General features: G+C 47.5%; 1 protein-coding gene across 6 annotated transcripts; it reads left to right on the forward strand.

The window, feature by feature from the left end:
- The first annotated feature begins 64,820 nt into the window (after nucleotides 1-64,820).
- HNF1B (HNF1 homeobox B) lies at nucleotides 64,821-119,523 on the forward strand. Of its 6 annotated transcripts, XR_007147041.1 has the most exons (10): nucleotides 64,837-66,064; nucleotides 71,048-71,247; nucleotides 76,135-76,399; nucleotides 77,917-78,152; nucleotides 97,438-97,598; nucleotides 103,289-103,424; nucleotides 107,445-107,639; nucleotides 110,536-110,654; nucleotides 118,579-118,981; nucleotides 119,224-119,523. XR_007147041.1 is itself a non-coding variant. In XM_047833825.1 (9 exons), the coding sequence occupies exons 1-9, from the start codon at nucleotides 65,721-65,723 to the stop codon at nucleotides 118,597-118,599; spliced, it is 1,596 nt and encodes a 531-aa protein (XP_047689781.1). In that variant the 5' UTR covers nucleotides 64,834-65,720; the 3' UTR covers nucleotides 118,600-119,523. The 6 variants fall into 6 exon arrangements, 5 of the variants coding, with proteins under 5 accessions (XP_047689782.1, XP_047689781.1, XP_047689778.1 ...); XM_047833825.1 differs by having other exon boundaries at nucleotides 64,834-66,064; nucleotides 76,213-76,399; nucleotides 103,292-103,424; nucleotides 118,579-119,523; XM_047833822.1 differs by having other exon boundaries at nucleotides 64,835-66,064; nucleotides 103,292-103,424; nucleotides 118,579-119,523.
- The last annotated feature ends 2,373 nt before the right edge of the window (nucleotides 119,524-121,896 follow it).

Here is a 121,896-nt window from a genome sequence, read left to right on the forward strand (position 1 = left end):
AAATAGGCTTGACTTAAGAACTCCAAACCATCCTGACTAGAAATAGGAGATTGCTGAAGCTGGCAAAACAGCAGCACCCCCAAACGACCGGGGGTCATACGCGTGACCCCGGGGCCATGCGCATCCAGTGTGGCAGGAAAGGGTCTTTTTACCTGATTGAAAAGCAATGTCTGGGGCATGAAGTTCAGGCCACAGAAGGATCTGCACATCATGATTCATGTCTTTTTTGGGCCCAGAATGGGGTGGTCAAGGTGGGAATGACAGAGGGGTTGCACGTGGGATGGGAGGGTAGAGCCTCAAAGACCTGCCTCCACAGGAGTGAGCAGTCCACAGGCTAGGTGCCTCAGACTGTGGGAATCACCTGTCACCCCACACCCCACTCCGGACTCCCAACTATCCTTCCCCGTCTGCACTGCCTTGTCTTTCCATGCTTGGCCCCTCCTGCCCTCCCCTCCCGCACAGTTTAGTCAACGGGCCTGGGCTGTGTTGGCAGGCTGACACTCCCTCTTAACTGGACTTTTCAGACTGGACTTTTCTAATAAGCCCAGCTGTTGGCCAGAAAGGCTTCCTAAGACCAGCTAATATGCTACAGAGAGGGGAGTCGTCGGCACATTTTCCCCTCTTTTTTGTCCCGGTGGCCTCTAGGGACCAGGGCAGATCTGAAGTTCCCAGCCTCTCTCTGCACCAAGCTGCAAACCAGGCGTCTTCTGAGTAATGAATGCCCCACGCCACAGGTCAGTGCCACCCCACCCAAGCCTGAACTATCTTGTCTGCTGCCCAGTTATAAATTAATCTCCTGTCATCAGTGATTAACTTATTCAAGCCACAGGAACTGCTGAACCAAAACAGCCCCCTTAGGGTGAAAGAGTCTCCAACGTCGTGCGGCGTGTGGATCTGCCTGTGACCCTCATCACTCTGGCCCTTGTGCTGTGTCAGCAGGGGAGCAGGGACAGCCAGGACAGGGGTCCTGCTCTGGGCACTGCCGCTTTGGGGCACTCACTGGCTTCCTCAGAGCGGAGATCCTCGCAGCAAAATTCTAGAGTTCGTTTTCCAAGATGGCTTTCAAAATGAGGGTGGGGTGGGCATATTCTCTGGGGACATATGTCATGTGAAGACAAGCACCTGGGACTGATATGGAGGAAAGGGGAGCCAAACTCTGGAATGAGCTGGATGTTGAGGAGACTGGAGAATCAATCACCTCTTACAGCATAAGCTGTCAGAGCAGGAAGAAGCCTTGGAGGTCACTGGTTCCGACTTCTTAATTCTTTGGACACCAAGGAAGAGGTGACTCACCCAAGGTCATACCGTGGGGAGAGAAAGAACAGATGTCAAGTTGTGTTTATGTGTCAGAAAAAGGCTTTCTTCACCACATGGGGATAGTGGGCATACAGCTGTGGAAAAAAGGCCAGGGGATCCTTCCATAGACCACTCTTATCATTTGAAGGTCTCAAAAGTAAAGTTTCTCTGTTTGTTTTTTCTGAGTCATCCTGGCAGACTTGGTCTCACTTCCTAGTTTTAGGGCTTCTCACAGCAGTTAAAAAAATTTTTTTTAATGTTTATTTTTGAGAGAGACAGAGACAGAATGTGAGTGGGTTAGGGCCAGAGAGAGGGAGACAGAGAATCCAAAGCAGGCTCCAGGCTCTGAGCTGTCAGCACGGAGCCCGACGTGGGGCTCCAACTCCTGAGCTGGAGGTGGATGTTCAACCGACTGAGCCACCCAAGCGCCCCATTCTCACAGCAGTTTTAAAATTGTGCCTTTATTCACCTCTGTGGCCATCCCCCATAACCCGTAAAACCCAGTCCAACCACAAAAAACCATCAAACAAACCCGAACTGGGGGACATTCTACCAAGAAGCTGACCAGTACCCCTCAAAACTGTCAAGGTCATCAAAAAACAAGGGAAGCCTGAGAAACTGTCACAGATCAGAGGAACCTAAGAAGACCCAATGATTAAAGGCACCTGGATGGGGTCCCGGGACAGGAAAAGGCCGTTAGGGAAAAACTAGTGAAATCAGAACAAAGTGGAGGGTTGAGGGGACAGCTCTGTCACAGTCCTGGCTCCTCAGCTGGAATGAATGCACCATAGTGTGTGAGATGTTAACAACAGGGGGAACGGGGTGATGGGCGTACAGGAATCCTGCACTATCTTTGTAACCTCCCTGCAGATCTATAAACTATTTTAAAATGGAGCATTCATTTAAAAGAATTGTACGTGGTGCCTTTCAGTTTACCTCAGGCTGGAGCCTTAATCAGATGTTTAACTATAGTGCCCGTAACACAGTAGGTGTGGGATAAGAAGCATCTGAGAGAGGAAAGCGGGAACAAGGGAAGGAAGGAGGAATGGAGGAGAGAGAGAGAGGCAAGAAGAAAGAGCAAGAGGGCAGGAAGAGGTCACGGAGGCACAAGATGCAAAAGTCAACGTAATCATCCAGCAACTGGTGGCCAACTATGTGGAAGGTGGGATATTCCCATCATGGAATTTATTGGCCATAAAAAGAATCGAAGTACAGACACACGCTGCAGTGTGGATAAGCCTTGGTGAGGTTCTGCTGAGTAAAAGAAGCCAGACACGAAAGACCATATATGGCATGATTCCATTCACGTGAAATGTTTAGAAAAAGCCAACCCACAGAACGGAGAGTAGATTGGTGGTTGCCAGGGCCTGGGGGCCAGGAGGGGATGGGGAGCCATGGCTAATGGGTGTGGGGTTTCTTTGGGGGGGGGGGTGAAAATGTTCTGCTATTAGATACAATATACTGGCTATATACTACAAACCTTGCAAATATACTAAGATGGTTTAAATTGCCCACTTTAAAATAGTGCATTTTATGCTGTATGAATTACATAATAAATTAAAAAATAAAATGAAATGGAAATGTTGAAAAGTAAATACAACTCAATCTGTACTTTCGAGGAGCTCACCATGTACTGGACACTTTCAGTCCCAAACAAAGACTGTAAACCTTTCCCCCTGTCTGTAAGCTCCATGGGGGTAGGAGCTGGGGAGAGTTTTGCTCAGTATTTATCCCCAGTCCCTAAGAGGCTCTCAAGAAGAACTTGCTGAATGGAAGAATGAGTGTGTTAAGTCCTATGACAGCCAGCCAGGGGGTCACAGAGGAGAGGCTACAGGTGTTCAGGAAAATCTAGGGTGCTCAGAAAAACCACAGGCTGTGCCGTGGACAGGATTTACCTCACCACGACACCGTCATGATATTCAAAGCCCTCCCTAGAGCCAAATCCATGCAATCCTGAGACCCCAAGCAAAGCCCTGCAAAGGTTCCTCTTTCTAACCTGCTGCCTGCTCCGTGTGCCCTGGGACTCCTTCCTCTTGGACACCCACAAACTTCTCGAGGAAGCTTGAGCCAGTCTAGACCCACTCTGCTCAGCCCAGGGAGCTCATCCTCTGGAGGAAGGGATGTGCATACACCCCCCCCCCCCCCCAGCCCACTGCTTCTGATACAGTGTGCTGAGCAGGAGAACCGAGGCAAAAGCAAGAACTGGTGGGAGCCTCGTGAGAGCAGTTCATGGCCTGCACCCCCATGGGCAGAGGCAGGTGGCAGAAAGTGTCCCAGAGGAGGCGACATCATTTCAGCATGAGGGGCCTTGAGGCATGAGGAATGGATTGATTCTGAAATAGTTTCTGTGTTGGTAATATCTCCACTCCTGCTTCCATGAATGGTTGGTTGTTTTCTTGTTCACCCTCCACAGATCCTTAGAGACAGCCTGTCACATTGTCACCATAGCCCCAATAAGACTCCCAAGGTGACCCAGCTACTCAAAGGTGTCATAAAAAAATGAAACCTGCTTTTTGATTCCTTGAGCCAGCCAGAAGGAAGTGAGTATTTTTTAAAATCCGGTTTCAAGTACCTCAAAATACTGGGCGACTGTGGCTGGAAACCGTCATTGACATGCGAAGAACTTGGAAGAGAGCTCGCCATCCCAAGTGTGAGCTTGAACCGGAAAGAAACCTGAACTACGCATGTTGTAGCTTTGACAGGGCATCGGAGTAGGAAAAGCAAAGCCTTTTCAGCCAGGCAAAGCCAGGTGTGGAAGACAGCCCTGCCACTTACCAGCTGTATCCTGTTAGGAAATACAGGCTCTGAGCCTCAGTTTCCTGGGATGGAACATGGGGATATGGTTCCCAGCCTGCTGGGTTGCTTTGAGAGTTAAAAAAAAAATAATAATAATAATGTGTGTAAAGCATCCTGGTTAGTATCTGGCAGAGAAGAGCCTCTCAATAAATGGCAGGCATTTTTTAAATCATTATGATTACAACTACTGTCATAATTATAGAGATACCTTCTCAATTCGGAGGGTACTTGAAAATAAACTTCTATCCAAAACTCCCTCTCAGCTTATTCTAAAATCTATTCAAAGAACAAATGGAGCTCTGGGCTTTTATCCTGGGCTCAATTGCAGACGGAGTTTCTACATCATTTCATAATGAGTGTTTGTGATGAGATCACAGAACCACAGAAGACAAAATTGGAGACAGAGAAGCTCCTGCACCTTTCAACCCTGTCTGTGAAACAAAACAAAATAAAGCGTATCAGCCTCTATGGATACACGGAGGATAAGAGATTTTGTCCCTAAAAGATGTCAAGCGTTAAGGTGAAACCTGGATTTCAGTGCCCATCTCTTACTAAATCTTCCGCACTGTATGATGAACTACTTTAAAGCAATGCCGTGCAGATGTAGAACTCACGTGATCTAAACGGAACAAGTAGAAGAGGAAAAGGAGGAAGGGGCTGAGGAAGGGGTGGGTTGGGGGGGAGGAGGAAGGCACAGGCATAGGTATTTTTTTTTTAAAAGACCAGGTGATTCCAGTGTGCAGCCAGAGACTCATTGGATTGTGCCGCTTCCCTTTGACCCTTTAACGCCATACCCCTTCGATAAATAGGAAATAGGAAATACTTGCTTCCCCGTCTCCCTGTAGGCCCAGTGGGGTTTAGTAAAATTGCGCCTGACATGTAATACACTAGATGCTGCTGAAAGCCACGTGCTTATTGTAAAACAATTACTAGGAACTGGGAACCACAGTAGATCAAGGACAAGGCTGCACTTTCACGTTTATGTGTTAATGGGGGAGCCCAAGTCCTCCGGCAGGGGGGGTGAGTGTTGCCCTTTGAACACGGCATGACTTACAAGGGATTTCAGGTATCTGCTGGACGCTCTGGGCTGTTGATTTGATCACAGACACCACATCCAAAGAGGTAAGTAAAGCAAAATCTAAAACATTTGAAAAAGGAAAGCAGAGTTGTGTCTTTGCAGTTTTCTCACGCCGCTGTTTTAAAGGGATTTCTTGGTTTCCTCCTTGTTCGTGTGACCACTAGATGGCGCACACGTTACAAAACAGTATCGGAGGTGGGCGCTGCTATCACTGGGCAAAGGGAATCAGAGGTAGGGTGGCCAGATTTAGCAAATGAATGAATGAATGAATGAATGAATGAATGAATAACTCCCAATTAAATTGGAAGTTCAGACAAACACATATTTCATGGGCTACCCCACTTATACTCAAAAAAAGCACTGTTGTTTCATATGAAATTCAAATTTAACTGGGTGTCCTGTATTTTGTCTGGCAATCTTAATCAGTGGGGTACTTTCGGGAATAAGTAGGTAATCCAGTGGTGCTCAGCTTTTTCAGATACTAGAAGTTTTTCGGTGGCATGGTTGAAGGAATCCAAAGATTCAAAGCAACGTGAAATAAGGTAGCAATGATTAGAGCACAGTCACAAGGGTTATAGTGCAGCAGTGTCTTCAGGGTCCAAAAAGTCTTGACAGTTAACCCTTTACTTCCTGGCTTGTCCCATATCATTGGGTGAGTCCAGCTGTTCCTGCCCTAACCACAGCTCTTCAGTCATCAAGGCAAGTTCTGGAATAATCCCAGCATTCACTCTTGCTTTCTTTGGCAATGGCTTGAGTGTGGCCTTGCCCTACGCCTCCTTGCTCTTAAAGTAAGTTGGACCTACATTACTTAGAGAAACACAGTCCCAGTGTTCACCTTGACAGAGAGTGACATAGATAGTCACTTGTGAGAAAAGGAAGTTTTACATGTTAAGCAGAATTTGATGGCAGACACGTAGCGGTTGGTGCCGTGCCTCCTGCCAAGCTGACATCCCTTGGCCAGCCTCACGTTCAATACCTCATGGAGAAGAAAAGGCAGAAACCCCTGCATTCTGAGCTCTTTCTTTTCATTCTTTTTAATGTTTGTTTATTTTTGAGAGAGAGAGGAAGCCCACGTGGGAGGGGCAGAGAGAGAGAGAGGGAGAGGGAGAGGGAGAGAATCCCAAGCAGGCTCCTCGCTGGCAGGGCAGAGTCCAATGCGGGGCTCAAACTCACAAACCGTGAGATCATGACCTTAGCTGAAGTCAGACGCTTAACCGACTGAGCCACCCAGGTGCCCCTCTGAGCTCTTTCTTGACATGAATTGGCTAATCTCCCTGCTTGACCACAAGTCTCCTACAGGAAGGGTCTGTCCTTATAGCATCTGGCACAGAGAAACGCTGAAGGCAGACCCCGAACTCAGGGCACTGCACCCTGAATCAGTGTTGTCTTCAACACACTTTCCAGACAGATCAGTTGCCCCAGTTTGTGATCCAAGTTGTAGTGCACCTGCTCTACCTGTAGGATGACTGGGTCCCTGGGAAGGAGAAGAAGACCAAAAGAAAGGAAATGGAAAAGGAAAAGTTAGCAATAGTTTGCAAAAGTTAACCTTAAAGGCTATGCAGCTAGAGCCTGCTCTGATCACTAATTCTTCTCTACTGGGGGGGGAGAGGAAGACCTGATGGCCAGAAATCTGTCTCAGACCCACTGTTAGGATCTTGATTCTTTCTCCTGCAAAATGAATGCTTGCAAGAATCGATACACGAGAGAGCACAATCCAGTCTCTTTTTTTCTCCCCGCCCCGACTCTTTCCAAGATCTCTTTCTTCCTAACAGCTTTACTGAAACACAATTTGCACATTTTTCAATGTGCACTTTCGTGTACAGTTCAGTGGCTTTTGGTATATACACAGAGTTGTGTGACCAACAGTGCAATCAATTTTACCAGGTTTTCATCACCCCAAAAAGAAATCCCACCCCCATCAGTGGCCACTCCCCATTGCTTCCCAGTCCCCACCCCCAGCCCCAAGCAACAGCTAACCTACTTTTTGTCTCTATAAATTGACCTACCCTGGACATGTCATATAAATGGAATCACATATTATGTGGTCTTTTGCGTCTGGCTTCTTTCCCTTAGTATGATGTCAATATTCACCCAAGTTGTAGCACGCGTCTGTACTTCATTCTTTTTTCTGCTAATATTCCATGTAGGGATACACCACATTTTATGTACCCATTTATTGGTTGATGGATGTTTGGGCTGTTTTCACGTTGGGGCTTTTACGAATAATGCTGCTATGAACCTTCATGGAGCGCACAGTCCATTCCATGACTCTGCTCCAGGTCTTATAGACACATTGAGAAGGGTCAACTGTCTTTCTTTGTTCTAGAAACTCATTCACAGTAGGGCAGCTCCATGGGGATGCTGCCTCCAAAGTAAGAACAAAAAGAGAATATATATTTAACTGGGGGAATATATATTTAACTCGATGTCATCAGGCTTTGGCTCACGGCAGGATCTCATGGTTCATGAGTTCAAGCTCCACGTCAGGCTCTGTACTGACAGCTCAGAGCCTGGAGCCTGCTTTGGATTCTGCGTCTCTCTCTCTCTCTCTCTCTCTCTCTCTCTCAATCTCTCCTTCCCCACTTGTGCTCTCTCTCCCTCTCTTTCAAAAATAAATAAACATCAAAAAAAATTAACTGGGGGAGAGGAGACACTGGGCAGGAGGGCTCTTCTGGGTAGATTCTTGCCAGGTTATATGAGTTCTTGGGCTCTGAGGAGTTTAGGGAAGATTGCGAGGTTTTCCATCTGCAGAATGGGTACATGATTCCTTTGCTTCCTCCAGTCTATAACTAACACATCCACATCTAAGAAAATTTGGGTCCTAAAGTAACACTATGTTTAGACAGCTTTGTAAGAATGGCAGACAATGACATCTTTGGGAAATTTTTGCCCTCTGAGATATCCTGAATTCCTTAGGTCAACACATGGATAAACATGAAAAAGAAAAGAGGCTGCATTTTTCAGGTTTTCCTCACCACTTTCAAGGCATAATGGTCCTAGAGAGGAAGCCAAGCACTCCTCTTTCAGAGGGGAGAGAGGGGAGAGGGATCAAGATTGACTGAAGTGAGTCATCCTTACTCCCCTGCTGAGATATTCCTCTCCTGGGAACTCTGCATGGATTCATTCCACACAACTTACTGAGCACCTTCTGTGTGCCAAGTGCTGCAGATAAAAATACCATATCATTTTGCAAGTGAGGAAACTGGGGCTCAGAGTTCCCATAGCAAATGATGCTAGCAAATGATTTTACCTAAGTCTGACCATGGAGCGGCCATTATGGAAACGTCAATAATGATTAAAATGCAGTCGCTACTCTCCAGCAGATTATAAGCTAGTGAGGAGAACAGATAAATAAGTAAAAAATGAAAAAGAGACAGATTGGTACCAGAGGTGAGAAGCATAGAGGAATCATGGGGTTTAAAACCAAGGGCACTGCAGCCAGTGTTGGGTAGGAGAACACATAGTTTCCCCAAGAAAATGAAGTTTGAAAAACAAGGAAGAATCTACCAGGGAAGGGAGGGAAAGATGAGTTTCCTTGCAGAGAGAGAGCAGTAGCTACAAAGGATTTGCTATAACAGATAGCTTTAAGAAGTCTGTAAAAATATCAGCAATTGTGGCTAAAATTAACAACACAGGAAACAACAGATGTTGGTGAGGATGCAGAGAAAGGGGAAGCCTCTTACACTGTTGGGGGGAATGAAAACTGGGGCAACCACTCTGGAAAACAGTATGGGGGCTCCTCAAAAAGTTAAAGATAGAACTACCTTATGATCCAGCAGTTGTACTACTAGGTATTTACCCAAAGGATACAAAAATCCTGATTTCAACGGGTGTGTGCACCTGTGTGCAGCATTATCAACGATAGTCGAGCTATGGAAAGAGCCCAAGGGTCCATCAACGGATGAATGGATAAAGAAGATGTTGTATATTACACACACACACACACACACACACACACACACAGTGGAATATTACTCAGCCACCAAAAGAATGAAATTTTGCCATTTGTAACAACATGGATGGAGTTAGAGTGTATTATGCTAAGCAGAATAAGTCAGTGAGCAAAAGAAAAATACCATATGATTTCACTCTTAAATGTGGAATTTAATGGGAATGCAAGCTGGTGCAGCCACTCTGGAAAACAGTATGGAGGTTCCTCAAAAAATTAAAAATAGAACTACCCTACGACCCAGCAATTGCACTATTAGGCATTTATCCACGGGATACAGGTGTGGTGTTTCAAACGGACACATGCACCCCCATCTTTATAGCAGCACTATTGACAATAGCCAAAGTATGGAAAGAGCCCAAATGTCCATCGATGGATGAATGGATAAAGAAGATGTGGTATATATATATGTATATACATATATATATACACACACAGTGGAGTATTACTCGGCAATCAAAAAGAATGAAATCTTGACATTTGCAACTACGTGGATGGAACTGGAGGGTATTATGCTGGGTGAAATTATTCAGAGAAAGACAAATATCATATGACTTCACTCATATGAGGACTTTAAGAGACAAAACAGATGAACACAAGGGAAGGGAAACAAAAATAATATAAAAACAGGGAGGGGGACAAAGCATAAGAGACTCATAAATATGGAGAACAAACAGAGGGTTACTGGAGGGGTTGTGGGAGGGGGGATGGGCTAAATGGGTAAGGGGCATTAAGGAATCTACTCCTGAAATCATTGTTGCATTAGATGCTAACTAATTTGGATGTAAATTTAAAAAAATAAAATTAATTATTATGTTGAGAAAAACCCTTTATTTTATCAAATATTACATGGTAAAATTTATGTTTAATAAAATCTTTGGTAATATTTGGCCTCACTCAATATAAAAAATGACATTCTTTTAAATTTACTTTAATTATATTAGGAAGAAGACAATTTTGACAAATAAAATATTGTATTATTCTTGGTTTGGTCATGATGTACATGAAAATATGGAAAAAAACCTTGAATTACTAGCTTAGTATTAAATGCAGGTAGAAACTTTAAAAAATGTGGAATTTAAGAAACAAAATGGGTGAACATAGGGGAAACCATAAAACAGATTCTGAACTATAGAGAACAAACTGAGGGTTGCTGGAGGAGAGGTGGGCGGGGGCATGGGCTAAATGGGTGATAGGCATTAAGGAGGGCACTTGGGATGAGCACTGGGTGTCATATGTTAAGTGATGAGTCACTAAATTCTACTTCTGAAACTAATATTACACTGTATGTTAGCGAACTAAAATTTAAACTGAAGCTTGAAACATTAAAAAGGAAGAAGAAGAAAATCGGTGATGGGAGCAGTGGGTATGAGTGGCCATCCAGAGCGGTAAGAGACGACAGAGGTCAACCACAAAGGGATTTTTATATCACACTGAAAGATGGCTTTTATTCTGAAACTTATGGGGGGGCCATGAAGGCTTTTAAACTGAAGGGGGAGGTAATCTAAAATTTTACCAAGTTTACTTGAAAACATTGTGGAAAATGGATTGGAAGGAGCACGAGTAAAAGCTAAAAATACTCCCAAACCTTGTCCAAACCGGCTCCATTCTGAACCACTTGTCTGGAAGAGACACACTGTTTTCATGGTGGCTTTTCGCTTCACTGTCCTCCTGGGTGGGCCCGTGTCTTCCTCTTCTTGTCCTTACCCCATTGGAGTAGACCGCCATGTAAAAACCCTAAGGAAAGAAAGTTGTTTCACAGGTAAAATTTCTAAGTTCTTGTAAGTCTGAAATGTCTTCATTCTGCCTTTACTCCTGACAGAAAGAATTCCAGGTTGGAAAACAGCTTCCCTCAGAACTTTGTGGGCATGGCTTTATTGTCTTGTGGTGATACCAGTCTGGTTGTCTTTCCTTTGATTTCACGTTTGAAAGAATTCTCTTGTGCTTCACACCCTCTGGAACACTGTACTTCGGCTGCACTGGCCATCTTGTGCCTCTTCCTGGAATTTTCTTCCCCAACTTTGCTCATGACTGGCATTATTTCATTCAGGTCTGAGCTCAAATGTCTGCTCTCAGAGAGGCCTCCCCTTAGCAACCTCGCTACACCAGCAAATACTAGAGGTGCAAAACAATATTTATCAAGTTAATTAAAAATACTTAGTTATTTCCAACTAGGATTCTGTGAAAATATTTCAGAAAGGAGGTAGTATTTGGACCAGGCCAAATTCACAATCTAACTTATGTTTGATTGGCTCTCTGTATGGAGAAAAGGTGAATCTCAAATCCTTACCTCATATAATACACAGAAATGTATTCAGATTTATTCAGATGCCTTTTAAATCTAAATGAAAAAGAAAACTAATAAATATTCTAGAATAAAAACATAACATGTCTGTCTTCATCACCTTGGAGGATGGTAGATTCTTTTTTTTTCATTAATTTATTTTTTAATTTGCATCCAAGCTAGTTAGCATGTAGTGCAACAATGATTTCAGGAGTAGATGCCTTAATGCCCCTTACCCATTGAGCCCATCCCCCCTCCCACAACCCCTCCAGTAACCCTCTGTTTGTTCTCCATTTTTAAGAGTCTCTTCTGTTTTGTTCCCCTCCCTGTTTTTATATTATTTTTGCTTTCCTTCCCTTATGTTCATCCGTTTCGTCTCTTAAAGTCCTCATATGAGTGAAGTCATATGATATTTGTCTTTCTCCAACTGACTAATTTTGCTTAGCATAAAACCCTCTAGTTCCATCCACGTAGTTGCAAATGTCAAGATTTCATTCTTTTGGCTTGCCGAGTAATACTCCATTGTGTGCATATATATATATATATATACACACACACACACACACACACACACACACACACACACACACCACATCTTCTTTATCCATTCATCCGTCGATGGACATTTGGGCTCTTTCCATACTTTGGCTATTGTTGATAGTGCTGCTATAAACATGAGGGTGCATGTGTCCCTTCGAAACAGCAATATTCTGTATCCCTTGGATAAAAGCCTAGTAGTGCAATTGCTGGGTTGTAGGGTAGTTCTATTTTTAGTTTTTTTGAGGAATCTCCATACTGTTTTCCACAGTGGCTGCACCAGCTTGCATTCCCACCAGCAGTGCCAAAGTGATGGAATATGGCAGATTCTTAACCAGGACACCAAAAGGTACTTACTAGTCACTAAAATAAAACAGTAAACTGGACTGGATTAAAACTTAAAGCTTCTGTTCATCAAAAGACACCCTGAAGACAGTGAAAAGGCACGTGAGAAAAGATATTTGCAATATATGGTACAGAAACTCATTTTCTGAGTAAAGAACTTTCACAATTAATAAGAAAAAAGGAAAGCAACACAATAGAGAAGTGGACAAAAGATTTGAACAGACACTGCCCCAGAGAAGATATCCAAGCAGCCAATAAACATATGAAAACAGTGCTTAATTTCACTGTTCACCAAGAATGCAAGTTAAAAGCGCAATGCAATACCACTATGTGTTCACAGGCGTTGAACAGACACTGCCTCAGTCTATTTGTGCTGCTACAACCAAATACCATAGGTGGAGCGGCTTATAAACAGCAGACATTCATTTCTTACAGTTCTGAAGGCTGGGAAGACCAACCATGGAGGCACAGATTTGGCGTATGGTGAGGACACACTTTCTGGTGCATAGACTGTGCTTTCCAGCTATAACCTTCCATGGTGGCAAAGGACGAATCTGGGGCCTCTTTTATAAGGGCACCTGCCATCACCTTGTAAAGTCCCTACCTCTAAATACTGTCACATTGAGGATTAGGTTTCAACAGATGAATTGAGGTGGGGGAGTGCATTAGGATGATAATATTCACCACACATGGCTAAAATGAAAAGGAGAAACAATGTGGGCAAGTGGTTGGGACTCTCCTATCCTGTGGGAAGTAGGTATATTTATCAATCCCTTTGGAAGTAGCCTCTGAGGCTACATAGACGTACATCCTATGACTTAGCAATTACACTCCTGGGCAAATACCCAATAGAGTTGTGTGCATATATTCATCAAAAGATATTTACGAAAAGAATGTTCACAGCAGTGCTGTTAGTAAGAGCCTAAAACAGGAAACTGCCTAAATATCCCTCAACAGTAGAATGGATAAATAAATTGTGCTACAGTCATAAAATGAAATGCTACTTAGCAATGCTAATAAATGAACTATTATTACACGTGAAAACACGAATGAACCTCATAAACATATTTAGTAAGGGAAGCAATGCGCAGAAGATTTTGTAGTTTACGATTCCATTTATATAAATTCAAAAACAGGCAAAACTAACCTATGAGTTTAAAGATAGTTATCATTGCTTTCTACTGAGGCTTGGGGGGGGGGGTGGAATGAGGGACTGTGTAGCAGTGGGAGAGGACACCAAGAGATTTCTGGAGTGCTGATAATGTTTTAGCCTTTTATCTAGGTGCTGGTCACATAGGTGTATCCACTTTGTGAAAATGCATCAATGTGTATACCTACCATTTGCACACTTCTCCATATGCCTGTTATATTTCAGTTAAATGTTTGCCAAAAACATTATTGTTGTGGGGACTGAATAAGATAATAAAGTAAAGAACTCAGTTCAGTGACTATTATGTGACAACCACCCATTAAATGCTCATTGTTAAATTTCATAGTATAGTGACCAGTGACCATGATGAGCCAAAGTGAGACATTCATTTAGCAGTACAAAAAGTAAATTAAAAAAAAGACTGGATCACACCCAGAAGGATGGCTATCATCAGTCAAAAGCAAAAAAACAAGCCAAAACACTAGAAAATAAGTCTTGGCAAGGATGTAGAGAAATTGGAAACATCATACAATGCGCATGGGAATGTAAAATGGCACAGCCACTGTGGAAAGTGGATGGCAGATCCTCAAAAAATTCAACATGGAATAGCAAATGACCCAGCAATTTCACTTCCGAGTATACACTCAAAAGAATTGAAAACAAGAACTCGAACAGAAATTTGCACACTGAAATGCAAAGCAGCATTGCTCACAGGGGTGACCAAAAGCTGGAAGCAACACAGATGTCCACCAGTGGATGAACAGATAAATACAATGTGGGATATGCAAACAATGGAATATTATTCAGCTTCTAAGAGGAATGAAATTTTGACACAGGTCACAGCCTGCATGAATCCTGAAGACACTATGCTAAGTGAGATAAGCAAGACACAAAAGAACAAATATTGTTACCAAAAAAAAAAAAAAAATCCTTTCCCCACTGCTCTGAATATTATCTTTGTCATAAATTAATAAATTAACTGACCTATGCATGTCAGCCTATTTCTAGACTATTCTTTTAGTCTATTTGTCTATCCTTGGGCCCAAACCATACTGTTTTAGATGCTGTAGACTTAGAGTAAGTCATGTTATAAGGCAGTATGATCCTTCCAGCTCTGTTCTTCTTTGACATTGTCTTGGCCATCCCTGTCCCTTTTTATTGCCTTATATATTTTAGACTCACTCTGCTTTTCAACTTCCATGTTTTTTTTAAAAATGCTGGGATTTTGTTTGGGATTACATTAAATCTATTAATCAATTTGAGGAGAATAACAACCCTTTGAATTAGGAACTATTATTATCCCCATTACAGAGACAAGAAATCTGAGGTTTGGAGAGTGTCAATAACTTGCCTAAAGTCACATGGCCAGGATTTGAATCCAATGCTGTGCTTTTCTGTGTCTGACTTCAGAGCCTTCACATTGAATCACTCCTTCCAAGTAGACAAGTATTTCTACGACTTCTGTCACTGTGTGGATATTCAGTCTCGAGAACAGAGATTGTGCCATCCATGTTTGTATCTCCTTAGCTCCTGGATAGTGCCCAGGACCAAACTCATTAAGTGATCTGTTAAATCAGTGAATGAATAAGAATCACTGGTTTCTGAGAACATAATTCCATGCTGATAGATAAATGTATTGTGCTTACCCCTTAGACACAAACACCCAAAGTGAACAGGCAAAACTACATCCACTAAAGCAACATGTTTGTTTTGTTACATTTTAACTCCTAAGTGCCTAAGTCTTACCACAGTAAATCAGATCCAGTGTAGATAGAGTTCTATCCCTGAAGGTGATATCCAAGGACAGGTGTTGGTTGGACCGCTCATCGTCCTTAACATTCACCTAACTGCTGTGCCTTCCTGCAGACCTCTATCCTGCTTGCTCTCCTCCTGGTCCAGCTGCCACAATGTTGCTGGATTGCACACTAACAGCTTTCGCAGCCAAATGATCTGTGTTGCAGGGTGGAAGGGGAGTTTGTTGGATTTCCACTGCTCTGCACCCACTTCTCTTTCGGAATAGCAGCCTTGTTTCCTTTACTGGAATTATCTCTTCTGTGCCAAGCATAGTCTGCAGGGGCCTATCTACCCCCAGGTGGGCAAATGACCTGAGCTTGACCAATCTGATGTTCCTTCCCTGGGTGCAGGATCTTGAGCAGAGAGCAAATAGCAGGGATTGGCTGGCTGCAGTGCGGACCAGCTGGCTCCCCCAAGGGGGTCGCTGTTGATGTTTCTCAGCCATGACCCCCAGTCTCCCGTCAATTCTCTGAGCCCCTAGTGGCCTTCCAATAAATTTCTTTTCTGCTTAAGTTAGTTTGAGTCGCAACCAAAAGATTCCTAATTGATACATAATCTAATACCAGAAGCGGATGTTACAAGGCTAAGCAGCAAGATTTGGGTGAAGGAAAGAATTGGTATGAGAATTCAGTAATTCTTCTTCATGTTGTAGTAAGCAATGGGTTAACCTGTTGCCTATGAAGCCTTGAGATGCATACCGTGTGCTTCCTGAGGCTTTAACATTAAAGGATATTATAAGAAAATTTCAAATTTTGGAGTGTGCTGGTAACTTCTTCAGCAAGGTCTTCCAAGGATGATTCAATTAAACTAAACCCGATCCCATCCAACAGTAAGAGAAGGGAAGAAAATACAGATTTGCTAAGAGTTGCCTTTTTGCCAATGGTTTACAGTTACAATTGTCTGGGAATCCAGGAAAATCTCAATTCTCTACCCTCAAACCAAAGTTAGCAAAAGAAAGTTACTTGAAAGAAGACAGTTAGAAGAAGCTCCATAATAGGGACAGAGACACCAAGCAGGAGGGGTCTCTCCCAGGCACCTCCTGATGCCTCAAAGAAGTCAGCATGCCCCTTGGGAAGACGCCACAGGAAGTAGCCAGTGAACAACACAACAGCAGTCAGTGCTCCACTGGGACCACAGAGCCAGCATGCCTGGGTTTGCATTGCTGCCCCACTGCATGACAGCAGATTCTTTACTGCTCCATGACCAGTGTTTGCAAAGGGGAGATGATAATGGTTCCTGTCTCATAGGGTTGCAGTGAGGATGCAGCCTTTAGAACAGTGCCGCCCCATAGTAAGCAATCAATAAATGTTGCTTCTAACACTTTAGTTGTTATTGCAAAGAAAGGGTCATCCGTGTCATCCCCACCTAGCCTGGTGTTCTAGATTATTCTCAAGTAGAGGCCAAGACAGAAACTAAAGGATGGCCAGAACACCTGGGCCTATTGCCAGGCCACAGCTGTCCCCAGGCAGTTCTAGTTCAAAGCCTATGGCATGGTAAGATCCCTGACTCTTGTTACCATCCATGGCATTTGCCAGAAGGGATAAAGCAGGATCTCATTCACTTTTTAAGGGCATCATTTTGCCAGAGGAACCATAAGCCTGGTCCACGACAGTCTACGATGGTGATTTCCAGGCTCCCAGACTCACAGAAGCAGGAAGAGAGCTGATAGAACAGTGCAGCTCCCAAAAGGGGCCCCGCCCTTGATGCACATGTCTCATGGTCTGTGAAGGTTAACACAGGAGGGATTTCCCCAAAGAGACAGCAGGGGCCACAGAGGGCAAAGGGCAAAGAGGAGCCTTCTGTAGGACAGCACTAGGGAGGACAGGTACTTGTTTCGAGGAAGGACATCCATGTGATTTCTGGCAGAATATGACAGGGTGACCGTTGACAGTTGTATCCTGTCCTTTCCTTTTCCAAATGAGAGTTTTTAGTGCAATTACCCTGTTCTCCATTGCTGTTTACTAAATGCATCAGTGGTGATTAAATTTACCACTGAGCCTCACTGGACTGCATAGGACCATAGCAGCTCCCTCCACGAGGACCATGAATCACCTAGAGAACCAGACTACATGAAATCATGGCTTGTCTCTTTTGGAAAAAGAGTTCATAGAGGGAGTGGAGATTTTTTGAGGTGTATTTATGGGGATGCAGGTGGGTGTGGATATTGGGCAGTTAAAGGGGGTGGACTGTACTGGTTGGGTGTTTGTGCAACTTGGCATTTTTTCACTCTTCTGATAAAGTAACGCCTCCAAATGTGGTTTGGTTGGCATCATGATCCTGCTTCCAGATCTAGGGATGGTCCTTGATTCTCTTCAGCCAATCAGCATATCTAATCCCCTGGCTGTGGAAAGAAAGCCAGTGAAATTGGCTAACTCTGGAAAAAAAAGAGTCCCTCACTCCTCCCCCTCCATCTCTCTTTAATGGAAATTGGGGGAAAGGAACTCCCCTCCTCTGGATGGCTTCTTGTCAAGATGTGACATGTGCGGTCACTGTGGGAGCTGGGGAGGAGCTGGTCCTTGGTGATGTTGAACCTCATCCTCACTTGAATCCATCCTTTTCAATTACATAAGTCAATTGCGGTTTTAGCCAGTTTAAGTTAGGAGTTCTGTCACTTATAGCGTAAGGGGTTCTAACAAGTACACTAACTAGCAGGATTGGTGCTTTTATCTTTTAATAACAAGAGCTGTTATTTATCAAGGGCTTTATGGTTTACAAAGCATTTGCATGGACAGTTCTCTTGATCTCGTCACCTCCCCTTCAGGGCAGGCAGACCAGACTGTACATTATCTATCTATCATCCACCTTGTACTAGATGAGGAGACTGCGCTGGAGAGATTCTACTTTGCCCAAAGACGCCCAGCCAGTAATTAGAGGAGCTGCACCTTGAACCCAGGTCTGGTTCCAGGAAAAAAGCCTCATGCTGCAGCAGGGTCGCGCAGAAGCCATCACCGAAACACAGCAAGTCAAATGAGACGGACACGTACCCAACCCACCTGACTTCTTCTTAGCCTCAGATTCTCGGTGGCAGTGCCTGGGTTTCAGATCCTTGAGCCCCAGCAGCGGTTGCTTCTGCGGGAGGGGAAGTGACTCCGTTTGAGATATCTCTGGTGCAGTCAAGCGGGAGGTCATTTTCCCTTGTGGTTTCATTGATTTTATGAGGAGGGAGTCTGTGATCTTAGTTGGAAATATTTATGTTTGAAGGAGAGAAACTTAGGGGACTCAGTTGTGTCTGTAGGCCAGTCACTCCCAGGGACCTTCTTAATTTAGTGATTCCTCCCCTCCAGCCCCCTCCCTCTGTCCGTCTTCCACGGCAGGATTGAGCAAGCGATGTATTTATGAGACTGGAGCTCCAGAGCCCACGTGGGGGAGTAAATTACAAGTGAATGTACCTCCAGGATGGGGCAGCCTCCCTCGTCCTGGTGGCACTTCAAAGCTTCCTGAAAATTCCCCAAGAACAACCAGTCTCAGCGGGGCTCTGTGCAACCCTCTGATGACTCTGCCCAGACGTTCTCCGAGATGTGCAGACCCTCATTTGTGTCCACACCCCTCTCTAGCAGTTAGCAACGCCTCTTGGCAAAAGGAGACACTGAGGCACAGGGAGGCCAAGGTTTTGAACTTAACAGGCTTGAAGGCTGGGCCCTTCCTCCAGATGTCTGTCTGGGGTTTCATTTACCTGTGCTCCATACCTGAAGTGCCAGGACTGTGTCTTGTCTATCCTGGAATCCCCGTCTCTAGCACAAATATGGCAATAGCTAGAACTCAGTACCTTTTTGTGGAAAGAGTGGACAAGTTTGCTGTCCTGGTCTTTATGCCAAATTTGACTGAAGTCCAGTTTGAATTTCCAATTCATTTAGGCCACAGATAACAAAGAATTTAAGATGCCCATAAACACTGGATAGTGTCCAAACCGATTCCTTGGTAACTTCTAGGTACCAAAATAAAAACATTTTACATTAGTAAAATTGCTCTGTAATCCACAAGGCCCTTGTACTGGTATTCTACTGTTCACAGGCAACAACCCACGAGGCTGGTGTAACTATGCCCATCTCAGAGACCAAGAAACTGACACACAGCGAGGCTGGGTAATTTGTCAAAGTCCCACAGTTGAGTGACAAAGACAGGTCTCAAACCCAGATCTTTTCATTCTGAGCCCAGTATTCTTCCCACCCAAGGGGTGTATTTCTGTTCCCGCCTTCTACGGGCACTGGAGAAGCTACTGGAGAAGAAAGCAGTTAGAATCAAGGACAGGAAGTCTCTGGTTTTGCCTGAGGCAGTGGAGCAGGAAGACAAGGACTCTCCAGGCTTCTCCCATTTCCAGAGCACCTGATACATGCCAGCCCCATGCTCCACACATACCTGCTTCCAGGGGAAGACTGTCAGGCAAGCTGAAGCTTCCAGCCCCTCTCTTATGCAGACCCCCTCAACCGCCCTGCGTAAAGGGTGCCATCAATTTACTACACAGGAACACTTACTTGAAGCCCTGAGCTCATATATTTAAAAAATACATATTCGGAGGCTTACCAAATTTGACAACAGCCCTAAAAAAAATGCCTGACATTATCCACAATAAGTTGTAGAGCTGAATATAAGCTCTCAATAATAAAAACCAAATTTTAATCAACCATGCTAAAGAAAAGCCAAATTATCTTCTGACCATGGAAAACATATATTTTTAAAGATTTTATTTTTAAGTAATCTCTACACCCCATGTGGGGTTCAAACTCATGACCCCGAGATCAAGAATCACATACTGTGCCAACAGAGCCAGCCAGGCGCCCCTGCCTATGGAAAATATTGCAAAATCTTTGTCATGTTGACAAGTGACCAAAAAGTATGCAGTAAAAATGTGGGGAAGACAGTATTTTAAACAGGCATGCCTAGGTGATTTTTTTAATTGTCATTTTTCTGAATTTTGTGACATTTGTGGTATTCACCTGCTTTAACATGTGGGGTTTTGGGGGGGGTCATTTCTTAATTATTTTAAATTTCATTTTAAGTAGGCTCCATGCCCAACATGGGGCTTGGACTCACGACCTTGAGATCGAGAATCACATGTTCTATCAACTGAGCCAGCCAGGCACTCCATTTTTGTCATTTTTAATTCTAAATAAATGTTCATTTTGTGCATTATTTACACTTGTAATTTTGCACTCTCCTTTCTTCAAGAGGGACCTGTCAAGTTGGAAAGGTGTCAGGCCCCATACAGTTGGAGTCTGTCCCTGCATGGGTCATCTCGTTTAAATTATAAAAAAAACTCCATGGAAGGGGCGCCTGGGTGGCGCAGTTGGTTAAGCGTCCGACTTCAGCCAGGTCACGATCTCGCGGTACGGGAGTTCGAGCCCCGCGTCAGGCTCTGGGCTGATGGCTCAGAGCCTGGAGCCTGTTTCCGATTCTGTGTCTCCCTCTCTCTCTGCCCCTCCCCCGTTCATGCTCTGTCTCTCTCTGTCCCAAAAATAAATAAACGTTGAAAAAAAAAAAAACTCCATGGAAGAATTACAATTCTAATTTTCATTTTGCAGATAAAGAAACTAAGGTTTAGAGATGACCGTTTTGCCCCAGATCCCAGAAAATGGAAAGGATCAAAGCCTGGTTTCCAACTCAGATTTGACTCAAAGCCCATGTTCTTCCTACTGTGTTACTACCAGTACCAGCCTTCGTGGAGATTCATTCCTGGTCCAGCCACATGATGCCTTGGGAAACTGTGGTTTGAAAATATGTCCCCAAATCCTTTGATTCTTTTTCCTCCCTGATTCCCCTCCCCTGGAGCGTGGGCTGGACTTAGTGGCTTGGCGGACTTAGAGTATGGAGGAAATGATAGTGCATGACTGGGTCTTAAACAGCACTGTGGCTGCCTTCTTGCTTTCTTTCTCTTGGGTCATTCATCACAGGGGAAGCTGTCATGTCAGGGAGGCACTCAAGTAACCTTACAGAGAGGTCCTCATGGTGAGAAACCGAGGCCTCCAGCCAACAGCCATGTGATGAGCCATCTTGGAAGCAGACCCTCCCAGCCCCAGTCAAGCCTTCAGATGACAGCAGTCCAGCAGTCTCACGAGAGACCCCAACCCGTGGGAGGAGCACTGTGGCCTCAGGAATCCAAATGCCCACAGTCCTGATGGGCCCTCACATTCATCTCTCGGGTGTGTGGAAACAGGCCACACTGCATCCTCTGTGACTGGAAACTCGATCTGCACGCGGTGGGCCAATTCCATGAGGTATGTGGATACCACAAAAACGGCACGAGACACTTGGTCTGAGGGAACGGGACATACATCTACAGAGGCTGGGGAAGCCACCCCACATGTCCTGAAGGAACCCCCATGCTTGGGCTGTTCCCTTGTGTGGGGACACCCACAGCGCTTCGTACACGCAGATTTGATGGTGACTTGGAGCTGCAAGAACTGCTCCGTGGGGTTTGTTGGGGGATCCAGAGCCTGACTCAAAGTGAGGGACATTGTAGGAAGGATGCCAAGACAAGGGTTTGTAGGCTTGTCAGGCAGCCATATCTGAAACAGTCTTCTCTCTGCCACCCCCTCCCCCCCAACCCACCCGCACTTCCTCCTTGTCAAATCAGCCACACTTGCTAATAGTGCGTGGAGTGGGGTCTCCCGGAGGGAATCGGTTTCCCAGGAGGTAACCTCTTTTGATTTTGAACAAGTACATTTCCTTGTGTCCATCAAAAAAAAAAAATCTCCACTTTTTTGAGGTGACAAGTCTACCTGATTTATCACTGGCATTCCCAGGATATGGGGTTTTCAGTGCTAAAATGGGGACAGTACTGAGCACACGGGAGAGTTTGTCACCTATTGGCATTTAAGTAAGTGAGAAGTCATGGGGCACCTGGGTGGCTCAGTCAGCTGGGCGTCCAACTTCAGCTCGGGTCATGATCTCGTGGTTTGTGGGTTTGAGCCCTGCATCAGGCTCTGTGCTGACAGCTCAGAGCCTGGAGCCTCCTTCAGATTCTGTGTCTCTTCCTCTCTCTGCCCCTCCCCCACTCTCACTCTGTCTCTCTCTGTCTCTCAATAATAAACATTAAAAAATTTTTAAATAAGTGGTAAGTCAAATCAATGCAGATTTTTGTAAATAAAAAATTAATGTTTGGGCATTAATTGGGTGGCTCAGTTGGTTAAGCCTCTGACTTTGGCTCAGGTCATGATTTCACAGTTCGTGGGTTCGAGCCTGACATTGGGCTCTGCACTGAACAGCTCAGAAGCTGGAGCCTGCTTTGGATTCTCTCTCCCACTCTCTCTGCCCCTCTCCCGCTTATGCTCTGTCTCTCTCTGTCTCTCTCTCTCTCAAAAATAAACATTAAAAAAAAGAAACCTTAAAAACATTACTAATAATATTTATCACTCACCTTCATGAGAGTTTACAATAAGTAAAACCTTTGTACTGAATTTCTTCAGGAAAGCCTGGAGTGCTTTCAGTAGGAGGAAGTGGAAGGAAGAGAGAAAAACAGAGTTCTGTTTCGCAGACTTATCCTCCTTGCAAGTTCACTTGTATTAGCAGCACTGGCAAGTGAGAACTCACCTGAATTCAGAACTGTGCTCTTCTAGAAACACGGTAAGGTGAGAGGTAAGTTGTCCTGTGAATGCCTACAGGGGAGAACGTTATCTAATTTAAAATGCTAGCAAAGGTCTTCAAGGGACACCTCATTTTTCACAGGCTTGCACTCCTCATGAATATGAATATCGGGCTCCAAAATCCATTGTTCAAGAAAAGTAACTTTTGTTTTTAAGTGCTTAGCTTAATTTCTATTAGGAGTCTCCATTGTAGCATGGTGTGGGAATTCGATCTTAGCCAACTCTGGAGTCCTCAACTTTTCTTCAAGGTTGTGTCTGATTTCAGGGTTTGGGGGGACCTAATGTAGCACTGAGGTGCAGAACAAGGCGGGGGGCATGTGCTAATACTAAGAACAAATACTTACTGAGCACCTGTGCTATGCCGGCACTAAGCACTTTACACATCCTCTCTTTTGACCTTGGATCAGTGCTGATCTGAACTATTTTTTTAATATTTATTTATTCATTTTGACAGGAGGGAAGGGGCAGAGAGAGAATCCCAAGCAGTCTCCGGGTCAGCACTGAGCCCGACTTGGGGCTCGATCTAATTAACCCACGAGAGCATGACCTGAGCTGAAATCAAGAGTCAGATGCTCAACCGAATGAGCTACCTAGGTGCCCTTGATCTGTGCGATTTTTATTTTGCACATGAGGCACAGAGAAGGGAAGAGACTTACCCAGGCAGTGAGAGGCAGAGATGAGGTTTGAAACACAATGGCCTGGTTCTGGAGGCAGTGTGCCTAAAGTCATTCATTTAACAAGTTTTGATCGATCACCTATTACCCAAACCAGACCCACAGGATGGAGCAGTGGACTAAGCGGACAGAGACCCTTGCCCTCAAGTAGGCCCTGTCCTGGCCGCTATGCCTTCCTGCCTCTTTGTGGCAACCATAAGACATCCACTTCCCATGCCAGTCCTTCAGGCAGCATTTTATTTTGTTCCTATTCTAGAAGACTCTTCAGGCCCAGTGGCCCTCTTTTTACATCCACATTCCTGCTAGGGAGACGGACATTCACTGTGCTGTGTGCACTGTGCTGGCCAGAGTGGGACTTTGCAGGGCTCAGATCTCTTCTACTTTCAACCTCTCAAACCCAGAGCACTTTGCCCCCATACCACGTCAGTGCCCAAGGAACAACTTGGTGGGTCCATGTCAGGCACCCCAGCATGTACACCAGCCCTTCCTGCTCTGCCGTCTGACTCTACACCTTGCTGGACATCTAGCTTGAATAGGGAACAGAGTCTAGTTCTCCATTTCTCAGGGGGTCTAGCATGCTTCTTTCCACCTCCTCGCTTTCCCCTTTTCTGTGGGCCAGAAAACTGGCTCTAACTCATCCAATCTGTTCTATGTCCTGCGTTACGTCACAGCCACAGATTAGGAGTTTTAAAACCCTAAAGCCTTCTCTGCTCTCTGCAGAAAGTCTCATCCCTCCAACTGGCTGTGTGTGACTGATTCCTAATGGCAGAGGGGTCAAGCAAGGAATTGCAGAAATATCAGGGGCACGAAAGCACCGGTTAATGTTGCACAACATCTGCCTAGCATGATTTCTGCACGTCAGGCCCTGTAAATAAATAGTTTGCGTGCATTATTAATGTTCGCAAGAGCTCTGACATACACACCTCTTTGTGCCTCAGTTTACTCACTTGTAAAGTAGGGATAAAAATGGTATCCATTTCCTGATTGCTTGGGAAGAGTGAAATGAGTTAAAAGGTTTCCAAGTGCTCAGAGCAATTACTGGAAAAGAGCAAATATAAAATGTTGGCCATTATAATTATTGTAGCAATTTCTTGTCATGTTTGTCTTTCCCTTTATACCCATTCCAGGATGAAGACATGCTTTAAAAGTTTGTGTCTGCAGGGCGCCTGGGTGGCTCAGTTGGTTGGACGACCGATTTCGGCTCAGGTCATGATCTCACGGTCTGTGAGTTCGAGTCCTGTGTCAGGCTCTGTGCTGACAGCTCAGGACCTGTTCAGATTCTGCATCTCCCTCTCGCTCTGTCCCTCCCCTGCTCATGGTCTGTCTCTCAAAAAGGAATGAACATTTAAATAAATAAACAAACAAACAAATAAATAAATAAATGTTTGTGGCCGTATCCTTAGCACATGCCAGGCTCTGACACATATTCAGTACATGTTGAATTTTAACTGAATGAACAAAATGTGGCATTTTGTTCTCTCTTAAAAGATCAGATTGGAGGTGGGGAAGTCACTTGACTTCCCCTTGCCCTCCACCCTGCCCCATTCCTTGTAGGAGATTGTATTTCTTAGAATGTTAGAGCTGGAACAGATCTGGGAGATCCTGTGATCTAACCTCAGTTTACAGAGAAGGGGTTATGAGCCCCAGGAAGGAGAAGTGGCATGTCTGTGGCTGCCCGGTTAGTAGCAAAGGAGGGATTTCTTTTTTTTTTTTTTTTAACGTTTATTTATTTTTGAGACAGAGAGAGACAGAGCATGAACGGGGGAGGGGCAAAAGAGAGGGAGACACAGAATCGGAAGCAGGCTCCGGGCTCCGAGCCATCAGCCCAGAGCCCGATGTGGGGCTCGAACTCATGGACCGCGAGATCGTGACCTGAGCTGAAGTCGGACGCTTAACCGACTGAGCCACCCAGGCACCCCACAAAGGAGGGATTTCTAATCCAGCAGACAGGAGGAGTTTAATCACTTCTTTTGCATGGCCAGGTCAGGGTTCAAATCCCAGGCACACCATTTGGAAGTTGTATGCCCTTGGATAAATGAAGCCTTGCTGTCCTTGTTTTCCAATGGGGACTATAATACAGAATCTGCAGGAGATGTGCATGGAGGAGATGAACTGATGTGGTAATGTCTCTAGCACATCATAGACACACTTGTTCCCTCCCTGCCTTCCCCAACTCCTGTTCTGATAGCAAACCAAAGAAACAGAAGACAGGACCCTTATTCCAGGAGGCTATCATCCAAGATACAAGTGTACGTCTTTCCAAGAATGAACAAGATGGAACAGAAATGAGCCGAAGGAAACATCAGTGCAGGGGGGAAAGTTAGTAGGATGTTTTCCGAAGAGGCAGTCCTAGTTTTAAAGGAGAGAAATAAGGGGGCGCCTGGGTGGGCTGAGTTGGCTAAGCGTCGAACTTCAGCTCAAGTCGTGTTTTCACGGTTCGTGTGTTCGAGCCCTGTGTCCAGCTCTGTGCTGACAGCTCAGAGCCTGGAGCCTGCTTCGGATTCTGTGGCTCCCTCTCTCTCTGCCCCTCCCCCACTTACACTCGGTCTCTCTCTCTCTCAAAAATAAATAAACATTAAAAAAAAATTTAAAGAAAGAGAGAAATAAGACAGATTGCCAGAGTGTAGCCAAAGGTTTTCCAATGGGCTTCTCTGAACACCACCTGTATAAAGTAGAACTCCCTCAGTTTCTCTCCCCGACCCAGCTTTGTTTGTCCACTGCACTCACACTGCTGACTCACTCATCCGTCTTTCTGTAATTGTCTGCATTCCCAACTGGAATGTATGCTCCACGAGAACAGAGACTTCCTCTGTCTTGTGTTCAGCGTTCCTGTTCTTAGAACAATATCTAGCACATGACAGCTGCTCAGAAAATATTTGTTGCATGAATAAGGAGTGACAAGTCACAAAGGTGGGAACCAAATGGTCTTGGGAAGGAAGGAATGATCTGACTGGCAAGAGTCTATGTTTAAAATATTGAGAAATACCATGGAAGGTCGTAAGACACTCAGGGCTGAGATTTGATCACTTCCCATGGCAGAAGGAAGGCCTGTGCTGTGGGGCTGGTGGAGTAGCTTTGCTCTCTAGAAGGCCCACATTCCTGACCTTTGGCCAGGCCCCCCTCACTCTCATACCAGCTGGTGAGCCTAGAGAGATAACCTCCCCCCACCCAAGACTTCGGGTGCCTTTAGGTCAGCCCTTCACACAGGGGTCATCTGCAGTCACCGTCTTTGACTTTGCTGAGTGTTGGCCCAGTGAGAGCAAAGTGTTGGAAAGACCGGACACTCAGAGTCCACAAAGAACATAATTGAATCACCGAGCATCTTGTTTGTGTTGGGGGGGGAGGGGAGGTAAACTCTAAGAACCTTCGCCCATAAAACTGTCTGCAGTATTGAAAACACGCTTCATAAAAACTCCCCGGTGACCAGGAATGTACCCTTCTAACGTGGGATGTGACTGAAAACATCTTGAAAACCTGAATTACCCCAGGGTCGCCTACTTTGGCTGGTATACAGTAGGGGGCGCAGCTGCTACAAATGAGATTAGTTACACATTGACTCCGGCTCACTGTGTTTACAGCTTTGCACAGACACTTGGCCCTGATTCCTCACACCGAGTAGTTAGCAGGTGTGCCAGCAGAAGAACGGGGCTAAGCCAGACAGTCTGAAGGGTAACGTTTTCCTGGTTGGCATCCTATTTGTAACCAGTTCTCTTTTTACAAAATCTTTTTCATCTGTATCAGTTCTCACCGTGTAAGACTAGCTTTCCTCCTGAAGACCTCACTTATCCCCGGGATCAGTGTGTGGTGTCCCGAGAATCCGTGTGTTAGAAGAAGGCTGGGCTGTCCGAAATGAGGGAGCCCAAGTCCCACCCACTGGCTTGAAGAAAATCTAGACAATAACGTCTGGAGCAAGCCCAGTCTTCCCAAGAACTGGCCTTATCGGGGCTTCAAGGGAAACCGCGCCTGGCTTCCCCTGGAAGTGATATACAGTCACTGGAGGAAGAGAGCTGCACCCCGGAAATCCCAAACAGAGGGGCTTCCGAATGCCAGCCGTTGGTAGGGATGTTTGCCCGTTTAGGGACCGGCAGATGTGTGTTCCTAAGAGCGCTGAGCTTACAGAATAAGGAATGAACAAAGGGTGCCCTCCTTACCTCCAACCCCTCACCCTCTCCTAAGCAACGTGCCCCCAGGGCTGTCTCAGCATCACCACATCCTGCTTGGATGGCCTTGGGATGCCCAAGTCACCACATGAGTCAGGGAAGGGAACATGCAGATACTTTGCTCTTTTCTGGAGTCTTGGACCTTCAGTGTCATTGACCAGCTTGCTTCCGGTAGCAAAGCAGAGCAGTGAACTCCCAAGAAGTTCGGGTGCTCCTCATGTCTCAAGGACTTTGAGACCCCGCATCCAGGCCGACTTGGTGTCTTAGCAAAGGGAGCAGCCAGGAGGTCCCTTCTGGCCCCTCACCCCCCTCTTCCTCCCTCCACATGACTCCAGTGGATGGAGGTGCCAGAGAGGGGCTGGGAAACAAAGGTGGCTTTCACCCAGAGCCTGCTGAAAAGGGACAGTCCTGGTGGGGTCTGCAGCCCTGAAGCAGGGTGCCGTCCTGTGACTCTGGGCTCAAAAATGTGTGAAATTTCTTTTTGCTGGGTATTCTACATCAAGCGGAACCTGTTCTCAGAGAAACATTCCATTTCACAGACCCTAATGGCTTTCCTCTGTGCTGATGCATTAATGAGGCTCCGGCTCGTTCTAATCAGAAGGAAGCCATGCAGATAATTGCCTGAATTTTTAATTCAGGGTTATGATAGGGGAATCAAAGTCACACTGCAGTTGCTGAGGCTGCCTCTAGTTCCGGGCCATTGACTTTTGCAATTTTCTTTGATTTCCCCCCTCCGTCTCTTTCTCCCCACCCCCACTTCTCTCTCTCTCTCTCTCTCTCTCTCTCTGAGGCTTGGTGGAGACTGACAGTTTCGGGGTGGGGCAGGGTGGAGAAATAGGGACAGCCCTTGGGGTCTCCTATACAGTCTCTCTTCTTCCTCCTTCTCTTGTTAAATCCCTACCCCCACCCCAGGAAAGAGTAGACACTGCCTGCACCTGTCCCCCCAGGGCTGGTTCTGGGAGAGCGCTCTCTGCAACTAGCCTCCCCACTCAGGGTCTCCATGCCCATAAGCAAAGACAGGAAATTTGCCCCAGGAGAGGATCTCCCTTGGCAATTTACTTCTCATTTCATTTCGGTTCTTTGGGGGCAGGGGAGAGAACTGCAAAGGTGAAAGGGAAAGAAATCAGGTGACCAGAGCGGCCGCGGTGTCTCCCAGTTCCCTGCAAAGGTGATTTGCGCCAGATTGGTACTGGGACCAAGGGCAGGTGAGAAGCTGGAGGAATCCAAGCCTGGGGTCTTTCCTAAATCACCTTATCTCCCACCCTAACAATCACAGGGTGCCAGAATTTCAAATTTACGCAACTCCGAGAACTTACAGCAGTGGAAAGAGGTGAATTCAAACCGGTTGTATTCTAGGCCACCAACCAGCACCCTGAGCAAGAACCCGGAGGCTGGTACAGAGGGAGGCCCCCTGACGCTGGCCAGTTTTCCCAGTCTCCTGGACCTTGGAGTGATAGAGAATTTGCCAGGGCGAGACCCAGCTCTGCTGGCTCAACTCCAGCCAAGCAAGCTGGCTTTTCCAGGAGAGCCACTGTTCCTGCAAGCGAAGGCTGTTCTCCTAGCACCTCGGGTGCTGTCAGTAGAAACACTGTGGGCACATGTTTACACTTTAAGCCGGTAGCAGCAGAGTGACTCTTCCCCTTCCAGACTGGGCAGCTGAGTGGCTGGGCACCAGTCACGTGGCCTCTAAGAGCAGAATTTATTTCCACATCTCTGATTTTCTGTAGGTTTAGGATTTCCACTTTCAGGAGAACGAGAAGATATTGGTGCCATGACTGAGCATCTTCTAGGCACGAAAGACTTTATGCCACCCTTCCTTTGCAGCCTGCCAAGTGCCTTTGAGGAAGGGAAGGCTGCCCGTACAGATCAGGAAAATCAGGTTCACTGCAAAGAAGCAGACATTGTGCCCTCACCTTCCAATGGAAGCTTTCGTCCTGTAGAATCCCGAAGTCCCTTTACAGCTGCATTCTCAGGGCTTGGTGATGCTATTGCTAACGCTGTCTTTCCAACTGCTGGCCGCAGCTTCCAGAAATTATAAGGAGCAGTCGCCTTTTTCATGCTGATGGAATTTGACCTCCATGGGGCTTTTGTTTCCTCAATAAAATCTCGCCTCATGCTTGAACAACACCTCTCTCCCAAGAATGCCAAATCAACCATAAATATGCTCTGCAGTCATCCAAACACTAAAGGATAAAGGAGAGAAGAATAAAACCCTTAAGAACATTCCATCTCTTTCCGACCAGTGGACCTCATCTTGGTTCTGTGATATTTTCAGATACTATAGGGTATCACAAAGGATGCTTGTGAACTTCTGTTGAACTTTTAATGCAAAATCACTCTCCATTTCCTTTAAAAAAATTTTTTTAATGTTTATTTATTTTTGAGAGAGAGAGAGCACGAGCGGAAGAGGGGCAGAGAGAGGGAGACACAGAAGCCGAAGCAGGCTCCAGGCTCTGAGCTGTCAGCTCAGAGCCCGATGTGGGACTCGAACCCACAAGCTGTGAGATCATGACTTGAGCTGAAGTCGGATACTTTAACGGACTGAGCCACCCAGGCGCCCCTCCATTTCTTTGAATTAAACGAACACACAGACAAAAAAGACATGTGCTTTGGAACACCTGTACACAGTTAGAGTCCCATTTATGTAACCAGTCAGCAAACATTTAACGAGCACCTGCTATGTGCCAGGCTGTGCCAGGCACTGAGGTCACAGATGAAAGGCTGAGTCCTGCCCCCCCAGAGGTCACTGTTTAGCGGGATAGATGGACGAGTAAAGAATTTCCATGCTGGGCAAGGGCTGTGGCAGAGAGAATTACACTACCCTATGAACACTAAAGAATCCTGAAATCGAGCCAACAAGATGATGGCTAACCTCCCACAAAATTGAGAGAAACACTACGAGTCCTTATTCCTGAGCCTAGAGTGTGGGTCCATTCAGAGTCAGAAGACTCCATTCTAAACTTTGGTCTCTTAACGATCTCAAGAACCGCTCATGGCTCCCTGGAGACCCGGGCTGCCCCCACCCAGGTCCTCTGCATTCCAGCTCCAGTCCTGTGAACCTGGAGTTAATGATTAAACTGCGCATCGGTGCCGTGGCTTCCTTGGGGTAAACTGGGCTGCTCAGCCTGGAAACTACCAAGTTCCTGGCTCTGCTCCAGCCCAGGATAGGCCAGAGACAGATCCAGTCCCCACACCCATAAGCAGCTTTTTCAAAGTTGGCTGGGGTCTCAACAGCACATGGTCACCAAGCCTCCTGCTATAGACTTAACACGCTGTGGTATAGTAGAAAGGGGGGTGGCAAAGGAGATGGGGGTCTTGGGTACAAACCCTGGGTTGGTTACTAATCAGCTGAGTGACCTTGAGACAGTCTCCCTACCCTTCCTGGGTTTCAGGTCTACCACAACAGAAGAAGTTTGGATCAGAAAGTGCCACGTTCTCCCCCACTTCTGTGCCTTTGCACACGTTGTTACCTTTGCCTGGTACACCCTTCCTGTCCCCTTTGCCTTCTTACTTATCCTTCAAGATGCAGCGGAAGGATCACCATCTTCAGGAAGCCTTCCTCAACCCTCCTCCCACAGGCTGGGTCAGGTGCCCCTCTCTTTGGTTCACTCTGTCATGACACTTGACCTATGATTATGGCTTTGTTTTTCCTCACCCCCCTCCCCCAAGGAGACTGTGAGGTTCTTGAAGACAGAAACTGTAGTTCATCTATTTTTGTATCCCCCACCCATAGCACAATGCCTGGCATCAAGAGTGTGTGTTCAGAAATTTCGATTTTCATCCAATTATAGTCATTGTGATTATGGATATTTATGAACTTATTTCTAACATTTTGCTTTGTGTTTTCTTTTTACTTTACTTTTTTTCTTCTCTGTCTACCGCTCCCCCCCCCCAACTTTTTTTGCATTCTACCCAATTGATTGTATTTTCTTTCTTTTTCTTTTTCTTTTTAGAGGTTTCACATTTTATTTCCCTGCTCTTAGTGGGAACCCTTAACATTGTAACATAAACTCTTGTCTTAATAACTATAAAGTTACTAATACCTCTGATCTCTTTCCCCAACATATAAAAACCTTAGAACACTTTAACTTGTCCTTCCCCATCCCTATTGTTTCTTAGTACTTTAGTTTCATTTTATTTGTAGATCCATCAAAATTACTTTAAGAAAATTTTTTAAGGACTCCTGGGTGGCTCAGTTGGTTAAGTGTCTGACTCTTGGTTCCGGCTCAGGTCATGATCTCATGGTTTGTGAGTTCAAGCCCCGCATCAGGCTCTGTGCTGATAGTGCAGAGCTTGCTTGGGATTCTCTCTCTGTCCCTCTCTCTCTGCTCCTCCCTACCCCCCTCCCCGAAAATAAATAAATAAATAAGTAAATAAATAAGTAAATAAATAAATTTTAAAAAATTAAAAAAAAATTATAGCCAGTGATTATTGAGATCACAGTATGATTTTATATATATATATATACATATTTTTTTTAATTAATGTAATTTAACTTACCTTGCTTCTTGCAATACCACTCTTTCTGTCTGGGCTCAATTCCCTTTTTTTTTTTAATATTTTTAAATGTTTATTTTTATATTTAAGAGAGAGAGAGAGAACGCGAGCAGGGAAGGGGCAGAGAGAGAGAGGGAGGGAGAGGATCTGCGCTAAGAGTGGAGAGCCCAACGTGGGACTCGAACTCAAGAACTGTGAGATCATGACCTGAGCTGAAGTTAGATGCTCAATTAATTGGCTGAGCCACCCAGGTGTCCCCTCAATTCTCCTCTTGAAGTGCATCTGTTAGTAGCCCTCTCAGTGAAGGTCTGTGACAAGTAAACTCTGTCTTTGCCTGAAAATACCATTATTTTGCTATCCCTTCTGAATAGCACTTTCGCTGGGTCAAATGCATTTCTAAACTGATGGTTATTCTTCCTGTGCACTTTGAAGATTATTTCCACTGTGTTCTGGCACCTTTGGTTGAGGATGAAAGGTCTTGTTTCATTTTATTGTTCCTGTGTAGGAAATGTATTGGTATTTATCTCTGGTAGCTGCTAACATTTTTGTTTTTTTGTGTGTATGTTTTGTTTTACTTTGGTCCGTCTTATTTCTGCAACTCCAATATGCTAATATGTCTGAGGGTACAGCTGTTTGGTTTATCTTGCATGGAACTCAGTATACTTCTTTAACCTGAGGCTTCATATCTTTTTTCAATTTTGGAAGCCAGGATTTCTTTAAATACTGCCATTTCTATATTTTCTATAGACTCTTCTAGAATCCCTATTTAAAGTATATCAGGGGGCTCCTGGGTGGCTCAGTCGGTTAAGCATGCAACATTGGCTCTGGTCATGATCTCATGGTTTGGGAGTTCGAGCCTGACATGGGGCTCTGTGCTGACAGCCCGAAGCCTGCTTCAGATTTTCTCTCTCCTTCTTCCTCTGCCCACCCCCCTACTTGCACTCTGTCTCTCTCTCTCAAAAATAAATAAACATTTTTTAAAAAGCATATCAGATCTTTCCATTCTTTATTTCATGTCTCCTAACCTCCTTCCATGATGTGTGTGTCTTTACTTATCCATGTTTCATTTTGGATGACTTCTTTAGATCCATACTTCACATCACTAATTCTCTCTTTATTTGTAGTTATTCTATAACTAGCCAACCCCTTGAGTTTTAGGTTTCATTGTATTTTTCATTTTTGAAAATTCTACTTTTTCAGTCAACTTATTCATTTTCAGTATCCCATTCTTGACCTTTTACTTCTATAAGTATTTTCAACACACATATTTTATAATCTCTTTCAGAATGTCCTATTATCTGCAATTTTGTGGGTACTGATGCTCTTACTTATTGTTTGTTAACTCTCCTTCATGGTACTTCATTTCCTAGCATAGTTTGTGACTTTCGTCCTGGGCTCATCTTCAAAAGGGAATATGTTTTGTGCAGTTTCTTTCTTTCTTCCTTCCTTCCTTCCTTCCTTTCGAGAGAGAGAGAGAGAGAGAAAGAGTGGGAGAGAGGGATGTGGGAGAGGGGAAGAGAGAATCTTAAGCCGTCTCCATGCCCAGAGTAGAGCCCAACTCAGGCTCTATCTCACAACTGTGAGATCATGACCTGAGCCAAAATCAAGAGATAGATCCTTAACCGACTGAGCCATCCAGGCACCCCTTGTGCATTTTCATAGATGCCTCTTCTAGGTTCCTGGTGATTTGACTACTGTAAACTGGTTCTTACACTTCCTCACCTGGATATTATAAATTCAGACTCCACACTGACATATGACACAGGCTTTGGCTTACAATTTCTCATGGGTGTCTGTTCTCCCATCTACAGTCCCAGGTGGGTGTTAAGGCTCCTTGTAAATTCCTTAGGTGGGGAGCAGTTTTCCAGCTCCCATTTGTGAACAAGGGAATCCTTAGAATCCACCCCACTTCCTCACCTCTCCCTGTCCTCAGAGTTTCTCTTCTGTGCCTCCATTTAGTATTGAATCATAGCCTCCAGCACTGAGAGCCTATCTCTCAATGTGGGACCCCCGTCAGCCATCAGGGTCTCAAGCACTTACTTACCACTCTAGCTTTGAATCCTTCTCTTTTTTTCTTTCTTACAAACTCAACAATGTATTTGGGAAAAAAAATTTTTCTGTTCTACTTAATCCAGATTGTCTATGAATTTTTAGAGAAACAAACCCATGTCAGTCTGTTGCATTAAGCAGAAGTCTCCAGAAATTTCTTTATGGTGAGTGAATGAATGAATGAATGACACCCAAGGTTCCTTCAGGTCTAAAGTCTATAATTTTAAGTGTACTCAGAGGAGAAGCTTAATATCAGAAACAGAAATCCAAGTACATTGTTCATCTTTTCATATCTCTCTTTCTGTGGAAATAGACAAAGGGTCCCCTGACTCCAGTGGACACATGTTTTAGCACATAAACTAAGGTTTGCTCCCAGTTACATTTGGTGACAATGGACAAAAAATATGCCTAGCTTTTTTCTTCTTCAAGATGGAAGCAATTCTATTTGACCCAATTTGTGGAATATTAGAAGACCTAAAGAACTATTTTAAAGAGCTTTTCAAATAAAAGTTCTGTGTATCTTAATTTATTCCCAACAAGGCTAACAGTCAAATATCAAGAAACCTCCCTGATAAGTTATTTGCGGGCATTTAGAAATACCCAAGTGTTCGGGCGCTTGGGTGGCTCAGTCGGTTGAGCTTCTGACTTCGGCTCAGGTCATGATCTCACAGCTCGTGAGTTTGAGCCCTGCATCGGGCTCTGTGCTGACGGCTCAGAGCCTGGAGCCTGCTTTGGATTCTGTGTCTCCCTCTCTCTCTGCCCCTCCCCCACTCATGCTCTGTCTCTCTCTCTCTCTCTCTCTCTCAAAAATAAACATTAAAAAAAAAAAAAGAAAGAAATGCCCAAGTGTTGGGGTGCCTGACTGGCTCAGTTGGTAGCACATCTGACTCTTGATCTTGGGGTCATGAGTTCGAGGCCCACATTGGGTGTAGAGATTACTAAAAAAAAAAAAAAAAAAAAAAAAAAAAATACAGAAATGCCCAAGTCTTATTGGAGGGAGACTAAGACATGGTCCTCAGGAAATTCCCATTCATGCCTGAGCAGCTGAAGGAAATACTTTCTAGAAACTGCATGTCTAGAACGCAGACAGGATAATAATTTGCTACATTATAGGATTTTGTGCATACTGCCTTGAAACTGCCCTAGAGAAAGGCTATGCTCTTCCATCCCTAGCGTATGCTTGCCTTGCTCATGAAAGTCATCGCTGTTTGCTTCAGTGCTACAAGTGTTTATGAGCTCTTGCTCAGGACCCTGCAGTGTGCCGCATCCTGGGGCCACAGAGATGAACAGGATGAGTCCCCTGCCCTCCTCATCCAAACAGTCTGGGTGGTATTGCACGTGGATGGGAAATAAGAGCTTTTCTGTGATTTTTAAAATTTGTTAACATTTTTTAATGTTTTAATTTTCCTTTCAAGTATTCACCTACTCAGACTCTCTGACATTCCTCCTAAACGATGTCCCTTCCTTCTGAACAGTGGCAGTGCTGCAGCTTCTGTGGACCTTATTTCACGGTCGCTTGCAGAGTGTGGGGGTATCTCAATCGGCCCCTGCACATGAAATTTATTTGCCCCTGGAGCCATAAAAGGGCAGGATTTCAGAACAGGCTAGCAGAAGCCTCCTCTTTCTCTGAAGCCCCAGGGCCTCTTCTTTGCACTTCCCTTAGGTCACTTGCCACTTTTCACTCTGTATCACCATTACTTGCCTATTTTCCTTCTCTTCGTCCTGGAACCGAAACCCCTGGAGGGCAGGGTCCGTCTTTTATAGTACCTATAAAGTTATGCTTAAAAATTATTTTTGTATGATTTGATCCTGTCTACAGGCAGTTGAGGCCCAAAGCTGTTAAATTGCTTGGTAAGAAATGCTCCCTGAGAGGATGGCAAAGAAAGTGACAGCAGCATTGGTAGGACCCATGTCTCTTGATATTCCCTGTCCCACTCTCAGCAAACATCTCTTCTCCAATTCAGGGCTTCTCAGACTTGACCGTGCCACAAATCAACCAGGGAGCATTTTCAAAATGCACATCCAGGGGCGCCTGGGTGGCTCAGGTGGTTGAGCATTTGACTTCGGCTCAGGTCATGATCTCCCAGTCCATGGGTTCGAGCCCCACGTCAGGCTCTGTGCTGACAGCCTCAGCACCTGGAGCCTGCTTTGGATTCTGCGTCTCCCCCCCCCCCTCTCTCTCTCTGCCCCTCTGCTGCTCATGCTCTGTCTCTCTCTGTCCCTCAAAAAATAAAACAAAACGTTAAAAAGAATTTTTTTTTAAATACAATGCACATCCTGTTTGAGGAGACGTGGGGTGAGGCCTAAGGGTCTGCATTTCTAACAAGATCCCAGCTGGTGGTGGTGTCCAGGGTGCCCGTCGAGAGCACACTTTGACTAGCAAGGGTCTAACACAAGCCAAATACTGTGCTAATGTACACAGGCCTTGGGGGTTGGAGGTGAGGAGTTGGAAAAGACCCACAAGCATTAAGAAAGAAAGGGCCAGACTCCCAAAGCTCAGAGCTCAGAGGCTGCTGGAAAATGCCTGTAAGAAATACTTGTGTGGTTCTGGTGAAGACTGGTCTGTGTCCAGAGTATTCCAGGTGCATGGGAAAAAGAAGAGCCAATAATTTCCCCCAGTTAACCACAGAGAGGGGAGCTCTAACACAGTCCCTTCCAGGCCAGGGCAGTCACTTCCCTTTTCCACGATATTTTGTCCTGAGTCTTCAAGCAAACCTAACAAGGCAGCCTCCTTCAGTCATGCTTGCTCACGGGCCCAGGGACCCGATCCTCTCACTCGCCCCAAATGCCCCTGCAGCATTGGTGCCATAACCAAGGCAGCTCAGTTAGTCAAAGCCCAAGGGCACAGACGTCAGCCTCTCTGGTTCCTCTGAGCCCACCTGCTTTTTAGAAACTGTGCGGCCTAGGGATGCTTGAATTCTCAGAATGGTGTTGGGAAGAGGGAGACATTGTCATAAGGGCTGACCATCTGCCTGTTTTCATACCGCTAGCTGGTGGGGTTCTAGAGGTAAGAGCCCCCTCACTATGCTACTCGGACTCCGAGAACCTGTTGGGTGTTTTTTCTTAAAGGGGGATGGAGAAGAAAAACCTTGTTCCAGGAATAATCTCATCTACATTTAATTACATTGCCCTGGGCGTTTTTCTTTCACTGGCAATGAATGTGGCCTCTAAACAGTGTCTGGGGCCCTCAGGCCGTAGTTACTTCCTGCGAGAGAAACTGAGATAGGCTTCCCTGAGCCAGCCCAGAGCTGCATGGGTCCCCAGAGTCTGCACTGCTCCCCACTGGGATGGGCCTTCCAACCCCAGCAGTGAGCTCCCCAAATGGCTCTTTGAATAGGCTAAGAAAGACAGCAAAGATGAGGAAGGAAACTCCTCGAAGGGACCACTCAACTGTGTTGCCAAGAAAGATGCAAAGGGCCCAGCTCCCCAATTCTGTATATTTAATGCTTTCAGTCTTAAAGATTAACAGGGGAAAAGCAGCTAAGCTGAGCGGAGTGCCACAAAGTCCACAGGAGTCAAGTGCATGTTCAGAGGCAGAGCACAGCAACCATCAACATTAGCATGGGGTGGGGTGGGGGGGCTGGGAGCACCTTTCAGAGACACGTGGAACTTCAGAGAGAGAGAGGGACCTGAGCAGTTGCCAAAATCAACCGCCTCGTTTACAGGTAGGGAAACCAAGGCCCAGCTAGAGGAATGGATGCCCCAAGTCACTGTGCAAATACCTATAGTGTATTCTAAACGCATTTGTTAAAATATAGGGATACATTCTTTGATTAAAATCCCTTGGCACATTGTCCTAGAGAACTTCAGACCGATTTATGAAAGCTCAGAACTATCTCAACCATCCTTAACATTCTCAGATGCTATTAGGCATCCCTGAATTCATCTAGGGAGCAAAGTACCAAATTCATGAAAAATGCATGAAACCGTGTTAAGTCCGGGGTGGGGAGACTACAGCCTGCTCTTTTGGGTATCTCTGAAGTCGAGAGTGGTTTGTACATTTTTTGAATGGTTGGGGGAAAAAAGAAGGAAAAATAACATTTCTTGACGTGTAAAAATCATATGAAATTCAAATTTCAGTGTCCATAAATAAAATTTTATTGGTATGGAGTCACATTTGCTTACATATTAACCATGGCTGCTTTGGCACTACAGTGGTAGGAGCCAGTCGTTGGACAGACTATATAGTGCTCAAAGCCAAAAGTATTGACCACCTTGCTCTTTACAGAGGGAGCTTGCAGACCCCTTAGGTAGAGAAGGAAGATTTGGAAGGGGAAGATTTTGGAGGGGATCCCAGACTCTGCCATCTAAAACTAAAAACTCCCAAGGGGAACATATCCCTCATGAAGAAAAATCTCCGGCAGCTGACAGAGGACTGTGTGTTGACAAGGCAAGAATTAATCCCCCGTGTGCAGAGGCTCAGGTTTGTGTCTCTGTGAGCTCTGTCTCTCTCACTTCTGCACCTTCCCCATGACCAATAAGCTATGTTAGCCCTGAAGGTCCCCATTAGAGCCTCCTGGCAGTTCCCCTCCACATGTCCCTTTAAGATCATTGCACTTTCTGTGTAGGTATCAGATATTCCTGTGACCTGAGACCCTTTGCTATAGGGTGTTAGGAGTCAAAGATAGAAATGAAGGTATCCAAATCAAGCACTTGTGTTTTGACCTAAGACCTGTCATTAACGGTATGAGAAAATAGGAGAAATGGAATTTATCCTTAAAGCCTTTAGAATTTCCTCCTCTGGAATGTTGTCCCTAACTCCCTTGGGAAAACATAGAGACAGCTCCCTCTGAGTGCCTTTGGACCTTGAGCCACACTTAGCATTACTTTGCAATTAACATGTTGCATTGTAAGTGGTTATTTGGATATCTATGTCCAGGAAGACAGGGACCTGATCTTGTCATCTCTGGATCCCCCAGGACCTGGGGCCACACCTGGCATATAGTGGGTGTATTGGTTTGCTAGGGCTTCTATAACAAAATATCACAGGCTGAGTGGCTTAAGGGACAAAAACTTATTTTCTCACAGTTCTGGAGGCTGGAAGTCCAAGATCAATGTGTCAGCAGGTTTGGTTTCTCCTGAGGTCTCTCCTTGCCTTTAGACAACCGCTTTCTCTTTGCATCTTCACATGGCCTTTTCTCTGTGTGCTCAGTCCAGATGTCCCTTCCTCTTCCTTTAAGGACACCATTGCTATTGGATTAAGGTCTCATTCTTAGGACCTCATTTAATCTTCATTGCCTCTTTAAAGGCCCTATCTCCAAATACAGTCACGTTGGGGGTTGGGGCCTCAACATGGGAATTTGGAGGGAACACGATTCAGTCCGTAACACTGGGTGTCTAATAAATAATGTTTTGGAAAGAAGGCCGGAAGGATGGATCCTAAGCACTAAAACATTAACAAATGGCAGGGCGTGATACAGACATAACCATAATATCATGGAGCAGAATCATCCATCTTCCCCCTGAAACTGACTTGCAAGCCACCAGACACCAATTCTTTTTTTTTTTTTAATGTTTATTTATTTTTGAGAGAGAGAGAGAGAGAGAGAGAGAGAGACAAAGTGCCAGTGGGGGAGGTGCAGAGAGAGAGGGAGACACAGAATCCGAAGCAGGCTCCAGACTTTGAGCTGTCAGCACAGAGCCCGACGCGGGGCTCGAACTCACGGACTGTGAGATCGTGACTTGAGCTGAAGTTGGACGCTCAACTGACTGAGCCACCCAGGTGTCCCCACCAGACACCAATTCTGCTGAGTTTCACGCTCTGAACAGGAGAAAGGAGACTTTGCTATTCTGGTCTCCCCATGACTATTGACCTTAAAGCAACAGACTCTCGAGCTCTCTCCAGCTCTCTTAGGCTCTTAGGGCACTAAGGAATATATTTTACATCCTAACCTGGGATATATGTTTCACAAAACAACATTACTTTGAGATACACTCTGGCATTTTCAGTCATATTCTTTTGTAAAAACCAACAATTTCTCTTGATGAAACGATTAATTAATTTTATGACCCATTAATGGGTCACTTATTACAGAAGAGTTCTACAGACATTGTCATATTAGACCTCACAACAATCCTGAGAGGTGCATTTTACACATGGAAAAACCGAAAGTTAGAAATGTTAATTATGCCCAAGGTCACTCAGCCAGAATTCTAGAATTCTAGTGTGGATTTGAATCCACACTCTCCGACTTCCATTCAAAACTCTTTCATCTGGGCACCTGGGTGGCTCAGTCAGTTAAGTGTCTGACTCTTGATCTCAGCTCAAGTCTTGATCTCAAGGTCATGAGTTCAAGCCCCACATGGGGCCTACTTAAAAATAAAAATAAATAAATGAAACACAAACTCTTTCATATATTATCCTGTTTTATTTTGTCAGAAAGGAATATTTGCCCATTTTCTTCTTTTTCTTTTTAATTTTTTTTCAACGTTTTTTATTTATTTTTGAGACAGAGAGAAACAGAGCATGAACGGGGGAGGGGCAGAGAGAGAGGGAGACACAGCATCGGAAACAGGCTCCAGGCTCCGAGCCATCACCCCAGAGCCTGACGCGGGGCTCGAACTCACAGACCGCGAGATCGTGACCTGGCTGAAGTCGGACGCTTAACCAACTGCACCACCCAGGCGCCCCAATTTTCTTCTTTTTTTTAAAATTTATTTCTTTGGAGGGGGTGGGTGGAGAGAGAGAATGAGCGGGGGAGGGGCAGAGAAAGAGGGAGAGAGAGAATCCCAAGCAGGGTCCTTGTGTTCTCCACCCACTGGAGACACGTGGTACAAACCACCACGTATGAATGAAAATATCACAGCCCCGAACTTCATATCCTCCAAATGGGAAAATAGTACTCGAGCACTATGGTTTATGGTTTGCCTAAGTGGAATAGAAAAACCAGAAAAACGGTTGGGGTGCCTGGGTGGCTCAGTCGGTTAAACGTCTGACTTCGGCTCAGGGTTCGTCAGTTTGAGCCCCACATCCGGTTCTGTGCTGACAGCTCAGAGCCTGGAGCCTGCTTCAGATTCTGTGTCTCTCCTCTCTGCTCCTCACCCACTCATGCTCTCTCTGTCTCTCTCAAAAATAAATAAACATAAAAAAAAAAAAAAAAAAAAAAAACCAGGAAAACAGGGTGCCTACGTGGCTCAGTTGTCCGACTTTGGCTCAGGTCATGATCTCACAGTTCGTGAGTTCAAGCCCCAGGTCAGACTCTCTGCTGACATCTCAGGGCCTGGAGCCTGCTTTGGATTCTCTGTCTCCTCCTTCCTCTCTACCCCTGCCCTGCTTGTACTCTGTCTCTCTCTCAAAAACAAATAAAATTTAAAAAGTTTTTTAATTAAAAAAAAAACAACAACAGCTAAGCAACAGCTTCAATGTACTATGAAAATCAAGAAGGGATGAATGGAGCAGCTTGTTCTTAACAGTTTAATAAATTCCCCAAGATAAGAACTAATGATGTTAACCATAAACACAAGACTTAAGCAGAAATTTTCATTTGAGACTTTAAACTAGAAATAAATTTGGGAAGAGTCACATTTTAATATCAAATACCTTGAGCTTTCCTGGAGCATAGGCTTTATGTCCACCCAGAAAGTAACTATCTGCCTTTAGTTACCCTGTAACTATGCCCAGTCTAACTCCCACTGCCTCCATACTATCTTGCAAATTCCTGCCCTCCGTCATCAGAATCCCACTAACTGTTGTGTTTTGGTTCCTTAAAGAACCTGCTTGTTGCTGAACTGTGTTACTAACATTACTAGTCCCCACACCTTCCTTTGCTGCTAGCTTTGGCTCAAATACAGGTTACATTGCCAACAGCTATGTGAATTGGTATCAGCTTTCTGGAAAGCAAGTCGGCATTGCATATCAAGAGCCACAAAAATGTTGAAGTTTTTTTTTTTTTTTCATATTTGTGAGAGAGAGACAGAGCACAAGCAGGGGAGGGGCAGAGAGAGAGGGAGACAGAATCTGAAGCAGGCTCTAGGCTCTGAGCTGTCAGCACAGAGCCTGACACGGGGCTTGAACTCACTAGCAGTGAGATCATGACCTGAGCAGAAGTCGGAAGCCCAACCGACTGAGCCACCCAGGTGCCCCAGCCACAAAAACGTTTATATCCTTGGGCCAACTAATCCCCCTCCTAGGACTCTTCTCCCTAAAACAGAAGTCAAGAGGAGAAGGCAATTTGCACCAGATGTCCCTCATCATGTTAGAACTTTCCAACAATAAGGTGAATGACAGCACATCTCTATTGACAGCTGCCATTTGTTGAAGAAATTCTCTGACCGGACTTGACATGCTTCTAAACCTCATGGTAACTCTACTACAGATGTGCAGAGGCTCACAGCACAAGGCAGTAACTGAATCAAGGTCACATGGTTAGCAAATGGCAGAACCAAGGCTCGACCTGAAGGCTTTGTGACTGTTCCACTCAACCGTAAGATTCCTTAGGACCAAGACCCTAGAGCAGTGAGTCTCAGGAATGAGCCATGATGCGATAGCCTCCATATGAGCATGAAGACCATACAGCAATGTAGAAAAGGCCTTCCTGGAATAACACTAAGGGAAAAAGAGAAGCACTCCAAATTAAACCCCACAGGATGATTAAAAATTTTCATAAAAATATGTGTGTAAATACTGAAAGTATTTAGCCAAAATAGTTGGGCTAACATTCAGGGGGAAATATGGGTGGATGCTTTATTCTATTTATATTTCCTTAAATGTTATACCCGTGTCTTACCAGCAGGACTCAAAAACAACAACAACCCACAAAAAACCTGACTCAGCCACCAACTTGAGGTTGACAATCGCACACGGATGTTTTGCTCTCTCCTCCACCTTTGAGTAACTCCTCTACCCTGCTAGCTCTCTCGGTTTCATGATGCCTGCTCCTTGTTGAAACCCCAACTTCCTCCCCTGGGGATTGCTAAGTACCCAGGAGGGAATCACGAGTAGGTCTTTCTCAGTAGAGGTGAGAGGATTTGGGAATATGACATCAATATTCAAATGGTGAAGGAGGCAGGGAGAGCACCAAACAAACTCACATGCCAAGGAGAAAACCAGCGGGCTTTTATGGCTCTGTTTGTGGGAAGTGCTGTGCTGACCGAAAGGTCAGGAGCTGACGTGTCCAGTGGCACTGGAGCATTGCATGAAATCGCAAAAATAGAATCTTATAAAAATTCATAAGCTCATGAAACACCCACTTGCCTTACAGGTTAGGGGTACGGTGGCCAGGATTTGGGAAGGCCTTGGAAAAAAGGAAGCATCATAGCTGCATCTCAAGCACCAAGTGTGTCCTGGGCAGTGGCCCAGGCCCTTCTTGGCAAAAGAATGTTTGGTAACTAATACACACAGAGCGTTTCCCATAGATATGCGGTGGGTGAGGCTCCTCTGGTTTTAGCTGATTTAATCCTATGGTGGATACTTTTGGCTTATCTTCTTCACAGAGGAGGGAACCGAGGCTTTAAGAACTTGGGAAAACTTGCCCAGCTGAGATTCAAGGCCAGGGCCTACCCACCCCAAGCCCTGGCCTCTGCAGCCTCTCCGTAAGCCACCCTGCCCCAAGGCGCTTGATCCATTCCTATCAGCGACCCTGTGTGGTACCAAGTACTGCATCCTTTTATATTGAGGACATCGCGTTTCCTCTAGATCACGAGAAACACTGCATGAGACAGAGGCCCCCTCCCCTGGGTGGTCAGATTTGAGTGAAAGTTCACCGGGATTCCTGCCTTGTTAGTAAAAGAAAAAGACAATGTGCCCTGTGATGGAAAGTGTTGCCTTTGGAACAAAATGCCTCCAGGTTTGCATCCTGACTTCCATATTTAGTAACTCGAGTAAGTCACGGAACGTCTGTGAGCCTCAATTTTCTCACCTGTGAGATGGGGGCCCATTCACAGGTGAGGGAGATAGCAGTCCAGCACAGCACCTGGCATATAGTGGAAATATTTTCCCTTTGGTTAAGAATCTGTCCCTTATTAATTCTAGAGGAACTTTGAATGCCCCTTCTTCAGTAACACTGCTGGGAAAATTGGTCAGTGCCCTCAGTGACAAGGCACTCACTAATCACCTGCAATGCACCTCCGGGCTGCTACTTTTGACCATTGCCTTTCCCCTCACATTGATGCTACCAAGCTTTGCCTGACCCAGCAGTCAGGAGTTCTCTCCCTTTAGACTATCCATTCTCCTCTCTCTTAAGACATTAATCTTTGTTGTGCCTCGTTGTGGATGTTCTTGTTTTGCTTTTCTTTCCAAGCTCTCTCAATGCTACACGCCTCGCCTGTCCACACTGCTCTTTACATACCCAGCAGTCTGCACACAGAAAACCCCCCTAGGGCACACTTTGCAAGGGCTCTTCCTCACCTTCTTACCCCCCAGAGTCCGAGCACTGTGCCTGGCGTACAGTAGGTGCTCAACGATTATGTGGTAAGAGGGCGAACAAACGAATGATGAGTAGGAGACTGGGTCATCCTACAAATGTTTGCAGGGCATCTGTTGTTGGCTATGGGAGGAGAGTCACAAGATGGAAGGTCCGTGAGGCTCCCGGGGAGTCTGGTGAATTATGGCAGTCTCTCTGTTACATGTTTTGTATATTCCTTTAACCCTAAAAGAGCCCTACACATGCAAATGGAAACTTCATTTCACAGACTAACCTGCCTGAAACCATAAGAGACTCTTAAATACAGAGAACAAACTGAGGGTTGATGGGGAGGGGGGGTGCGGTGGGGGAGAGGGGGAAATGGGTGATGGGCATTGAGGAGGGCACTTGGGATGAGCACCGAGTGTTGTAAACGATGAATCATGGGCATCTACTCCCAAAGCGAGGAGCACACTGTATACACTGCATGTTAGCTAACTTGACAATAAATTATTATTTTTTTAAATGTAAAAAAACAAAAAAAAAAGGCTAACTAGCCTGGCAACCCAGCTCTCCCTGACTCCAAAGCCAATGTCACATCCTTACACCGGAAAATCATTTAGCATAGCGGTTAAGTGCATAGGCCCCAGGGTCAGACAACCTGGATTTATATCCTGACTTGCCTCTTCCTAGCAGTGGGAATTGTGACAGTTCCTGGGATTCGCCAAGGCTTAGTCTGTAAATATGGATAACAATATTTCCTATGTAAAGGGCTGTTACGATAATTAAATGAGACGGTTTAAGCAATAAACCATGGACCAAGCACACAGCGAGTCTTCAGCAGCAGCAGCAGCAGCAGTAGCAGGGTAATCTTAATTTCAATGCACCCAGAAGCCAACGTAGTAATTTGAGGAGGTCAAACGGGCTCGTCAGCTTGATCTACCTCCACATCAAACTGAAAGACTGTCTAGGTGAGTGTAGGAGCGGGAGAGGGGTGGAATTGAAACTCTGCATCTATACGCAGGGGAGTGGGGGTGGCTGCTGGCTCATGCCCTGGGTAACAGAAAAGGACAGCTGCAGTTCCCAGGAATCACCACAAGGTGGCACAGCGATTGTGCTTCCGCAGCGTCAGTGTCTGAGCCCACCCCCTTAGGACAAAATAAGTGGGTTAGGAACTGAGACTACCCTGAAGAACTCGGGAGACTTCTGGTAAATCAAGGAGAGTTGGCTCCCCAAACTTTAGAGGTGATTTTTGCCCCTGTTTAAGACAGACTTCGGGAAGCAAGGTTAAACACAGGAGGGCAGCAAGGGCCTGGGCAAAGTGGGAGCAGAGCAATAGTGGATGAAGAGTTGTTCTCAGCTTCTTCCACCTGACTGGTAATGTTGTGACAAGGTTTGCTTGTGCCCCTCACTCCCAGCTGGGGTGGAAGCAAACGAGCCACAGGTTATGAACAGTTCCCCTTTCTTTCTCGCTCATCTAGACCCTATTATGTGAGTTGGAGAACCACTGGTCTGGGCCAGCCATGGTGGCCAGAGGATGAGGGGAGTTTAAAAGGTCTTGGAGGCATCGTGAAGGGAAAGGAAACCACTTACACACAGAGGCCTAGAGTGGGGCAGAAGGCTGAGTGTGGGCAAGACGGACCTGGGTTCAAATTCTGCCGCCACACTATTGCACTGCGACCTTGGGAAGGGAACAATATTAGTACCAACGGGGGGTGGGGGGGGGGGTGTTGTGCAGATACCTAGAAAGTGCTTAGCACGTGTCTTGTAACTATAGTAAGCGTTCAAAGAAAGGCAGCTATCTATCATTACTATTACTATTATATTGACATAATGACGAGGAAAGGCTGCTGTTACGTCCACTTCCATCATCCTATCAAGGTTATATGGTCTCACATGGGAACTGTCTTGTATTTTGCTCAACTCGTAACACATGTCACAGAACTGACTTCCCAATGGGAGTAAACGGCCCCTGAGGGTAAGACTCAAAACACGTATGTCCCTTGACTATTACACAATTCTGAATGTGACTCTGGACATAGAGTGGTTGAGTGATCGATCAGTGAACTCACCCATTGGTCAACTGTGAAACCGGTAACCTGAAAGTTTTCTAGCAAGGCAACCCCAACGATCGTTTGCTAAGCACCTGCTGTATGCCTAGAAAACTGGGAGAGTGTTCTTTGAGGAGAATGTCCTGGATGTCCCTTTTTTCTCATGCCACACTATGGCTCTGAGGGAGTCCATGTACCTCTTCCCACTGCTCCCACCTAATTGATCCCACTTCTGGACAGGAACACTGGCATGGAACAGAAGGGACAGTACAAGAAGCTAACTTGGTTCAGTGCATTTAGGCATTTGTTTTTCAAGTTCACAAGGCCATTTCCTCAGGGACCAGACGAAATTGATGTAAAAGTTACTGTGACACTGAAGGAAAGGAAGAACTGAAAGTCCTACTTAAGTCAACCCAAGAGAATCTGAAGGGGCAAAAGTCCATTTTAAATATCTTCTCTGGCCTCCTAAGTCCTCCTCGGCCTCATTGCTCTTTCTGCCTTACTGGTCTCTGTTTCCTCAACTGGAAAATGAGACTATGTGACCAGCAGGTCACAAGGTCATTTGAGGACCCTGAACGTAGCCTCAGGTGGAGGCTCAAGGTGGGAGAGCTCTGGCTCCTTTCCAGTCACCAAGTCCCCATGTGACCCAGAGTCGCTCTCCTCTTGGCACCTCAGCTTCCCCGTGTGCAAATGACCTCTGAGGTCTCTCTAGATGAGCTCTGGGGATCACTCTATCTGGGCAGCTGATGCCACTTCTAAGGTTATTCCCAGATTTGCCTGCTCTGTTCTCACCCCTGACTCAACAGCGTTGGGGGCTTGAGTGGTAGATGAGTTTCACTTCTTCTTCCTCTCAATGGCAGGAAAGTTTCGTGATGACATATGTCTCCAGAGACAGTCTGGGACATGTCAGGTAGATGGAGGCAAACATGACTTTCCCTTGATAGGAGGGGTAGGACTGACTGGGTCGCTTGTTGTTCTTGGAAAACCATGACCCTCCTTGTGTGGGTATTTCCTTATTCACAAAATGGGAGCATAAGCTGTGTTTTTAATCAGCCAACATTGCCCCTAAAGAAATTTTGAATGGCAATTATATCATTCAATATCTCAAGCATTGATAAATGACTTCTTTCTTTGCAAACTACAAAAGGGATAGTCTTGCTTCTCCCTCTTTGCTCCTGCCTTCTCTTCAACCCAGAAACACAAGGACTCTTTAGAGGGTACTTATCCTGCGGGGTGTGGGGGGCACTTTTATGGGCTTTCTCCCTTGTCTGGATTCATCCCCGCTTCATAACTGGCTGAAATTTCCCATGTGACCAGGCACATCTGAATAATTAATATTCAATAAGCTGAATGGTTGACCTTCAGCGCCTGGGTGACTCCCCCAAATGAGAATGCTGTACATGAAGGCACTGCCTTCTGGAAGAGTCCAGGATGGCACTGGAATAAATGTTCCTTGTTAAGTTCACAGAATGTGGGGTTAGGTCAGAAGCCACCATGACTGCAGCGCAAGCACAAGCCTCTTGGAGAGCTTCTTAGGTAGGAGCTGGGCTCAGGTGAAGAGGCAGTGATAAATGGACCAGACCTCAGGTGACTGGGGGGGGGGGGGGAATTATCTGTTCTGCAGATCACAAAAAGATGAGACCCACAGGGCTGAAATTCAAATACCTGTCAGGGGACAGAGATGTTTCATTCATTCATTCACAAAACACCTACTAAGTGCCAGGCATTGCTCTAGACGCTAGAGAAGATGACAAATCGTTAGAGACTTGAGGGAGGTGAAGAGTAAGCCGTGCAGGTATCTGGGGAAAGTGTCCCAGGGCAGGGAAACAGTGAGTGCAGAGGCCCTGAGGCAGGAATATGTCTGGTGTGTTCCAGGAGCAGCGGGGAGGCTCTGTGGCTGGAGTCCAGTACCTCGTGAGTGAGGTCCTTTTGCTCAGAGAGAGAAGGGTTGCCACTGGGGTCTTTTTCAGGAGAAAAGAACACGACGTGACTTTTGATTTGACAAAATCCCTCTGGCTGCTGTGTGGAGAAAAGAGTGTAGGGAGCAAGGACAGCAGCAGAGGGACCGGATTAGACAATGGCCTGGCGAAAGGCGACTCATGCCAAGGTGCCAAGAAGCGGTCAGATTCTGAGTTTATTCTGAAGGAAGATCCCGCAGGATTTGTCACAGGATTAGATACAGGCAGAAGAGAAAAGGATGAGTTCCTGTTTGAGGCACAAGCAGTGGAAAGATGGAATTGTCATTCAGAGAATTGGAGCGACCGCAGGAAAAGCACGGTTGGGGAAGGAAACCGAAGTCGTGTATACACAATAAGATCAGAGACATGTGGCATGCTTGCCCCACCTGGGAGGGTGGGGCCCAAGATCTTACAAAACAAGTCAGCCACAGCAGGCTGCACAAGCAATGTTGTGAGGTGGGAAAAGCCCTGGTTTTTTGAGTCAGAACATCTGGTTTCGAGCCCCACATTTGGCACTCTCTAGCCAAGGGATCTGGGCCACACCACGTATGCACTCTGTGCTCTGATCTACTCATTTCATAATCTGGACATATAGATGTGCTTTGTAAAACGCAAAACATTACCCCCAGGGGTGGAGGTACAAGAAGAGACTGGAACCGACAAGAGCTGGATTTGGAGGCTCTTACTAGAAGAAATCTGATGTTGGGCAAGTTTTGTAATCTTTTAAAGCTTTGGTTTCCTTGTGTGTAAAATGTGGATAACGCTGCCTACCTTACAAGACTGTCACGAGGATTCCTGAGACAAAGTTTTTAAAATATCTAGCAGAGGGCTCAGTCCACTGCCAGCCCCGTCCAGTGACTACACCTAAGAGGTTCGTAATGGACAGATAGGACTGAAGAAAAGGACCTTAGAGATCATTTCACTCCTTTTTGAAACTAATACACCAAGGTGCCTGGGTGGCTCAGTCAGTTAAGCATCTGTCTGACGCTTGATTTCAGCTCAGGTCACGATCTCATGGTTCATGAGTCGGAGCCACAAGTTGGGCTCTGGTCAGTGCAGAGCCTGCTTGGGATTCTGTCTCCCTCTCTCTCTGTCCCTCCCCCACTCATGATCTCTCTCTCTCTCTCTCTCTCTCTCTCTCTCAAAAATAAATAAATAAATGTTTAAAAATGAATGAATAAATAAATAAGTAAATAAATAAATGAAACTAATAAGCCAGAGCCCAGAGAGGGCTAGTGACTTGCCAAAGTGATCCAGCAAGTGAGTAACAGAGCTAGGGCTGGTGGTCAGCATTCCTGATGGGTAGGTCAATGGCTTTCCACCGTACCTCTTTCCACTGTGCCACCAGTGATGATGAAATCAAGGGTCTCTTCCTTGACTTGGGCCCTTTTAACTCTCTTCAGTGGGCTCATCCAGTCTGACAAAGATTCTGAGGGCTTCTTGGCAGTATAACAGTACAGAGAGGGGGTTCTTGAATGGTCCTTTGAGCCTCTTGGATTTCTCTGGGGCCCTGCAGTGTTTGCACTGGTCTAGACTTTTTCCACCAAACCTCCCGGCAAATATTTGAGGGCCTCGATACAATGCCACACAAATAACCATATCTAAAGCTCTCCCTCAGGTAAACAGCCTGAAGTCCTTAGTCAGTCGGCAGTGATCAGAGGAAAAACACCAAAACCAAAACCTGGCTCCTCTAAACAGTTTTTAGACAGTAAATCTCAAAGACCACCCAAAAAGTGATACATTTTTGGTGTGGTTAAAGTCCCAATTGTTTTGTATATCATTCATTGGAAACCCAGAGAGGTGTGTGTGCACTGTGTGTGCCTGTGTGTGTGTGTGTGTGTGTGTGTGTGTGTGAGTGTGTGTGTGTGTGTGTGTGTGTGTGTATTTTAACCGCTTTTCTCTGATACAGAAAAAATTCCCTATGGTAGGCAAATGCTGTTTTAAAAAGTAACTTTTAAACTTCAAAAACTGGTAGGAAAGGTTTAGACTTCCTCCCAGAGGAAGGAAAGACTTTAGAATTAGATTCAATGGACAAACTTTTTTGCTTTGGAATTATGAGATGGTTCACATAATAGGTTTCCTGTCAGAAAAAAAAATTGGCAGAGGAGAAAAAAACGGTACTATTTCCTCACATATTAGCAAATCTGGCAGGAGGACTAAAGCAGCTTTGGACAAGGGGATGGGGAGAAAGTCACATGAAATCTCAGGACTAGTGGTTAAAGTTTAGACCAAAGAAGCTACAGTGGGCCACCACAGGTTAGAAATCACCATCCACCACTCCCAATCTTCAAAGAGTCTTTATACAACCATCCTTACTTCTGCTCTACCTTCAAACCTTGTAAATTGAGAATCATAGTTCTTAAAATCATCGACATTATTTATCTCAGGTAATCATGGGTTAATCAGATCAACGACCCACTGGTAATCAATAAGCCAGTGGTCTGATAGACACAGGGAACAAAAGAACTTTAATGTATCATTACTGACAATAATAACAACTGATATTTATTGAAGAATCACTCTATGACATCACTGTGCATTATCTATTTTTTGATGTTTATTTATTTTTGAGAGAAAGACAGAGTGTGAGCAGGGGAGGAGCAGAGAGAGAAGGAGACACAGAATCCGAAGCAGGCTCCAGGCTCTGAGCTGTCAGCACAGAGCCCGACGTGGGACTAGAACCCACAAACCACAAGATCGTGACATGAGCAGAAGTTGGATGCTCAACCGACTGAGCCATCCAGGCATCCCTCACTGTGCATTATCTAATTTAATGTTCACTAAAACTATGAATTTACACTATATTAGATCCATTTTACCCATGTAGAACCTAGTTCCTAACAGGCACCCTATTCCAGTTTAAATACAGGTAGGTTTTTTAGAAATAACTAATAGAATTTCAGAATTATAAAAGATCATATGATCTTAATGTAGTGTCTTATATGTTCATCCTCCTCACTGATACTTGATTGGTTGTACTTCATAAGCCACAAAGAGAATCACACTATAAAATGTTTGAAACCTTTTATTCAGTTAACATATTGAGATATCTTTATATAAATAAATAAGGATTTAAAAGTATCAACAGCACTTGAGATTAAGGAAACAGGCACTTTCTCATTTTGCTTTAATTTTTTACGAAGAACACAAAAAAAGCAAATTATTTCCATTCCTAAAAAACAAAATCAGATTCCAGTACTATATCTGCCTGTGTGGCAGGACACTGACACAAATCCATTGACACAAAAAATCAGTAATAATCATTTACACCTGCTTAGAACTATATGGTTTGCAAAGCACGTTTGCATACAGCTTTACCTTATCTTCGTAGTAATCTTATATGACATGCAATATGATGCCAACTTTCTGGGTGAGAAAACTGAGGTTCAAAGAGTTTATAGGACGCATGACTCAAGGAGAGACAAAACCAAAAGGTAGAAGTTGGACTCAGGTCTCTTGATGCTAAGTGGTTCATATATTCCACTACTATCTTTCTGTGGTTACCTATCCATGTGCCCTGGGTCCTAAGTATTCTCTGGATTCTGCTTGGCCACCTCTTCCTAAAAGTTTACATTATGAGCTTTCACTCTGGGGATCTGCTGTTTTGAAAAGGACATCTGTATATAACAGCTGCTTTTGATCGCTGGAAAGATAAGGGTAACACCTTCTTAATCACTTGTTCTCAGATAGCCCCTCTGTGGAAAGATGATCTACACATTGCAAGTATGAGTATAGCACCTTCCAGAAGGTCCTTCTTCCCCTCCCTTGCCGTGGACTTCCCTGAGCCCTGACTACTTGCAGAGCCCAAGTCATGGGGGGACCTTCCAGAGAAGAACAACCACAGTCAGCCCTTAGTGTGTGCTTCCTATGTGCCAAGCATCTGCCACTCCTCTTTTTATTAAGTCCCAACAATGATGGTGTACCCATTTTCACATGAATAAACTGAGATTCAGGAAGGTAAAGTCACTAGCCCATGGTTGCAGTCAATAAGGGATACAATGGAAATTCATACCCAGTCATGTGTCCCCGCATGCCATGCTCCTCTTGGCTGCCCTTGAGGAGTGAGTACACAATGGAAAAGGAGGAATCAGAAATCCTGTTTGGGTTTTTAAAAGTATATATCTTGGGGGCGCCTGGGTGGCGCAGTCGGTTAAGCGTCCAACTTCAGCCAGGTCACAAACTCGCAGTCCGTGAGTTCGAGCCCCGCGTCAGTCTCTGGGCTGATGGCTCAGAGCCTGGAGCCTGTTTCCGATTCTGTGTCTCCCTCTCTCTCTGCCCCTCCCCTGTTCATGCTCTGTCTCTCTCTGTCCCAAAAAATAAATAAATGTTGAAAAGTATATATCTTGATCATTTTTTTAAATGTTTATTTATTTATTTTGAGAGAGAGCCGGGGAGGGGCAGAGAGAGAGGGAGAGAGAGAATCCCAAGCAAGCTCCGTGCTGTCAGCACAGAGCCTAACTTGGGGCTCGTTCAGATCATGAGATCATGACCTGGGCTGAAATCAAGAGTCGAATGCTTAACCAACTGAGCCACCCAGGCGCCCCTTGATCATTTGTAAATGTACAGTTCAGTCTTATTAAATATATTCACACTCTTGTGCAACCTTGATAGTGTCCATATCCAGAAATTTTTCACCTTGCAACACTGAAACTCTGCACCTGTTAAACTCTAACCCCTCACCCTTCCTCCTCCTTCACCCCACGCAATCATCATTCTACTTTCTGTGCCTATGAATTTGACTGTATTCAGTATATCATATAAGTGGAGTAATATGTATTTGTCTTTTGTGACTGACTTTTTTCACTCAGCCAAGGTTCATCCATGTTGTAGCATGTGTCTGTATTTCCTTCCTTTTTAATGGCAAATAACACTCCATTCAAGGTACACACCACGTTTTGCTTACCCATTCATCCACTGATGGACACTTGGGCTCTTTCTACCTTTTGGCTGTTGTGAATAACGCTGCTATGAATATTGGTGGACAATTATCTCTTCGAGACCATGATTTCAATTCTTTCGGGTATGTACCCGGAAGTAGACTTGTTGGATCACATGGTAACATTTATTAGGTTTATAATTTAAAAAATAAAAGTTTTTTTTAAGCGAACGCTCGCATAGATTAAAAAACATTTAATACTGAGGCATGGAAGACAATACTGAAAGAAGATGATGGGCTTAAGGGGTCATTGAGGTCACCATGGGCTCCAGGAGCACCTGTTGGACTGTGTGATGCCTGAGGGCAGGGGCCAACCTTGGAGCTTTATACTTCAGTCTACCCCATGCCCAACACCATGCCTGTTTTCTTGCAGGTGCACAGTATACATGGACTGAAGGAATGATTTCACCAGAACATCTAGGAAAGTGACAGATTTTCCCAAATGTAACAAAAGGACTGCATGGAAGCAGTGCCCCAGTGACAACGGAGGACAGGACTTTATCGCTGGGTGACCTTGGGCACTTAACTTCTTGGGCCTTTGTCTCCTGTTACATGAAGACACTACCACTTGGTGTCATCATCGCAGGATTACTGTGAAAATTCACCATTCGTTTTTTCAACAAATATTGTATGCCTCCTGGCCCCGGGCTAGATCAAATTCTAAACAAGCATTCAATGAGCATTGCTTGAGTACCATTCATTTTGTACCATTTTACGCAGTATTTTTGTATTCTTTGGTTAGTTCTACACTGAAGTGACTGGTGTCATTCCTTTGCCTTTAAAGCAAGGCTCTAAAAAGAAAGTGCTCAGGGCTTTCTGAGGGCTTCAAACATGACTTTCTTCTGTTAGCTCTATAAACCAGAAGATTGTCTCCCATGTCCTGCAGGAGAGAAGCCCTGGGTCAGGTGCTTCTGGGAAACTGCATTCCTCTGCTCTCTGAAGAACCCATCGGCTCGCCTAAGCCATAATGGGCATCTCCAGCTGCAAGGAGAAATTAATGAGGTGTGCGGGACAGTGATGGGAAAAGGTCAGCCTCTCCATCACTCCTGACACCGCTGCTAAGTGAAGGCCACGGAAGGGAGCTAGCTATAGGGTAAGAGAGAAGGACCAGAAAACAATATCCACTTCATTAGCTGGTGATTCCGAATGTGTGGAGAGAGGCCAAGGTCCAGCCTACGAACTGTGACGGGACATTCTTACAACACGGTGAGGTCTGGGCAAAGGCCAGCCCGAGAGCGTCCTCACTGCCTCTATCCAGTGGCATCCTGGGGACATTTTCCCTTTACCCTTTGCCTCCCTGCCTCCCCCACACCTTCCTACCTTTCTTTTCTTTTCTTTTCTTTTTTCTTTTTCTTTTTCCTTTTTCTCTTTCTTTCTTCCTCTTTCTCTCCCTTTCTTTCTGCCTCTCCCTTTCTTTTTCTTTTTCTTTCCTTCTTTCTTTCTTTCTTTCATCTCTCCCTTTTACCTTTCTTCCTTTCCTTTTAAAATTGTATTAATCTGACCTCTTTTTCTCATTATCCTCCTTTTCTTCCTTTGATCCTTTCTCTCAACCTATGCCTCCAATCAATTTCCCCTTTTTTCCAACTCTTAAAAAATTCCTGAGAGGCAGGTATCTGGTGGCATGTAGGAAGGTTTTCACTTCTAAAATAAAATAAAATGTAGCACTTTCGTGCATTAGAACAGGGGTCCCAAAGCAGAGCTCACAAGGTGATACATTGCAGGGACAGGATGAAAACATGAGGTTTTATTTTCATGTTTATGTGAATTCTGCGGCCTTTTTTAATATTCCTGCTTGCTTTATAATGAGCACAAAGTATTAGCCCAGTTGCACACATAGTAAGTGTATTGATTACTTAATACAGATAATGGGATTGAGGTGCTTGAACATTTTTATTTTAACTGAGAGGAATAATTGGGAAAACCATTTACAGATTACTGCTTTAAAGAAAAACCCCTTAAAAACTAATAGTTCAGGGGCACCTAGGTGGCTCAGTCAGGTAAGCATCCAACTCAATTTAGGCTCAGGGCATGATCTCATGGTTTGTGGGTTCAAGCTCTACACTGTCGGTGTGGAACCTGCTTGGGATTCTCTCTCTCTCTCTCTCTCTCTCTCTCTCTCTCTCTCTCTCTCCACCCCCCCGCCCCCCGCCCTTCCTGTGCTCTCTCTCTCTCAAAAAAAAAAAAAAAACATAAACTTAAAAAAAAAACAACTAACACCTCATTCAACCATTCAACCCATTCCTATTAACAGTGAGTGCCTTTGACTACACTCAGAGGGGATTTCTGGGCTCCCAGGGCCCCAAGCTGAGGGGATACTACAGGCTGAAAAACTACACCGAGCTTGATTTTCAGTTCTGTCACTGGAAAGCCTTCCCTGGGAAGACCCCTCAGTACCTCGTGTCTCCCATATGCTCCTTCACTTGGCTGCCCTTTGACCTCTCTCCAGAGCGTGCCATCCTCCAACCTGCTGTGGCTCCACTCGCTCACCGGTTCTGTGGTGGGTCCCCCCACTCTTGTGGAGTGAAAGCTCCGTGAGGCCAGGCCTTCCTCGGCTTTCCTCCCTGCTGCCCCCCGGTATGAGAACTGTGCCCCCCACACATAGGCACTCGGCGAGCACACAAAGTGCCGCCAATGGGACCAAACAGGGCTTGAGGGCATTTCCTTAGAAATGGGGTCATGGATCTTCTCTCTCCTCTGTTTTATCATTAGTCTTCTGAAGGCTAATTTCACAGCAACTGTGATGCTTAATTTCACTGAGTTAGAACTGGCCAGACTGAACTCCTTGAGGGTAGGAGCTCTGCCTCTAAGGTCTCCAAGCTCCCAGCATTTCACGTAGAGTAAATGCTTGATGGCTGTTTGTTGAATGAATAAGTCAATGTTGTCTGGGCCTTGGACATGCAGAAAGGTGGCATCAGCACAGAGAGAAAGTGGTTTGCCAGCAAGCACCTTACAGACTGCCGGCAGGGCAGGGCTCGTTCTCAGGACCACAGACTAACACAGAAGATTTAGAAAGTTTCTTTCCTGTGGCTTTAGATATTTACAATCCACTTAGAGGAGATAAAACAGAATCATGTAGTGTCTCCGAAAAGCTCAGAGTGGTTTCACGTTTCCCACAACCACAAAATGACAGGTTTAAGGAAGAGAGGGTAAATTCGTAGGCCCCGCTGGTCAGTCCAGTCCGTGAGTGCTGAGAACCTACTATGTGCTGGTGCTGCCTTAGGATCTGGCAACACAAAGATGAATAAAACTGCAATCCCGCCTTTGAGGAGCCCCCAGGCTAGACAGCTGGTGAGGTCATTTCAACCATGTGGGCAAAGAGCAGAGGGAGAGATAAGTGCAGAAGATACTGGAAGCATAAAGGAGGAGCAGATAACCCCACGGGTGCTCAACCTCGGCACTGTTGACATTTGGACCAGATAATTCTTTGTTTTGGGGGCTGTCCTGTGCGTTGCAGGGTGTTTAAGCAGCATCCCTGGCCTCTACCTGCCAGGTGCCGTAGCAACCCCTAGCTAGGACAATAAAAAATGTCTCTAGACTACAGAAGTCGTGGGGCCCAGTGCAATATGAAAACATGGGACCCTTTATTCAAAAAGCAGGGAAAACGAGTGTTATTGAAGATCCTGAAATATAAAGATTTTTCAATTCTTCAGTGATCTCTCTCTCTCTCCCTCTGCCCTCCCTCCCTCCGTCCCCTCCCCACACACTTTTTCTCTCCTCCTTCCCTCCCCCCCTGTTTTTATTTGCTACTTCATGTCTCATTCCCTGGGGAATGGGGACATGCTACTGGGGTTAGTGCAAGCCCCCATAGGTGTCTGGGGACTGCTCTGTGACTCAGTGTGCAAACGTGCACTCCGTCACCAGCTGCCAGTTTCCCTCCTGACCCGTCAGCTGCCCAGGTCATGGTGCCCCATCTGTGGGCATGGAAATCAAGCCATGCATGTACCCTTTCCACCACTGCTCCTCTGACACAGACAGGCAACCCCCAGAGGTATTACAAGGATGTGGCTTGGTGAAGGCCTTACACAGCCGCCCGCCTCATGCTCCGTGGCATTGCCAGCTTGTGTCAGGGATGCTCCACCCTGAGATACCACACGGCCAGAGCAGCCTATCCCAGTCTCCCCGTGCCCACAGTCAGGTCCCCTAAAGGCACAGAGGGAGGCAATGGCTGCCGGGTGAGCGTGGGGAGACAGGTCTGGCAGGGCTAGGGACACCAGGTTGTGCAGGAGCTGGACCTGAAATTCCATCCCAGAAAGTCAGGGAGGCGACAGGAGATGATTCCGGTGAGCTGAGGCTCCAAGCCCCTGGGGCCAGCTCTGTCATCCCACCAGTCTTCACTTACAAAATAGAAACTCAAAGGTAAAATTATTAAGAATTTCGGGACAGGGACTACAGTGCGTTAAACCCCAAGCACATCCAGGAACACCCTGCCAGACAATGCCAGATCTGCCCTAGGGGCCCAAACCCGCCTCGGCTGAGAACCACTAAACTCATTCCAGGCTTTGCTGGGGTTTCCTAAGGGAGTGAGCCATCAGCGGATCCCAGAAGGCCGTGGGGGACCAGGAATCGCTAGAAGGAACAGAACTCATCAGGAAAGTTTCCTGTGGCGCATGAATTTTAAAGCAAGTTTTCAGAGGAGCTGCAGAATCTGGTTTGCGCTTGAAGGCTTTGCTCAGCCCTTCTTTCTGCCTGAAACACTCTCTGACTTCTTGTCAAAATCCTACTTATCCTTCCAGGGCTCTGAGCCCCTACAACACTTTGCTGGCTCCCCTATGATTATTAGCATTTTTTCTATGATTAATTGTGCCAGGTGGTTTATGTATTTATCTTTCCTGCCAAATTCTATGCTGTTTTCTTTTTTTATAGGTGAAGAAACCGAGGTTCAGAGCGGCCCCTCGCCCAACGCCACACCTAGGAAGTGGAAGAGGCAAATTTCAAACTCAGATCAGCCTGACTCCAAGCCCCATGCTGATTCCCCTGTTGTATCTGCCTCTTGGCTACAGATGTTAGAAGCCAGACAGCGCTATTTTGATTTCTAACTTGGTATGATCAGTAACCGGCTTTCTGAACCTCAAGCACTCTGAGCATCAGCTGAGAAAACTAAAAGTAGGAGTAATAATACTGTCTCATGGGGCTGTTAGTAGGAGTAAGTGAGATGTCTTATGTAAAACAGTCAGCACAGGGCTTCTTATAAAGCCGCTCCATTCTAACTAGAAATAGAAGTGTTTACATGTCTCTACGTCCCACTATATAAATCGAATCTTGCCCATCTCAGTGGCCGGACACCTACCGCAGCACCTGGCACGTAATGGGTGCCCAGTAAATGTTTGCTACACTGAGTCAGCAACCCTGCAATGCTCTTTACCCCCAGGCCTGGGAGCAGGGACTGTGTCTAGTCACAAGAGCATTGAAGGACACCATCCCCTCAGTGTGGGGTCCCGTGGTCACTGTCATGCCCAAGGTGCATGCGGTGGACAGCACTCCTGCCCAGACACAGCAGGCAGAGCGAGCACAGGGGCCACCAAGGGGAGGGGGGCGGAGAGGAGACAGGTGGGGGAGGCACAGGGTAAAGCAAGTGCCTGGCAGGTCCTGCCTCACAGACTGGACCCGGTGTCTTTCCCAGCACTCGTGCAGCTTTTCAGGAGTGGAGATGGGAGTTTCCGGGCGTGTCTTATTCTTAGGTCTTGTACGTGGGCCGCACTTTGTGCTACAAACTGTGTTTGTCGTTACACACAGTGTTGTGGAGAAAACGCTGGCTTCTAGATTCAGAAGACTTGGGTCAAGAGATGGTGGGTCTGCCACCTTCAGGGGGTCGGTCGGTTTTCCTTTCGGAGCCTCGGCTTCCTCATCTGTGAAACGGGAATGGTAATGCCTGCCTTGCCTTCTTTACGGGACTGTTTTGAGGATCAAAGGAAAGGAGAGAGCTCTTTGCACACCACTAAACCCTGTTCAAGTATTACAGTTCTTTATGTGGCAGATATCTCCTTGGACAGGAAAGACTGATCTGTCTCTCACACACCTGATCACAAGATGTCTCTCTGTGCCGAGACCATTCGGGGTGCTCCTACATGCTCCCCCCTCGGTTTGGGTGGGTAGAGGGTTGGAAGTTGCCAGGAAGGGCCAGAAAAGAGGCACTGAGAACGCGGGATTAGAAGGTCCATCATTCAGATCCCAGGTTTCGCTCCTTAACCATGTGTGGGTCTCTGGGCCAATCCTTCTCTCTCAGAGGTTCCATTTGCTCATCAATAAGGTGGGGTTGATACCACCTATCTCGTAAGTTCATGAGGAGAAGGGGAGAATATAGCAAGGGCACCTCACTAGCACTTATTTGAATATTAATCTGGAAACAGATTCCAAGGGATTTTAGTAAAGACTAGCACTCTTCTTTTTTTTTTCTAAATACCATACCCGAGCCCACATCGTCCAGTAAACACTTATGGAGTACCTGCTGTGTGCTGGGCCCACTGCCAATCACTCTTCATGGCTGTGCTAGGAGGAGGAATAGATTATTGCTCTGGAATGAAGGCTCTCTGTGCGAGGTGTAGTATTTATTAGTTTAATATCGTACTAGGTTGCTAGTTTTTAATTTAATCTTTTACAAGCTACTGGGAACACCCTATTTCTAAAAATGACCCAGGAGAAGGATGTGGCTTGTTGAATCGAAATGAGAGAAATCTCTGCTACCCCTAGGAGTTTCCCCGGCGAAGATCATCTGATAGCAGCATGTTTGGGAAATAGAAGCACAGAGTGGGAAGGGGTTTCTAGAAAGAAAGCTGAGGCCTGGGGTTGGTGGGATTTGAGATTTTCCTGTATTCATTCGTTATTAGCTCACAGCTCTCCCGTCAAAGGACTTCACACATAGCAGACGCTTGGTAGTATTTGTCAGTGAACTCAATCCAGAAGCTCTCCATTTAGAGAGGCAGTGGGGGGGACGGGGAGGGAGGGAGGGAGTCCCTGAGCCACGTCCTGTGATTGAGGAAGCAACTTGGTTGTAGGTAAGCCCTACTCTGGCCAGCCCGCATAACAAGATGTTCTCCTGTTTTATCGAATTTAATTCTTCTATTAACCCTATAAGGGATAAATTCCATTATTATCACCATCTACATGTGGTGATGATATATACAAAGATTCAAATAAATTAAGTAACTTGCACAAAGCCATAGCCATACCCACCCCCACCCCACTCCCCAGAAGCAGCTGGTTTGTTTGGCTCCAATGCTAGGATTTCTCTAGTGCAATGTTCTGTATCTCTTGGGAAAGGCATTTCTCCTTCCTATATCTGCTTCCCCAACCTGAAAATACACTGTGATATGGGATGACTACAAGATCTCTTCAGATCTCTGGATTTCTACCTGTGTAAGTGCTTTACCCAAGGGTTGAGAAACTGTGGCCCATAGGCCAATTCCAGCCAGCCAGTTGTTTTTATAAATAGTTTCATCAGAACACAGCCACACAGGGGCATCTGGGTGGCTCAGTCTGTTGAGCATCTGACTTACGCTCAGGTCATGATCTCATGGTTCATAGGTTCAAGCCCCGTGTCAGGCTCTGTGCCGACAGTTCAGAGCCTGGATCCTGCTTCGGATTCTGTGTCTCCCTTTCTCTCTGCCCCTCCCCGCTTGCACTCTGTCTCTCAAAAATAAACATTAAACCACAACTTAATTGCTGACAATTTGGGAAATTGAGCAGTACACATAAAGCAGCAAAAATCTTCCTTAGTGGCGGCATCCAGAGATGATCTCTTGTTCCTTTGTTCAACAGCTATTTTATTGAGCATGTGCTATGTATCAGCCATCTCTCCAGGCATTGAAGAGGAGGACTTGAGACAGTTCCTGCCCTCATGGAGTCTCCTGTCTATGGTGTACTTTTTCGAGAGCTGCTCAAAAGCCCCGTGGCCGGCATTACACAGAAGTCCAGTCTGAGCTCTTAAGCCATCTGCTCAAAGGCCTGGAAACAGACAGCCTGGTAATATGGAACCATTTAGAAATGTCAAATCATAGAAGATTTATTTTTCAAAGAGCAGAATCAGAGGCTCAGAGAAGGATGCTCACCAAAGCCCTTGGGAAGGTGAAAGAGTCCTCCAGAAAGGAGTATTGTATCCAGAGCTGGAACCTCAGACTCTAACCCTGCAGTGCAGAAAGTTCTCTAGGCTACGGACAGTGCTAATGGTAAGACCCTCCCCTGCTTCGGAGCAGGATAGAACAGTATTTATGTTTTACTCTAGAGAAGATTTCGTTTTGATGCCTTCTAGGGACTGCCAAATCAATGGGAGAGCCTTGGAGAGTGGGAGTGGCAGGAGGTAGAGGACCAGGCTCTCTCTGCTATAAGCAAAGGAGGGTAGCCATGGAAAGTAGGGGGAAGATGGTGTGCCCAAGAGCAGAAAAGGAAAATCACTTATGCTATGAAGTCACAGGAGAGTTGAATCCACTGGAACTATGTTTGCCATCCTGTGAAATTTCCAACATGGTGCTCCAAAGGCCTTCATCCAGTAATGAGCCAATTGAATTTTAAATGACCTTACACCAGGGCCTGCACTTCCTATAGCAAATCTTGTGATTTAACCTGCAGGTGCATTTTTTGAGTAGAAGAACTTAGTATGATCTCTTTAAATACAGTGACTACTAAAAAAAAAAATAAGCTAGGAATGAACGATATCAAAGAGATCAGCTGCCTCACTTGTTTGCATGTTTTCATGACCTATATCTCTGCTTCTTTCTCAACTGTGGGAGCCGGTCATCCTCTGGGAACTCACGATTACTAACTCATTTAACCCTCACACAAAAACCCAGTAGGGCATATTATTATCATTTTTCACATAAGGAATCTGAGGGTCAGAGTGATGATGCACTATGCCGAAGTCACACCGCTGGTTAAGCAGATCTGAGACCCAAACTGAGGTCTGTTTGATTTCAACATCTACCCTCTATTTCTCTGTCGTGGATCCTTCACTTCTGCTGTTTCAACTTCCCATCTCCCAAAGCAGTAAAAACTGGAGACTTTCCTCTTTTAACCCTGCTCAAAAGTCCTGAGCCCCAATCCCAGCCCCTCATTTACTCCAAGAGCTGCAAGCCACCTCCTTTAAAGTGTCTTATGGGGGCGCCTGGGTGGCTCAGTCGGTTGAGCGTCCGACTTCGGCTCAGGTCACAATCTCACGGACCGTGAGTTCGAGCCCCGCGTCGGGCTCTGGGCTGATGGCTCAGAGCCTGGAGCCTGCTTCCAATTCTGTGTCTCCCTCTCTCTCAGCCCCTCCCCCGTTCATGCTCTGTCTCTGTCTCAAAAGTAAAATAAACGTTAAAAAAATTTTAAAAAAATAAAGTGTCTTATGGTTTATTTTCCCACCTTTAAAAGGAGGCTACTATATCAGTTCATCACCATTGTATCCCGTGTGAAGCATAAGTACAAAGTATTTCAACTGTACTCTTGTTTCCCCTATTTGGGGGAAGTTTCACCAAAGGGTTTTAAGAGATAACTCATTGAATTAGCATTTATGACCCACATCCTGAAGAACTGTCTGCTGAGATCATTACACTTTTCCTTTTAAATGTCCATATGAAGAGGTAGGTATTGGATCTGCTCACAGAGCTATAGTTGCTGTTACTTACTGAGCACCCATATTACACCAGGTATCGTATCCAAGGTAGGAATGAGCAGGAGGATTACAGGAAGTTGCTGGACATGAAGAGTCAGGTTGACCGAAAGGCATACCTGGACACTCATAGGAAGTTTCCCTCTGAAAGTGAAACTTCCCCTACGTTCACATCATTGGCCTGGGGTAGAGGGGAAAGAATGGGTTTGCTACCACCTGAATTTTGAGAGATAAGAAAACTTGAGTCAGACTGGGCACATGGTAGTTAGAACTACAAATCAAAGCTTTGTTGTTAAAAGGGAAGTGATTGCTGGTTTTTTAATGGGTTTTCCCAGCCGAACACAGAAACTGATCTTCAATTACACTTGACTGCTTCTATCATGATAGCAAGTGAGACACAGAGAAAAAGAGATTGTTCTCCAGGGACATTTACTCTGAACACTTCATTATCCTGGCTGAGGGGATCTCGGTAGGCAGAGAATGTTCTCCCATTGGGCCGAATTGTGAGGGGCAAGGACCTGCCATATGTCACAACAAACTAAAAGACAATAGGGTGAAATGAAGGACCCTCATTTCCATGAACTTATTAACCCTTTCTCAAGGGAAGAGCCTGAGACAGTGTAAACTTCCTGGAAGGCTCCATACACTCCATGCACACAATCACCCCCTTCCTTCTGGCTCCCGGGCACGTGTCCCAGGCATCCCCAGCAGACCCCGTGTTTAAGAGGCACCTCACTCTTAGCAGTCAAACTTGGATCAGCTGCCCCTGGAGCTTCAGCTCTAGCACACCTAAGAGATTTGATCCAGAATGAAGCAGATGAGAGCCGCTGATCCTTCCTCCCCCTTGCCGAAATTCCGCATTTCCCAGAACTAGTCCCAACTTCCTCCTGCCTTTTAAAGGTGGGAATGGTAGGAGATTTTGGTTAGAAGCCCCTTTGCAAATTCCCTGCTGATTCTGAATTTTTGTCCCTAATCTCCCAGTCCCTCCAACCCCAGTGCTGGATCTGCCCGATTCTGAGAACACTAAGCCCCCAAAGGGGTTAGATTTTCCTACTGGGAACTGGCTTCCTTCCCTTTCCAGGCTGAAAAGTGTGAACACCAATTATTAGACCAAGGGGTTCACAGGTGGTCTCATTCAATGTATGCACCACCCCTCCCCCTGCACTGTCCGCTGCAGTATTTCTCGGATGAGGAACTGAGGCTTAGAGAGGGTCAGGGGGTGTCCTCTGCCTATGGGTCTGTGAACGGTGGATCCTAAAAAGTCCCTTGCCCTGTTCTTCTGCAGGTCAGAACCAGCCCGCACGTCCAGGTGCGCCGCAGGCCTCCTTCCTTTCCCCCCTCGGCGCCCTGGGGAGATGCAGGTGAAACTCCCACAAAGCTGAACTGTTCCGGTTTCATTCCTGACCGGACCCAGGTGGAAAAAAACTTCATTCCCTCAGCGGCTTGGTGGGCGTCTGCTCCCACCAGTGCTGCGGTGACCTCGCGGCCGCAGAGCGCCATCCTGGGAACTGCTGTGTCTTGGAGCTGCGAATAAACCAGCAGGCAGTGGCCCCGGGGACACACGGCTCCAACCGTCCGCGCAGCTAGCTGCTGGCCACGCGTTGCTTTCGCGGCTAGCAAGAAGGCCCGGCGATTCTAGTTTTGCCCGGAAAGCGGAGGCGCTTTGATATTCCGGGTTTAAACACGAGAGCATGGCCCAGGCGGCCAGCTCCCGCGAGGCTTGGGCAGCCTAGGTGCAGCCTGGCTGCTTGCGGGGCTCACCTTTGGCTACTCCCCTGACCATAAATTAGTGGGCGCCTCCTCCCAAGGGTTCTCCGGGCCTCCTTCCCGCTCGCCTACGCTCTCCGGGACAGCAGTTCTGCAGATCCAAACCTCCAGACCCGTGTGGTAAGGGCCTGGGGTCTGCAGAACGGTAGGAGGGGTAGAGCTAAATGGGGTCGCGGCGATCCGCACTCACCCCGCCTGACACCCCCACTTCCCCCGGGTCTCCGCGTCCATTCCCAAGGAGTCAGTTTCTCCTCTCCAGGCTGGCTCTCCCTGCCGGCCACCTTCGTCTGTTGGGATGCCTCCGAAGGTCTCTACTCTTTGCATCCTCTTCCATCTCCTTTCAAGAGCACCCTAACTTCTTCCAGCTCTCATTTGAACCCCCAAAGGGCAGTTTCTTCTCTCCAGACTAAAACTGGACCCGCAGCGGGTGGAAAAGCCCCAAAGCCTCCCACACTACGCTGCAAGCTACTTGCTTACCAAGTCCAAAGGTCAGCTAAAGTTTGGCTGATAAACAGAACCAGTACAAGAAGGTCTTCAGCCCCCCAGCGTGAGTACAATGGACCCTGGCAAGCCCTGCTCCCGGCCCGGGTCTCCAGCTCTCCACGTCTGCCCCTCATGCGCTCCCTCTCTCGCTTTTCCCCCCTCCCCACGACCATTTGCATCTTGCCGAAAGCCGGGCCCTCCCCACTAATTTGCATATCTTATATGGCCTAATGGTGGCGATCATGGCAAGTTAGAAGTTTTCTGACTCCTCTCGGAGGAGACTCCGGGACCCCGGGGAGTAACAGGTGTCTGAAGGGTGGGGGGGCTCCTGGACTTGGGGTTCGCTTGTGAAACTCCCCTCCACCCTCCTCTCTCGCGCCCACCCCCTCACCCCCTTCTTTTTCTGTCCTTGGAAAATGGTGTCCAAGCTCACGTCGCTCCAGCAAGAACTCCTGAGCGCCCTGCTGAGCTCCGGGGTCACCAAGGAGGTGCTGGTCCAGGCCTTAGAGGAGTTGCTGCCATCCCCGAGTTTCGGGGTGAAGCTGGAGACGCTGCCCCTGTCCCCCGGGAGTGGGGCCGACCCGGACACCAAGCCTGTCTTCCATACTCTCACGAACGGCCACGCCAAGGGCCGCCTGTCTGGGGACGAGGGTTCCGAGGACGGGGACGACTATGACACCCCTCCCATCCTCAAGGAGCTGCAGGCGCTCAACACCGAGGAGGCGGCCGAGCAACGGGCGGAGGTGGACCGGATGCTCAGGTAGGCGCGGACCGAGGTGGAGCCCCTAGAGCCCGGGCCTTGTGCCTGAGCTCCCCTGCTTCAGACCCCTCTCGCCAAGTCCGTTTCCCACCAAGGAAGTCCCCCGGGGGGCGCTCCGCTTCTCTCCCGACACCTGGACCCCTCCCAGTACCTCAGTCGGAGGGCCCTGAATCCGGAGCTCCCTCTCCCCCTGCCCAGGCCAGCGCCCCGGTCCGCGGGGTCCTCCCGGCCTGGGAGAACCGCAGCGGCGGAGCCCTTTGCGGGAGGATTGCGCGCGCTACTGAAGATGCGGGTGGGTGCAGTGAGACGGTGACCACTTCCCAGGAGCAGAGACTCGGGCCGCACAAATCCCGGGCGGAGCATTTCTCCCGGGCCAACCTCCTACCCGGTCCCGGGAAACGCAGGCCGGCCTCGGGCGCAGCGTCCTGCTGTTCTTTGCAGAGGGCCTGGGGGCACCCGGGGCCGGGACTCGGGGGGCCAGTGCTCTGGAGGGCACTCCCATCTGCAGCGCCCATGCAAGGCCCCAGGATTATCCGGAATCCTCAAAGCGGGTTCAGATTTGCAAAAGGAAATGTTTGCGTGTCGCAAGGCCCGGCCTGACCCGCACCGGGCAAAAGAAGCACGTATCTAAGCAAGCGCGGGGGGGGCGGGGGGGGGGGGGCAAATGCGGCTAAGACCACATTCGCCGAGGATTTGGTCGCCTACTGAGAAAGAAGGGCGTTTCCAGATCTCGCCCCCGACATCCCGGCGTCCTGGGGAATTCAGGCAGGCTGGCGGGTCCGGGATCCTTTGCAGGGCCTCTCCGACCGGCCGAGGGCTTTGACAGCTGGTTACTAATTATCCAAGGAGCCCAGCGGTACCCTTAGACCGCACGTCTCTCTCGGCCGCTTGGCTTGAGGACCGAGCCCCTCGCGTGGCCTCGGACACTTGAGCGCCGCGGTTTCAAGGCAGGGGCCAGGACCAAAGTTGCGCTCTGATTCAGGCAGCCTCGGTCGCACGGCCGCAGCAGCAGTTTGGAGTGGGATGTGACCTTGCATTTGAATTTGCGATCTGAGGGCCCAGCGGCTTAGTCTCTAGCAAAGACAATGGGGGGATTTCTAGTCCCCCCCCCAAAGTATTTGGCCATTCGTAGGTTTGGGGTTCCTGCCTCGCAGTTTCCGCGAGCGGCGGCGGTTTCTCCCGCGCCGGGGTTCGGTCGCAGGAAGGCGAGGGGTCGGAAGAGAAGCAGCCAGGGCTCCGGGGCGACCGGGAGGTCTAACCGAGCTCCCGCCGCCTGCCACGGGGAGCCAGCGGGGCCCGGGCCCATCCACCTGGCTGCAAGCGGCCGCTTGTAGCGGGGCTCTGGGAAGATTTGGGCAGCGCGAGGCGACCCAGGGCCCCCTCCGCACCCAGCCCTGCGCTGGGCTGGACGCAGCAGAGATGTAACATAAACGGCAGCACGTGGAGTTAGGGTGTTATTAATTTATTTCTATAAATCATCAACAGAAAGATACACAAAGAGTCGTGATTAGGTTGAAAAGAGAGGCGGGTTATTCATTGGTGAAGTTGTAAAGGCGGCTTAGAGGGGGAAGGAAATCCAAACGCCGACGCGGGTCGGCTAGCCGCTGCCCTCGCGCACGCCGGGCGCTGCGGGGCGCTCCCAGCCAACCCCCCCCCCCCCCCCCCCCCCCGGCGCCGGACCTCGACTGCCCCGGCCGCCCCGGGTCGCGCGCACCTGCAGGCCCTGCCCGAGCCTCGGCCCTGTGCCCTCCGCCCAGCTGCTGGCTCCAGCGAGGCGGGGAGGAAGGCGAGGGGCCGAGCCCCTCACCCCGGTATAGACGCTGGACAGACCCAAGGTTTCCCCCCCCCCTTTCCCCGGCGGGCGCCGCCTTCCCTCCCCCCACCTTCGGGAGTGCTCAGACTTTATTAAAGTAATTTTTCAAGAAATTGCTAGCGGTTCCCAGGTCATTGCACGGTCGGCTCCTGAGCACTCCCTTTTTTGCCCACCCTGTTCTAAAGCCGAGAGAACAGAACTAAATTCACTCTTTGGACTGCCTGGACGCTCTTTATACCTCCTAGAAGGGAAAGGCGACAAGGGAAGGTCCGGGGCTGAGCGTCGCCCAGCCCCGGGACCCGGGCTCCGGGCTCCGGGCTCCGGGCTCCGGGCTCGGAGCCTCCAGCGCCGGCCTCTGCCCTGGGGCGCCTGCAGCGTTTGCAAAGTGGGCTGCTCCCTGAGGAAGCCAGAGCTGAGGCTTCTTAAGGAACGCGGGGCGAGCCGTGCTGGGGTCCAGGGCTTTCCTGCTCGTGGGCAGCAAAGTCTCGGTTGGAAAAGGAGCGTGCTGGGCCCACTCGGGGCGCTGGGGTCTGGCGTTTGACACCTGCGCCCCGAGCACGGTGGCGGCTCGTGCTTCTCCGGGTCCGTGTATTTTTGGGGGTCGGAACCCCCCCATATAAGCTGTATTTCCAATGAACAAATGTAAGCGGCTCTCAGGGCGCTTCCCGGTGAACCCAGGTGAATTCTGTGGTCAGAGCTGGAAAGGTAGAAATAACTGCGCCATCTTACCCCTGACTCCTGTCCTCAGATGCGGGCTTAAAGGTTTGCTGCATTGCAGGGTTTCCCTGGGCTTTTTTTTTTTTTTTTAACCTTCCAATTGTTAGGCTAATATTTCTTTCCACAGAACCCTTCCCTCTAAAGAACATTACACTATTTTGCTAGGTTTCTTAGACACACGAAATGAACACAGGTGAAGAAATTTGAACAAAACGGAAATAGTCAAAGAATCTGTTAAAGCGGTATTAACTTTGAAAATCCAAACACTCTAACTTTTGAAGCAATTGTATTTGTTGGAAATGTTTTTCCGCGCTAAAAACCTCTGTGGAAATACTCGTCAGAAGTAAGCTTTAAAATGATCGCGGGTGTTTATAGGGGTATGTGCATTCCACGGACCTGTTAACACTACTTTTAGTCAAGGTGAATTTTACATGTATGAAACTGGAACGTATTTTCACATTTTTTGTTTTTGTTGTTAGTTTATTATGTTTTGTTACTTGGATGTAGCTTTATAGATACTCGGGAAATGTACTAACTTCTATATAATTAATCTTAAAAGTTTGTCTTTCCCAAAAACATCTCCACCAAAGCCTGTGATTTCACAAATTTAATACCAGACTTGTTAAAATAGCCACAATTATTCAAATGCTTACAAAATATGTTTAAATTACTAGGTTTCTAAGTTCATCAAGCAAAAACTAATTTTATTTGACCTACGATAGGCACCATTTAGAAATGAATTGGCTATTTAATTTACAACACTATCCGTTTTGTCCTCTGCTTTACACGTTCTTTATTGTTTGGTATGAAACTAATTTTTTCCCTTTGTTTTTTTTTTTTTTCATGTTCTATGAGGCTACTATGCACATCAGCATACAGTAAAGGGGTGCTGGGTCTGTTTTAAAAGTTAAATATACAGCTGTATTAAACAGTACATGTGACGTATTGCATTAATACTTTTGTTCTATACTTTGCCTCATTTTCTTAATTTCCTGTTTTAAATTATATCTCTCACTTTTAAGTTAATAAGCAATAAAAGATACTAGCGAAGTTGAAAACACTTTAAATAAGTGCAGTTCAAAGGCCCTAATACATTGCTGTAAAGAAACTTATGCGTGCCTGTGTTTATGAGAAATGAAAAGCATACACAAGTTCTATCCCAAGCTTGAAATTTATGAAAGCCATTGCCTTCCAGAAACCCTTACCCTATATCAGGGAGGAACTGTAAGAATACAGGAAATCACGGCATTTGGAATGCTTAATATCTGATTTAGAAATTGAAAATATCCCCACTCTGTTTCATCTGAGAGGTGGGTCTCTGGTGACTTGTTTTTTGTTTTTGTTTTTGTTTTTATGTTTATTTATTCTTGTAAGAGAGAGAGACAGAACAAGAGCAGGGGAGGGGCAGAGAGAGAGGCAGACACAGAATTGGAAGCAGGCTCCAGGCTCCTAGCTGTCAGGACAGAGCCTGACATGGGGCTCGAACTCAGGAGCCGTGAGATCATGACCTGAACTGAAGTCAGACGCTTAACTGAGCCACCTAGATGCCCCTGTTTTGTTTTTTTTTTTAAGTTGCCTCACCTTGGGGCGCCTGGGTGGCGCAGTCGGTTAAGCGTCCGACTTCAGCCAGGTCACGATCTCGCGGTCCGTGAGTTCGAGCCCCGCGTCCGGCTCTGGGCTGATGGCTCAGAGCCTGGAGCCTGTTTCCGATTCTGTGTCTCCCTCTCTCTCTGCCCCTCCCCCGTTCATGCTCTGTCTCTCTCTGTCCCAAAAATAAATAAACGTTGAAAAAAAAAATTTTAAGTTGCCTCACCTCACTGGAACAATTCTTCACTCCAGGAGGAATGTCATTGTAGTTCTTAAAACTTTTCTGAAACTCTGAAAACTGTTTAGCATTTGGCCAAGAAGTTCTCCTTGCTTCTCAGGAGATGGGCACACGTTTCACTCCAATCGCATAAGCTAAGACACCGAGACACCCATTCGGAATGGAAATAAGGTAGAAGAGGTCTAGCATCAGAACTGATGCTGGCCCCCATCATTGCAGGATCAGCCAGCCCCGCCCTGAGCTAATGGCATCTCCACTTTCCAGAAGTGGAAAATTCTTGCCTTCAGGTCCCTCACTTTCCAGGAAAATGGAGGAAAGCAAAACAAAATGGGAACTTTTCTTTCTGCTTAATGAGAGAGAGCGTTGATGGTGCTGTCCCATCCCTGAAGACAGGAAGTCCTCCTCACCTTTACCCTCCTGATCTCATGTGAAAGGGACAGAGTGTACTGTATGGAAGATTTCATCTCCCTTTTTTCTAGGTTCTGTTTTGGCCTCCCCTCTCTCCCAAGGATGGAGAAATGGGTGAAGATCAAAGTTTTGCAGAGAGTTTAGGTAAAACTCCTAAAAAGAGAATCTTTCTCCCCAGACATCTTCCACCAGAATCCTAACCATCTGCTTATCTGTCTAGTGAGGACCCCTGGAGGGCTGCCAAAATGATCAAGGGCTACATGCAGCAACACAACATCCCCCAGAGGGAAGTGGTCGATGTCACAGGTCTGAACCAGTCACACCTCTCTCAGCATCTCAACAAGGGCACACCCATGAAGACCCAGAAGCGAGCAGCCCTCTACACCTGGTACGTCCGAAAGCAACGGGAGATCCTCCGACGTAAGTGCTTTAATCCCCCCTCGACCTCAACCTGTGGTGACCTTTGCCCTGATTCTGACCCCCATGGATGCCTCAGTTTCCCCTTCATTGAGAAGGCCTACATAGCACTTGGCAAATATAAGGAAGCTGGCAGGTGGATTTGGTTTCCATAGTTATTGTACAATGGATTGGCTTCAATCATTTTCTTTTCCCATGGTCCTTACTACCCAGCCAGCTACCTTGACAAGTGCTTAGTGTATGTAGTGTACCTTGAATTTTCTGGTCCCTGCTTCCAACACCCTTCTCTTTGAAGCCAAGTAAGTCACAGTGGAATATTGTCCCCCAAGTCAGCCAAGCAGCTGCCCCTTGATATATAACCACAGATCCGAGTTTCCAAGGAAGATATTTTGTAGCAATCAATAATATTGATCACTGTTCCTGCTCTCTTCCCCCCCCCTCTGAAGAGAGCATACAAAATTGAAGATATTTTTATATAGAGATGTACTCAGAACTCAACCCTGATATTTGGGAGGGCGGGGGGAGGGTGCGCGTGCATCCTGAAGCAACTCAAGGTGATTACTCACATTTACCAAAATCCATAAAGCTTTGAGACTTGAGCCAGTGACGCTGCCTGATGAAGAAGCTTCTCTGGCTAAATCAGGACACAGCACAAGTGTCTGCATTTGGAATTCTGACCGATCAATACTTGTCATTTCCATCCCCATCCTCAAATCTCCTTTCTGTCCCAACATCCCTTCCTCCTAGTAATACCAAGAGATTTTTGTTTTGAAGTGTCGGGAAGTTGCAACAGCATTTGAATGATATTCTATGTTTATTTTAGGACAGCATACTTCCATTATCTTTTAATTATTTCCATCAGCCCCTTTCCTAGTAAAGTTTTGTATGAGTTTCTGCCCTTCCCGTTATACTATCCTCTGGGCCGTGGGCTTCTCTGTCTTTAAGATATCAGTTTCCACTGCCTTCCGGGTTGGAATTTCTCCCTTCTCACTGGATGGCAACTTTTTAAAATCGTTCTTGTTTTCTGTCCTACACTGCTTTGAAGTGATTGTTTCAGTATTTATGGTCTCAATGTCTGTGGGCTGGAAAGGCCTTCATGGCAGAAGGAAAGGTTTTAGACCTCCATCTCCTATTGTGGCTGCTTGTCTGAAGCATTAAATGGATAGATTAGAAGAAGCAAAGCGGCATAGGAGAAGAGACCCACTCTGGGTTGACTCACCATCCATGGTGACTATGTCTTTAAGAATTTGTGTGTCTGACATGAAGCAACTCTCTGTAATTCCTGAAAAGGCCTAGAACATTCTCAGGAGACACAGTCTCCGAAGGCCAGGGAACCGTTGGGCCTGCCCTCGCTCCAATCCAAGCCCCATGTGGTGTCTCCAGTTTGAGCTGCCTCTCTGTGTTCAATGGGAGTCCCCCCAGAAAGGAGAGGGAGACAGGAAAGGCCAGCTAGAAGCTTTGAAAAACACACAAGTCCTAGAAAATTTCACCACATGCTTAAGAAGAAACATTTTACAAAAACATACGACAGGCTCTGCCAGGGATTTTTTGAGTTATTGTTATTACTGGTTTAAAGCCACGTGAGACCTAAACCTTAAGAAACATTCCTTCATTCTGTAAATACTGTATGAACATCTATTAGGTGCCAAACACTGTGTGGGGCTGTGAGATACAAAGGCCCTCTTCTCCAGGGACTTACAGCCCAGTGGGGGAGATGATATGTTTGAGTGGATCATGACAGCAGCTTTCTAAGAGCTGTTATAAAGGTGTACACAAGGGGCAGCAGAGGAACTGCTAAATTGCCTAGAGACCTCACAGAGGGCTTCCTAGAGGAGGTGACGTTGGAATTAATTCTTGAAGGATGAATATAAGACACGTAAACACGGGATAAAAATTAGGAAATGAGATGAATAAAAGAGAGACACAAGTGAATGGGGTGTCTGGAAGGAGAAAGAAGTGGGAGAATTTAAAAAGATGATACATGGGTGCCTGGGTGGCTCAGTCAGTTAAGCGTCCAGCTCTTGATTTTTGGCTTAGGTCATGATCTCACGGTCATGAGATCAAGCCTTGAGTCAGGCTCTGTGCTGACCGTGCGGAGCCTGTTTGGAATTCTCTCTCTCCCTCTCTCTCTGTCCCTCCCTCATTCTCAAATAAATAACCTGAAAAAGATTACATAAATTGTCTTGAGAAACTAAAACTAATAAGTGATAATATTCATGGGCCCATCTGCACATAGAGAACCTGCTTGTCCAAGCTGGCTCTGAGTCTGTAAAGAGGCTGTTGAAACCAGCTTCTCCAAGGTAATTTTTATGGGCAGTGAACATTTTCTGTCTCTCTGCTCCCCTCCCCCCACCCCACATTAATCTAGAAGGAAGTGGAGGAGAAGTGGTAGAGGCCAGAGTTTGCTTCTTCAAAAATTGAGAAGCTAGGGCCCTGAGGTGGGTAGAGCCTGGATGGTTCTGGGCCCCCACAGGCAATGTATCAAGGCTGATCCCGGCACACACATAGTTCTGAACACAGTGCCAGTGGCTGCCCCCTCAGAGGACAGCCCCGCGCTTCTGGGCAGCTGAGTGAGCCTCACACCTGCCACAGACAACAGTGGAGTCCATTGTACTACCTCCATCCAAGTCAGATTGGAAGGTTTTGGGCATGTATTGGTTGGGTTTTGTTTTTAGCAAGAGATGATGCATAGGCTGCTGATAAAGAACTTCGTGTCTTTAGGCTGGGTTATGTCGTGGCTGATGCCCTACATTCATGTGACTTCGGACAGGTCCTATAACCAGTCTGAACCTCTGTTTCTTCAGTTACAAAGTGGAGATAATGATACTTCTTGCATGTAGAGGTTGTGAGAACTAGACAAAGGGATATGCTTAGAGGACCTTCTACGATACCCCTCCAGGGGAGTGGTTCAATAAATATTCATGGTTATCACATCTCTTCATAGCACATGAAGAGCCTCATGTTGATCCTGGGTCCTTGGGATTATTCATACTGGCTTTTGGCTCTTACTTATGGTGACTCCACAGGGTCACAGTGAGGAGAGAAGACGCTGAGCGGGGAACTTCTTTCTCTCCCTCTTATTGTCCCTGAGGTAAATGCATTAGTTGGCTGCCATGAAGCCAAATGACATAAGAGGTATGAAAGCACTTTGAGAGATATGGCGTCCATAGGAATTCGGGTCCCCATCACCATTCTGACTAGAGGTAGATGTTCTGAGAGACTGTTGAGTGCCCCTTAGGTGTTCACCCAGTCCCATTCCACACGCAGGGAAGCTGAGGGCAGGGGGGAATTAGCTGACTTGGCTGGGACCCACCAGTATCCAACCGAGGCAGTGGCTTCCTGCCAGTAGATTTGGCAGAACTTTCCCTCAGGTATCTAAAGCAAGTGTTGGGAACCAGTGAAAACACCGCTTTAAGTAGCCTGAGAATTATCCAAAGTGGGTGGGGCCCAAATCAAAAGCCCCAGTGACATGGTCGGTCCATCCACCGAGGAGTCTGCTTGTACCTTGGCCAATCGGCAACCGGTTCAAACAAAGCCCAACACCACCTATCGCTGAGTCCTGAGTCCAGGCTGGTTAGAGGCCCACTGCTTCTGAAGATGGAACCAAATGGAAATGGATCCTTAGATTGGTAGTAGGTTCCCTATTGCCAGAGGGAATAGACTGGAAAACCACATGGTAGGGTGTTGTCAAGGGGATTCAAGTATTAAATAGTAGCCCCAACTTTGAACCTTGGAGAATTTTGGATCGAGTTGCCTCTGAGACCTGCAGGAGGGACTCTAGGAACGAAGAAAGAAAAACATCAAGGTCCAGAACATGGGGACCAGGAGTTAGGAAATGAATCTGTTATGTGTCCTTGCTCAGCAGGGCGGTTGGCCTCTATGCTTATTCATCTGTAAAATGGAACTAATGACCCTGAACCCTGCTTCATGCAGATATGAGGAGGACAACAACAAAGTTCGACCACAAGTAAATATCAAACCTCATTTAAACCATATAGGCTAGGGTGTCATCACTGGGTGAGCTGCCACCTTTCATTCATTCTTTCAACCAAAAATGTATCGAGGGTCACTATGTATCTGGACCCTGGGAATTGGGTGGACAGGGAGCATCATTTCATCTATATTTATCTTTCTCCAACTCATTAAATCCATTGCTAGAAAGATCCTGTGTCTGTAGACTTGTGCATTTGCCATCTTTTAAATGTGTAGGCAAGTCTGTGAGACATTTCCCTCTGGGGCTATTTTCCTCATAAATGGACCCCTGGACACACACATACACACCATCACCTTTGAAATGATCTGAAATCAGAGAGCTTCTTCTCTTTCTAATATAAAACTCCAGTTCTATTTATTTCAAAGTACCAGTCAACAGGTTTGGGTCCTGGGTTTTTCTAAGAACATAGCATCATAATGTGGACCCCTAGGATCTATGAGGAGAGAGGAGAGGTGGGGAAAGCTGTTTTTAGTCTCTGAATATTTTGTCTAAGTGCAAATTGTACCTTTGAGCCCTTTCTCTCTAGACCTGAGACTTGGTTGAGCTCATCCTCTTGGACATCAAAACACAAGATGTCAGGATTCAGAGGGTTGCTTCATTGTCTGAGAGCCAGTGATCCAATGAAAACACATTACCACTAAAAACAATGGTTGGTCATATTTGAGCTCCTTTAAAGAAAGGAAAGGGGTGGCTTTGTGGGGCAGACTGAGGTGGGCAGAGAGGAGCCTATCATGGGCTTCCCCTCCGTACCCCACACCCCACATGTAATAACGGCAGATGGCAAAGCTTCGGGGAGAAGAATAAAGGTGTTTTTGTCTGTCCGTCCGTCTGTCTGTCTGTCTGTCTGCCAAGTGAAGGCTACAGACCCTATCAAATCTACTCCTCTCTCTTTGCAGAATTCAACCAGACAGTCCAGAGTTCTGGAAATATGACAGACAAAAGCAGTCAGGATCAGCTGCTGTTTCTCTTTCCAGAGTTCAGTCAACAGAGCCAGGGGCCTGGGCAGTCCGATGACGCCTGCTCTGAGCCCCCCAACAAGAAGATGCGTCGCAACCGGTTCAAATGGGGGCCCGCATCCCAGCAAATCTTGTACCAGGCCTACGACCGGCAAAAGAACCCCAGCAAGGAAGAGAGGGAAGCATTAGTGGAGGAGTGCAACAGGTAACACGACCAGAAACTCACTCAAGCAGGCAGGCAAGCACACGGACCTGAGATCCATCCCCTCAGTCCCAGGATATTGAAATACTGATTATCCAGCTAAGTGTGGCTAAATTGGGGTTTCCCAATGTGTGTTCCACGGAACCCCGATTTCAAGTCAAATAAGACTTGAATAAGTCAAATAAGTCTCAAATAATTTGAGAAACATCAGATGCATACTTCCTCTTGGGGAGTCATGGCATAAAGTAACATATTAAAGATTCCGAGAAGGCCTAGAGTCAAGAGACTTACTTGGCTTTGTTGAATTGATTGTTAGCTGTGGAATCTTTTTTTTTTTTTTCTGGGGGATATTTATACCATGAGCTATTATTGCAGGGAAGATACTCTGGAGAGTCTAAAATATGCCAGTGAAATGAGAATCATGTGTCTGACCTCCATGCAGACTAGGGAAAAACCATTGGTCTAAAAGGTAACTTGGCAGAAAAGACCTGGTCAGATCTGTCCAATCCACTCTGCCCACACTGAATAGAGTTCTTTTGGTACCTTAACAACTGCATGTAATTTTAAAGAAAACTATTAGAAATCCTTGGGATATCTTATTCATTCATTCATTCATTCATGCCATCCTCCCTGACTCCAACATTGATTTTTTTTTAAGTTTATTTATTTATTTTGAGAGAGAGAGAGAGAGAGAGAGAGAGAGCGAGAGAGAGAGAGCACTCGCATAAGTGGGGGAGGGGCAGAGAGAGAGAGAATCCTAAGCAGGCTCCATGCTGTCAGCATGGAACTCAATATAGGGCTGGAACTCATGAACCATGAGATTCAGACCTGAGCTGAAACCCAGAGTTGGACACTTAACTGATTGAGCTACCCAGGTGTCCCTCCAACATTGACTTTCTTAAAAGTCTGGTCTTTGCTCTGGCCAACACCTGTGGTCTCTCTGTTTCTGGGCTGGGCTGGCTCTAGCAATGATAAAGCTGGAGACCAGCCACCTCGGCATGTTCTCCTTGTACCTCACCCAGCCTGCCTTTTGGGGAGGATTCCTGTGGCACAAATGAGGAATTTGGTTTCCCTGGCACCCTTTGGGGATATCCAAACCCCAAACGGCCAGAAGTCCCTTTGAAGGGAATCAGAGCTAGTGAAGGACGTCACCTTTTGTAGGTCGGGAAGGGTAGCAACATAAGATGTCAAGAGGCCTGGTGTGGACCTTCTCCCTGAATTACCTGCCTCTCGACTACTCTCTTCTTGTAAGGAGCCACACCAGAGGCCTATGCCCCTCACTGACAGGGCCACAGAGCTTGTGCTGCACCTGTGTTTGGCCCTATTCCCACCATGTCATCAGAGAACTACTACACAGGCTGGACTTTTCTCATTACAGGCTTTTCCCCAGGATCTAGCTCTACCCTTGGCCTCTTCATACTCCTAACTGAGACCACTGGGATTGTGTGTCTGGGGCCAAACACCGGCAAGCCTCCCCCTGGCTGTCCTTGCTCACCATCTCCCCCACTGTCCATCCTCAGGGCAGAATGTTTGCAGCGAGGCGTCTCCCCCTCCAAAGCCCACGGCCTGGGCTCCAACCTGGTCACTGAGGTCCGTGTCTACAACTGGTTTGCAAACCGCAGGAAGGAGGAGGCGTTCCGGCAGAAGCTGGCCATGGATGCCTACAGCTCCAACCAGACGCACAACCTGAACCCCCTGCTCTCCCACGGCTCTCCCCACCACCAGCCCAGCACCTCTCCTCCAAATAAGCTGTCAGGTAAGCCCAGCCCAGGCCTCACTGCCTTGGCAGCCCAACCGTCCTGCTTCCCGCCATGGGTCTCATCTGGGTCAAGACTTTTCAGAGGAGGAAATGCTCTGGGATGGTGCTCAGGCTGGCCTCCTGTTGCCAGAATGTTCTTGTGAAAACAGTGTTTGGCTGTGGTCAGGTTTCCTCTGAGTCCTTGCTCAGCCTCCAAGAGCCCCTCTCCCCAGTCTTCTCTGGTCCCCTTTCTTCTCCCTGTGTGGCTGCTGACTCAGCAAGTCAGTGCGGCTGTCATATTAGACGGAGAGGCTGCCTTATTGGCATGCCAGGTCCACACTGCGGGCAGAGGGGTCACCTCCTCCACCCCTGTCCATATCCTACCCCAGGGCTCTGTCCAGCTCCAGCAGGAGGAGCCCAGGGGCCTCTGGGGAAGGGCCACTCTGTTGACAGTCTCTGCTTGTTCTCTGCCAGAGTTTGGGTGGAAACAGCCACATAAAGTCTTTGCACTGATGAATCAGCCAAAACTCATTGAGTACCTACTGTGTGCCAGGTCCTGGCCTGGATTAGCATGCCTCTGCTGTGGGGTGTGGGTTTATCAGGGTGGAAGCCCTATATGCTGAGTGTTCCATCACACATAGTCTGAAGGCACTTCTCTGCCTGGGGCTTAGTTCTTCCAGGAAAGCTGGCTTCCCAGAATTAGGATGCTTATTGAGGCCGTCATGGTGCCCGTGTAGAAAGAGTATGGCATGGTCTCCCGCCTGCTCTGGGGAAGGGCTTGCAAAAGGAGAACCAAGCACCATTTCCAACTCAGGGTTGGTTCTGAAGTCTGTTGCTTCCTTGCCTGCTGGTTGCTCCACTGCTTGGAGAGCCCTGAGGTCTGGGGCTGGCCTGAGTATTGGGGGGCCCAAGCTTTTGTTCTACTCTGTGCTCCCACCAGGATCTCTGGGAGCCTGAAACTGTCCGGCATAAACCAGGGCCAGGGCTAGGGGCTTCTCTGGATCCAACTCCCATAGAAGGGGAGGCTCAGCCACACGGGGAGTAAGTTTTGGTTACTCTTGAGAGGCAGAGGAGCCCCTGATGGACACTGGTCCGATTGCAGAGTAACCCAGTGCCTTAATGGAAATTCAAAGCAGGGTTCAGAGGGCAGTGGCAAACGGCATGTGGCCGGCACTGAGCAAGACTGGAGCACTTGCCGCCTGCAGTGATCCACGGAGCTGGCTCTGGAGCTGTGGGGGGCGTGGTTGGGGCAAGGGGCATTATTGAGGAGACAATGGCTATTGTGTTGGGACCTGTGATCTCCACACCAAAGTCAGGGAGCCTGCAAACCAAACAAAGGCCCAGCAGCTTTCTGACAAGCTGGGGTTGTGGTGAGGTCACCACAGGGTCGTTAGCTTAGGCCTTCTGTATATGGACAGGAGACTGAGAGGGGCTGGAGGGACAGGGGCAGGTCCTGGAAGCTGAGCAGGGTGGGTGGAAAATACAGTCCCAGAGCCCTCTGAGTGGAGTCCCAGAAGGCATGGCCCACTTGGAGTGGGTTCTCTGGGGTCTCCCTAGATGTTGGCCTTTGAAAAAAATCATGGAATGCTAGAACTGGGCAGAACGTCAAAGAAGGAAACTGAGGCTCAAAAGAAGCAGTGACTTGCCAAAGTTATACAGAGCGATGGTGGCAGATGGGACTGGAACTCAGGCCTGCTGATTCCCACTTGGTACAGCATAGATGCACATGTGTCCCTGCCCACAGGAGCATATTGTCGTCTTGGGAAGACATTGTGCTGGCATGGAGGGCCCAGAACCATCTAGGGACCAAGGCTGTCTTTCAGGGTTTTGTGTGTCTTTCTAGGGAGACTCCTATTTATGGAGCATTAATTATGGGACATTGTATATTTTCAGTGGCTGCCCTTCCCCTCTGCCTTAATTTTCACTCGGGGCTCATCAGGATAGTCCTTTCCATGCCCAGAGAGTGGATGCTCTGGACTTAGTTTTGAAGCCCACATCTAGCCAGCCAGATTGATTCCCATAACTGCAGCGTGACCCAGCCATGTAACTTCTCTGAGTCTGACTTTCCTGTCTGTAAAATCAAGAAGTCAGACCTACCTCATCGGGTCCACGTGAGGATTAAATGAGAGAATGTATAAACACCATCTTTCCCAATAAACTGTAATTGCTATCATTATCACTCTTGTTATTACAGCAATGGGAAGAAGGACCGGCAGCAGAAAATCCATTTCCTTCTAAATTTCACACACTGGGGCATTATTCCTAAGAGGCAGTGACATGTGACCTGGCCCTGGGAGTGGAAGCAGAAGCGGCCACTGGGCTGGGGCCTGGGATGCAGGATGCTGGCATGCATGTCTGTTTCCCCCTCTCAGGTTGCGGGGGTGGGGGGGTGGGGGGGCACGTGAGGTGAAATGGGGCTGCTGGGGAACGCACCCAGGGCTAGGCCGACAGCAGGCTGGAGCCCAGCACTCAGGGAGGGCTACAGTCCAAAGAGCCTCATGGTGCACTTCCTATCATGGGCCCCACGGCCAAGGTACGCTCTCTAACGAACCCCAGAATGTACGTGGGTGTAGAATACAAAACGAGCTCTGTGGAGGCCGAGGAGAGACCAACACCCAGAGTCAGCAGCAGCACCAAACACCCTCCAAGGCTAAGCTGGGGAGACAAGGCCCCCGATCTCCCTTCCCCGCACTCCCTCCCCTCTGAACGCCAGCCTCTGAGCCAGGAGGACTGGAGGCACTTTAGAGACAAATCTTTCCCTTGAACCTTCCTGGAGAGGAGAGCATCCCTTCCCTAACGAGCCACCTTCTCTCCCAGCCACTCTGGGTGTGCTGTGGCCCACTTGCCCACGGTGACCACAGTGTGACCCTGGTCCTGGAATGTCCGGCACAATAGGAGTGGCAGGAGGAGCACTTTGCCTCTGTCAGCGGCTGATTGGTTACAAGGTGCCCTACAAACACGCTGTCAGCAGAATCAGCTGTTTTCGGTGTTGCCCCTCCCGGCTTTACAATCACACACCAGCATGCAGCCCAGGGTTGTCATGGCTTTGTCTCCCTTATGCATGCTTAATTGCCAATTAAGTTGGGGCTTTGAACCAGCCTGGCTGCCGCTGATGGGCCTTCATCTTTCCAGTGAGTGTCACAGGGGCACCCTTTGTTTGCTCTTCTTGGGGGCCTGAAGTTACTGTAGCAGGCTGCAGGCAGCCATTTATCTTCAGCCTGGAAGGCCTTTATCTGCACACACACCCCCCTCCCAGCCCTGCTCTCGCCAGCAGGAGCTGTCCCTGGTTATAGGCCCCATGACAGCCCATTCTGAGGCCATTGAGCAGGCCCGGAGTGATGGCCCCTACCTCCATTCTGGAGTGGAATCAAGAGAAAGGCCCCCAAAAGGTCAGAGAGCAGGGCTGTGGCGAGGAAGGGGACTGGTTGGAGACAGGTGCTTGTATTGATTGGCTCGAGGAGGAGGAGGAGGAGGAAGTTGGTGTGGAATGGAAGCTGGGCTAGCCTTGGCCCAAGCCTTGGGGCCAGGCTGCATGATCTGTGGTGGCCTGGCTCACTGTACCCTTTGCTCCAGCCTGCAGCTGTCTGCGACAGCAAGGGGGGAGCGGAAGGTCTTCATCAGCTTTCATTCAGCCAACACATCACATCCTCACTCTTCTATCATCTTTTGGGAAAGAGATTGAGGCTCATTCTCCCAGAGGTGAGAGGAAACCCTTCCAGAAGAATCTTTGGGTACCCTGATGGACAGCCTCTTTAAGTGGAGACCTTTATTTCTGTGGCTGCTTACTCCTGCTTCTCTTGCCCTTTCTCCAAGCCTAGTGGACTTGATGGTCAGATCAGAGCTTGAAACCCAGAGAATCCTGCCTCCCACCTCCCCCTTGTGGCCTCTCGCATGCCCTACCAAGTCAACCACAAGAGTCCAAAGACTGAGTCTTAGACAAATCAAACTCTGGGCCAGGATACCTGTGTGGTTGCTGCTGCTGCTTTCCCTGATGCTGAAATCTGTAGGACCCAAAGAAATCTCAAAAGTGCCCAACGGAAGGGTTATGGCTAATGTGAATAATCATAACAGCTAGTATTGATTAAATATTTCCTGGGTTCCAGCCCCTGCGCTGAGCGCCTCCATGCATCATCTTATCTAATTCTCATGACAACCTTGTAGGGTAGAAACTTTCTGTACCCATATCCCCATTTTACAATCAACGAAGGTGAAATGTTTGGAATGTAGATAATTTGCCCAAGTTCATATAGTTAGCAAGCAGTAGAGACAGGTTTTGAACTATTACACACTGACCATCTCTTCTGCTTTATGCAGATGCTAAGAACTTTTCAGGCATGGAAACCAACACACACACAATACCCCCACAGTCCCTTCTTTTCCCACATTCTTATTGCTCCCCTCTGAAAGACAAGAGGCTTTAGGAGAGCATGGCCAAGGATGGGGGTCTCCCAGTCTGGCTAGTTTACTGCTTCCCCTGCACCAACTGTTGCCCCTGACCAAGGTAGATTCTGCACTCTGCAGAAAGAGATGTGAGCCCCCTCTTCCACCACCCCATCCCCATCTGGGCAGGGATTTGAACTGCCCTTGCATTCGGCACTGTCTGGGGCACTAAATGCCTTAACAACTTAATGGGGCTTCTGAGACAGCCCGGTCACCTCAGCTCACCTCTGAAGCTCCGCCCCCTCCCCAGGCAGCAGACAAGGGGCGGGGCGTTTATGAGGGTGGTCGTAAAAATATTCATCTCGGCAGCAAAGGTCCCCACAGTAAATAAGCCCTATTGTCCCAAAGTAGCAGCTTATTTCAGTTCAGAAAAGAAACAAATGCCACCTTGAAACATCTGGTGTTTTAGGAAACCCTTTTGTACTGACTGGGAGTCCAGGGGTGGACCTGGCTCCACAGTTCTCCTTCAGAAGGACTTTATCTGACGGCCATTTTATCTGCTGAATTTGAAGGTCATTTTATCTTGCGGTACCACCCCATCGGCTGCCGCTAGATTGAGGAAGACAATCAGGATATTAATGAGATTAAGAGGCCCAGCCTTCAGAGATTCTGCTGGCAACCTCCTCCTGATAGTGGACCGAGCCTGGTCTGCATACAAAGAAACCTGGCTGCTGGGCTGGTGGGGCTCAGAGCTTGTGCACAAAGGAGCCAGGAGATACTGGAGTGCTATCACTGTAGGCAGCCCCGTGGGCCATGCCTAATCCCCCTGAAGGACCCTTAGAAGATTCAAGGACTCCTTGTTGCCTCCAGTCAGCACTGAGGAGGAAGGAAGCTGCCAGTAAACACACAGCCCCTGCCTGCAGGTTATAGAAGTGCCCTTGGAATCTGTTTGTTGAAGGTTTGATGGGAACGGACAGGAACTTGGGGGGAATTAAGCACCAGAGGTACAGAGAGCGGCCAAAATCTGTGCAAGGGCCTTTGAAGCTAGCTGCTCGATGGGAAGGCACAAGATCTGGCATTTTGCCTCTACCCACTTTTCGATGAGAAGTACAAGCACAAATGGGGAAGCTATATATATATATATACACACACACATACATACACACCCACATATATGAAAATTCATATATATATGAATGAAACATAGCCCCAAAATAAGGTCAAATGAAGCATTCAATTGTGGTTATCATCCTAGGAACTCTGGTATAGGGGTTGACAAACTTTTTCTGTAAATAATTTAGGCTTTTTGGGCTGTATAGTCTGTCTTCACAATTACTTGACTCTGCCTTTGTGGGATAAATGTGGCCATGAACCATATGTAAACAAGCGAATGTGGCTGTCTTCCAACAAAACGTTATGTACGGGACTGAGATTCGAATTTCTTTGGCCTGTTTGGACCACAGTTTGCAGACCCCCACTCTAGGATAATGGTTCCCAATACCTTGCCACACTTTAGAATCAACTAGGGAGCTTCTAAAATCCCAATGCCCAGGGGTGCCTGGGTGGCTCAGTTGGTCAAGCATCCAACTCTTGATTTCGGCTCAGGTCATGATTTCACGGTTTATGAGTTCGAGCCCCTCATTGGGCTCTGTGCTTACAGCACAGAGCCTGCTTGGTATTCTGTCTCCCTCCTTCCGTGCCTCTCCCCTGCTTGCTCTCTATCGCTCTCTCAAAATAAAAATAAATGTTAAAAAAAACTTAAAAATCCCATTGCCCAGGCTGTGCCATAGATGCCTGACCATCACCCGGACGTGTGATACAGATTGAAGATAATCTGGGGAAATGCTTTTCTAAATCCAGTGGACGTAGCAACGAGTCATAGACTATGCAGGCAGACCTGAATTCCAACCTCAACTTGGCCTGTGTGACAATGAGCAAATCTCTGGGATCACTAAGCCCCAGTGTTTCAATTTGTAAAACGGGACACCAACTCATGCAGAGGCTATGAGGATTAAATGAGCTGGTGTATGTAAAGCACCCTGGATGTAGCAGGTGCTCATGAATGGTAGCTATTGCCATTCCTTGCAGGGCCTTGTTTTGGGCTTTTATTCTGCCTCTTTCTCTCTGTTCCTCTTGGAGGTTTCTTTCAACCCTGACTTTTGGAGAATTTGAAGGGTTTCCAACTAGACACTCATCTTGGTGTTTGTGGCAGATTAAGTCTGGCTTCTTGTATAATGCAGTTTCTCATTCTTCCAAGAAGGACTGCTCTGTGACATCCATAACACATGTCCAGTGCCATATCCAGTACTATAGGCATTTAGAGCAAAAAAACAGAGCTGGGAAGCGCCAAGGATTGTGGGGAGGAGCGGAGGCTCATGACCATGTAGCAGGAGGTCAGGTTCATAAGATGACCCTGAATTTCCTGTAGGGCATTTTTCTCCTTTAATTTAAGGAGGCTCGAGCACCCTGCTTGTTAGTAATTAGCCCTGGGATCCTGCCAATTAGAGGGGGTGTGGTACTTTCTTGGTGGAAGCCTGATCAGAGAAGCTTAATGGCTTTTGTTCTTAGGAGGGAAGCTCCCCCAAATTTCAGGCACAAGAGCAGTAAGAAGGGGAGGGTGGACACAGCTCCTACAGTGAACGCAGGAAACCTCAGAGGCTCCAGAGGGCTGATTCTCTGGAAGCTGCTTCCCTCAGCCTGTGAGCCTGCATCTGCCTAAGATACGCCTTCCTGTTGCCCTGTGCTCTGGCTTCAGCAGCCCGACAAAAGCACCACTGTGTAAGTTTAGCCACTGAGGAGTCAACCGATGAAGCCCAATCTCTAATGCTTTCAGGAAGTCAAGAACCATCTTTCTCAGAACACACACTCACCTCCCTCCCAAGCTGGAAGAACACCATGCAGATATCTTTAGTGTTTAATGACTCTCCCAGGGAAGTCTCCATCCCCTGAGGCAAGCTGCCTACCAGCAGGCCCTTGCCTGGACTGCACTCAAGAAGGGTGTATCTGGGTAGCAAGGGGTAGCATCCCCAAAGAGGCTTGGGCTTGATCTATGGTTCTTTCACTCTCTGATGGTTACTTGGGCTCTTTGAACCTCAGTGTGTTCATCTATAAAATAGGGATCAGGGATGTGATGTCTGTCTCCTCAGGGCTGATGTGAGGCTTAAGTATGATAAAGGGCCCAGCAACAAGGTGCCTGACAAGGTATTGTTGGGTTGGCTCAGGAGCCCTTAGGGCCTTGAGAGAGAGGAAGAGCTTTGGGTTTCCTTGGGTTCTTGACTAGGGTGTGGCTTGCAGTTTCACCCTGGAAGTTTCCTTTTCCATGAACCCTGCTTCTCATTTGAGACGTCAGAAACCATGAAACCCAAGTATTGGCAAGACCTGTGCTTCTTACACCTCCATCCCAGCCCACATAAAAGGCATCTTGGGAGCTCATTAAAAACACCCACATCTCCCCCACCTATACCTTTTAGAATCAGAACGTGATGTTGGGGGGGGGGGGGCGGCGGGTCAGGCGTGGAAAGTTTCAATAAACTCTCTAAGAAATTTGGATATACAGTCAGGGCTGGACGTCACAAGGCCAGATGGAGCAGGAGGGTCCTGAAGGGGTTGATGATGATCCTGAAGGCCCTTTGCTAAACTAGGAGAGGTGAGGCAGCTGGGGGAAGGGCCCTGGACTAGGATTCAGGAGACCTGAGCCGCGAATGAGAAGGGGTGACCTTGGGCCAATCACCTAACTTCTCAGGGATTCTGGCAAATGAGGGTGTCGGACCTTTCAGCTCTGACAGGTGAATATTTGGAGATTGCATGTAGCATCAAGTGTTGGGGCCCAGGCCCCTGCTGCCTGAAGTAGCAGAGGGACGTTGGTCATTGTGATATCTTATTGTTAAGCTCATCATCTGTCTGTCTCTCGCTCCGTCCCCATTTCAGGAACTGTGTGCTGTTACAATCCTTCCACCTTTATTAGGGACCATTAGAGCTTTACAGCAGCGGCAGATTGGGTGGGGCCAGTCACAATAAACAGATTTATAATGGGTGTAAACGAGACACCTATCACTGCTGAAGGTTAACACTTTCAGGGCCTTTGAGTGGCAGCCTGCATGCCCATTGCCTTCTGGCCCTACCCAAGGCAGGGTGCCGCTTCCTGGTCAGCACCTCTTGGACTGGGTTGGTGATGAAGCCCAGGGAGTTCTTGTTCAGCGAGCGGGGAAAACCTCTGAATAACATCTCCCATTTGTGTCACATCAATTTGCATGGTGGGTACAAAATAGCTGCTTGATTTATCTCAAGATGTTTTACCAATGGAAACAGAAACAAGCCTTCTCCTCCTTCTTGAGAATCTTCCTGCTGGGTGAAGTATAGGGTTTGCATCCCTATATGTCAAAGAAAAAGAAAGAAATCCAGTAAGTCTCATTCTCCCTGTGAGGAAAAGTAGTTCCCGGAGTCTCTAAAACTGTGTATGTATGCTGAGTGGTGGAATTCCAGGCTGTACCCACATCGAAGCCCGAGTTGGCTTTCTTCACCACTATGTCCCCAGTCCATAACCTGTGCCTGGCACATGGTGGACATTCCATTATTTGTGCGCTGACCATATCTATTATAAAGGGCTTCTTGTCCAAAACCTGAATGCATAAATCCCCTATTTTGTAATCTGTTTTTTCAGGTTTAGAGTTAAACTGACAAACTCCATAGTTTGTCTCGTTTTACGTAACATAGTACATATTATGATTTAAAGCATATTTTCCCTTTTCTAGAAACAATGACATCCAGCTCTACTTTCATTGATACTGCTTAACCAAAGTATACAGTGTATACACACACACACACACACACACACACACACACACACACAACCTCCAATATTTAATGTTACCAGGAAGTTTTCAAAGAACATATTATTGGGGTGCCTGGGTGGCTCAGTCAGTTGAGCATCAGACTCTGGATTTCAGCTCAGGTCATGATCCCCGGGTCGTGGGATGGAGCCTGGAGCCCCATGTTGGGCTCTGTGCTAAGCGTGGAGTCTGCTTAAGATTCTCTCTCTTTCCCTCTGCCCCTCTCCCCTGCTCACATGTGCTTGCTTGTTCTCTCTCTCTCTCTCAACATAAAAGAGAGCATATTATTATTCTTTTTCTCTTAATGTTCTACTCGTTTAGTTTACTAGCTTAGTCTACTAGTTTAATTTAGTTCTACTAGTCAGCTTAATGTTCTACTACATTAGTTCCTATTATAATTTCTTACCAGCATGTCTTGGACAAGAAAAGAGCTAGAATAGATCTTCCTGAGTTTATGTTGAGTGAGCCAAGGTCTAGAAAAGAGCCTGGGTTTTTCTTGCAGATCAGAGTCATTTGGAGAGATGGCTCTAAGCAGCTGCCATCCTTGGGGGACTGCTCCCTGAGTGCTTCGCTGGTGCTCCTGTTCAGTGGAAGCCAGTAATCATCCAACCTCCAAAGCCTCAGCCCGATGCCTGGTGCAGCCTGGGACCAGCGTCCGTGAGCTGGTACCCAATGGCTATCTGTCATGCTGCTGCTGCTGCTGCTGCTGCTGCTGCTGCTGGGGGAGCTGCCTCCAACGGTGGTGATGAAGAGGCTGGGGTCTGGCCAGGCAAACTCCCGTAACTGGGCAGCTCTGACACTTGCCAGGCCTCAAAGGATCTTCTCCCCGGGTGTCACTTCCCAGCGGGGCCCTGCTTATGAATGGGTCGCAGTGGAAAACCTCTCCTTTCTAAGGCAATTTTATGAGCCTTTCAGTCACAATACAGATGTCTGTTTTTAGGACCTTACTTTTGTGTGGACACCCAGTGGCTCAGTCTGCTGATGGCTTTATAGCCTTCTTCGTTCCCCAGATCCACTAGAAGCGTCATCGTCCTCCTCGCCAGCCAAGCCCAGGGGCCTTTGTTACAGCTACATTACCCCTCCCTGCAAAGGCTGCCTCTGAGAAAAGAGACCCCAGGAGCCAGACTGCGGCAGGGCTCTGTCTGTCCTCACAGCCTTTAGGCCTAACGATGTCCGCTTTTAACCCTTCTAAGTTTTCACTCCAGCTTCCTTTGGAGAAAAAGGCATTTAAGTGACATTTAGTGTTGCCACAGTAAATTCCCATTAATTGATCCTTCCTCAAAATCAACCCGATGAGCCTCAAGCTGGGTTCTAACAGAGTGAGTCCAAATTCGGGCTTCCCACCCACAGCCCCAAACCTTTAGAAATGCTCAGCCTGTGCCCATGGAAGCACCCATTTCAACACCCCCCCCCCGCCCCCTGCTTAAAGCATCCTAGGTAGTCAGAGTTATGCTCAGGCCCCAAGAAGTCAGGAATGGGTAGGCCCCCTACAGGCACCCCCATTGGCCTTTTTCACCCTAGGTAAAGCACTAACGAGATCCAGGCTGCTTCGTAAGCAATACTCCTCGGTGCACTCACCCTGCGCCTCCAAACACAAAATCACCCCAATGTGTCAGTGCTATTTCTATTTTGATTATATTTTACTCTTGCTTTCTCCTCCTCTCTCACTCCCCCTTCCTCCTTCTTTAAGGGGCATACCTCCCGCTAACCTCAGCAAAATCAGGAGACCTAGAAGAGAAATGTATACCACTGTCGCTTTTGCACCCCTCAGCTCCACAGACCATGTGGAACCTGGTCATCAGTTGCTCATTCCACCAATATTTACCGAGCGCCTCCCACAGGCTAGGCTCTGTGCGAGGTGCTGAGGACACAGGGGAGACCGCAGGCAAGGTCTTGCCCTCGTTGGACTTACATTCCAGTGACAGAGACAGTCAAGAAATGAGTAAACAAAATCATTTCAAACTCCTTGGGGGGTCACGATGGAGGCTCAACCTACCTGGAATCAATTTGGGGCTTACGGGGAAGAAGAAGAAGGGTCGGCTTCAGGACGCCGCTGACTTGCTGGGGGCCCCTTCACAAGAGGTAGTGAAAATAACCTCTTCCTCTTCGAACCTCAGCTTTCCATTCTGTCGAATGGGCACCCGTGACACATTGAGAGCAGGCTGCGTAAAACACTCACAGATGTGAGGGCTTCTCAAGTTCTCGAGTGCCGGCCTGGTTTCTTTCACTTGTAACAGCAGCCTCCGGGCTGAAGGGCTTGTTGCAAAGCATCTGTTTGCCTGCAGAAACGGGCTCTCCAGTAAGGACCAGGCATGCTGGCCGGTTTCTGTGGCCCTCCTACCTCCCCACATGTGTGATTTTCTCAGGTGCACTGTGCAGGTCAACTTCTGTTCTCGGCCAAGATGCTTTTGATGGAAGACGATTTTTTTTCCCCCGTTGGTTACATTTGCTTTGATTTTTATAAGAAAACCAGTTTGTGGGCTTTCCTTAAGTATCACTCAACTTTTACTCCTTGAGTTCAAGAATGTTTACCGTCCCCGCAGGCCTGTCTGTGTTTCTCCTCTTAGGAACTGGGCTCCTAACGCAGCCACCTCGGGTAGAAAGAGATGTGGAATTAAAACCCAGCCCAGTGTTTCAACTGCTTCCGCCTTGCATCAGCTTTTTTCCTCTCAGGCTTTCGGATTTTTAATCTGAACTCTTCGCAAATGTTAATCTTTATCCCCAGAGGGGAGGAAATGAGAATAAGAGCTGGTGGTAGTCCCGTGTTACCAGTGAGGAAACTGAGGCAGCCGTGCTATCTCCTTTATTTAAAGCTTTTATTTCTGGACCTCCCAGTTCACATTCTTTTATCCCAGATGAGCCTCTCAGACGGTCACTAGACTGAATCATTTGCGTGTCTGCCTCTTTTCTCAAGAAAGTGACTCCTCTGTGGGGAGAGGGGGAATGGATTTCTGAGGATAGGTTCCCGGGCCTAATTCTGCCTGGCCCCCTCCCCAGCCGTATGTGTTGGCGTCATAGGAAAGACAGCTCTGTCTACCCGTAATTGATGGGCAGAGTTGTTTCCTTTGGGAGGAGCTTTCTCTGTCGCACGCTCCCGCTTGCCTGGGTTTAAATTCCCAGGTTCTAGACCCAACAGGGTTGGGCTGTGCTCTGCATGAGGTTAGAAACACAGGGGAAGAATGCGTGTGACAGAGCTCTGGCCAGTTGAGTAATGTTTACTCTGTTGGTGGCTGGGACGCTCATTCGCGCTGGCAGAGGTCCATCAGCCGGAGGAACATTCCTGCATTATCAGGGATGGGAGATTGGTTTTGAAATGTCAAGGGTGAAAGGCATCCCACCAGATCCTGGGTGAGGCTCACAGACCCCAGTAAAAAGGACCCCCTCGCTTCAGCACCAAAGGCCACGTGGGGGTAAGCTGAACCTCACGTGGCCCAGGAGGCCACACCTCCCACTTTTCTTCTTGCTAAAAGGAGCGATTCTGGTCATGTTTTCCTGGCTGACGTTGCTCTTCTCTTTGCCTGGCATTTTCTCTCTGAGCAAAACCCGGTGTTTCTCTTATCTTATTTAATTCATTCATTGTTATGGCTTCTGAGGAAGGAAGATCCATATGCCCATCTTGTAGATAAAAATACCAAGACCCGGGGCGCCTGGGTGGCTTGGTCGGTTCTGCGTCCGACTTCGGCTCAGGTCATGATCTCACGGTCCGTGAGTTCGAGCCCCGCGTCAGGCTCTGTGCTGACAGCTCAGAGCCTGGAGCCTGTTTCGGATTCTGTGTCTCCCTCTCTCTCTGCCCTCCCCTATTCATGCTCTGTCTCTCTCTGTCTCAAAAATAAATAAACGTTAAAAAAAAAAAAATACCAAGACCCAAAAGTTGATTGGTCCAGAATCATCAAGGCAGAGAGACAGAAAGAGAGAGGGTATTAGTTTCAAGTGTCTAGTTGCTGGTGTCCTGTTGATTTCTGGAATTGTGGAATTGGGATCTCAGCTGCTTTTAGAAGCTCTAAGAGAGGGGTGCCTGAGTGGCCCTGTCAGTTAAGCATCTGACTTTGGCTCAGGTTATGATCTCATGATTCGTGGGTTCGAGCCTGTGTTGGGCTCTGTGACAGCTCAGAGCCTGGAACCTGCTTCAGATTCTGGATCTCCCTCTCTCTCTCTCTCTGTCCCTTCCCTGCTCGCGCTCTGTCTCTCTCCCCAAAATAAATAAAACATTTAAAAAAATTTTAGAAGCTCTAAGAGGGCTATAGTTCTAAGCCCCTGAAGCACAGGTTTCTGAAAACTCCCCGTGGTTGATTACTCCCTAAGCAGGTCCTCTCTGGGGTCCCTCCCACAAGGCAGTTGTGTCTGTCTTTGAAAACAGATACATGGTCAGTTCTATAGAACCCAACATTCACATCATAAAAACCACTGTGCTCTGTAAAGTAACCCAATAAAAACTATGGGGCTTATGGGGACGAAATGGGGTTAAGGACACAATACTCAAAACTTCTTCAATGACACCCCTTAGAAAGATAAGAATCTAACAAAAACATTAGCCGAGTTTTACACCTGTTACGTGGTTAGGAAATACATAAATGCTGTAGAATGATAAATATGGCCCTTTACCTTGAAAACAGTCCTGCAGTTTGCCTTCGGAAGCAGGCATCAGAAGGGCTGTGGCTTGAGAGTTAATGTGAAGTAGGAGAAGGAGGGTTGTCGGAAATCAGAAGGAAAATTGTAACTCTAGCTGCGGATCAATGTGGCTTATAGCACATGCGGTGAACTGTTGGTAGGTGCTCAGAGTGTGTGTGCATGTGCGCACGCGTGCGCATGCATGTATGTACGTGCACACACGCTAGTATGGTTAGTGTTGTCCTTTGTGGCTCCATTCAGCTGGGTGCCGATTTCTGAATTCCTCAAGTGTGAAATTCATGTTACACTCAGATTATCCCATATTTGTCAGTAGAACTGGAACACATCCACACTTTCAATACCAACATTCCCGCAGGACTGACAGCATTCTCTCCTTCTGCCAGAGGGATGCTCCCTTGTTCTAGAGCATGAATGCTCAAAGCAGCTGAGGGCTCATTCCTTCATTCGGGAAATATTCACAGTCCCAAGACCCTCTGTGAGGCTCCGAGGAAGCAACAATGAGTAAAAAGTCATCCCTTCCTTTAAGAGGGAACAAGAAGTATCCTATTATCAGAACATTATGGTGCAGGGTGTCCGACTCCTACTGTAAGAGTCTTGACTGCATGTAAAATACCAAGGGCGAAGCAGTTAACTATCAGAATGAATCAAAGCGAGTTCCACAGAGGAGATGGCATTTAACCCTCTTAAAAAATGTGGCATGGAGAAGAAGGGAAGAGCTTTCCTGGCAGAGGGAACAGCAGAAGCAAAAGCACAGAGGCAGGAGATGGCAGGGCCAATGTGACGAACGGCAGGTGCTCTGACATGGCTGTATGGGATGTGGTGAGAGATGATACAAATAAGGCGAGCTGGAGTCACAAAGACCCCATTCTGCTAGTCTTGGGTTGGGGTTTTTCCAGAAGACAGCGAAGGGCCATCATAGGTTTCCAAACAGGACAGTGACGTGGTACAAGTTTGTTTGAGAAAGAAATCCTAAGCTCCAGCAGTGAGAAGAGTGCCCTGGAGGTGGTGCTGGTGCAGAAAGTGGAATGTGGAGACGCTGGCTTCTGGAACCCACAAGCTTCTTTCATGTTTTGATGTGTTTGTCACTAGATTCTAGCTGGGATGACGTTTACTGCTTATGCCGTGGTTCATAGGACCACAGATGGGGGCATGGCCAATTAGTGACTTGAGCCAGGAAGAGAGTGGAAGGTACAGGGCCACGTCTAGTGTTGTCATATCTCCTGTGGGGCCTCTGGGGCTGTTAACCTGGCATCTTTGGCATCGTAACCCAGAGCCCTTGTGGTATATTCATTTTCAGAGCTTGCAGTGGTGAAGGAGGAAGGGAATGTGCTCCATTCCCCGAGCACAGTACCTGCCACATGATAGGTACTCAATAAAGTTTTGTAACCTCAGCCTCCTGAAAATGTCTTTTAAACAAAGACAGTCCCAAAGTAGAAGGAATGAGGTATCTTGTGCCAAACACATTCTGGGGACTTTCACAACCACTGACTCGTTCATCTTCTCCCCATGACCCTAAGGGGCAGATACTGTTAACAGCAGAGAAACTGAAGCTTGGGGTGGTTAAGTAACTTCCCCAAGGCCACACAGCTAATCTGTGGTAGAGCCAGGATTCAAACCCAGGTTGCCTGGCTCCAGAGCCTCCTCCACTTTGGTTCTCCTTTGAAGTACCCTTCTGAGTTTGTGAAATACACAAGGACCTGGCCTCTTTCCTTCCTCTGACAAGAACACCTATTTCTGGGGGATCGCCAGTGGATACTTGGTGATACACCTTCCATCCCCTTTAAGGTGGCTACCTGATTATAGCCACCTTCTCTGGGTCCAGAGTGACTGCCAAACTCCTTGGTGGGAGAAGCACCAGTGGGAAAGGTTACAGGTGAATCTGGAGCTGGCAAGCAGCCCCACCAGCTCCCACCACACTCTGCAGTGAGAACAGCACCCCCTCCACACACCCCTAACAGTGGGCAGACCTCTGGCTCAGAGATGAGGAAGCTGAGCTCACCCAGGACACTGATGGCTGAGCTGAGATCAAACAGAGATGATCCCCTGCCTGCCAACCGATGCTGTCCCTTAGCCAGAGGCCTAGGCCCCTGTCTTTCTTTTTTTTTTTCAAACGTTTTTTTTTTTGTTTTTTTTGTTTTTTTTTTTGGGACAGATAGAGACAGAGCATGAACGGGGGAGGGGCAGAGAGAGAGGGAGACACAGAATCGGAAACAGGCTCCAGGCTCTGAGCCATCAGCCCAGAGCCCGACGCAGGGCTCGAACTCACGGACCGCGAGATCGTGACCTGGCTGAAGTCGGACGCTTAACCGACTGCGCCACCCAGGCGCCCCTCTTTTTTTTTTTTAAGTTTATTTATTTATTTATTTTGAGAGAGAGAGAAAGCACAAGTGTGGGGGGGGGGGGAGAGAAAGTGAGAGAGAGAGAGAGAGAGAGAGAATCCCAAGCAAGCTCTACCCTGTTAGTGCAGAGCCAGATGCAGGGCTCAATCTCATGAACCTGAGCTGAAGTCCTACTGTTAACCACCTGAGCCACCCAGGCACCCCAAGGCCCCTCTGTCTTTAAACAGAACAGCTCCACCCTTACATGAAGCTGCGCTGGGGGAGAAAACAAGGTTTGAAAACCACAGCAGCCTTGGGCTACCCTGGCTGGATTCTAACAAATGGCCCTTGACGCTCTTCTGCCAGGCTCCCTCCTAAAGAAGGCTTTGTTTCCTATGGGTATCCTTGGTTAATTATTTTTAAATACATAATTATGTAGCCTGCAGTAGGGGAGAAGCCTCCCTGTGACCCATATTTGATCACCAAAGGACGGGCCCTCTTCCTTTGGCCAAATTAAATAGGCTAAAACCAGAGTCTGTTTGACTTGAGGCTGAATCGATGATGGGGACAGGCTGGGAGGTGAACACACACCTGACTCCCAGCGTTATCACCACTCTCTCAGGAGCAGAGCATCTTGGGGAGGTAAATAGCTGGCCGGGGAGTCAGAGAAAGCAAGAGAAAAACAAGGTGAAGTGCAGTCCCTCCAAAAGGAAAGAACGAGAAAACAGGAGCCAAGCTTGCCTCCCAAGTAGCTTCCAGGGCAAAACACATAAGTGGTTCTTCAGAGTAGGATTCTTGGGGAACTATGCTCCATGGACAGGTCATTCCATTCAGTACTTAGAATCTGCCCTAAGTTGCCTAGAATTCTAGAGTCTTAGGGCAAATATCCTGGGGTCCATCCCCATACTAGCTCCCTCCCGACCCATAGTTACCATTTCTTTAGCATCATGCTAGGAAACTTTTAGATATATTCTCTTATCCAGAAATTGCCCTGTGAAGGAAGTGTTCCCTTCATTTTATGAGAGGAGGTGAAGGCACAGAGAGAGAAGTAATTTTTCCAAGATCGAACATCTCCTAAGGGCAAAGTGGGATTTGAGCCTGAGTTTGTCTAGCTCCTGAGCCCACAGTCTTCCCATTGTCCCTCCTCAGAAAATTCTTCCTATTATTGCTTTGAAACCTGCCTCCCTCTTTTCTGTTGGATCTTCTCTGCCTCCTGAGCTCACAAGGCACAGATCTTTCTTCTATGTCACAACACTGTGAGCTGTTGGATGTATCCTGCCAGGAGCCCAGTGGTAAATGTGAGTGGAGAAAAAAGACCCAGTGTGATCCAATGGGATGAATAGAGGGTAGGAGATAGGAGACACAGGGACTGCAAGATAGGTGTGGAGGACCGCGGGCAGGACTGGGGAGGGGGTGTTGGTTCAGAGGCAGGGGAGCCTTCCTCCTTTTAACCTCATGGCTCCTGTTCCCCCAAAAGTGTGGTGCCCCAGACCAATAACCACCAAATTCCAATTTGCCACCGTCACCCCCACTGACAGCCCCTTGAATCAAAGGATGAGGACAGCAACCAATAGAGGAAGCCCATAGAGCATTCATCAAGCCACTCAGAGTCAAACACGTTGCTCTTGAAGGTTAGAACCCTGCCTTAGCATTTGTTTGTTTTCTTCCCAGCCCTCTTAAGCTCTAGGTCATAACAGCCTTGGGTAATGTCCTTTGGATGATGCCAGAAGACTGGCTTGGGTCTCCTCTTGGCAAGCTTCATCTTAGTGATTTGGAGGCCGCTGGTTATGGCAGCTTGCCTGGCCCCTGGGAAGGGGGGCTTTGTAGCCTCCTTGGGCAGGTGGGGCTCCAGGGGGAAGCAGGAAGCAGGACAGGGGGAAACAGACCAATAGAATCAGTATACTTTATACAGTAATGGTTCGTCTTGGGAAAGCTGGCAAAAGGAGAAGCGTAGCCAGATAGTTGGCCCACCCCTCCAAATAATTGCATGCCCAGAGCACTGGTCTCCCTCTCCTGCAGGTGGAAATAGGGTCCCCCAAGCCTTTTTGTCAAGTCCAAAGTGCAACACAAGAACACAGTCTTTGTAGGCTTTGAGCTTAGGGTGAGATGCCCCAGCTGCCTCCAGCTTTGTCTTTGTCTGTTTCACGGGCACATCTAGCAGGACTTGGACTCTGCAAACTGGGTCCAGGTTACTTGTGCCCCTTCGGTAGCCTTCTCTGCCCAGTGCTTTTCCTTTCCTGAGCACAGACCTCTGTTTTGGTTCCTGAACCAGAGGGAGGGCCAGAGTAGTGAGGCTATAAACATGCTTGGTTCTCCCCTCCCTTGCAGACCTAACTGCAGTGGTTTACTAAAGCATCCACATCCTGCCTGTGTGTGCTGCCTGCCCCACCTCCCGGCAGACTCGCCTTTCCCTGGGCCCTGGAAGTCAGCCAAATGGGACCCCATCAAAGGAATGTGAGTTCCAGAGCCACAGACCCCCAGCTACAGCCCCATCCCTGACCTGTTCTGCCTGTGTGCAACACCCTCCGCCTGCCCACCCCAGCCTCTTGTGCTCAGCCATAATAGTGGTATGCAAAGACCGATGCCTTCCACTCTGGCTCTTACAGGGCTCCCTGGACAAGTGCCTCTTTGTAGGACGGGTCTACTCATGCTTTGCAGCCCCACATTGCCAAGAGATGCCAGGGAAACATTTCTAGAAGACATTTTGAAGAATACAAGAAATACTCTAGTTAGGAAGAGAAGGCCAATCTCAGCCCCTAAATCCCTCAAGAAGTATGCTGAAGCAAGAATAAGCAGAATCCTTTTGTCCACTCGCTCATTCGTTCGTTCATTCATTCATTCATTCATTCCTCTGACAGATATTTATTGAGTGGTTACCAAGTGCCAAGGCACTGGGGATACAGCAATGAGCAAAAGAAAACAGATAAAAATGTCCTGCCCTCAAGGAGCTTACATTCCAAAATTAAGTAGAGTCCACGCCAGCCTTTACCCTGGAGAAAGCCAGCCAGTGTCTCTCATAGGAAACAGGGGAGGAAAAGGCAACTTTGGGTTCTTGTCATCCACCGTGTGAAAACAAGGGGAGTCAAATGTGTGTTCCAGGGCCCTGAGGACACTCATGTCTGCTGTTGGGTCTGTCTTGTTTTGCAGGAGTCCGCTACAGCCAGCAGGGAAACAATGAGGTCACTTCCTCCTCAACAATCAGTCACCATGGCAACAATGCCATGGTGACCAGCCAGTCTGTTTTACAGCAAGTCTCTCCAGCCAGTCTGGACCCTGGCCACAATCTCCTCTCACCTGATGGTAAAATGGTGAGTACACCTGGGCCATTGTAGCTCTGGAGCTGATAAGATAAGAGGCAAAACAAACACAACTTCTCACAAGGCCTGCCTCAAACAATGAGCCATTGTAGCCCCGGAGGGAAAAACGGGGGCTGTCCAGAGTTGGGACGGAAAGGTAGAGCTGGTGACCCAGCCTTTGGCGGGTGGAAGAGGTGTTCGGTTTGAACCCAGCCAATAAATCTGACAGAGTCCTGCTCTCATTTTATTGATTGAATGCCTCATAAAGGAGCAAGCCGGGTGGGACACTGTTTGTTTTGGGGCAGGCAATGACATTTGTGTTGATAAAATGTTCATTCGTAACCCCCCCCCCCCAAGGCCTCCAAAGCCAGTCTTTTAACCTTAGAGAGTATTTCACTTTGAAACAAGCCCCCTCTTTCTCTTCGCCACACCCTGGTGCTGGCAAGGAGAGAAATTAAGTCAGGATGTAGTGGGTGGCAGGAGATGGAGAGAGGCTTCTTGAACTGGGACATCAGGTGGTATGTCAGTGCGGAGCAGGGCACAAAATGGCGGTGGGGCGGGGCAGGGTGAGGTGAGGCTTACAAGGAAAGTGAGAAGCACCGACTTTGAAGTTCCAGTGACCCGGTTCAAATCCCAGCTCTAGCATTTAATAGCTGTGTAGCCTTGGGCAGGTTACTGAACCACTCTCCGTCTCTCTCAACTATAAAACGGGCATAATAACAGTGCGGTTGTTGGGGGGAACAACTGTGATAACAAGGGAAATACTCAGCACCGTGTTAAATATTCAACAAGTGACTGGTGTTATTGTTAATGTCAGTGTTCCTCTCTTTAACTGAAGTTTTCTACAATCATAACCACAACCCACACCCAGATGTAAGTTTAGCACACTTGGCGAGGAATAGACTCTTTTTGAATTTGAATTTTCAAGGCTCTCATTCTCTAACAGCACGAGTGCAGGGGAGCGCAGCCCTGGAGAGAAACAAGCATTACGACACGAGTAAGGGCAGGAAATGGAAAACTTTATTCTTTGGGTCATGCTCCGTGTTTCAGTGGGGGGGGGGGGTGGGGGGGGGAGGAGCTGCAGGTTCCTGGCTTCCACACTCAAGGTGGAGCCGCACACATTCCCTCAAGGTGTCTGACCCAGGGGCAGGTGGGGGCCAGCGTGGGGGAAGGGGATGGGGAGCAGATGCCATTTTAGACCTTGACGTGTGTGCTGTGTAGGCAACACAGGAATGGTGAGTCACAGGTGATTGAGTCCCCAGCTCCCTGGAGGAAAAACAAAGTGTAGTTTCCAAGAGGAGTGCTGGCTCGGCCAACTCTTGTCTCGGGGACGCGAGCTGCTTTCCCTGGTAGTGGTCTGTGCAAACAAAAATGAAAAGGCGCTCCTGGGGGAGGCATTTTATAGCCCCCTTTCCCTCCCCTCATCCCTTATGCCTTTTCTTCATGAAAAACCATTTGTGTGGCTACTTTGTAAGAGGCACAGACAAGTCTTCATGAGTCACTTTGAGACCCAAACAGGTTAAGAGTAAGGATTGCCCAAGCTGCCCTGGGGAAGAGGGTCTTGTGGAAGAAGTCTTGACTTCTCAGTGCATGAAATCCTTCAAGTCTCTGCTTCTACTGCTTGAAGGTCCTTGGGGTTTCCCTTGCACCCTCCTGCTCTTTTTCGTAAGAGGCAAGTGGCCTCACCCCAAGCCGGGGCTGCTCCAAAGGCAGCCTGCAGACACACTTTCTGCTTCCTGTTCTGTTCAGCAGTGCCCTAATGGCCAGTATATTATTGGATTGATGATTGACCAAGAGAGCACACCTCAACGTTAGCAAACACCTGGAAGCTTGTTTGCAGGGACCAGCTTTTTACTAGTCTCCAACACCCTGGTTCATATGTTATGTCACTATTACTGGATGCCCAAATTCAAGAATCTGTTTTCTGTTAATATCTAACAGGTGCATCACAGATTGTGGTCCACCAAGGCAAGAGTGGAGTATGGTTAAAAATAACACGGGCAAGAGAACCAGTGTGTGTAAGCCTTGGGCTCAGCAATCAGATGGATGTTGCTTAACTTTAGTTTCCTCATCTATAAAATGGGGGGTAATAATGCCTGCGTCATGGGGTTGGTGTGAGGGCTGCTTATAGCTCCGCTGTTGTTTGGGTAAGCCCCATGTGAGGAGTGACAATCTCTTGTGTACTAACTGTCAGTGGGACGTGAATTGGAAATCTTACCCCAGTAATTAGTTTGGGAAATGCTGCTGATCATTTGAGCTTTCTTTTGCACTATCTGTCCCCTCTCCCATACCCAAATGCATTGACAAAAAGCTGGCCAGATTCAGGGTTGCAGTTTGTGTATGTTGAACCTTGTTGTTGTTTTTTTCATAGATAATTTTTTCAATGTTTGTTTATTTTTGAGAGAGAGACAGAGCATGAGAGGGGAGGGGCAGAGGAAGAGGGAGACACAGAATCTGAAGCAGGCTCCAGGCTCCGAGCTGTCAGCATAGACGCGGGGCTCGAACTCATGAATGTTGAGATCCTGAGTTGAATTCAGGTACTTAACCTACTGAGCCACCCAGGTGCCCCCCTCCTTTTTTTTTTTTTTCAAAAGCGCATACTGGGGTGCCTGGCTGGCTCCATCAGTGGAGCATGTGGCTTTTGATCTCAGGGTCGTGAGTTTGAGCCCCACACTGGGTGTAGAGTTTACTTAAAAAAAAAATAATAATAATAATAATTAAAAAGCACATTCTGGATTCTTTCACATTGAAGCAGTATAGCCTAACAGTGAAAAACCTTGGCAGCAAATGGCCTGCTTTCAATACCAACACCACTTCTTGTGCAAATTTCTTTACTTCTTCAGCTTCAGTTTCCTTGTCCACAATGTAGGGGCAATAACACTAACCTCTTAGGCTGTAGGCAGTAAAGCACTTAGCATAGGTGAAAGTTCTGCAAATGGCAGCATTCATGTAATTCAAACCCAGCTGCGTCCTTGGCAGCCCCGGGCTTCCTTCAGTCTTGGTGACAAATAGAAAAGAATGGTTGCATTTTAGTGGGAAGGCACTTGACCAGGGTTACCCCCAAACAGTAAGTATTTGAACTCTAGTAAAACTGAGTTTGAATTCTGGCTTCCTCACTCACTATTCAAGGGACCTAGTGTTAGTCTTGCAACTCTTCGGGGGATCAGTCTCTTAATCTGTAACACAGGGGCAGTGATAATAATGCCCTCCCTAGCTGTGTCGATACCTATTGAGGACAGTCAGTGGAAGCACATTATAGACTCTGAAGCCATGCACATTTAAGTTGTTTTTATCGTCGGCATCTGCGTTTGTCTTTCACCATTAAAATCAAACATTGAAACAGGAGAGATTACCGTCACTTCATTGACTTTCTCCAAAGGACTACATTACCCAAAGGAAGTCCGAAGGCAGGTTACTGATTTTTTTTTTTTTTTAATGACTCTGACATTTTGAAAAACAAGTCCAGCAAACAGGCTGGTTCTCTCTTGTTTGATGTGGTCGGAATTCCTTCTTGGTCACGTGACCCCCCCAACTCCTTTCTCGATGCCCATTTTAAAAACACAAACAAACCTGTTTGGTTTTTTCTTTCTTTCTTTTTCAAATTAACCTTGGAAGCTCTGTGGCTGACCAGGTCAAGGTGGGAGATAGTGTCTTACCTGGGTGCTGGTGTGCGACCTATAATTTGACAAGCTCTGGGAGGAAGGGCAACTGAGTTACTCAGACACTGAATGTTTGTATCCTAACCCTAAAATGTTTCCCAGTGGTCCTGATACCATCAAGAATGTCTGGAGCAGTTCACAATGATGGGAGACCTCTATTTTCCTTCCTTCCTTCTTTCTTTTCTTCCTTCCTTTCTCCCTCCCTCCTTTCTTCCCTCCCCCCCTCCCTTCCCTCCTACCTTCCTTCCTTCCTCCCTCCCTCCTTTTCTTCCTTCCTTCCTGATTTTATTTTTAAGTAATCTCTACACCCAATGTGGGGCTTGAATTTACAACCCCGAGATCAAGAGTCATGTGCTCCACCAACAGAGCCAGCTAGGTGGCCTGAGACACCCTTTCTTAATAATTTTAGAAATTATTTTAAAACTGTAAGTATTAAAATGCTTCATCACCAAAAGTGTGTGTGGGTGTGGGTGTGGGTGAAAGTGATAGCTCCTTATAATTAATGGGGAAACACTGGAAGCATTTCTGAAAACATCAGAATCAAAGCAAGCACATCTATTACAGCTGTTACTGTTTGATACTATTTAGAAAGTTCTAACCAATGCAGTAGACATGTACACATATGAGTACTAGCAAGGAAGAGACCCAGCACATGTGCTTGTGATGTCATTATACGTTTGGAGAAATGAAGAAAATCAAAAAGGAAAAGACACTGTTAGGAATAAATAAAAGGATTTGATCCCCCCCCCCCCAAGGATGTATGAAGTAAACACGTGAAAATCAGTAGCTTTCTCTTACTAACCTATCACTAAAATATAATGGTGAAACAGAATGGGGGCACCTGGGACCGAGGGCTTATTATTTAGTAGCTTTCTCATTACAACATCAGTTCCTTGACCAAAAAAAAAAAAAAAAAAAAATCTTTTAATGGATAGTGGAGATTTGGAAAAGGTAGAGAAGCCCAATGATGTCTGATCCCTCTGCAACCCTTGATAATAATTGCAGGGGTGGGGAAAGTTTCTTTCTAAAAGAAGTTCTCTAAAAGAACTCAAATTCTAGAGGCAGACAGACCTGTGTTTGAATACCAGATATACCATTTACTAGGTTATTGGATCTTAGGCATTATACATATCTACTCTGAGCCTTGGTTTTTTTCATCAGGGAAACAGGGATGGCAGAAGTATCTGCCTCATGGAACTATCATGAAGTTTGTAAGTTAATGTACAAGTGGTACTTAATGGAGCCTGTAGTCCGTGAAAGCTTTCTTGCACTTCTGCCTGGTCCCCAGTCTGCTCTCCCAGAGCATTTCTTCAGTTATTATTTTTAGCAGCCACGTGTCTTTAGCTCCAATAATATACAAGGTACAGAGCAGAACAGAGGATACTTCCAAATTAAGCAAGTGACAGTCCTCTAATACCCCATGGGCAGAAGAATGTCTGAGGCAGGCTAGGAACTCAGAGATAGTCAACCAATGAGGGGCACCTGGGTGGCTCAATCAGTTGAGCCTCCAACTTTGGCTCAGGTCATGATCTCATGGGTTGTGGGTTCGAGCCCCACATCGGGCTGACAGCTCAGAGCCTGGAGCCTGCTTCGGATTCTGTGTCTCCTCTCTCTGTCCTTCCCCTGCTTGCACTCTGTCTCTCAAAAATAAATAAATGTTAAAAACATTTTTTACTTAAAAGAAAAAAAAATAGTCAACCACTGGAAGCATCATAGGGAAGGGATTATTGGGTATTTTACTTCTCTATCTCCAGCATCTAGAAATGTGCCTCAGTGTATGCTTAATAATTTTTACTGAATGAATGAATGAATGAATGAGCTGTGCCAAGGAATTGCTCAGTCATGTCATTAAAAAAAAAATTTTTTTTTCTGTCAGCACAGAACCCAATGCAGGGCTCAAACCCACAGACCGCGAGATCATGACCTGAGCCAAAGTCAGTCGCTTAACCGACTGAGCCCCTAGGTGCCCCGAGTTATGTCAATTTGGACACTGCTTTTTGCAATCCCAGCTCCACTCATGGTGTTTTTGTTTTTTTTCTCCAGCAGATCTCAGTCTCAGGAGGTGGTCTGCCCCCCGTCAGCACCTTGACGAATATCCACAGCCTGTCCCACCATAATCCCCAGCAATCTCAAAACCTCATCATGACCCCCCTCTCTGGAGTCATGGCCATTGCACAAAGTAAGTTCTGTTCTTGGTCAGAAAACTTCGGGGGTAGGTAAGGAGAAGTGTGGGAAGTAAGTCAACCTGAGTTTCAAAACAGTTCCTGGCAGACCCCCTTCAAACTCACCCACCACTTGTAGGATTTGATTCCACTTGTTTAGTTCCTTTTCTCTCTCCTCAACCGTATTTGGATTGTTTAGCCTAAAGAAAGAGAAAATAACAGAATCAAGGTGAATCTTGGGCACAACTCACCAGCTGTGCATCCTGGGGCAAATCATTAACCTTAATGAGGTTCCGTTTCCTCATCTGTAAAATGGGTTGCTGAGGTGATCAAATAATAGTGTGTAGAAACATGCTTGCCAATTTATAAGGCGTGAGTATGTATAATATCATAGCTTATACTTTTGTCTAGTGTTCATTTCGACCCCTAAGTTTGCGGTGGATTTTCCACGAAGTTATGCTGATGTTTCTTTGTGTTGGCAAAGATGGAACAACGATGGGCTTCCTTCTAAACAGGGAATTTCATGTGGTCATGGGATGCCTGTTTGCCCAGTGGTGCAAGTCCAGTGAGAGGGAGCTCTGAGGGAAACTGGCGGAGCATCCCCGAGTCTTTAAGGAGAAACATGGCTGGAGACTGGTGAATGGATCAGGTCCTCCCAGGTCTAGGAGGCCCTCATTCCACATCCTCACAGATGGGCCAGTTCAGGGCATGGGAAGGCTGACTGGGGCCATGTCTGTGGATGGCTCTCTCAGAATCCTAATGTGGATGAGTGTTCGGTGTGTTCTCAGCTCAGTCGTGAGCTCAGGCCAAGTTACCACTGTGACCCTGGGAAGCGCTCCCAAGAAGTCTCAGGAGGGATCGAAGGAAGGCGCATTGCTCATCTTTCTTTTAACGGACATTGTTCCTCTGCCCTTGTGGCCGCACCGACCCCTCTGTATTTTATCACCTTTTCCTCTTTCTCTCTTCTCTCTCTCTAAATCAGCCCCAGCAAAGGTAGCAACTCATCCCTTCTGAGGAGATGGCTTATGTGTTCTTTGAGGGCAAAACAGGGCTGGGCCTACGGGAGGCACAGCTTTCCTGAGTATGTGTGGCTCTCGCTGTATCCTCAACTGCTCAGAAATGGATGCACCCAGGGCGCCTGGGTGGCTCAGTAGGTGAGCGTCCGACTTCAGCTCAGGTCATGATGTCACGGACTGTGCGTTCGAGCCCCACATCGGACTCTGTGCTGACAGCTCAGAGCCTGGAACCTGCTTTGGATTCTGTGTCTCTCTCTGCCCTCCCCCACCCCCCCGCCCACTCTGTCTCTCTCTGCCTCTCTCTGACTCTGAAAATTAAACCTTAAAAAAAAATTTTTTTTAAAGAAATGGTTGCACCCTGCATTTCTTTGCAGAGAGAAATGGGAGTAGAGAAGCATTTAGAGGGCTTACCAAATAAAAATTTATTTTGAACTTACTGCCTTTTCACAGGAATATGGTAACCAGACTAACCCCAGGGTTTGATAATGAGATAGGATATCTAAACCCAGCTTGCTCACCTTCTAGAAGATTTGAGTAAAAGATCCATGAGTAAGATATGCCACCTCTTTATTTCCACAACCAAAATGATACACGAACCACCCCACTCTCCTCTTTTCTTCCCACATCAAGCTTTGGCCGACAGCTACACAATTACATATTTTCTTTTTTTTTAATGTTTTTTTTAATGTTTTTATTTATCTTTGAGACAGAAAGAGACAGAGCATGAGCAGGGGTGGGGCAGAGAGAGGGGGAGACACAGAATCCGAAGCAGGCTCCAGGCTCTGACCTGTCAGCACAGAGCCCGATGAGGGGCTTGAACTAACGGAGTGTGAGATCATGACAAGCTAAGTCGGACGCTCAACCGACTGAGCCACCCAGGCGCCCCCACAATTACATATTTTCTTAGGCACTATCTGAACTAAAATTTTTCCTGGAGCTATTCCATATTTTTCAATCTCGTTCCTCCTAATCTCCTCCACCCACACTTGTCTACCTTCTCCCTGTAGTCCTAATCTACTGCAGGTGGGCAGCACCAGAGTGTAGGTGGTCCTTGGAAGGGTGTGCGTGTGTGTGTGCGTGTGTTTGGAGTGGAGGGAGCATGAACAATGGTGAGCATCAACAGAAAACCCAGCTGAGACACATGGTCCTACCCTACGGAGTGTCAGGATGAAGAATTGCTTGCAGGCACCCTCATGTGGCCAACTGTTGGGTTGAGTGTGTGGGTCCTGCCTGGGGACCACAGAGGCCCATGGAAAAGTGATAACAAAGGCCCCGGCACTGCCAACTCCTCACTCTCTCTTCATCCCCTGGGCTGCACAACATGCTTCTTGGGCAGGAACCAGTGCGCAGAAAGCAGGGGAAAAGGCCACGAGTCACACTTCATGGGAGCTAGGATGACATCAGTGGCTCTGGATCCTGGAATTGAGGCACAGCAACATCACAGACGGTGTTGAAAATAAGATTCCTGGGCCTCACCTCGGAAGTTTCTGACTCATTAAGTCTTGGGTGGGGCGGAGGAATGTGTATTTCTTAAAGAGCTCCCCCAGATGACTCTAAAGCACAGGCAGGTTTCAGAACCGTGCCCTCAAATGTCATCCACTCTAGGCAGGGTAATTTGCTTTTCTGGGCAGGGATTTCCCAAAAGAGCAGCTGTAATGGGCTCCCCGGGGGAACAGCAAGCATCTGGGGCCTCCCAGGAGACTGAGACCACAGTGGAAGGCAGGAGAGGGAAACAGGATATCAGGGTATCAGGTGAGCCCCTGGGGAATGGGAGATAGTGCTGGTGTGAGGGCGATCAGACGACCCGGCCCCATCCCCACCCAAGGAAGCCAGGAGGGGGCTTCTTCCTTCACTTCCGCTCAGGAGACTTGCCTTTTAGGGTTCTGATAACAGTATCAGCTAAAGCCCTGAGTAAGCAGCAGCTGAGGTCTTTGTGCTATCTCCCTGGAGGACTTCCCACAAACCCACTTCTGGAACCCTCTCTGTTTCAGGAAAGGCTCTCTAGGTGTCCCTTCCGCACTTGCCTAGACACCTTTTTCTGGATTTTCTTCTTCCCTCCCATCCTGCCCCCCACTTCACAGAAAGCACAGTCAAAGGAACATTGACAGCCCCAGGAAAGAGGTCAGGGTGTCTTGCCCCTGATCCTCTCATCCCTACTCATACTCTGCCTCAGCTGTCTCCCCCACACTCCTGCCCAGAGATGCGGGACCAGGGACCCAGTCTCTGTAGTGCCGGCCCTGGTTCTGAAGAGGCTTCAGGACATAGGCATGGAGCAGTACCACAGAAGCCTCCCACCCCCAGAACAGAAAGATGGCAAGAACCACTGTAAACTGTCAACCTTTCACTTACGACTTCCTCCTCCCAGTACCTGGACCTCTGGATGCCACAAGCCCTGTGCCACCGGATGAGTTACGTCCACTTCATAGAACTGGCTGAGGTCTGCTGTTTTTCCTGCTCTCTGCTATCAGCAAGAGAATGAGCACCTGACCTCTGTCGGGGTCTTTGCACAAGTCCACTAAATGAGGGTGTTCTGGCTTCGTACTCCTAGGACTGTGGAGGTGGTTTTGTTGTTTTGTCGAAATGTGAGTTCCTGATCACTCCTGCCCTCTGCTGGACAGACAGGCCTGGGCACTAATCTGCCTCCTTTAACTGCCCTGAGGGCACCGGGCAGCCCTCTCAGGGAGTCGGGCCTGGAGGGAGTGGGCAAGCAGAGGCAGCTTTCCCAGGGTCCTGGCAACCTCAAGTTTGGGAGGTGCCGGGATGACTTTGGGAGACTGTCACGCCTCGGATCTGTGTAAGCCCATTTCCATCTACAACTCACTGTGGAATGTCAGCAGGTCGATCTCTCCAAGCCTCAGTTTCTTTGTATAACGGATCTAGAAAGTCGTTTCCTGTGCAATCTCTCAAGCAAAGCTCAGCCTTGCCTGGCTCACAGCAGGGGCTCGGTGGGTGACCTCATCCATGCACTCAACCCTCCCCTTCCCGGAAGCCACCTCTGATCTTTCCTTCTTGCTCCCACAGGCCTCAACACCTCCCAAGCACAGAGTGTCCCCGTCATCAACAGTGTGGCTGGCAGCCTGGCCGCCCTGCAGCCTGTCCAGTTCTCCCAGCAGCTACACAGCCCTCACCAGCAGCCCCTCATGCAGCAAAGCCCCGGCAGCCACATGACTCAGCAGCCCTTCATGGCGGCCGTGACTCAGCTACAGAACTCCCACAGTAAGGATGCAGGCGGGTTGGGGGGGGTGGGGCGGAGGTACCAGCAAGGGCCCTACGCAACCCACCTCTGCCCTCTCTGGATCTGTACTTGCTTGGAAGTATACTGATTTGGTCACTTTTCTCTACCTGTTATCAACCCAGACAGTGTCTCAGCATGACCTTCCTGTGGTCTGTGCCTTTCCTAGATTCCCCCCCCCCCGCTTCCTGGAGGGCGGGCAGGTTTGAAGAGGACAGTTGAGGGCCCACTTTACATAAGTGGAGTTGGAGAAAGAAAGCAGGGTGTAGCACATGTGTGGGACACATGCCACCATTGCCCACTTTGGTACCCATGGAAGATATCATCGATCAGCCACAGTACCTTTTCCTGATGAGCCTCAACTTAGCCTTTTCAATCTGAAAGTCTGAGCAGCCATTACCAGATGGCAAGAGTGGGTATGCAATTTGCATCCCATGTGCCCTCACTGAAATTGAAGAATCTTCTAGAATCCCCGTGCTCTCCAATTTACACACCCCAAACATCTCGAATTGAGAATCATGAGCACAGGTGGAAAATGCCATCTGCATGCCATCCTGGATAAGGAATATTAGCACTTCTCCCCTCCCCCAACCCCCCCCCCCCCCGCTAGTTCTCATATCCTATTTCTATACCTACTCTCAGTCCTGTCTTTCAACCACTTATTTCCCACCCACAGCCAGCCACTAGATCTCTGCCCTCCACCCTGAGCCCCAGGCCCCCAGCCCTCTGGCCATGTCAGGATACAGCCCCTGGCCTACAAGTCTGGGGAGAAATCATGGCAGGCACCATCCCACAGGAACACCAGAGAAGTCTCTGTAATAGAGTGATCATCTCTTGGAGTCAGACACACCTAGATTTAAATCCTGGTCCTGAGACTTACCAGCTGTGTAGCCATTGGTAAGTTATTTAGCCACTCTCTGGGCCTCAATTTTCCTCATCTGTAAAATGGAAATAATAATGTAGAGTGATAATGGAGATGAAGTAAGACTTGGTATGAACCGTGTTTGGTGAGCATAAGAGTGAAAGAAATGCAAGTCATTGTTTATTAAGGGAGTTTTTAATAAGAGGAGGCAGGAATGGGGAAGGGGAGTTTTGTTTCTCCCCGGCTGCCTCAATCGGAGCCATGGGTCTAAGGAAGAGCAACCAAGTTCGGCCTTCTATCCTCAGGCTCTGTCCCCGCCTCAGGCCTGTGGAGCTTGTTTCTACGCACCATCTCACATTCCAATCACGTTTTGTTTTTTGTTGTTTTTTTTTTTTTTGTGGCTTTAAAAAAAAATCTGCCATAGCCTGTAGCAGAGTCTGGGACCATACGTCATGCCCCACTTTCTGTCTTTTCAGGGCCTGGCAATATGCCCCCAATTGTCCCTGCCCCCTCACCCGGGCAGGATTCCTCCATGGCCAGGCCCAGGTGGGACAGCCAGAGACTGGTCACCAGTGACCTGTGGACCACCAAGGACCAGCTAGGGGCCCCGGACCAGGAAATAACCGGCCTCCCTCCACAGGAAGGACAAGCTGGGCTAGCAAGTGGTGACATTTACCCCATTCCCTACTAGAGGATGCTTTGGTAGAGAATAAACTGCTCCCTCCCTCATGGCCCAACAGCCACATGCTTCTGTTAGGTCAAGTGACCTGGAGTTTATATGAATCTGTCAGTTACAGAACTCAAAACGTTCTAGACTTGGTGAACAAGTACTGTTAAAGCTAAAAACCGAGTCACATGCTCCTGGATGTTTTATTTGAATCTTGTCTCCCTTCGTCATCCTTCCTATTTCTGCGATGGCATGATGTGACATACGACGTCATTTTAGTGCGGTCTGGAACAACCCAGATTTATATAATTATTTATAATTGTATAATTGTTGATTATACAATTAACTATATCCATGTCTAATTATCATTGTTAATTCATTTTTTTTTTAATTTTTTTTTAACGTTTATTTATTCTTTTTGGGACAGAGAGAGACAGAGCATGAATGGGGGAGGGGCAGAGAGAGAGGGAGACACAGAATCGGAAACAGGCTCCAGGCTCTGAGCCATCAGCCCAGAGCCTGACGCGGGGCTCGAACTCACGGACCGCGAGATCGTGACCTGGCTGAAGTCGGACGCTTAACTGACTGTGCCACCCAGGCGCCCCTGTTAATTCATTTATAATTGCTTGCATGAGGCCAGGTGCTTGAGTCACGGCAGATACAACAAGCATGCGCTGGCCAGTTCGTTTATGTTTGCTAACTGCTTAGAACTTTTTTTTTTTTTTTTGTCTTAAAATCTCTGATGCGTCACATATGCCTGAGGGGGCCACTTGTTGATGTCTGGGCACCTAACATTTTATTGAAAGTCAGGAGAACACAGGGCGCCTGGGTGGCTCCGTCGGTTGGGCGTCCGACTTCGGCTCCGGTCATGATCTCATGGTCCGTGAGTTCGAGCCCCGCATCGGGCTCTGTGCTGACAGCTCAGAGCCTGGAGCCTGCTTCAGATTCTGTGTCTCCCTCTCTCTCTGCCCCTCCCCCGTTCATGCTCTGTCTCGCTCTGTCTCAAAAATAAATAAACACTTGAAAGTCAGGAGAACAGAAGTGCTGTCCACTACTACATGAAAGACACTGTGCAAAGCTCTTTGGTACAAAGTACTTTCCACATGATGTTTTCTAACCCTACATTCCTATTTTACAGATGAGGAAATTGAGGTTAAGTAATTGAGCGAGGATTTAAACACATGGCTGGTGTTTTTACCCCAACACACTGCCTTCCAAAACATCGCCGCCGCCACCACTGCCCTTCCGTCTGCCTGGGGACACAGGAGCGATGGGATGGGATGGGGTATCTGTAGCTGTGCATGTGCTTGTGTGATCTCAGCTTGACTCTGTCTTCACTCTGTCTCTCCAGTGTACACACACAAGCAGGAACCCCCCCAGTATTCGCACACATCCCGGTTTCCGTCTGCGATGGTGGTCACGGATACAAGCAGCATCAGTACGCTTACCAACATGTCTTCCAGTAAACAGGTAATGCCGGCAGGAAGTCAGGAGAGGGCAATGGCTGGGGCTACTGACGTGCAGAGAGCGTGGTGCGTGTGGACTGAGCCATAAGCCTGGTCCTTCCCAGGCTCCTGGTTACTTGCTAGAGGAATCCCTGAGGTCACAGGGCAAAGAAGATGGGCCAGAGGCTAAAGGGACTGACTGCTCCCCCAGCTTTGCCAGCAAGAGCAAAAAATGACTACAGCTTGATAAATCACTGGAGACTGGGTGACACAGAGCCTTTAGGTAGTGAGACTGAGTATTCCCCAGGGGATTAATCAGTGAGCCATAGAAAAGGTGTTTCCAAGGGAGACTCAGGAAAGTCACACCCTCTAAAGAGTTTCATGCTTTGCAAGAGGGACCCCTTTGAGGATTTTCCACAAGTTAATCAATGGAAAAAGGGAGTAAGCAGTCAGGGTCCTGAGGCCAATTCCCCCAGTCCAAGACCCATGCTGGACCCAGAACGCTGTAAGCCCCAGAGAATGACTCAATTCAACCGACCCATGGAGATGCCCCAGTAGACAACCTGGCCTTAGAGGGGACCTGCATTTACTTGGTCTGCTGTCAAGAAGCTTGGAATTGACTTCCTGGTGCATGAAAACTGGGAAATCCAGAGGCTTAGTCACTCTTTCAGTGAATGGCTGGTTCCCACCTCCATGCAGGGTTGATGGAGTAGCAAAGACAACCAAAGGTGTGGCTCATCATTGCCGCTTGGACAGCTGGACTGTCACGGGACACTGAGAGTTAGGAAATAGGACAAGATGTCTGAGCATGCATGACAATTCCAGAATAATACAATAGGACCTTTTAGGAGCTGGGGTCTGTGCAGTGTGGGAACTGTTTGGCCTTTATTGATTACTAGATAAGTAGGCAACAACCTTGAACTTCATGTCAGTGGCTCTCAGCAGGGTTTGGTCTTGTTGATGGTCTTTTATCCACCTGAGCCCTGCGAATCACACCTCCTCCACTGCCACATGCTGCCGAGCAAGTTCTTTCATGGGCTCAGGTTCTCTGTTCTTCCCTTTGCCCACATCTCCTGGTCCTGCAGTGTTGTGGAGCAGTAGCTTCTGTTCCTGGTTTGCCACTTGTTTGGTGACCTTGACCTGTCTGAGCCCTTGTTTCTTCAGCTTTAAAATGAGAGTTGTAACATCTCCTTATTCTGGAGATTCAATGAGGTCATGTAGATTAAGGGCCTGGCATGTCCTGGGTGTGTGCGTGTGCGTTCATGAAATGCGTGCACACGCCGTGCGCGCGTGCACACACACACACACACACACACACACACACACACAGCCTAGGTAGCTGGGCTCTGGAGGTGGGGAGAGAGGGAGCATTGTGTGGGACCGGCTCTGCCACTCTTCTCTCACCCAATGGAAGATGAAAGGACACCCCCTGTTGCCCTGCCCTTCGACTCCCGTGCGATTTCCCACTCTTTGTAGTGAGCAGGGAAAACATTTATCTGTGCTCACAAATCTCAATCAGGGGGGCAGCCAGGCGCAGCAGCCCTGCTTGGGAATACCTTCCCCTTTGAAAGGTTTATCAATCCATCTGCCGCTTGGTCAGCCCTAGACAGGGCTGTGATTAATTATTCCTGTCTTCCCCAAGTTGACTTTGATGCTTGCTTGTTGAAACAGGCCCTCTGAATTCAGGAAATTGTCTCTTAATCAAAATACTTGGAGATGCTCTCTGAGCATCTGGCCCCCAAATGGCGTCTCCCCTCCACTGGACAGAGTGGCCAGCCGACCTTGAAGCTGCATGAACAGCCCTCTAGAACCACCGTGAAGTTGTCCCTAAGTCCCTGGATATTCCAGGAGTCTGGTAGTAGACACATTTCTGGGATGATAAGAAGGATGATCACGCTTAGGATAAAACTATTCACATAGCATTTTATGTTTACACTTCTCATGAACAGGATCTCATCATTTCTTTTTATTGAAACTTCCTTAGTACAAAGGAATGAACTGAGGCTCAGAGGTGGAGAGTGACCTTCCCAAGGTCCAACAGGTGATCACTTCTAGAGCTGGACCTTTAGACTCTGGGCTTTGGCTCTAAATCCTAGACTCCTTCCACCTAAACAATATTTGTCTTCCAATATCCATCTCTAAAATACCCATGGTATTTGCTGCTGTTGTGGAGTTAACGGTCAGGAACAAGGGTAAAATCTAGCCCACGTAGGTGTTCCAATCAGGAAATTTCCTTCCTACAAACTGAAGAAGAGGAAGCGGGGGGAAGGGCAGAACGAAGTCAACTGAGGGTACAGGTGCTGCCTCCTGACGGCAGAAAGAACCAAGGTGAAGAAAATTTGCACTAACTCTGTTCCCAAGGCAAAGGGTCAGAAATGAGTTCCGGTGGCAATTCTGCTTTCTCTTTGTTTTAAAGTATTATTTTCCAAAAGGAGTTTTAAGACCATTGCTGGGAGTTGGGGGCACATGGTGTGAGGAGGGGAAGATCCCTTGGTTATAAGTATTGGGTGAACGGCTGGGTTAAAGGCGGGGCTTCTCCGAATCTTTCACTTGCTGCTGTGTGCCTCGAATGGGGCCATTAGTGTGCACAGAAGCTCCGGGCAGAGGGACACATCCTGGGCAGTGCTACTGTAGAAGCACCCCAGAGTTCTAGGAAAGCCCAGCAGCCTTGCATTAATCCTGGTTCCTTCCCCACTCGCCATGTGACCTTGGGCAGTTGATTCACCCTGCGAGACCACTTCTGTGTCTCTCGTGGAGAAAATCCTACCCACCCCCCACCACACGATCTTCAAAGTGTAGGAGACAGTGTCTGGTACATGGTCAAGTACTCAGAGTGCTAACCCCCTGTTTCTCCTTGCCACCTGTGATCCTGTAGGAGATACTTTCTATCGACTTCTTCAAAATGTAACTCACTGAACTACATGGGGTCAAAGGAGGTTCACTCCCAGGATAAAAGCAAATAGAGCAGGGAATGCCTTTGTGCTTAGCCAAATGCCTGGGCTATAGTAGACATTCAGTAAATATGAGTGAGTGAGTGAGTGAGTGAGTGAGTGAGTGAGTGAATGAATTCAGAACTAACATTTTTTGAGTGCCTCCCATTTCCATAGCAGCACTCCGAGTGCTTTTCCATTCTTACCTTTCGTGGCCAACCTTCCCCACCCATTCTGCGAGGCCGACTTACAGAGCAAAACACTGAGCTTCGGAGGTGGGATGGGATCTGGCCAAATTCACAGATGATGAACCTGGAACTCGACTTCCAGACTACTGTTCTTCTCACTCCAAATCCATTAGGCAATGCTCTCCTTCTAATATCCATTTTTAAGCACTCATAAAAATGACCCGAGGTTATGTAGGTAAAGGCTAAAACCAGGATTTGAACTTGTATCTGATCCCAGTGTTTTCCATTGTCAGGACAGACGTGCCCCAGGGCCTTGTGGATCACATTTCAGGAATCTCAGGGTGGGACTGTCTCACCTGCAGCTCCTGCCCTCCGTCCTTTCCAGAGCTTATGCCTCCCCCTCCTCCTCAACCTTGGGTGCTGGCGAGTTACCATGCAAGTGGGTCTGTGCCTGAGCTCCTGCAAAACAATGCCCCGCCAGTCTGGAAACCAGACCGCAGCAAGCACCGACCTTGGTTAGAACAAGTGTGGGCAGGCTGAGAGCCGAATCCTGTTTCCACAACCTCTGTGCCTACAGCTCCACTTCCTAGTTTATAGAGAGGTCAGGAGAGGGCCCCCAGAGCAGCCACCAGTCAGGGGTGCTGACAGGGAGGTGGACAGCCTTGCCATAAATCCCTGGCAACTATTCCACAGCTTCCAACCGTCTCTGCTGGTGGTCAGCCAGTATGGTGTGATGATTAAGAGCACCGACTTGGGAGTTAGGCAGACCCAGGCCCAAGATTCTACCACCTTCTACCTGGGTGACCTCAGGCAAAAGTCCTAGCCTCTCTGAACTTCAGTTTCCTCATTTGTAACATGAAAATAATGATTCCTCTTCTGGACGGTCATTAAAAAGACTGAATGCTATAAATCTTGTAAAATACCTAGCTTGGTGCTTGGCCCAGAACACCCAGCCCATGGCGGCTGGGGTGAACTTGGCCTCCCCTGCTGGCAACCCTGAGGAAGGAAGACTGTAAGTAGCATTTATTTCTCCGTGGCCTCCCTGTGACCACACTCAGAAGGTAGAAGGAAATAACCTTCCTCGTGTTTAAGAGCATAGACTTTTCTGTTGTGAGACCCTGGGCAAGTTATTTATAATCTTTCTAGGCCTCAACTTCCTTGAAGTATAATCATTACTTCTAATTAATGGAGCCATAATTAATCTAACTTAATAACAGCAGGAAGTTATCTGTACTCACGGTCCCTACTTCCTCACCCCCAATTCTGTCTTACGGCTATTCCTGATGGGCATTTGTCCTGACACCGCATTAGAACCTCTCCGGTCCAGCTCACAAGTACCGCCATATTGTCAAACCCAATGGGGACTTTCCGACCTCTGCCTCTGACACAGCTGATCCTCCCTCCTTTTTTCACTTGGTTTCTGGAACGATACCCATTCCTGGTTCTCCCCCACTGTGGCACTCCTCATTCCCATAGCTGGCAGCTTGTTTTCCCAACATTTTGTTGTTGGAGGGCCCTATCACTCATTCTCTTCTGTGTTCACTCCTGGGTGATCCCCAATCCCATGGCTTTGGATCAAGCATACACACTGATGGATCGTGTACTTCTGTCTCCAGTACAGACCTCTCCCTTGAGTGGCCCATTCACAAAGCCGGTGCGGCTCGGGCATGTACATGCAAATGCCCGGTGTATCTGACAAGCCTCACCAAAATAGGAACTCTTCATTTTGCCCATTTCTCCCTACTCGCACTGCTTCGTCCTGGGGCTTCTCCGTTTCCAGAAATGGTAACCAGTTATTCAGGTGAGGTCCCTGGGAGTCTCCTTGATTCTTCTCTGCGTGCCCTACAACCAGTCCATGGATAAGCTCTGCGTCCCACATCTGAGCACTTCTCACTCCCCACCAGTCCAGCCCCTGCTCTCACTGATGCCCTGCACTGGCCCCAGCTTCCCACTCCTACGTCCACTCCTGCCCCACGATGGTGGTTACTGTCTGTTCACTACGCAGCAGCCAGAATGATCTCTTAAGAGGGGAAACCAATCATGTCACCCCCACCTGCGTCAAAACTCTCCAATAGTGTCCCATTGCAACCAAGCTGAAATGGAGGCTTCCAAGGCCTCCTGCCGTGTAATCAGCCCCCTGCCGGCCCTGCCCTTCTCACTTCCTTCCTCTCCTCCTTCTTTCACCTGGCTTCAGCTGAACCAGAATTGAAGTGATCTCGCTTCAGGACTTCTGCATTTGTGGTCTCTTCTGCCCCCCAAATTCCATAATGCACATCTTTTCATGCTTGCTCCCTCATTTCATTCAGCTCAAATGTCACCACCTCCAGGAGGCCCCTCCTGATTCCCCTCTATAAATTATTCCCTTTGCCTTCAAATCACCCTAACCTATCATCATGCTTATATTTCTACAGAGTGTTCATCTCCATCTGAAATTTTATTTTGTGCACATATGTACAATATGTATACACATGTGTGTACACATACATATATATTCATTCACTTTATTGTTCAGATCTCTCTCTAGAATATAAACTCTGTGAGGGTATGGACAGGGTCTTATTTGTGGCTGCATCCCCTGTGCCTAAAAAAGTGCTAAGTATGTAGAAGACATTCAAAAATGTATTAAATGAATGAATATAATTACCTGCTTCAAAGGGTTGATGTGTGAATCCAATACAATGACGTGAGTAAAGTCCTTCCTTAGCACAGTGCCTGGTACACAGTGGGACCTCGATAAACGTTAGCTCTTACCATATATAATCACCACAGCTACCACCCCTTTCAGAGGGAGGTTCCCTCAGATCCTCTGGGCAAGGCCCCCGAGGGGCTGGGTGTGCCAGGCCTTGGTTCTGAGGGACCACAGCGCACCCCTTATCAGCTGTTTGTGTTTAGACTCTGAAGGGGACAAATAACTCTAGTTCCTTTGACAACATTTAGGGCTCTGCCACCATTTTATTATGTGAGCAAACATTTGATAGCTGGGAAGCCCATCCCTAATGACAGGTCATAGAATCTCGCTGGCGTCTCCTTATCTGCCCTTCTTGTTTGCTCTTCTATTGAAACCTGCAAGGTCACAAGCCATTTTCTCTCTCCTTCCCTGAAATCTGAAAATTGGAAAAGGGCTGATAGTGGGAAGTAAAGAGACTCAAAAGTGGGGGCGGGCGACGGGAGGAAGAGGAGGCAAAGGGTATCAGAGGACCCTGACAAGGGCCTCAAGAATTTAAAAGGGTCAGAACTGGTCCCTTCAAATGAATGCACAGCTCAGTCGCATTCTGAAGAGGTCTCGAGGGCCATACGGACTAGGGCACCACCCTGTGTAGCCCAGTGTTAATTCTGAACACTTCCCATGTATCGGCTCACCCGATCCCTCTACAACTTCCATTTTACAGATGAAAAAACTGAGGTACAAAGAGAATACCTTGACCAAGAGCACAAAGCCAGTAGAAGACGCTTAACCTCAGAGCATAATAGAAAGAACATGTGCCAGGAGGGTACCCGGAACCAGTTTGAATTTCTGTCTCTATGCTGTCCTAGTTCTAAAACCCTGGACAATTCATTTTCTTTGAACTCGTCTTCCTAATCTGTAAAATGGGCATAATGGCAACCTCATACAGGATGATGGCTGGGAGCACTGATTTATGAGATAATAATGGGATAATAGGCCTTTCATAGTAACGGTAGGGGGGGCTGTGCGTGTGTGTGTGTGTGTGTGTGTGTGTGCGCGCACGCACACTTATGTGTGCTCCTGAGTGTTTAGGGAAGAGTCTTTAGAGAAAGAGCCATTAAGTCAAAAGGCAGAACAAAAGGCAAACAAGTGAAAGGGAAAGAAGAGACAGAGGGAAGCAAAAAGGGCCTCCCTGGAGGGAAAAGGACGGGAATGGTGTGCCATGACGGTTGAAATGAATGAGGCCGAGGGCTCTGGAAGTGGCGACTCCTCTCAGGAGGTTTCTCCATCTGTTCTGGGGTCTCCTGCCCTCGTCTGGGCATCAGAGGCCTTCAGCCCAGGTCTCTTGTCCTATTAGGAGCAAGCCTACAGAGAGCACTTTCCCACACTCCTTCCCTGATGGGTCGTTTGAGCAAGTGGCCATTTTCTCATGTGCTCACGTAGATCGGCAGCATTGGCACAATCTGGGAACTGATTAGAAATGCATGTTCTTAGGTCCACCACAGGCCCACTCCATCAGAATACGCATTTTCACGGGATGTCTGGTATTCTTAGGTCCATTGAAGTTTGGGGATCAATGGTCTAGGGGACCCCAGCCCTTAGAGGTCTTAGGAACAGGACCCTGACTTCCATGAGCGGCAAAAGCTCCTGTCCAGCTGCCATTGCAACCACACCAAGCACATCATAAAACCCACTCTCAGGGCACCTGGGGAGAAGCTTCCAACTTCGGCTCAGGTCATGATCTTGCGGTTTGTGACTTTGAGCCCCACGTCGGGCTTTGTACTGACAGCTCACAGCCTGGAGCCTGTTCAGATTCTGTGTCTCCCTCTCTCTCTGCCCTCCCCCCTCTCAAAAATAAATAAACATTAAAATAAAAACCCACTCTCAAAGAAAGAGGAGCTTGACTCCAGAATAAAGGTCAGTGAGTTATGATTAATTCAAGGTCCCCAGCAATTCACTTCTCTCTTCTGAAGTGGCCAGAAGATCTGGCTCCCGAGTGTTCCTAAAGGGAGTGTGCTTCAGGACCAACACTGTGGCATCGAGCAGGCACTAGGTCCTTGGCCCTTTGCCGGCTGACTTGGGTCTCAGCTCCCCTGGAGAAGACAAACCAAGGGCCATTGTCCCCGCTAACTGCACACGGCTGAGCTCTCTCTGCTCTCTCTGCAGTGCCCTCTCCAAGCCTGGTGATGACCACACATCACTTGCTTTGTGCACAGCAACAAGGACCCTATTTTCCACACCATCACCCTCCGGGCAGCTGTCACAGAAAAGCCCAGTGACCTGACAAGCACCTTCGAGAGGTCTCTGCTTACCTGACATCTTGCTGACGCTTCAGACAGCCGCTCCGAGGCGCAGCCCTTCCCTTCTATGCAGTATTGTCGCCATGCCTCTCCCAAGACGTCAAGTACTCCCATCCCGCCCACAGGCGGGAGACAAGAAACCACAGAAGAGGAAGAGAGAACGCTGTCGTGCCTGCATTATGCTCCTTCATCGAACAAACTGATGTGAAAACTTGAATCTGTTACTGACAGGAGGAGGACACGTGCTGTTGAACTGAGCCAAACACACTGTAAATATCTGCAGACTCCCCCCCTCCCCACCCCCTCCCAGCTGATCTCGAGATTTCTTTTGAAGAAGTAAATTTGTCCAATGGGTGTAAACTATAACCTACTGTAATTAAGTGCAATTTCCCCTCCACTCCCTTTCGCCCCTACCCTGTATATAATACTAAAGTGTCTATTAGTTTTCTTTGTAAAGGTCAGAGTTGAATTTTCAAAGTGATTTGCCCCCTTTTTTTCTCCCCCCACGGAGATGTATCCTGAGTCGGAAGTGAAGCCTCTGCCCCTTTCCCTCAGGCCTGGACACACACAGGCACTGTACGTTTGGGACTGACTGCCAGCCAACTCCAATCTCCTGATGTTAAGACACACCTCTGGATCCTGGAGGGGCTGAACATAGTGTCAGACTAACATCCTAGCTCCCGGTGGGGCTAGGGGTTCAGTCAGGACACCACCCAAGAAACCCCCAAGGCAAGGAAACTGGCTGCTTCATAGCACAAGAAAAAGTTACCCTTTCAGAAAGCCTCCCATTAAAACGATTTATTTTATCACCGCCCAGAGTCTCATATTTCTGTCTCTGACATTTCCCCTGCCCCGGTTCCACCAAGAGCCCCTGGTTCCTGTTCTCCTTGGAGTTTTCCACTTAGTCCATTGGATTCATGGCTACACGTCCTAGTGTCTTCACACCAGCTGTACTGCTAAGGTAAGAAGAGTTAATTCCCCTCGCCAGACTCCACAACCCCCCACCCCCACCACCAGGGGATCTGGCCACAGTGGGAGCCCACACCTTTGTCTTCCCTGCAACTCACAGGAACAAAGGAATAGAGCCAGCTCTTGGTGACTCTTCGTCATAGGGACAGATTAAAAGCAGAAAGAATGGAAACCCTGTGGGTAACTTTTTTGGTCTCGTTTCAAGCGTTAATCCCAGTCTTCCTTCTGTGGAGCTGTTAGTCACTAGGAGAATGGGAAAACTCTTGTGGTTGCCGCCTCCTGTCCAGCTTTGCCCCTCGGGCCAGGATGCTGACGAATAAAAGCCAAAGGCCTGGACACTCCACCAGCAAGGACATTGCCACAAACAATCCAGTGCTGACTTCAGGAAAGAGGATGTACCTGTCTTCCTTGCCATCTCCTCTTATACAGCAGAGACCTACCAGCATGTGGTTTCTTGCTTCAAGTCAGAGCATTTGCCAGGCGCAGTGTGAACGAGGGAATTGTGCTGAGCAGGTCGCAAGCAATAGGTGCAGTGGAAGACGCACTTCGCGGTGATCTGGGCAGATTTACTGAGTACGTATCCTACTATGTGCCCAGGACAGGGATGGGTAGATAAGGAAATGCCGACCTCCTTTGGTTCCCGGCTCCCCTGGACGATGTCACGTGAGCTGAAGTGGTCAAGAGGACATTCCTAGTTCGGTTGAGAGGAGCTGGGGCGGGCCACTGCCAAGCACCACGTGTCAAGAGAGGCCAAGATCCCCTGTCACTAGTTGAGATGTCCTATTGGATAGCTCCTGTGAGTTCCAGCATGAGGAAGGGAATACAGGCCTCAAGCCCGAGCCTCAGTTGGAACCCCATATCTGGACTCACGTTGTTTCTGGAACAAGTATCTTAATTGGGTACATTTTAGATCTTGCATTATTGCGATAGCCCCGAGAATGCAGAAGGTCTTTTCATCCAAGCAGTCATGTGGGCAGAACTGGAGGCTGACGGGAGTGAGGATAGGTAGGCTGGGGAAGGTTCTAGGGACTTTTCCTAACCAAACCCTATATAAACCAAGACATGTGGAAGACAACCCTGGCAAGGTTATCACCTCCCTTCTGCATCAAGCAGGGACCTTCTATACTGGCTCTACAAGGGACAAGGAGGCCACCATGTAGGGTTCAGGTGGAATTACCCCCTCTGAAGATTTACTTGTAACTAAAAACTCTCATTCTTCCCCCAGAACTATATGGACTGACATTTCCAGGGCCTCTCTTTACACCTGGAGCCCAGACTGACAGATGGCTCTGTTTTCCCATGACCTACTGTCATTTTCTGGGAAAAGCTCTGGGGAAGCAGATTTCATTTTAACACTCATGGAAATGAAATCAGTAATGAAGACCTGCCTTCAAATGCATTAACCTTTTCCATGTCAAACAGTGGACTCTTCCCCCAACTAAAGCAGAGATAACTGGGGGGTTAGCCGCTAGATTCAGGGGGATAAGAACACAGTGTAGACACCCAGGGAATCTGATTTCTTGGCCCACGGCTGGAGGCAGGTCTTTGGTATTCATTTGGGAGCCAGAATGCCCTGATTAGAATCTCCAACTCCAGCACTTAACCCCATCCTCTGTGTCCTCCATTAAATTGAGTAATGATAATAGTACCTCCTGTATAAGGTTGTTTGAGGAGTGAATGAGTTGAGACACTTGGAAGTGTAGCTGGTATGTTGTGTTATCAGTACTCTCTCATCCCACAGTGACATCTTGCATGGTCTTCCAGGCTTTGTTGCTATTTCCAGATAACCTCACTACAAATCTGATGCTTGATAAAACAGCTGGTAAAGTGATTTTCTTCATTTCTATGGTGTATGGCAAATCCAGCCAGGGACAAAGGATGAGTCAGGGAGGAGGCATCTGAGGAAAGGAGAAAGGCCTGACCGAAGAGAGTCTTTGTCTCCTAAAGGGAAAGAAGAAGGTGAAATGTGGTGACCATTGCAGGAAGTATGAGAGCCAGGAGGCTGAGACTACAGCTGGTAGTGGTCCTAAGGGTCGGTGGGGGGCATGCCAGAGGAGTGCCCAGAGCAAGCAATGGTGTGGGTCAGGAAGAAGCAGGAGCAAACTTCTTCCCAAGGAAAATCAGGGCTGATGTGTTCCCTTCGAATTAGGAATTAACTCAAACAAACACCGTCAAAATCTGCTCTGGAATGTGAGATTGCTGATAGGGGCCCATG

This window comes from Prionailurus viverrinus, chromosome E1 (genome assembly GCF_022837055.1).
Source record: "Prionailurus viverrinus isolate Anna chromosome E1, UM_Priviv_1.0, whole genome shotgun sequence".
NCBI classification, from domain to species: Eukaryota; Metazoa; Chordata; class Mammalia; order Carnivora; family Felidae; genus Prionailurus; species Prionailurus viverrinus.

Excerpts from the sequence above, each read along its gene's own strand:
- HNF1B (XM_047833821.1), top strand. The coding sequence starts at position 65,721 with ATGGTGTCCAAGCTCACGTCGCTCCAGCAAGAACTCCTGAGCGCCCTG. Across the intron at positions 66,065-71,047 it reads GAGGTGGACCGGATGCTCAG|TGAGGACCCCTGGAGGGCTG; the intron begins GTAGGCGCGGAC and ends TTATCTGTCTAG. Across the intron at positions 103,425-107,444 it reads AGTCATGGCCATTGCACAAA|GCCTCAACACCTCCCAAGCA; the intron begins GTAAGTTCTGTT and ends TTGCTCCCACAG.